Source organism: Delphinus delphis, chromosome 16, assembly GCF_949987515.2.
Source record: "Delphinus delphis chromosome 16, mDelDel1.2, whole genome shotgun sequence".
Lineage (NCBI taxonomy): Eukaryota > Metazoa > Chordata > Mammalia > Artiodactyla > Delphinidae > Delphinus > Delphinus delphis.
This window is the reverse complement of record NC_082698.1, coordinates 63,091,047-63,205,352: the sequence shown is the minus strand read 5'-3', so window position 1 is coordinate 63,205,352 and position 114,306 is coordinate 63,091,047. Positions and strand designations below refer to the sequence as shown.

General features: G+C 41.9%; 3 protein-coding genes and 1 pseudogene across 6 annotated transcripts; 2 read left to right on the top strand and 2 right to left on the bottom strand.

Moving 5' to 3' along the window:
- Positions 1–8,604: 8,604 nt before the first annotated feature.
- Positions 8,605–14,494, bottom strand: LOC132439210 (small ubiquitin-related modifier 2 pseudogene; annotated as a pseudogene).
- A 3,728-nt stretch (positions 14,495–18,222) lies between these two features.
- Positions 18,223–68,719, top strand: STOX1 (storkhead box 1). Of its 3 annotated transcripts, none has more exons than XM_060033748.1 (4): positions 18,223–18,610; positions 61,046–61,198; positions 63,210–65,568; positions 68,127–68,719. In XM_060033748.1, the coding sequence occupies exons 1-4, from the start codon at positions 18,301–18,303 to the stop codon at positions 68,272–68,274; spliced, it is 2,970 nt and encodes a 989-aa protein (XP_059889731.1). In that variant the 5' UTR covers positions 18,223–18,300; the 3' UTR covers positions 68,275–68,719. The 3 variants fall into 3 exon arrangements, with proteins under 3 accessions (XP_059889731.1, XP_059889732.1, XP_059889733.1); XM_060033749.1 differs by having other exon boundaries at positions 63,210–63,406; positions 68,127–68,223; XM_060033750.1 differs by lacking the exon at positions 63,210–65,568.
- A 5,322-nt stretch (positions 68,720–74,041) lies between these two features.
- LOC132439452 (deoxyuridine 5'-triphosphate nucleotidohydrolase, mitochondrial-like) lies at positions 74,042–74,585 on the bottom strand. The gene has a single exon (XM_060033747.1). It carries the CDS (start codon positions 74,577–74,579, stop codon positions 74,085–74,087), a length of 495 nt encoding a protein of 164 aa, XP_059889730.1. The 5' UTR covers positions 74,580–74,585; the 3' UTR covers positions 74,042–74,084.
- A 1,165-nt stretch (positions 74,586–75,750) lies between these two features.
- DDX50 (DExD-box helicase 50) lies at positions 75,751–107,089 on the top strand. 2 transcript variants are annotated; one of them, XM_060034893.1, is made up of 15 exons: positions 75,751–75,916; positions 79,354–79,650; positions 82,191–82,266; positions 83,251–83,429; positions 85,524–85,641; positions 85,743–85,928; positions 86,424–86,569; positions 89,186–89,335; positions 98,157–98,318; positions 99,547–99,666; positions 100,423–100,496; positions 100,720–100,879; positions 102,563–102,697; positions 103,793–103,837; positions 106,598–107,089. In XM_060034893.1, exons 1-15 carry the CDS (start codon positions 75,827–75,829, stop codon positions 106,883–106,885), a joined length of 2,226 nt encoding a protein of 741 aa, XP_059890876.1. In that variant the 5' UTR covers positions 75,751–75,826; the 3' UTR covers positions 106,886–107,089. The 2 variants fall into 2 exon arrangements, with proteins under 2 accessions (XP_059890876.1, XP_059890877.1); XM_060034894.1 differs by lacking the exon at positions 89,186–89,335.
- Positions 107,090–114,306: the final 7,217 nt, after the last annotated feature.

Genomic DNA, 114,306 nt, shown 5'->3' with positions numbered 1-114,306 from the left:
TTTTATCTATATGAGATGAAGAATGTTGACTAAAATTATTGTGGTAATCATTTCACAATATATGCAAGTCATTATGCTGTACACCTTAAATTAATACAGTGCTGTATGTCAATTATATGTTAATAAAACTGGGGGAAATTTTTAAAATATATATATTAACAGGAATAAAAAACTCGATGACACAGCACTTCCACTCCTAGGTATATACCCAAGATAAATCAAAAGATATGTCCACACAAAAACTTGTTACATGAATGTTCACGGTAGCATTATTCATAATAGCCAGATTGACTGGTTCTCTTCCAGAAACAGTATCTCAAAGGTTAAAAATTCATCTCCTAGCAACATTTCCAACAGCCAGGTTAATGCCTCCTAAATTTGCAAAGCTGGTAAAAACCCTGGGATTAAATAACAGATGGATTTGGGAAATGGCATAAGTGCAGCCCAAGGCTAGTGTACTTTGTGCTTTAAAGAAGAATGGTTCAAAGTCGGTTTTAATTAAATATTTATGTTATAGCCAGAAATAGCAAGTGGTCTTTGTGTGGTCAGGGACTGGCTTTCAAAAGGTCTATCTATCTAAGAAAGAAAATGAATGGGCATTAAATATTTATTCTTTATATGTTAGAAGTAGATTCTGTTCTTTCCCTGCCTGAAGGAAGATAAAAAGGCTAGAGATAGGCTTCCCTGGTGGCGCACTGGTTGAGAGTCCGCCTGCTAATGCAGGGGACACGGGTTTGTGCCCCGTTCCGGGAGTATCCCACATGCCGCGGAGCGGCTGGGCCCGTGAGCCATGGCCGCTGAGCCTGCGCGACCGGAGCGTGTGCTCCGAGGCCACAACAGTGAGAGGCCCGCGTACCGCAAAAAAAAAAAAAGGGCTAGCGATAACCAGTGAGCTGCATTTGGAAATACAATCTTACAAAGACTAGGAGGCTAGGTTCAACTATTAAGTGGATATGAGGTTCTACTGAGGCCAAATAATATGAAATATTAAACCCTTTACCATTTAGCTGGGGACCACGAGGGAATAACTTTCCATTGTTTTTGGCTGAATTTTTTCACCTTTAGAATGGGAAAAATAACATGACAAATTTCTTTGCTGAAGCATAGGCTACTAACTGCTGTATTAATTTTCCAAACCCTTATATGACCCTTGCCAAAAATTTATCATAGCAAACTAAACCCAAGACAAGTTTATGTTTTTGATTTATCTTGAATCTGAAAATTTAGAATGATCATAAACCACACAGCTGCAAATTCCTCATATTTTGTCTCTTTAGATGTGAGAAAGTTTTGAACTCCAAGATCAGTGTTGTAATAACTCTATATAACGGCTGCCTAGAGATCACATTTAAACTTGTACCCTGCTCTTTATGATGCTTCATTTGCCCGAATTGCTACAGCAATAGCACAGTATCAATTGTTATTGGACCAAAGGTAAAATTTGCACCTGATTTAGTAGCCCAGAGAATTTTTAGGGCAAAAGCCATGAAAACACAAATGCTAATTTTTTAAAAAGTGTTTAGAAAAAGTTCCATTCTGAAGTTAAATTAATCCCCCAAATTTGAGAATCCAGAACAAACTTCATGTGAAGAGGCACCATCTTAACCACATGTTAACAATAATGAAACTGCAGTATTGCAGTAAAGGAGGAAAAGTGATTACATGGCATTCTTTGACGTTAGGTGCAGGGCACATGGGTTCTAAAACTGGTGAATTGGAAAGCCATCTGCCCTCGAGAGCAGATGTAAAACAATGCCAAGATCCAAATATTTAAAAGATGATTGAAATATCTAATCCTGGACTTCAAAATATTTTTAAAGTTTTTAAATAACTTAGTAAAGCTTAGCATAACTTAGTAAATATCTACTTAGAAAATACAAAGGGGGAAAATCCAATGAGAGATAACCCAGAAACTAGTTACCCCAGCAATGCCCACAATAAGATTTTTGTTACCCTTAGAAGGAGGCTCTCCTAACAGATTCATACACTTTATATGAACAAAATCTCAACGCGCAGTTTCACAACAGCTTAGGATCTCCTATAGAAAACACAAGGACTCTTTAAAAGCATTGGTTTTGCTTCCCATCTGGAGTTTTCCTTTAAGCAAGAGTACTGCTGGAGCAATTCTGGGAAAGCAAGAAGCTTGTGGATCATAGCTTTTACCTCCAGAGGCTTCAGTTTCCTAAGGTAGTCTTTATCTGCAGACTGCTAGAGTTCCCAGGCAACCAAGAGCTAAACATGACCAAGCTCTAAAAAGAGAAAAAATTAACTGGAGTTGAAGGCTAAGCTTTAGGATGGCAGGGTTCTTATTTCATTCCAAATTCAGGTTTACCCTGGATTTGATTTTACTCAGTTTGAAATTAGGATGGCTCACACTAAAAAAAATATTAAATATATGAAAATGCTTAGATAGTTTTGATAAATAAACATCTGTAAAACCACCTGAGGCAGTTAAGCCTGCGTTTCAGCCCTGCCTAGCTAGAAGTTTCAGATATCTTTAAACTGTAGATTTAGGCGCACCAGGTTTCTGATCTAATCCAAACTGCCTGACCTGTTTTGAGGCGTTACACCACTAGGTAGGATTTATCACTTTCATTGTCTTTAAATGTGGTGTGAACCCAAATGCCACCACCCTCACCAAACTCTAGTCTTCAATTAAAATCTGTGCAGATGAGCTACCTGGCTCCTGGCTTCCGCCTTCCTTGCAGAACCCGAGGCCCCAGCTCTGAATCCTGCCTCTATGCAGTCTGTAAAATCCTCCCTTCTTTAGGGGCTGGACTCTGTATTCATGAGCTTGACACTGGTTGAGGTCTAATTCTAAGTGATCAATTTCCCCTGGAACAAAGATTATAATCTGCCTAATTTTCAGTAATACTGACAAAGCCTGGAAGATTACCATCTTTGCACCCCCTTTGCTCTCCTACCCACCAGACGGAACTTTGGACCGTGAAGTCAGTCATTCCACATTAGTTAGATTATGTTCAGTATCTGACACCTCACAAAGGAATTATATAGTCACATCAGTTTGAGGATGAGAAGTGAAAAAAAAAAAAACTATAAAGATTGATCTAATTCAGTTGCTTAAGCAGTTGTGACCCTTCCCATAAACTATTTCAAAGTATATAGCTTCTCAAAGTGACTATGCTGCAGGTTCCCGGACTTGCTTTCAGTCATTCAACAAATATTTCAGTGTCTATCCATTGTAAAAATATTTACCAGTGGATTAATATTTACCCCTCCTGAGAAAGCCCAAAATGCTCAGAGATAATATCTCCAAGACAACAGCTACTTTTCTTGGAGTTTTGAAAATCACATATCAGCACTTTGTTATAAAGCAGAAACAAACACACCATTGTAAAGCAATTATACTCCAATAAAGATGTTAAAAGAAATCACATATCAGTAGGAAAAACTGCTCTCTGTGTATACCTTAGTTCAGAGGTTCTCCAAGCTTGTTAACTTAGAAAGGCAGCAGCAGTACCTGGGAACTTGTTAGAAATACAAATTCTTGAGCCCTACCCCAGACCGTCTCAATCAGAAATTCTGGGGATGGGACTCAGCTATCTGTGTTTTAACAAGACTCCCAGGTGGTTCTGATGCTTACTAGTTTAAGAACCACTGCCTTAGTTTAGGCCCAGTGATCGTATTCAGATTCCACCATTAATGGGGCTGAAACAAGGAGATGACTCTGACTTAACTAGTACCCTACCTGAATACCTGACATAATATGTCCTCTCTACAACAAGAAAAACCAAGTGTATAATTTATGGTCAAAAATATTTGTGGACTTAACCTTCATTCATGTATAAGCCTGCGGCTTGTTTTTTATTTATTTTTTTAAACCCAGCAGTTCTTTTTTGGGGGGGTGCTACATTGGGTCTTTGTTGCTGTGCGTGGGCTTTTCTAGTTGTGGTGAGCGGGGGCTACTCCTCTTTGTGGTGCACAGGCTTCTCGCTGCGGTGGCTTCTCCTGTTGCAGAGCACGGACTTTAGGTGTGGGGCTTCAGTAGTTGTGGTGCACGGGCTCAGTAGTTGTGGCTGACAGGCTTAGTTGCTCCGCGGCATGTGGGATCTTCCCGGACCAAGGATCGAACCTGTGTCCCCTGCATTGGCAGGCGGATTCTTAACCACTGCACCACCAGGGAAGTCCCCTGAGGCTTGTTTTTATTTTATTTTATTTTTATAAATTAATTTGGGGCTGCGTTGGGTCTTTGTTCCTGCGCACAGGCTTTCTCTAGTTGTGGCGAGCGGGGGCTACTTTTCGTTGCGGTGCATGGACTTCTCATTGCAGTGGCTTCTCTTGTTGCGGAGCACAGGCTCTAGGCGCGCAGGCTTCAGTAGTTGCAGCACACAGGCTCATTAGTTGTGGCTCGCGGGCTCTAGAGCACACATTCAGTAGCTGTGGCGCATGGGCTCAGTTGCTCCACGGCATGTGGGATCCTCCCAGACCAGGGCTTGAACCTGTGTCCCCTGCATTGGCAGGCGGATTCTTAACCACTGTGCCACCAGGGAAGTCCCAAAACTAATATTTCTAATTTAAAATGTGATATAGAGTATGATTCCATTTTTCTAAATTTCTTTCTTTCTTTCTATATTTACCCAGAAAGATGTTCACCTTGTTAAAGATAATAATTTCTGGGTGGTAGAATTTCAAGTGAATTTTTTTCTTTTTGTACTTTAAATTTTTAATAATGAAATAATGATGTATCATTTTTCGGAAATAATAGAGGCATTCTAATCTTTATTTTTTGGCCATGCGCACGACATGCAGGATCTTAGTTCCCTGACCAGGGATTGCACCCGCGCTCCCTGCATTGGAAGCACGGTGTCTTAACCACTGGACTGCCAGGGAAGTCTCGAGAGGCATTCTAAAAAAAATGTGTGGTTTGGGGGAAGATAGGGAGATATTAATGTCCCCAAAGAAATGTCTACAATCTAGAAAACCTAGTAGATCTCCTTTCTGAGTGGTTGTAATCGGTTTAAAAGAATTTTCTTTTCCTGTTGTCCACTAGTGTGATTTACCTCTCATCACCATTTGGCAATTTGAATATCCAAGAGAGACAGTTTATTGGTTTAAAAAACAATTCTTGACTTCAAATTCATTTGAGGAACGTGGGTGTATGTGCCCTCTTAACAGTCAAAATATAAATATTAATATATAATACTATTATAAATATTATGAATAATATAAATATAAAAGGCTGCATTGACATAAAAACAAACCATGACATTGTGAATGTACTGCCACTGAATTGTTCATGTTATTTTATTTATTATTTTTGGGTGCATTGGGTCTTCGTTGCGGTGTGTGGGCTTCTCATTGTGGTGGCTTCTCGTTGTGGAGTACAGGCTCTAGGCGCGTGGGCTTCAGTAGCTGTGGCATGCGGGCTCAGTAGTTGTGGCGCATGGGCTTAGTTGCTCTGCGGCGTGTGTGATCTTCCCGGACCAAGGATTGAACCCGCGTCCCCTGCATTGGCAGGCGGATTCTTAACCACCGTGCTGCCAGGGAAGTCCCTGAATTGTTCATTTTAGAATAAACAATTTGATTTATTTAGAATAAGAAATTTATATTATGTGACTAGCACATCAATTTTTAAAAATCATGAATTATTTTGAATAACAAACTATGCACTCTCCAGGAACAAAAGTTTTATCTATGTTTTATGAGATGATCCACCAAAGGGTTTAAGAAGTAAGCTCTGCTCATCTTCTTAAAATATTGCCATATGCACATAAAAATTTATTTACAGTAAATTTTTAGGCTTTCTAGTACAAAACAAAGTTGCCTATCAAAATATTTTCACTTGTGGGCTTCCCTGGTGGCGCAGTGGTTGAGAGTCCACCTACCGATGCAGGGGACATGGGTTCGTGCCCCGGTCCGGGAAGATCCCACATGCCGCGGAGCGGCTGGTCCCGTGAGCCATGGCCGCTGAGCCTGCGCATCCGGAGCCTGTGCTCCGCAATGGGAGAGGCCACAACAGTGAGAGGCCTCTGTATATATATATATTTTTTTTCACTTGTAAGAAATGCATTTTGAGAACTCACTGGCCCTTGGAGCTGGGTCTTTGATTTCCTAAAAAATTCAGAACTCTGAAGTAGAGGGCCTAGTGCTCTTGAATTGAATTCCAAGGAAGCTGATTACTACACATGGCTCTAATAAAGTTTTGCCATAAACATCTGTGGGAAATCTGTGAGTAATCTTGTGGAGGGATATTAAGTTTGCAGCACCTGTTGCTGTTTACCCCTGAAGTGTTAGGTCCCCTCGTGGTAAATGAGGTGAGTTCTTTGACACTTTTTCCTAAGGTGTCCAGAAAGCTCTAGGGATTGGTAAGAGGGTTGCCTTTCACTTTTTAAGCCATGGTTTGAATCTAACCAGGTTAACCTTGTGACCTTGAATTGTTTGTGTGAAATGAGGTGGTGATCTCAGTTCTGCCTTAAGGAAATGCCTTTCACATAGAAATTGGCACTAATTGGCCTCCCTGTTGACAGGGTTAGCTGAGAGGCTCATGATTAAATGGGCAGTGAGAACAGAAACTAAATCACCCCACCTCAGCTCAGCATGTTGGCTGGAGGACACGCAGGGCAGCTACCAGTTCTCCCCTCTTCCAGCAGCATCCAACACGAAAAGCAACTGGGTTGAACCAGGAGGCCCAGAAGGCCTACGACTTGTGCATTAAGGATACTTTCTATATGTCTTTTTTTTTTTTTATTTTTTTTATTTTTTATTTTATTAACATCTTTATTGGGGTATAATTACTTTACAATGGTGTGTTAGTTTCTGCTTTATAACAAAGTGAATCAGTTATACATATACATATGTTCCCATATCTCTTCCCTCTTGCGTCTCCCTCCCTCCCACCCTCCCTATCCCACCCCTCCAGGCTGTCACAGAGCACCGAGCCTGGCCCTGTTCTGTAAAGGAATCTTGACACAAATAGGGCTCTGGACCAGGATTCTGCAAACTTTTTCTGTAAAGGGCCAGAGAGGAAATGTTTTAGGCTTTGCAGACCGTACAGTCTCTGTTGCAACCACTCAACTCTGCTGACAAGAGCAGCCATAGAGAACGCATACATGAAAGAGTGTGCCGGTGTTGGAGTAAAACTTAATGGACAGCACAACATTGTAAACCAACTATACTCCAGTAAAAATTAATTTAAAAAAACGTAATGGACACTGAAATTTGAATTTCAGATAATCTTCACATATCAAGAAATATTATTTTTCTTTTGATATTTTTTCTCCAACTTTAAAAGTGTAAACACCATTCTTAGCTTGCAGGCCATACTAAAACAAGCAGTGGGCCGGCTTTGGCCCACCATCCTTAGTTTGCCCATCTCTGCTCTAGACTGAGTGTTGGAGGGACTTTTCCTCACTCTCCCTCACTTTCACTCCTGGCTCAAACACTAACTGGCTATGGACCCAGGGCACTTTAACTTCTTTGGCCCTCAGTTTCTTCATGAAGTATGTTTGACAGAACAGATGAAACAAAGTTCCTTTTAGCCATAATATTAAATTTCCTGATTCCATTATAGGAGCAGAAGTCAACCCAAGCAATGTTATGTATGCGAAATGGAAATTAGTTTACTTAAAGGAAACAAATCTTAATATCCTCAGTGTGAATCTTTGTCCTACTGTGAGGAACAATGTCACAACTCTGATAGCGAGATCAAAATTTGTAGCCTCATAGATGATTCACTTTGTTATAAAGCAGAAACTAACACACCACTGTAAAGCAATTATACTCCAATAAAGATGTTAAAAAAAAATTGTAGCCTCCTAACTCCATTCAAAGGCTCATTCATACCACTTCTTTCTATTTCTCCAGTGCTATTCTTCTTTCCTGTTGTTTTTTTGGTTTGTTTTTGTTTTTGGTGAGTGAAGAAAACACAGTGCCAGAGATTATTGGAAAACATTTTTCTCCTTCAAAGATGTTATTTAAAAATGTTAATGTTTTTGTGTCTTATTGGCAAGTATATTTTACAAGCACTCTGCTACCTAGGTGTACCTTATTGTTCGAGGTGATGACTGAGGGTTAGTAATCATTTTTACCGAAGAGCAGAAAAGAAAATCACCAAACAACTTATTCAAAACATTGATATATATATTTAAAAGTGAAGGTATTTTAAGAGCAATTTATTTCTTCATAGATCACGTTTCATGTAACCCTTCACTTTTCCTTTTGTTCTTTATATCAGATATCCTTATATCAGATATCCAGTCAATGTTCGCATTTCTCATAAATCGTTTTTTTTTCATTTTTAACAAGAAGTATATTTAAACAACAAGGTGCTTGACTTGAAAGGAAAACTAAGATTCATTTCTTTTAGAGTAATTTATCCCTACTGAAAGACGGATTGCCCTACATGTAACAGCTACGTACAAAGAAGTTATAAAATTGTCCTTTGTTTTACAATGATAAATGAAAAACATTAAAATTCCCCAATCGAACAAGGTATGCAAGAATTTTTATGTTGTTCTTTTTTTGTTAAACAGTGAGAGCAAAATAACTTACCGGAATATAAAGATAAGAGCTGATGAGGATGCCACTAATGGAGAAAAGGGGGTATTTTCACAGAACCAGTATTTTTTCCCAGCCCATCTCCATTTGATGTCGATCAAAACATACCATTGGCCATTTAGTTAAAAAAAAATGCAGTATGCTTGTGCACATACACCAGTTACTTTATGTACAATAAAGGAATGGGGAACGGGAATACGAGAGAATAGAGAAACTATACTGTAGTAGTCAGGGTGTGGTGGAACCAAATTGCGGTTTTCTAATTGAAAATGTCTTCTTGGTCTGGAGGAGCAGAATTCTGGAGTAAACTAGCAGGTTTCCTTTTCAGTAGACACCCCCTGTCTGCCGCTGGAACACGTCCATTTTATCTTCACCCGCCATTTCCAACTGTGCAGGTGTGTCTGTTTCATTGATTGGCTGCCCGTCAAATCGGAATCTGATCTGCCTCATTGACAAACCCTGTCGTTCACAATAGGCTTTCTTAGTTTACTAAGTGGTGTATGCCTCTTAATCTTAAACTGCACCACAGAACCGTCCTGCCCCGCCACCTTCAAATTAATATGATCGTTGCTGTCAGTCTTGACTCCTCCCTTGGGCTTTCCTCGGCCATGGCGAGCGCCGCAGTCCCCTCAGCTGCCGCTTCACAGCAGAGGAACGAGATCCGCACCGAAGGAGCACGCAAGCACCACCCGGAGCAGCAGAAGAGGGAGGCGGCAGCGGTGGAGAAGGCGGAGGGTGCCTCTCCTACGTTGTTTTACGTTCCGTTTGTTCAAAGCGTTCAGTGACCCAAAGAAGGCCCACACTTTGCATTGCGTCGGTTGGCATGTCTCTTAGTCTCTCTTAAGTTATATTCTCTCCTCCCCCGCTTTGTTTTTCCTGTCATGAAGGCTCTGAGGGTTTGAAAAACATTAGATTGTAAACTACTTGAAATAATGGAACTGTATCCTTTCTCCTTGTATCTTCCTCTTTATTGCCCAGGGCAGCCCCTGGAATTCAGCAGGCTTGGTATTTGTTCTTGTACTATAGGTACTTCTACAAAGCCTCATGTTTTATTCAGATCCTCTGTAGAATGTCGAGGGAACTGCATCTGTTTAGGCCTAAACCAGGGTTGGTTGGTACCGACTTGAACATCTAGTCCTCCTGTCCCACACTTTTGTTCTTTATCATCTTATTCAGGGAACCACGTCCTTGCTTTTTTTTTGAATTGTGTTGCATTCTTTTTCTTTTAATTAATTAATTTATTTATTTTTGGCTGTGTTGGGTCTTCGTTTCTGTTCAAGGGCTTTCTCTAGTTGGGGCAAGCGGGGGCCACTCTTCATCGCAGTGCGCGGGCCTCTCACTATCGCGGCCTCTCTTGTTGCGGAGCACAGGCTCCAGACACGCAGGCTCAGTAGTTGTGGCTCACGGGCCTAGTTGCTCCGCGGCCTGTGGGATCTTCCCAGACCAGGGCTCGAACCCGTGTCCCCTGCATTGGCAGGCAGACTCTCAACCACTGTGCCACCAGGGAAGCCCCCCATGTCCTTGCTTTTGAGCAGCACTGTGGTGGCATTCTAGAGGACACATAGATGAATAAAAGGTAATCCTGGATCCCTGCCTTTGAGAAGCTTAAACAACTGGTAACAAGTAGACTGTCGGAAGGGGGAAAGCAACACTTTGTTTCACAATCCATGATGATTTCAATGTGTGAAGGAGATGCCTTAGTATCTTTTTTCCCCTCCCCCCATAATAAAGCAGAGAAGAGAGACTTGTACCTAGAAGGCACGGGCCTCCCTGGAAACAGAGTTCCTTCGAGATCTGGGTACCTGGAGTAGGGCCAACTCATTTTTGATCAGATTTGCATGTAAATAGTGAGATATGAGGCCCAGCTTTATACCCTCTGCTGTAACAAAACCGGGTAAACCCAAAACTGGATTTGGCATCTTGTCTCAGGCCCCCATACTTTATTTGTTGGTGTCAGGGAAAGACTTAATCTCACTTTCCATGTTTCAAATAATAGGAATTTTGCTGACTTGCTCTGGCTTCAGGGCGCTTAGTTGCACGCCTTCTTGACAGGCTGCTGCTCCAGCTTTCTTTCCAGAAGTAGTATTTTCCAGCTCTGAGACCTGCCCTCTGACCCTGAGTTTAATGGGGAGGTGGAGTGATGGAGTCTGCTCATTTTGGTTAGAAAACTTACTGGCTTTGATGGCCCCAGTGCAGAAGAGCCAGCTGCCTTTACTTCCTTTAACTCAAAAATTATTGGGGCCACTTTTTAATTGTAGAATATTTGGAAAGTATAGAAAAGCTCAAAGAAAGAAATAAAAATTGCTTGTAATCTAGAAATAACTTTTGTTAACATAATCAAAATTATTCCAGTTTTCTTCTCCCCAAACAAAAATGGGATTATGGGGTATTTTATTTTATTTTATTTATTTATTTATTTTAAAATTTTATTTATTTATTTTATATTTGGCCTCATTGGGTCTTCGTTGCTGTGCAAGGGCTTTCTCTAGTTGTGTTGGGCGGGGGCTACTCTTTGTTGTGGTGCACGGGCTTCTCATTGCGGTGGCTTCTCTTGTTGTGGAGCACGGGCTCTAGGCGCACGGTCTTCAGTAGTTGTGGCACACGGCCTCAGTAGTTGTGGCTCATGGGCTCAGTAGTTGTGGCGCACGGGCTTAGTTGTTCCACGATATGTGGGATCTTCCCGGACCAGGGCTCAAACCCATGTCCCCAACACCGGCAGGTGGATACTTAACCACTGCACCACCAGGGAAGCCCTAAGGGGTGTTTTAAATGCTTTATGGATATTAATTCCTTTAACGACGTAGGGAGGGGCAGAGTGATGGGAAGTTTGTACTGGCTCCTTGACCAAACTATATAGTCAGCTTCCTCCAAGACCTCTTTTTAAAATTTTATTTATTTGTATTATTTTTATTTATTTATTTATTTTTATTGAGGTATAGTTGATTGACGATATTGTGTTAGTTTTAGGTGTACAGCATAGTGGTTCAGTTATATATATATATATTCTTTTCCATTATATGTTATTACAAGACATTGAATAAGTTCCCTGTCCTATACAGTAGGTTTTTGTTGTTTATTTTCTGAACCCTCTTTTTGACTAGGCCTCCACATTGGGCCTCATACTATCTTCTGCCTGCCCTGCCCAAGAATATTGCTAAATCAGTTTAGTGCATATCCTTAACCCTTGATAACTGATCAACTTCTGTATCCCCCCACCCTTGATGTATAAATCCTTGAGGTGACTTTAGCAAGGACCCCCTTCGGTCAGTTTAGCAATGTCTCCTATCAGTAATTTTCTATCCACTGACTTCCTCACTCTGTTCCTTGGCAAAAATCCCCGGCTTCTTTGCTGTCTGTGCTTTACAGCTATCTTTGCTGCCTAGACTTTGCAATAGTCTTGAACAAAATCATCCTTACCATTTTAACAAGTGTCAGAATTATTTTTAAAAAATTTTTATTGGAGTACAGCTGGTTTGCAATGTTGTGTTTCTGCTGTACAGAATAATTTTTTTTATCACTTCTCACATCAGAATCATGGGGTTTCTTTTTTTTTTTTACATCTTTATTGGAGTATAATTGCTTTAAAATGTTGTGCTAGTTTCTGCTGTATAACAAAGTGAATCAGCTATACATATACATATATCCCCATATCTCCTTCCACTTGCGTCTCCTTCCCACCCTCCCCATCCCACCCCTCTAGGTGGTCACAAAGCACCGAGCTGATCTCCTTGTGCTATACAGCTGCTTCCCACTAGCTATCTATTTTATATCTGGTAGTGTATATATGTCCATGCCACTCTCTCACTTTGTCCCAGCTTACCCTTCCCCCTCCCCGTGTCCGCAAGTCCATTCTCTACATCTGTGTATTTATTCCTGTCCTGCCCCTAGGTTCATCGGAACCGTTTCTGGTATTCTTAGCCTCTTAGTGTTCCAAGCTAAGGACTTTTTTTCTTCAATGTTTATTTTCTTTTTTGGCCCCTTACCATTGAGAAGATAAAGAAGTGAAATGTTTAAAAGGCAAATCAGAATTAGCTTTGGGGATATCTGGCTCTCAGCCTCTGATTTTGCATCTCTTAGGACCTCACTGGGCTCAATGATTACTGAAACTGCATTAGGGTTCCTACTGTTGGGAGTGAAGGTGGAGCTGTAGAATCATGAAGCTGGAAGGAACCCTAAGAAATCCTTCAGGTCAGCCAAGTATTTTTACTCCCATTTTACAGATTAAGCTACTGTGGTCCAGAGTCTCGTCTAAGTTAAGCAGCTAGAATAAAGAAGGTAATGTTTTTTCTTTAAAAAGAAATGGCATTGTGACTTCCTTGGTGGTCCAGTGGTTAAGATTCCGTGCTCCCATTGCAGGTGGCACGGGTTTGATCCCTGGTCAGGGAACTAAGATCCTGCATGTCATGTGGCACGGCCAAAAGAAAAATAAAAATAAAGTATGCTGCTGCTGATTTGAAAGAAAAAAAGAAAGAAAGAAAAAAGAAGTGGCATTAAATGTCCTTCACGTTTAAGAAGCGGCATTAAATGCTCCCACCTCCTTTTCTCTGTCCTTTGAGTCAACACAGTTGCTTAGCAAAGCCTCACATTTCTCTTTGATAAATAGAAACAAAAGCCTCTACAGCTTTTTTTTTCCCCCCCGATAAAGGGAAGAAATGTGCTGTAGAAGCAGAAATGGTCATAATAAAGAGAACCCAGATATAAAACGCTTTCTAAATCAGCCTTAAGTGTCAAGGCTTGATTTTCTGAGTTAAGGGGAAAGAACTTCAACCTGATGAATTTTGGTGTGGAAAAAATTTGGAGGTGGTTAATTCTGAGTATAACATGAGTCTGTAAACAGACTCCAGAGAAACCACTGAACTTCAGATACCTGGGTAGCTGAGGCCTGGGTGTGCCTGTTCCTTGAGGCTTTGCCCTGGGCATTGACTGTTGGACACCAGGGTCTTCCTGTGATTCACCCTCAAACCAAAAATGCTTTTGTGAATGGTGACACCAGGCTAGCAAGAAAGTAAGAAAAACAGGGTTATCGTGGATCAAGCACTAGTTAAATTAGATTTGATTCAGGTGGAACAAATCTATGGTCCAGGTACTGGGCTACATGCTGGGCCGCAGAGATGAATCAGACAGAAGCCTGGCCCTTAAGGAATCTCAGGTTGCCTGATGAGACAGGTAACTAAATATTACAGCCTTTAACACACATGTGTTATAAGAGGGTTAATGAGGTGCTCCAAGAACAGATTTAATCTTCCTGGATGTGTCACAGGTTTTACAAACTGGCCTTTGTAGTATACCACCTGATGGAAAGGAGAAAGGCCTTCCAGGCAGAGGGAATAGTGTAAGCAAAGACGTGGGAGCATGTTTGGGAAGGTGTGTAATTTTGAGTAGCTGGAGCATAAGATCCTTGGTGTGGATTGGAGGAGGAGGGAAAGCATGGAAATGGAGATGAGGCTGGAAAGACAGGCTGGAGTAAGTGTGTGAAGAGCATTGAATGCTCGCTCTCCTTAGGACTGACACCAGGCAGGTGTGAGCATCAAATGATCCAGTTCATCTTCTCTAACAATTATAGTGTAACCAGAGTGAATTTGTTCCCCTTCAGGTCCAGTTTTCTAAACCGAATAAAATCAAACTCCAAGTTCCATTTGCCAGAGTTGGCCATGTCTTGGCATGTTTTGGGAAGTCCACTCCTTGGAATTGTCAAAAAAAACTTGGGGGTTTACATGATACCCAGAAAATGGGGAAAATGGGGGCCTGATCTTTTTCCTGGGGTGCTCATTATAGTTACCTTGGTACCTGCCTCCACACGGTACTGATGTCAAGGGCTGCTCCCCCACTTCCACTGACCACCGAGTTCCAAAGCTGTGTTGGCTCCAAGAGGCTCCTGCAATGGTCCTGACTGCCTTGCCTCAGACACCCTTTCACTGTGGTTCTCAAGGCTGATGCCTTGGAGTTTACTCTCCACAAGTATCAAGTGTCCCTCCATTCGGGGTGCTCTTGGGAAAGGCATCTCCCAGTAGTGTCACTCTCTCAATTCAGTCAAAGGCAGTAGCTTCCCTTTCCCTTCTCTCTAGGACAAGCCATCTTAATCTTCCTCAGTGGTCTTGAAGCCCAAAGCTCTTTACCAATCCTGTGTCCTTTCCCATGAAAGGCCACTGTATTTTTGAAGTCAACAGCAAATTGGATGAGCTAAATAAATCTTCACAAAAAGTGATAATGGGAGAAGCAATGCATGTGCCCTTAATGGTGACTTTGGAGACATCATCTTCTCTAAGGTGGGATTGTCTGAGCAGGAATTTCATGTCTGATAAGGTGGCCAAGAGAGACATCATCTGGAAATAGGAGAGGGGAAAAGTGAAGTCAATTGTTGGCAGTTATTTACTGTGGAAGGAATAAATTGGACAGTTGTTATCGTATTTCTCAAAATGACCAGAGCTAATCTCTTAATGTTCTGATATACGTTTTTGTTTTTGTTTTTGTTTTTGTTTTTGTTTTGCGGTACACGGGCCTCTCACTGTTGTGGCCTCTCCCGTTGCGGAGCACAGGCTCCGGACACGCAGGCTCAGCGGCCATGGCTCACGGGCCCAGCCGCTCCGCGGCATGTGGGATCTTCCCGGACCGGGGCACGAACCCGTGTCCCCTGCATCGGCAGGCGGACTTTCAACCACTGCGCCACCAGGGAAGCCCCTGATATACGTTTTTGAGAACATTTTTTGAACATATATTTGCACATGGTAAACATAGTGGAAGATAAGGCTCCCTTTTACCCTGCCCCCTGTTTCTTTCTCTGGAGGTAACCACTGTTATCACCAGCTTCTTATGTACGCTTCCAGAGATCTTCCAGCCACACATGAATATATGTGCCTTTTTCCTCTTTCTTTCTTTTTCTTTCTTTCTTTCCTCTTTCTTTCTCTTTCTTTCTTTCCTTCTTTCTTTCCTCCTTTCTTTCATTTTTTTTCTTTCTTTCTTAGTTTCTTAATTTCTTTTCTTTTTTTTAAAATCATACTAGACCTATTTAGTTTTCTTTTTTACTTAAAAAAATATATGGGATATTGTCTTGTATCAGCATGTAAAGTTTTGTCTTATCCTTAATGACTGCATAGAATGCCATTTGGATTTGTATATAATGTTAGAATTACTTTGTCCTTTCTCAGGCATAGAGTCCACTGGGGGGCAAAAATCCTTCCATCTTGAGACTTTCTAGTTTTTAGTTTGACTATTCTGTGCCTCTTTAAGTGGAGAATGATAACACATCCATCTTCTAAAATGTTTGTGTCTGGTCTGCAGAGACTCCAAAGATGGAAGGCCCTTGAGAAGTTCCAGTTTCTCTAGTTTTGCCATGTAATACAGGCCATTCAGGTTGGAGGCCTACAGTTTTCCTCTTAACTTTTAAAGACATGTTCCATTTTGTAGGAGTTTGGAAATATTTGGATGGTAGCTGATCCTTTGGGAAAACAAGTGACTATGTAGTTGACTGTAGTTTAAAAGTTTCCCCCTCACATTCTTTCTCCCTTCTTTTGTTAATTGGACTAGCTTAAATAAAATGATAGGACAAATTTCACACATCTGAACAAAAGTTTCCACAGTTTAAGGCAGCTCTACCTCATAATTTCAGGCCATGAAACCTCATAGCTGGGTCTACCTGCCAGTAGCCTTGCAGCTACAGGCCTTGCTAGTAAGGGCCTGATTGTCTCTGTTTATTTCCAGTTCAAATTCTTGGGACAGAGACTCAAGCTCAGGACAACTTTTCACAGCAGACCACAGGTCCAATGAGTCAGGGCGATGGTCTCCTGCTTCCCCCTCTAGCCAGCTGTGTGGGGAAGGAGACACTGGGATCTCTGCTTCACCACCAGCAGCTTTGTCCTCATGGGCAAGCTGCCTAAACTGTCTGTTTTTTTGTGGAAGATGGGCCTCAATATTGCCCCTTTCAGAGGGTTAATTTTGAGGATAAAATTAGATCACACATGTAAAACTTAGTACAGTTCTAGGCACAGAGCAAGCTGAGAGTAAATGGGAATTTATCACTATCATTATTATGGAAAAGACACTGTCGTAGATGCTAGAGATACAGAGGTAAAAGTCATAATTCCCCAGGCTGGGGAACACAGGAAAGTCATCTTTATCATGACGGAGAGGGGAAGCTTGGCCCTCCCTGTAGGCTATACAGACATAGACATTTAGTTCATTTGGGCTCTCTGCTGTATTCACCCACCCATCCATCCATCCACCCACCCATCCATCCATCCATCCACCCATCCATCCATCCACCCATCCATCCATCCATCCACCCATCCATCCATCCACCCATCCATCCATCCATTCACCCATCCATCCATCCAGAGTCAGACTTCCGATGTGAGATGGTTGTCTCAGGTTCGCATGCTTATTTGAACTGAAAATTGTGTCAGACTTATTTGTCATAGGGAACCCTGACTTGGTGGTTGTCTGACTCCATTTCTTACTGTGTGACTGGGAAATACTTCTTAATCCAACCTATCTTCGGTTACCTCATCCGTTAAAAAAAGATAGAGATACTAATAGAAGCTAACACAGAGTTGTGAAATGAAGGCCCCCAGCATACAGTGTTCAATAAATGTTAGCAATGGTTATTAACATCACCTATCATTTACCGTGATAAGTGACTCACTAGAGGCAGAGAGCAGATTATCTCGAATTATTGTAGTTATTATTGATGATTGATAAGCTGAGGGAGTGGGAATCTGGAACGACTCCCAAGTCTCATCAAGTCCCTCTTATAGTACTGATTGTACTAAGAATGTCCTTCCTCTTCTTTTCCAGAGAAGCCCTCACCCAGTGCAACAATAAGGGTTCCAGCCTTTCTGTCCCTCAGCTTCTGAATTGTACCTCATGCTCCGAGGTGGTCGCTAGAGTCTGCTGTGACAGATCACAAGTCCCTCTCCCTTCACTCCTCGGGATTCTTTTCGGAATCCCCATCCCAACCCAGGCCTGAATCCCAGGGATCTCACCCCTGCGCCTCGCCAGCCATTGGGGCTGGCACCTCAAGATCACTTTCCGTCCCTTACACTTTAATTCTGTTGGATAACCCAGGAGCGAGACCAGACCCCAGAACCTCAGAAGGTCATGAAAAAGGTCCTTAGAATTGAGTCCCGACTCCTCATTTTACAAGACAGTAAACTGAGGCCAGAGAGGGAAAGAAACTTATGCAAACTGATTAGCAGACGGAGACTCAAATCTGGGTCTCCTGCTCCCGACCCGAGCGAGTCTGTCCCTCGTGGCCTCCTCTCTCCCTGGGGGCGATCCCAAAGCCAGGGCGACGGCGGCCATCCTGGTCCTCCCGGCTCTGAGGAACCCTGGCCGTACCGTTCGCGCCGCAGTTGGAGGCGGCTCGGCTCCCCGGTGACTGCGGGGCTGCCCTAAGGCTTGGAAAAGCCCCAGTGAGCGCCCATCGCGGGAAGAGGAGCTCCGGACTGCCGGGGAGCAGAGAAGTGAAGGGAGTCGCCCGGGGTGGGAGTTCGGGGACTGGGTGGGCAGAGACCTGGCTGGGGTGTGGAGAATGACCTGAGAACTTAGCGCCTGGAAACCACTATTGGGCTCCTGCGTGGGGGGAGAGCGGTGGGCGTCCCAGCCTGCGAGTCCCGCCCCACCCCCGGCCTGGCGCGTACATCGGCCCCGCCCCCTGGAGTCCCGTTCTCCCGGCAGCCGGCGCTGAGCGCAGTAAGCCGAACCCTCCCGCCGGCCGCAGCCACCAGTGCAGCGCGGTTGCCGAGCCCGGCGATGCGTTAGGCTACGGGGCCTGGCCGCCGAGGCAGCATGGCCCGGCCCGTGCAACTGGCGCCGGGCTCCTTGGCGCTCGTGCTCTGCAGGCTGGAGGCGCAGGAGGCGGCGGCGGGCGCGGAGGAGCCGGGCGGGCGTGCGGTGTTTCGCGCCTTCTGCCGCGCCAACACACGCTGCTTCTGGAACTCGCGGCTGGCGCGCGCCGCCTCGCGGCTGGCCTTCCAGGGCTGGTTGCGGCGCGGGGTGCTGCTGGTGCACGCGCCTCCGGCCAGCCTGCAGGTGCTGCGCGACGCCTGGTGCCGTCGGGCGCTGCGCCCTCCGCGCGGCTTCCGCATCCGGGCGGTGGGTGAGTGTGGGGCCCAGAGGGGAGGGCGCTTCGCGCTAGCTGCGGGACCGAGCCCCAGCCGCCGGGTTGCGTGCGCCCGAGGCTCAACGCTGAGGAGCGGGAGGTGGCGGTGGGGGCCGAGGGGTTGGGAGGACAGACTGAGTGGCTGGAGGAGGGCCGTCCTCCTAAGACATTCCCTCTGTGGCACACAGGAGCTTCGGCCTCTAAGATATGCCTGGGCGCTGCCCTGAGCCGACTCCAGTGTGACTCCATTCCTCAACTCTTTCAGCCAGTGGAGTGCACAGGGTCCTGGTAGGAACTTTCTACTTGCAAAAGTGATGCTCTAGGCAGAGAGGTTTGGGGCCCGGGGAGCCAGAGTTGCGGTCAGGAGACAGGGGCCTCAGTCTCGGCTCCATGGGGGTGCTCAGGAAGGGTGCACCAGGGGCTGGCCAGATTTTACCGATTGTGAGCTGGCTTTTTAAAATAATTAATTAATTAATTTTTGGCTGCGTTGGGTCTTCATTGCTGCGTGCAGGCTTTCTCTAGTTGTGGCGAGGGGGGGCTACGCTTCGTTGCGGTGCGCGGGCTTCTCGTTGCGGTGGCTTCTCTTGTTGCAGAGCACAGGCTCTAGGCTCGCGGGCTTCAGTAGTTATGGCTCACGGGCTTAGTTCCTCAGCAGCATGTGGGATCTTCCAGCCCGAACCCATGTCCCCTGCATTGGCAGGCAGATTCTCAACCACTGCACCACCAGGGAAGTCCATTTGTTTGTTTGTTTCAAATGACAGACTGGGAGCGGACTAAAGGCTGTGGTTTTCATGCCCTGCTGTACTGGATGCTGCCATGGTGGTGGTCTTGGATCAGGGCCTAGCGGAAGGTTTGGGGTTGTTAACTGCTAGGGAAAAAGAAATAACAAATGGCGCTGTGGACACATCCCATCCCATTACCTAAATAGAGAGAGTTCCTCTTTTCCAGTCTTTTCAGAGAGCCCGTTTGTTAGGAAACAGCAGCTTTTTGCTTGGATAAAATAGCTTTTCATTTGAGAACTTAAACCACTGCACCGCCGAGTGGTCTCTGTTACCTACGAAACTCAGGTGGGTGTCAGCTCCTTGTCACAGGCTGGTTCTGTCTGTATTTAGTGGGGTTGTGAGGACCATTTGATGGTGTGCTGTTGACAAGTCACCAGTTGTTCCAGCCCAAAATTTTGACTCCTACCAAGCAACCCCCCTCTCTCTCTCAGCCCATAAATCATCCTGGGAGAAGGGGGAGGAGAAGCAGCAGCAAATAAAAAACATTTGTTTTAGTCCCCAGGTGTAAAGCAGCAGGGTATCATGAGGCACTTGATGTTGTGTATCATCTAGTCAGAGATGACGTCTCCACATCCCAGGCCAGTGAGGTTACACCTTGGCCTCTCACCTCCATGCATCCAGTTCTGTGTGGTACCTCTACCCCCGACCCCCACCTTTCTTCCCTTAAGCGCAAAAAAGAGCTCAGTTGCAAAGCCACATACACACATTTCACTTCCTTTTACTTGCAGGAGTGAGTGAAGAAAATAGGTTTCTGGCTGACAGCGGTGAGCCAAGTAGCCAAGCCAGAATTCTTAAAGGGGAAGGGGTCTTTCAGACAGACTGGATGAAAAACTCTTTTCACTTCTGTGTCCTCGGGTTTTTCTGGTTTGAATTAGTGGTTGCATTCTCTGGTTCCCCCACCCCCTTTCAAAGGGTGAGCATAGAGTACATTGCAGAGAGGGAGTGGATGGGGTTGGGGTCTGGACCTGAGGGTGAAATAGAGAGGGCCTGTGCTAAGCCAGAGGCGGCCGTGATGCCGCCACCTGGGGTCCAGCCAGCAGTGGTGAATGCTGGTTCCTGGGTTGGCCCTGTGTTCTGCCATCTGAAAGATGCAGTGGACAAAGTGAATGTATTATCAAATACTCTGATTCTCCACCCACTAGGTAGTGCTGCCTACCTATTGCACAATTCAGGATGTGATGGACATTGTAGTCTGTGGAGTGTGCAATACAGTGGTCTTTACACTGGGTCATCTCCCCTGATGTGGGGCTCTTGGCAGGAATGATTTTGAGGTTTTTAACAGAGTCGTGATAAGAATTTGGACATTTAGCTGTAATTTGTACAAAACCAGCTCTTAGGACATTTTGAGGAGCAAAATGGGGAAAGATCTTATTTGATGCTAGTCGGGGGATGCACATGGGGAGGGAGGTTTGTTTTGAATAGAGTTGCTAATTACTACTCTCACTTGGGGGTCCTTGGGTCAGATCAAAGGAGAGGAGGCATCAATGCAGCTCTTGGGCCATCTTAAGAGTCCCAGAAGTTGGCAGGAGGAGCTGACTTCTCCCAAAGAAACTGGAAGTTTCAGTCTGCTTGCTTTCCCAAATCTGGCATCATTGGCTTCCAGAGGCTAAAATGGGCTTCCAGGAAGGCAAGGAAGAGCAGCTGAGAACTATTGCAGGCATTCCACTCTTGCTGTTACTTTGTGGGAAAGAGCAAAATTCTAGAAAAAGACAAAAGCATCAATTTGGTCAGATCAATTTGGTCTCTTTGCTATAGATTTTGTTGTTGTTTTGTTTTTTAAGGCTCACATACTCCTACATAAGAGCATTTGGGCGTGGGGAGTGTTGCTTATCAGCTCAGAGAAAATGCAGGGAGGGGAGGCGGGGTGGTCATCAGCTTTATAAACCCACTGTGCTCCACGGGTCCTTTTCCTGGGCTTCTGGACCTGGGGCTCATGGAGGCCTCATAAGATATGAGGAAGGAGCGCTGTGGCCAAGCAGACAGGAGCATCCTGAGTCCCAGGGACAGACCTGAATTTAAGGTCTGCAGGACGTCATGTTTTCTCTATGTTTTGTGTCTCTTCTTTCCCTCTTCACTTTCTCTACCTCAGCTTTACTCTGATGAGAAAAATAGTTTCCAGGCTGACAGCATTTCCCTAAAAAGGGGACAAAGGATCTTTAGCAGGATAACCAGGAGCTAACTCTTCTTTTGTGCTCTAGTCCTCAAGTGTTTTCTGTTTCTTTTTTTTTTTTAATTAGCAAATGACCTTAACAAATGAAAGGGTTGAGCTCTGGAAGCTGGAGGGAGTCCTCTGCTTCCCAGGCTGAGCCACTGCAGGTGGTACAGGTGGGGGACACCTGTGTTTGTTTGGGTGAATCAGTTCTTGCTAGAGGACCACACCCACTGGGGAGTTGAAAGGTTAATGATGGCCTCCTGGGGTAAGGGAGGGATGGCTACTTGGCCAAAGTAGTTTGTTCCTCGAAATTTATAGCTGAGGTATCCCCACTCTTTTAGATGAAAGGCTCAGTGTGGCCTTTCATCCTTTTTCATTGAAATGAGATAAAAATAAAAATGCCTATGGGGAGTTCCCTGGTGGCCTAGTGGTTAGGATTCTGGGCTTTCATTGCCGTGGCCTGGGTTCAGTCCCGGGTCGAGGAACGGAGATCCTGCAAGCCGTATAGCGGGGCCAAAAAAAAAAAAAAAAAAAAAGGAAAAAGCCTGTGGCTTCTTCAAAATACTTGCTTCATTAATGTATTCATATGCTAGGTACTGTTCTAGTTTTTTTTCTATGTTTTAATGTATCTTTCAATTAGAGTTGCACGTGTTCTCGGAGAAAACGGAGTCGGCCTGTTTATTTCATATTCAGTTCAAGAGGGGATAGTTGAGGGGCTTCCCTGGCCGTCCAGTGGTTAAGAGTCCGCGCTCTCACTGCATGGGGCACGGGTTTGATCCCTGGTCCGGGAACTAAGATCCCATATGCCACATGGTGCTGCAAAAAAAAACCCAAAAAACAAGTGCCCAGCTAGAGTAGAGGCCAATCACTCTTTTATACTAGGTATAAATTTCAGAATCTATTTTGGGATCTTGTTTGGGAGAAGAAGAGCTCAAGGGTACCTGGTGCCTGATGGTTCAAGAGTTGGGCAAACGACTTATCCTTATCTGATTTGGGGAGTGTCCAAGGGGAGTGTGTAGAGATGCTGAGAAGAGGGAACGGTCCAATTCCTATTCTTGTTTCTGAAGTCCTATCATGAATTGGCAGTGGGCATTCTGTTGGATTTAGTAGCTAATGGAATTTTTAAAGTGAAATTTGCATTTAGTGAAATGCACAAATCATAAGTGTAGCATTTTATGCATTTTTCAAGTAATACACATGAGTGTAACCCAAGTTTCCTGCAGGATTTAGCACATTACCATTACCCTAGAAAGTTCCCTCTTGCCCCTTCCCAGTCAGCTCTTCCTCCACCCTCAGAAGTAACCACTATTCTGATTTTTTAAACCGTAAATTAATTTTGCTTGTTCAAGAGCTTCAAGTAAATGGAATAATATACTATGTACTCTTTTGTGTGAGGATTCTTTCACTCAGCGTCATGTTTCTGAGATTCATCTCCGTTGCATTACTAATTTGTTCCTTTTTATTGCTGAGTAGAATTCCATTTTATTAATATACCACCGTTTATTCATTTACCCCTAGATGAACTCCTGGGATGTTTCCAGTATGGCTGTTACGAAAAAGCTTTTATGAATATTTGTGTACACATTTTTTAAGCTTTTATTTCTTTTGGGTCCTTACTTAGGAGAGGAATTGCTGACTCATTGAGTAGGTTATGTTTAGTTTTAGGACACCTTTTTCCAAACTGGTTGTACCATTTTACACTCCTACCCATGAAATGAGACATTTTGGTTGCTCCACATCTTTGTCAACACTTGATGTTGTCAGTCTTTCTAATTTTGGCTATTCCGGGGGTATATAGTGGTATCTTGTAGTTTTAATTTGCACGCCCCAAAGATTTTCTCCTGTGTTTTCTTCTAGCAGTTTTATAGTTTTATGGTTCTATATTTATGTCTATGATCCATTCGAGTTATTTGTGTGAATGGTATGAATTGTAGTTTGAAGTTTTTGGCTTGTTTTTTTTTTGTCATATGGGTGTCCAATTGTTCATGACAATTTGTTGAAAAGACTAGCCTTTCTCATTGAATTCCCTTTGTAATTTTGTTGAAAATCAGTTTACTATATATGTGAGGGTCTGTTTCCATTCATCTTGAGTCTATCCTTTCACCCAATACCGTACTTACTGTGGTTTTTAGTAAGACTTGAAATCAAATATTGTGAGTCCTCCAACTTTGTTCTTCCTCCAAATTGTTTTGGCTACTCTAGGTTCTTTGTTTTTCCACATAAATTTTGGAATCAGCTTGTCAATTTCTAAAAAAAAAAAAACAGCTGAGATTTTAATTGGGATTGTATTGAAACAATAGATCAATTTGAAGTTAGATGAGAAATTCATCCTGGTTTTCCCCAAACTGCCCTGGTTTTAGAAATGATATTCTTGCATCTTGAGAACCCCCTCCAGGCAGACTGGGATGATTGGTCACCCTTATTTAGGGAGAATTGACATCTTAACAATTCATGAACATGGTATAACTCTGCTTGAGTGTTCTTAATTTCTCTTGGCAATGGTTTGTACTTCTAAGTGTACAGGTCTTGAATATATTTTTAAATTTATGTTCCTAAGAATGTTTTTGGATGCTATTATATATAGAATTACTTTAAAATAAACTTTTTATTTTGGAATTATTCTATTCTATGCCACAAGGCATGTGAGATCTTAGTTTCCTGACCAGGGATCCAACCTGTGCCCCCTGCATTGGGAGCACAGAGTCTTAACCACTGGACTGCAAGGGAAGTCCCTGGAGTAATTTTATATTTACAGAAAAATTGCAAAGATAGTACAGAGTTTTATATTCATCACCCAGTTTTCCCATAATGTTTTTTACCTTACCTTTTAATTCACATATAAAATTAACCATTTTAAGGTATACAATTCATTGGGTTTTAGTATATTCAGAATGTTGTGCAATCATCCCCATTATCTAATTCCAGAACGTTTTCATTACCCCCAAAAGAAACACTGTACCCACTAGCAGTTTCTCCCCATTCTCCCCTCGCCTGAGCCCCTGCCAGCCACGAATCTACCTTCTGTCTTTTTTTTTTGCGGTATGCGGGCTTCCCACCGCTGTGGCCTCTCCCATTGCGGAGCACAGGCTCCGGACGCGCAGGGTCAGCGGCCATGGCTCACGGGCCCAGCCGCTCCGCGGCACGTGGGATCCTCCCCGACCGGGGCACGAACCCGTGTCCCCTGCATCGGCAGATGGACTCCCAACCACTGCGCCACCAGCGAAGCCCTACCCTCTGTCTTTATGAGTTTGCCTATTCTGGACGATTCATGTAAATGGAATCACACGTAAATGTGGTCTTTTGTATCTGGTATATTTCACTTAGCATAATGTTTTCAAGGTTCATTTGTGTTGTATCGTATGTACTTCATTCATTTTTATGGCTGAATAATATTAATTGTATGAATATAGCATGTTTTGCTTATCTGTTCATCAGTGGATGGTTATTTGGGTTGGTTTCACTTTTTGGCCACTATAAATAATGCTGCTATGAACATATGCTGCAAGTCTGTGTGTGGACATATATTTTTATTCTTGGGTAGATCCCATTTGGTTATTTTTTAATAATTTTTTCTCTGATGAGATTTCCAATTTGTTCATTACAAGTATGTTTTCTTTTTAAAATCTTTCAGCATAGTTATACCAGCTTCTATAAAAATCCTTGTCATTCTAATATCTCAGTCATCTCAGGGTCAGTCTCATTGGTTGCCTTTTCTTTTGAATGGTTCGCATTTTCCTGTTTCTGTGTTGTTTAGTACTGTGGATTGTATCTCTGACATGATGAGTGATCTGTTTTAGAGACTCTGGATTGTTATGTTCCTCTGTAGAGTTTGATTTTTCTGTTTATCAGGCACTTAATGTGGCTGGGCTCAAATCTCTGAACTCTGTTTCCCCTGTAGTAAATGGCAGCTAAAATCTCTTAAAGTAGGCTGGTTATGCCCTCTGCATGCATAGTTCATAGTTCAGCCATAGAGTCAGACTGAGTTTATACGCAGACTTTGCGGTTCCACCTCCTTGGCTCGGTCCTTTCCAGCATCACTTTCTTGCTGTTGTAGCTGCTCCAAAGTGGCCTTAGATTCTTTAAGCCAGTAAGACTGGTTTTTGGGTTTCTACCAAAGTTTTAGCCTCCCGGCCTGGCTCCTAATGGAGCCTGCCTTTAGGTGAAGAGCTATAAAAAGAAATGGAAAACTTATCCATTGCCATTTCCTTCCAAGAGGACCACCCCTCCGGTTTATGCCTGATTTTGTTTGCTTTTCAGTACCTTCAGGGAAAAGCTTTTCTATTTTGTCCAAGGTTATGGTTATTTTCAAGAGGGTTAGTCTAGTAGCATCTTGTCCACCGTTATTAGAAACAAAACCTCATTAATGAATGTTTTTAGGTCCTGTCTTTTCCTCTTTTAAAATGTCATGACCCTGGGACTTCCCTGGTGGTGCAGTGGTTAAGAATCTGCCAGCCAGTGCAGGGGACACGGGTTCAATCCCTGGTCCGGGAAGATCCCACATGCTGCGGAGCAACTAAGCCCATGCGCCACCACTACTGAGCCTGCACTCTAGAGCCCGCGAGCCACAACTACTGAGCCCATGTGCCACAACTACTGAAGCCCGCACGCCTAGAGCTTGTGCTCCGCAACAAAAGAAGCCACCGCAGTGAGAAGCCCATGCACCATAACGAAGAGTAGCCCCTGCTCGCCGCAACTAAAGAAAGCCTGTTTACAGCAGTGAAGACCCAATGCGGCCAAAAATAAATAATAAAAAGTTAAAAAAAAAATGTCATGACCATAAAGAAAGTAATGGTGATGACAAGATCGTTTAGCCAGTCACTAAAACAAATGCCTCTGTTCCAGCTCTCCCTTCTCCCAGAGAGACCTTGGTATTTTTCCAAGTCTTTTCTAGCTTGATTATCCCTTTTCTCCTGTTTGGTGGTAAGTGGAATAACTCTGCCCATTTTGCAGACAGGAAATGGAGTCAAAGCTGTGATGTGGGTGGTGTTGCTTGGGTTTCTTGTCTTCCTCTCTGTTCACCACCAGTTCTCCCAGGGTTCCTGTGGAAGCTCTGGTATTTTTCACCAGCCAGAGCCCCAGCACTCCCTCTCCCCCTGAGGCTATCAGATTCCCACCAGGCCTTTGGTCTACTCCAAGGTCTGGGAAATGGCAGAAACAGCTGCTCTGACCATGCCCCTGCTCTCACCTCCCTCCTTCCTACCCAGGATCTTTCCAGCCAGGTTTTTCTGGCTTTGTTCTGCCAGATGTTGCCTTTTACCTTATTCTGCCCAGGGGCAGCTGAAGGATTCAGTCTAAAAGAGCCAAAGGGCTCACACCAGGGTGTCTTGTAGGCATATCCTTGTTATCAAGCTGGATGATCTGTATGTAGCATCTGGGTAGTTAGTGAGTGTCCTTGGCTTCATGTTTTGATTTGGCAGCTGGTGCACGAGAGACGGCACCTCTAGTTGCTGCCATGTAGCGTTGAGGTCCAGCGGGATGAAAGGCGCCATCAACCTGAAAATCAGCTTGGAGTCCTCTTCCCTCTCCCTCATCCCCAGCCAGTAGGTCACCAAGTTCTACGAGGCTGAACTCCTCGGTTTCTCTCAAACCCACCCCTTTCTCTCCATTTCCACTGCTAGGCCTTTGTCCAACCAAGATCTCACCATTTCCTACCTGAATTATGGCTCCAGCTTCCTCCCTTTTTGTGGTGCCACCTCCTGTCTTGCCCTGTATGCTCCAGTTCATTCACCATCCTACAGGAAGACAGGCTCACAGCATCTAAAATGCAGATCTGATCCTGCTCTTCATCTGCTGGAATCCCTTCTGCTTCTCCCCTTATCTTTTCAGGAAAAGTCCAGAGCCTTTAACATGCACTGCAGGGCTCTCTAATCCAGGTCCAGCTTGAGCTTCCCCTTTATCCCCACCTTCTGAGACGTGCCTGTCTTCCTATATCAGTTAGGGATCAATCAGAGAAACAGATCCAGTGTGAGATATATATTGAGAGATTTATTACAAGGAATTGGCTTTGCATGATTGTGAGGTCTGGCAAGGCAAGTCCCAAATCTGTAGGTCTGGCCATCAGGAGGGGCAGGCTGGAACTCACAGGCACAAGCCAAGGCCGCTGGGTGTATGTGGAGTTTCTTCTTTCGGGGAGCCTCAGTTCTGCTCTTAAGCCCTTTCAACTGATGGAAGCCTAGATTATGTAGAATAATCTCTCTTATTTAGGTTAATGGATTATAACCTTTAATCACGTCTGTAAAGTAGCTTCACAGCAAAGCCTGGGTTAGCATTTGATTGAATAACGGGAGCTGTAGCTTAGCCAGGCTGACATATAAGACTGACCATCCCACTTCCCTTCAGCCAGACCTGGGTGCTGTGTTCTGAACAAACTGGGCTCTCACATAGGCTGTCTTTGCATGCTGTTCCCTCTCCTGGGTGCCTGAGATGGGTGCTCTTCGGTTTCTCCCATGTCTGCCATGAGTAGAGTCTCCAGCACTGGGTATATTTACGTGTCTGTTGCTCTCCAAGGAAAAGCAAACTGTTGAGTCATCCTTGAGTTTCAGACACTTCCGTTCTTACCTCTGCTGCTGGCTGAGGGATGAATGCCCAGAAAGTTTAATGGTCAGCTCCAGACTGTTCGTTTTAAAACATGGTCATCTTCCTTCTTTCATTGTACCATGCATTGAGCTTCTTAAATACCCCTGTGGATCTCACATGGATCACTACTGAAGAACACCAGCACAGAATCATCTTCAGCTGCAGACAGCAAAACTGAGACTTGAAGAGTCCCTGCAAGCTGTGGTTTAAAGTTTCCTGATCACGCAAAGCCACTTCGGTTAGTAGAGAAAACCCAGGTTCAAATTCCTGCCCTGCCACTTACTAGCTCTGGGACCTTGAGCTAAATACTTACCCCTCTCAGCTCTATTGTCTTCATAGGTACAAATGAGGATCTAATAGCTGCTTTGCAGGTTATTTTGAAGATAAGGTACCTGAGGCATTCAGCCTGCAGCCTTGTCCAGAGTCAAAGTCAGGAAAGCAACAAACACACGGGAATCTTTAGCACGGAGGGAGAAGAAAATGTGTCTCTGGATTCTCATTCTCTCGATAGCCTATCTCCACTGGGACCTGTGCTGATTATTGCTGGTCTGGCACATGTTTATGTTCAAGATCTCTGTCCTTTTGTCGTGTGCTTCCTGTCCTATGTAAGACCCTTGGTGCCGGTCAGGTCCACAGCCCTTTGAGCCTTACCTCAGATCCAAAGGGTGCCTGGTGCTGTAGAGAGAGCCCTGAACTGGGATTCCGATGCCTGAGTTTGGAACTAACCCTGCTGCTAAGTTTCAGGGAGCCTTCAGGTCAGTCACCTCATTTTTCTGGGCCGCTGGGTCTTCAGCTGTGAACAGTCCACTGCTCACTTTGGCTTTGTTGACTGGCTCAGGTTTCCCAACCCCTGGCTGGGCACTAACGTCACCTGTGTCAGGAGGCCCAGGGAAGAACAGGCAAAAGCTCACATTGAAGTTGCTTAAGATATTTTCCACAATCAGGGAAGTTGCACCTTCCCCTTATCCCTTCCCAGCCATCTTGATTCTTTAATAGCATCCTGCTTTGCGAAGCGTCTGAAGTCGCGAGGCTGTTGGAGCGCTCCATGCTGGGCCTCCGTGCTCGCAGTCATTTGTTAGGTATGCGTTGAGCCTTTACTGTGTGCCTGGCCCTGTGCACACACGATTCAGAGGGACAAAAGGCTCATGCCCTGACCTCAAGGAGCTCACAGACTAGGAGTCAGATGGACAAGTAAGTGATACAGAATCATATGGAGCGATAGAAGGACAGCTGACCAAGAGTCCCATGCATGTGTGCACGTGTGCATATGTGTCCAGGAGAAGGTGATGCCTGAACTAAGATGGAAGGAATAAGTAGATGTTAGCTTGATGAGAAACACATTTTTTTTTTTTTTTCCGGTACGCAGGCCTCTCACTGTTGTGGCCTCTCCCGTTGCGGAGCACAGGCTCCGGACACGCAGGCTCAGCGGCCATGGCTCACGGACCCAGCCGCTCCACGGCATGTGGGATCTTCCCGGACCGGGGCACGAACCCGTGTCCCCTGCATCGGCAGGCGGACTCTCAACCACTGTGCCACCAGGGAAGCCCAAGAAGCACATTTTAAGAAGAGGTGGGGAGAGGGCATGTGTCCCTGGGCATGGCCCACATGAGGAACCACAAGCAGCCGAGCACAGCCAGAGCATGGAATGGGAGGTAGGCAGTGGCATGAAGGGCCTGGAGAGGGGCTGGCCTGTGACAGGCCTTGACTGCTATACTGAGGAATAGGAATGTGGATTTAAGCCTGAGGCCGCTGAAGAGTATCAAGCAGTAGAGTACATGTATGTGTGTGTGATTACGTTCATAATCCTATTTAATGTGATACAACGTAGATGTTTCCCAGCCTTATGTGTGTATCATCTTCCGTAGAGATTGTTGCCTGCACTGGCGGTGCCTTTGACGGGGTTACATAACCCCTGTGGTCCACTGCAGTTTATGCTGTTGGTGCTTATTAAGTGGTTACTCTGTCATCTGAGTAAGGCCGTAGAAAGAGCCCAAAGGCCATGCAGGATACCCAAGATCTAACCCTCTGTCACTAACCTGATGAATAACCAGCTTCTCATCCAGTCCTCTTGGGGCCTCAGTTGCCTTGTCTGTTGGCAAGCCTTCTACCTGCCCTTCTACTTCACAGCATTGGCATCAGGCTCAAATGAGATACTATCGTGAAAACACTTTGTAAAGTACAAAGTACAAGCACCAAGCTATGTTTCCATTTATTTCTTATCTTTCATCAATGTTTTCAGTGTACAAGTCTCTCACATCCTTAGTTAAATTTATTCCTAAGGATTTTATTCTTTTGGTACTGTTGCAAATGGAATTATTTTCTTAATTTCCTTCTCAGATAGTTCCTTGTTAGTAAATAGAAAGGCAACTAATTTTTGTATGTCGATTTTATATCCTGCACTTTGTTGATTCATTTTAACAGTTTTCATTTCATTTTAACAGTTTTTTTGTGGGGTTTTTAGAGTTTTCTTCATATTTGATCATGTCATCTGCAAATAGATAATTTTACTTCTTCCTTTCCAATTTGGCTGACTTTTATTTCTTTTTCTTGCCTAATTGCTCTGGCAAGGAGTTCCAGGACTATGTTGAATAGAAGTGGTGAGAGTGGGCATCCTTGTCTTGTTTCTGATCTTAGAGGAAAAGCTTTCAGTTTTTTCCTATTGATTATGATATGAGCTGTGGGCTTCTCGTATATGGCCTTTATTATGTTAATTAAGACTAAGGTAATGTTCATGGAATGGAGGACTTAATATTTTTTAAATGTCCATGCCACCCAAAGTGATCTACAGATTCAGTGTGTTCCCTATCAAGGTCTCAATGACAACCCTGAATAGCCAAGACAATCTTGAGAAAGAAGAACAAACTGAAGGTATCATGCTCCCCAATTTCAAACTATATTACAAAGTTACAGTAATCAAAATGGTATAGTACTGGCACAAAAACAGACACATAGATTAATGGAGCAGAATAGAGAGCCCAGAAATATGCTTATATGATCAATTAATCTGTGACAGAGGAGGCAAGAATATACAATGGGGAAAAGACAGTCTCTTCAATAAATGGTGTTGAGAAAACTGGACAGCTACAGGCATGAGAATCAAACTAGACTACTTTCTCACACCATTTACAAAAATAAACTCAAGGGATTTCTCTGATGGTCCAGTGGTTAAGACTCTGTGCTTTCACTGCAGGGGGCATGGGTTCGATCCCTGGTCTAGGAGCTAAGCTCCCACATGACGTGTGGTACAGCTAAAAAAAAAAAAAAGAAAGAAAGAAAGAAAGAAAAAGAAATGACAAAAATAAACTCAAAATGGGTTAAAGACCTAAATGTAAGACCTGAAACCATAAAACTCCTAGAAGAAAACATAGGCAGTACACTCTGATATCAGTCAAAGAGCATTATTTTTTTGAATATGTCTCCTTAGGCAAGGGAAACAAACTACATCAAACTACTAAGCTTTTACACAGCAAAGGAAACTATCAGCAAAATAAAGAGGCAGCCTACTGAATGGGAGAATATACTTGCAAATGATATATCTGATGAGGGGTAATATCCAAAATATACAAAGAACTCATACAACTCAACATCAAAAAAAACCAACTCAATAAAAAAATGGACAGAGGACCTGAATAGACATTTTTCCAAAGAAGACATACAGATGGCCAACAGACACATTCAAAGATGTTCAACATCACTAATCATCAGGGAAATGCAACCAAAACCACAGTGAGGTATCACCTCACACCTGTCAGAATGGCTATTATCAAAAGGACAACAATGGGAATTCCCTGGTGGTCTGGTGGTTGGGACTCAGTGCTTTCACTGCTGGGGCCAGGGTTCGATCTCTGGTTGGGGAACTAAGATCCCACATGCCACGCGGTGCGGCCAAATAAAAAAAAGACAACCAAAAACAAGTGCTGACGAGGATATGAAGAAAAGGGAACCTTGCGCACTGTTGGTGAGAACGTAAATTGATACAGCTACTATGAAAAACAATAGGGAGGTTCCTCAAAAAATTAAAACCGTACCCTCCAGCAATTCCACTTCTGGGTATTTATTCGAAGAAGACAAAACACTAATTAAAAAAACACTAATGTTCATTGCAGCAGCATTTACAATAGCCAAGATATGGAAGCAAGCCAAGTGTCCATCAATAAATGAATAAATGAATGAATAAAGAAGATTGTGTGTGTGTGTATACACACACACACACACACACACACACACACACATACACACAATGGAATTTTACTCAGCCATAAAAAAGAATGAAATCTTGCCATTTGTGACAATATGGGTGGACCTAGGAGATATTATGCTAAGTGAAATAAGTCAGACAGAGAAAGACAAATACTGTATGATTTCACTTACATGTGGAATCTAAAAAACAAAAAAATTGGGAATTCCCTGGCGGTCCAGTGGTTAGTACTCTGTGCTTTCACTGCCGAGGGCACGAGTTCAATCCCTGGTCAGGGAACTAACATCCCACAAACTGTGCTGCATGGCAAAACAAAACAAAACAAACAAAAAATTAACAAGTGTCACAAAATAGAAGTAGACTCATAGATACAGAAAACAAACAGATTGTTGCTAGAGGGCAGGGGGTTTGGGGGAATGAATGAAATAAGTGAGGGAGATTGAGGTACAAATTTCCAGTTTCAAAATAAATGAGTCACAGGGATGAAATGTACAGCATAAGGAACATAGTCAATAATATTGTAATAACTATTTTTTTTAAGGGAACTTTATTATTTATGGCTGCGTTGGGTCTTCGTTGCTACACGGGCTTTCTTTAGCTGTAGCGAGCGGGGGCTACTCTTCATTGCGGTGAGTGGGATTCTAATTGCTGTGGATTCTCTTGTTGCGGAGCACGGGCTCTAGGCACACGGGCTTCAGTAGTTATGGCACGAGGGCTCAGTAGTTGTGGCTCGTGGGCTCTAGAGCGCAGGCACAGTAGTTGTGGCACATGGGCTTAGTTGCTCTGTGGCTTGTGGGATCTTCCTGGATGAGGGCTCGAACCCGTGTCCCCTGCATTGGCAGGCGGATTCTTAACCACTGTGCCACTAGGGAAGCCCTAATATTGTAATAACTTTGGTGACAGATGGTAACTAGACTTTGGTGCTGATCATTCTGTAATGTACAGAAATATTGAATCGCTATGGTGTGCACCTGGAACTAACACAGTGTTGTAGGTCAATTATACGTCAATAAAAATATAAATAAATTGAGATTTCCCTGGGGCTTCTACGGCAGGGGGTGCAGATTTGATCCCTGGTTGTTGGTTTTTTTTTTTTTTTTTTTTTGCGGTACGCGGGCCTCTCACTGTTGTGGCCTCTCCCGTTTCGGAGCACAGGTTCCGGACGCGCAGGCTCAGCAGCCATGGCTCACAGGGCCCAGCCGCTCAGCGGCATGTGGGATCTTCCCAGACCGGGACACGAACCCGTGTCTCCTGCATCGGCAGGCGGACTCGCAACCACTGTGCCACCAGGGAAGCCTGAGTTTGCCTTTCTTGAGTTCACGGGTTTCCTGGATCAGAGGGCATTCAGTGCCCCCCTGGAGGTTCAGCTAAATTATGCTAGTAGGAAAGTCAGACTTTAAGCTTTTACAATGCAGAGAACTCTTTAGATCAGCTAAGTTTTTACAGATGAGGAAACAAACTGCTTGCCCAAGATCATTTGCAATATTAAGCTTGTTACATGATAATTGACTTGAAAAATTTATCTGTTGGGGAAAAAATGTGCAAAATGATCCCCTTCTTGTTGATATAAGGTACCTACCTTTCTAAGACTCTGCACCATTTCTTTAACAGTTAATTAAGGATAGGAATTCCCTTGTGAGATTCTTTAAAAATCACAACAGCTCTTGTCCCCCCCAAGTCTAAGACCATCAGTTTTAACTATTCATTTGATGGAAGGGTCTAGCTATACAGAATTTTCCATGGCTGATTAGTCTTGCATAAGTGCAGTTACTTATAAATTATATTTATTTATTTATTTAAAATGATTTATTTATTTATTGGCTGTGTTGGGTCTTCGTTCCTGTGTGCGGGCTTTCTCTAGTTGTGGCGAGTTGGGGCTACTCTTAGTTGTGGTGCACAGGCTTCTCATTGCAGTGGCTTCTCTTGTTGCGGAGCACGGGCTCTAGGTACTTGGGCTTCAGTAGTTGCAGCACATGGGCTCAGTAGTTGTGGCACGCGGGCTCTAGAGCGCAGGCTCAGTAGTTGTGGCGCACGGGCTTAGTTGCTCTGCAGCATGTGGGATCTTCCAGGTACAGGGCTCGAACCCGTGTCCCTTGCATTGGCAGGCAGATTCTTAACCATTGCACCACCAGGGAAGCCCTATAAATTATATTTAAAAGATGAAATATTTGCCTTCTTTTCTGGGGATTTAGTGAGGTATAATTTACATACAGAAAAATGAACGTTTTTAGGTATACAGGTCTGAGTTTTGACAAATATAAACAGTTTGTAATCGCCACCACAATTAAGATATAGAATATTTCCATCACCACCCAAATTCCCTAATGACCCTTTGGAATCAATCCCATCCTTCTACCCCTGACCGTTGGCAACTGCTGATCTGATTTCTGTCTCTATAGTTTTGCCTTTTCTGGAATGTTATAAATGCATCATACAGTGTGTAGCCTTTGTGTCTGGCTTCTTGCACTTTGGGTAATGCTTTTGAGAGTCATCAGTGTGTGTATCGTTAATTCGTCCCTTTTTGTTGCTGAGTAGTATTCCATCACATAGATGTTCCACATGTTCATCCATTCACCTAGATGATGGACATTTAGGTTTGCTTACAGATTTTAGTGATTATGAATAAAGCTGCAGTAAACATTTGCTAACAGGTCTTGGTGTGGCTGTATGTTTTCATTTTTCTTGGGTAAGTACCTAGGCATGGGATTAGAGGGCTATTTTCCTAAGTGACTGTACCATTTTTTATTCTCATCAGCAACATATGAGTGTTCCGTTTCAGCGTTGATACTGTATTTGATTTGGTTTGATTATTTTTGGCTATTCTAATAGGTGGATAGTGGTATTTCATTGTGTTTTTACCTTGTATTTCCCTAATGCATCTTTTCATGTGCTTATTTGCCATTTGTATCTTTGATGAAGTGTGTGTTAAAATCTTTTGCCCACTTAACAAAAAAAAGTTTGTTTTTTTCCCTTATTGAATTGTAGGAGTTCTTCATACATTTTGGATATGCCTTTTATCAGATATGTGTTTCGCAAATGTTTTCTCCCAGTCTGTGGCTTGTCTTATTATTATTTCTTTTTACCAGAGTCTTGGGAAGAACAGAAATTTTTAATAAAATCCTATTTATCAGTTTTTTAAAATTGTGTGTTTGTTGTGACCTATCTAAGAAATCTTCGCCTAACTGAAATCACAAATATTTTTGTCCTATGTTTTCTTTTAGAAATTTTATACTTCTAGGTTTATATTTAGATCTATGGTTGCATTTCATGTAAATTTTTGTTTACAGTGTGAGTTATGGGTCAAGGCTTATCTTTTTTTTGCATATGTATGTCCAGTTTTTCAAGAATCATTTATTGAAAAGGCTGTCCTTTCTACATTGAATAACCTTGGCCCTTTGTCACATATCAGTTGACCACGTGTGTTGGTCTATTTCTGGTCTGTATTCTGTTCTTTTGATCTATATGCTTATCCTTTCACTAATGCTACACTGTCTTGATTACTGTAGCTATGTAGTAAACTTGAAATCAGGTATTGTCAGACTTCCAACTTTGTTTCTTTTTGTTTTGGCTATCTTAGGTCCTTCCCCTTTTCCATATAAATTTTAGATTCATCTTGTCAAGTTCTACAGAAAAAAAAATCCTGCTAAGATTTTTATTAGGATCGTGTTAAATCTATGGATCAATTTGAGGAGAATTCACATCTTAACAATACTGGGTCTTCTGCTGTATGGACACAGTATATCTCTTTATTAAATCTTCTTTGTGCCTGACTGTTACAAATGTCAATTTTGACCTTTGACTTGTGGAGTCTTTGAAAGCCTTCTGTGAAACCAAATGGCTTATAGATACCAAGGAGTAAGCAGTGCAGGTGCATGAGGTTCTGGAAACCCCAGAAGACCCATTTAAATTCTCGAGAGGCACAGAGGCACTGAGGATCAAAAAGGGACAAATCCCTTGGGAAGAATTAGAAAATTCATATCAACTGAGAGGAAAAATATTTTGAAAGGCAACAAAAGATGACCCCAGGGCTTCCCTGGTGGCGCAGTGGTTGAGAGTCCGCCTGCTGATGCAGGGGACACGGGTTCGTGCCCCGGTCCGGGAAGATCCCACATGCCGCGGAGCGGCTGGGTCCGTGAGCCATGGCCGCTGAGCCTGCGCGTCCGGAGCCTGTTGCTCCGGCCACAGGAGCAACAGTGAGAGGCCTGCGTACCGGAAAAAAAAAAAAAAAAAAGATGGCCCCAGTTTAACATTTAAGAGCATAAGCAGATACATGTTTGTTGGGTGGCTTGGGTTGTTGGGGAGTTTGTTGTGTCAGGTCTGGAGTGGGTTTGGGGATTGGAGGGTAGACATATTCTCAAGTCTTCTTTTCCTCTGCCTGTATCCTCCCTGGAATTGATCAAGACCTTTCCTTTAGTTGTTAATCAAGGACCATGCTAGGCCAGCTCTGACCTGGGTGCCAGGCAGGGCACAGTGAAGGGTGATGAGTCTCCTTGCCCCAGGAGCATAGGCTGAGCAGCATTTCCTGTACTGGAAAAGATATCTGTCATTTTTCTTTTTTTTTTTGAGAATTTTATTTTGTTTTATCTGTTCCCTGGTGGCGCAGTGGTTAAGACTTCATGCTCCCAATGCAGGGGGCCCAGGTTCGATCCCTGGTCAGGGAAATAGATCCCATATGCATGCCGCAACCAAGAGTTTGCATGCCACAACTAAGGAGCCCGTGAGCCGCAACTAAGGAGCCTGTCTGCTGCAACTAAAGACCCAGTGCAACCAAATTAAAAAAAAAAAAAAGAGTTTAAAAACAAAATTTTTGGCCACACAGCATGCAGGATCTGAGTTCACTGACCAGCGATGAAACCTGCACCCCCTGCATTTGAAGCGCAGAGTCTTAACCACTGGACCACCAGGGAAGTCCCGTCTGTCATTTTTCTACTCATATCTCCTGCAGGGCAGAGGCAAGGAGCCGGCCCCTAGTCCCTACTAATCGACCATAACTGAAAGGTGCTAATTCCATCCAGACTTAAGCCAGGTCAGGCGCAACCCAGCTTTACTGCCACTTTCACCTAAGACCAAGTAAAAGGATCAGACTGAAGAGAACCAGGGCACTCAAGGCATGTCCCCACCTTGTTTTTGGGTGTGTGAGGCCTGTCCCATCTGATTGGGCTGTACACAGAAACAGAAAGCTAATTAGGGTGGAAGCTTAGCAGGATGAGGTAGGTATGTTTGTCCCTAGAATTTGTTTCATGATTGTTTTTTCATCCCTGTTCTCCAGATTTTGATTCCTACTGGAATACAGGTTGAAAAAAAATTACCAGCAAGGAGAAGTTTTGATGTTTGGTTTTTGTGTTTTTTTTTGCGGTACGCGGGCCTCTCACTGCTGTGGGCTCTCCCGTTGCGGAGCACAGGCTCCGGACGCGCAGGCTCAGTGGCCATGGCTCACGGGCCTAGCCGCTCCGCGGCATGTGGGATCTTCCCAGACCGGGGCACGAACCCGTGTCCCCTGCATCAGCAGGCAAACTCTCAACCACCACGCCACCAGGGAAGCCCGTTTGCTTTATTTTGTATGTTTGTTTTTTTATTTGTCACAGCCTTTGCCAGAATCTGTTTCTCTTAAACTTTCCGTCATCTGACTCTCCACAATGCTAAGAAAAGAGAATAAAGAAATGGTGTGCCCTTTCAATGGTAATTGTGTGTCACATAAAATGGTCCATCTCTGGAGAGCAATAGCATTTGGTGATGGTGCTTTTCAGAAATCCCAGGGCTGTGTTTTGTCCTTAAAACTGAGCTTAATTGTCTAGCCCTGCAGTTGCCCATAGTTACATTAACTGGTTGAAAGCCCCGGTAATAAAAAGAACTTTTTTTTTTAGTATTCTGTTATAACTGAATCAAAGCGCTGTAGAGATTAGTGGTTACTTGTGCCTTTATAAAGAAAGTTGAAAACAGTCTTTTTAGAAGGAAGCCTGGTTCTCGAACCCAGGACACTTCACAGATGGTGCCTTCTGTTTCTGGTCTTACCCTTTCATCCCACACAGTGGCTTAGGGCGTTATTTTAGGGCATTGTTTTCCAAAGTGTGGCATGTATAGCACTGGTGGTGGTAACAGAATTTGATTTAGACATTTAAACATTAAGCAATTTTTTTAATGAACTAAGGCATACCTTCTACTTAACAAATGGCACCGATTTTCTACTTAAAGTAGGAACATAAAGTTTCCCCAGTAATTATAGTAATACAGTTGATTTGGAGATAAATATTATATATGTGGATAGGTCCCAAATCTCAAAGGGGACCCAAATGATTTATCTTTAGGAAACAATGGACACTAGGGTTTCTAAGACACTTAACTTTTCTTTTTTAAAATTAATTTTTAGCTGTGTTGGGTCTCCGTTGCTGCGCGTGGGCTTTCTCTAGCTGTGGCGAGTGGGGGCCACTCTTCATTGCCTTGTGGTGGCTTCTGTTGTTGCAGAGCATGGGCTCTAGGCGTGCGGGCTTCAGTAGTTGTGGCACACGGGCTCAGTAGTTGTGGCACAGGGGCTTAGTTGCTCCGCGGCATGTGGAATCCTCCCGGACCAGGGATCGACCCTGCGTCCCCTGCATTGGCAGGCAGATTCTTAACCACTGCACCACCAGGGAGGTCCCGACACTAACTTTTCAACTTCACTAAACTGTAGGGAAACCCCTCGTGGGTTTTGTGTTGCAAAAGTTCCCTTGGAGTTGAATTCTGTGTTACACACTCATTTTAAAGTTGACACTTTATCAGTAGCTGAGATTCCATGACATCTTGTTTATTTATACTTAGACTTTTATGTTGTTTTTCCAGTTACACAGGTTGGAGGCATAGAGAATGAGGGGAAAGCAGGAAGGGTGAGAGGTGGTTTTTCCTTCTGACACCTACTAATTCTCGGATTCTCTGCAGATGCCAACTGGGTGTTGTGCAATTAGCTCTGGGTAGTTACTGTCAGATTCCACAGGTTTCAGTGTTCAGTCCCACAAGACTGTCCCCACTTCAGACGCCAGTTGAAAGTATTAGGTCCCCAGGTTACCAGCACTTCTGTCCAACTTGGCTACAAAGTCAAGAGTTCCTACCAGCACCCTCCCCAGGTTCAGTAATTTGCTAGAACAACTTAGAACTCAGGAAAGTGCTTTACTTACTGTTACCAGTTTATTATAAAGGACACAACTCAGGAACAGCCAAATGGAAGAGTTGCATAAGAGGCATAGGAGAGGGGTTCAGAGCTTCATGCCCTCTAGAGCACCTACCCAGAAGCTCTCTTAACTCTGTTGTGTAGGAGTTTTTATGGAGGTTTCATTACATAGATATGATTTGTGAAATTATTGGCCATTGGTGATCAATGCAGTCTCCAGCTCTTTACCCACCCCCAGAGGTTGGGGAGGGGGGCTGAAAGTTCCAGGCTTCTAATCAGGGCATGGTCTTCCTGGCAGCCGACCTCCATCCTGAGGCTCTCTAGGGGCCTGCCAATTACCTTTATCACTCAGGAAGTTCCACAGGTTTTAGGAGCTCTGTGCCAGGAACTGGGGACAAAGACCAAATATCTTTCTGTGATATGATAAGGGGGAACAGGTTTCCACACGAAGTCAGACGCAACTCCATCCTTGCAAAAAGGATGGAAGAGGGAGCCTCAACATTCTAGGACCTTTGACCGCGCCATTAGTAAACTTAATCATGTGGGTCTTTACTCACTTTCTAAGGTAATTGTCCTCCAACTGTGGCAGTAAAAAGTCATTAAATTTTAAAATCTTTTGATTAGAGCATTGTTGGTTTTTTGATATCCATCTTTAATAATTTTATCTAGAATGCACACATGTGGTATTCCGGGTCAAAGACAGATTATTCTTTCATCACTTTAAATATGTTATCACACTGCTTTCTGGCCTATATTGTTTCTGGTGAGAAGTCAACTGTTAATCTATTTGGGGCTCCCTTGTACGTGATGGATTTTTTTTTTCTCGTTGCTTCCATGATTTTTTGTCTTTGGCTTTCAGTGTTTTCTTTCTGATGTGTCTATATGTAGAATTATCCTACTTGAAGTTCTTTGAGCTTCTTGGATGTATCGATTATTTCTCAGCAAATTTGGGAAGATTTTACTACTATTCAAATATATTTTTTTTGCCCCTTTCTTTTTCTCCTGTCCTTCTGGCATTCCTCCTTACACATAGACTGATGCCTTTAAAGGGGTCTTACATTTCTCTGAGGCTCTGTTCATTTTTCTTCATTTTGTTTTCTGTTTTAGGAATGTTTATGTAATCTCTATTGATCTAACCTCAGGTTCACTGATTCTTCTGCCAGTTCAAATCTACTATTGAGCTCCTCTAATGAATTCAAAATTTTGATTATTGTACTTTTAAAATTAATTAATTTTTGGCTGCGTTGGGTCTTTGTTGCTGCGTGTGGGCTTTCTCTACTTGTGGTGAGCGGGGGCTACTCTTCGTTGCGGTGCACGGGCTTATTGCGGTGGCTTCTCTTGCTGCGGAGCACGGGCTCTAGGCGCATAGGCTTTGGTAGTTGTGGCACGCGGGCTCAGTAGTTGTGGCTCGCGGGCTCTAGAGCGCAGGCTCAGTAGTTGTGGCGCATGGGCTTAGTTCCTCCGCAGCATGTGGGATCTTCCCGGACCAGGGCTCGAACCCGTGTCCCCTGCATTGGCAGGTGGATTCTTAACCACTGCGCCACCAGGGAAGCCTTAGCTCATTATTATTATTATTTTTTTAAATTTATCTATTTTTGGCTGTGTTGGGTCTTCGTTGCTGCACGTGGGCTTTCTCTAGTTGCGGCGATCGGGGGCTACTCTTCGTTGCAGTGCACGGGTTTCTCATTGCGGTGGCTTCTCTTGTCACGGAGCACAGGCTCTAGGCATGTGGGCTTCAGTAGTTGTGGCACGTGGGCTCAGTAGTTGTGGCTCATGGGCTCTAGAGCGCAGGCTCAGTAGTCGTGGTGCACGAGGTTAGTTGCTCCGCGGCATGTGGTATCTTCCCGGCCCAGGGCTCGAACCCGTGTCCCCTGCATTGGCAGGTGAATTCTTAATCACTGCACCGCCAGGGAAGTCCCCTAGCTCATTATTCTTAAGAGGAGCTGTCTTTAGGAGTGCCTTTAGGCCTGAACTTTCCTACACACTTTTCAAATAAGGTCCATTCCTTTGGGAAGTGCTTTGAAACTTTTTCTTATGGACTGCCTCTCCCCCCTGGACAAAATGACCCACTGCTCTGGGTGCTGGGCACAAGGAGAAGAGCAGCTTGCTTTCCCGGGGTGGAACCTATGCCCTGTGAGTGAGCTGGGGTGAAGGTGGTTGGAGTCCCAGAATTCTTGGGCTGCTGTTCCTGGGATAGAGTCAGGACTGGGTGGGTACAGACTGGGTAGAGGAAGGGAACCCGAAATCTCTCAGCCACACTCACCAGGAATTTAAATTTAGCCTCTTTGGCTTGGAGTTGGAGCGGATGGAAAATGCTGGCAGCTTACCCCTTTCAGCGAGTTGTAGTAAACCTTGGCTGGGAGCTGAGGAGAGGGAGCCCTGACTTCTTGGCTGTATTTGCCTGAAGTGGGACTTTCATCAAACTGAGCTGGAGTGGGGGAGGGAGAAGGTGGTGGTCCAATTGCCACAGACTCTCAATTCTCTTACCAGGTTTTACTAGGTTTTCTTGAATGAATGTTTCCTTGTTTGGTGCATGCCCTTAGAAGAATTTCCAGAGACTTTGAGTAGTGTTTTATGGTTTCCACCAGCTTTGTTTTGCTAGGCAGTGGTCCATGGAGTTCTTCACACTGACATCCCCAAGTGGAACCAGGTTAATTATTACTTATATAACAACTACATCAGTCCTGGGGCAGCTCTATGAGAAGCAGTTGGAAAAACCTCCCACACAAGTGGCTGCACATTCCATAGGTGTGGGAGTGAGAAAAATTGATTTTCCCTGCTTATACAAAGAAGTTAATTGCCCCTCCTTTACTTCCTGAAAGGAGAAAAACCTTTGCTATTTGGAGACAGGATGGAAAGCACTCTGGGTTCTCTAACTTTTTGCAGTGTAAACACATCTTTCCAGCAGTCAGATAAGCTCCAGTTTTTTGACTGGAGATGTCTCCAAGGTCCTGGGCCTCATTTTCCCTTGAAATATAAACACATACCTCCAGAGGTGGGTGAATCTGTGGAGTTCACTGTCTGTATAGTTGCAAATTAATTTTGTAAGACTTGCTCTTAGCCCAGCATCCCAAGTTTTCAGAAAATTTATTTAAAAAACCCCAACTCTGCAGAAACACAAAACTATTTTCTCTCTACCCCACGTTTCCACCTCTTGTGTTTCTCCATAGTTGGCTACTGGTAAATTGTCCCATAACATGCCACTCCATTGGTCATTTTGTTTTAATCTGACCAGTGGGAGCTAGGACTAAATCCATTGGGTTTGTCTCATATAACTTTATTTTTGGCTGTGTTGGGTCTTCGTTGCTGCACGCATGCTTTCTCTAGTTGCAGTGAGTGGGGGCTACTCTTCATTGCAGTGCGCAGGCTTCTCATCGCGGTGGCTTCTCTTGTTGCAGAGCACAGGCTCTAGGTGCACAGGCTTCAGTAGTTGTGGCTCGTGGGCTCTAGAGCGCAGGCTCCGTAGTTGTGGCTCGTGGGCTCTAGAGCGCAGGCTCAGTAGTTGTGGTGCACGGGCTTAGTTGCTCCGCGGCACCTGGGATCTTCCCAGACCAGGGCTCGAACCCGTGTCCCTTGCATTGGCAGGCAGATTCTTAACCACTGCACCACTGGGGAAGTCGCCGGGTTTGTCTTAAACAGCACTTACCCAGCAGGACTCCCAAGGGCAGAATGAGGTCAGTCCCATTGTATTGGTCTTAGTCTCAGCCTCCAAGGCTCCTCCTGGTTTTAGTCAGTTGAATGCATCTCATTTACCATAAAGGTCTACCTTAGAATGTGTGGTGGCTTCCTCAGGTTTCTGTACTAACGTTCCCTACCTGGCCTGAGGCAGACACCCAGGTAGAGCTGTATATATTAATGCTTTGCACAGACTTTGCCATGACCTGCAAGAAAGAAATCTGTGGCAAATTCTATCATCCATATAACTGGCCCCAGTGAGTTGCAGCTGCCCTGAATGCCTTTGAGGCTGAGGCAGGGTCATGAATCACATCAGCTAAAGTGAGGATAAATTTCATACCAGTTTTCTAATGGAACAACTCACATTGTAGGTAAGCTTCCCACAGAGTACATGTCTGAGGGCTACTTGGTCTACCTGGGGTATTTCCTTAAAGAGAATCTTTTTTTTTTTTTTTTTTTTTTGGCCACGTGGCATGTGGGATCTTAGTTCCGCCAACAGGGATCAAACCCACGCCCCCCTGCAATGGAAACGAGGAGTCTTAACCACTGGACCTCCAGGGAAGTCCCTGGGGTATTTCCTTAAACCCTTGAAAGTTTCTGATAACCGTCTCCAAATGTAAGTCAGTGTTTTTACCAGAGGTAAGTTAATGCCTGCATTTCATGCATACAGCCCCAGAGGGCACACATGGCACCCCTGGAAACAAAGAGTTTACAATTATTAGGGCCCCCAAGTGAGACTATACATCAGTTAGGCCGCACAAGTGGGCAGGATGCCTACTGGGGCCTCCGACCTCCCACCAGTGGATAAGTTTGGGCACTCTGCACTTCAGCCCAAATAATTCAGGTCAGTTCAGTTTTCAGTGCAGTTTCAAGCAGTCCTGCTTGCTCCTGCCACCAGTTCATCTGTCCCTGCGGTGCAGGTGACATCTGGAGGTGTTCTTCATGTAAGCACAGGAGCCGGGCCCGTCCCCTCCTGTCTGGTCAGTGTCAGGCAGCAGTCAGCTGGAATTTGGGAGTGTTCATAGCAGCAAGGAGGGTGGGTAGGAAAGGGGGCGCGGGGCAGCTGGTCGTGAGAGCAGCGAGGGGTGGCCTCCTTCTGGGAGGAGGGCTCCAGGAGCAGATTCTGAAAAACAGAGGTTGGTAATCCCTGCCCCCACCTCGCATCCCACCAGGTCTAAAGTTTTCCCTTCCCTTGCTTTTTTTCCCCCCTTCCATTGTTACAAAATCAGTGTGTCTCATTACTGTAATTTCACAGGTTTCTTCCATCCTCCTCCTCTCTTACCCAGACCTTTCCTCCAGGAGGGTGGGTGCAAGAGAGGCAGAAAGCCTTCTCACAGAACGTTTTCACACAATTCAAACAGACTTAATTATTAAATCGAAATCTCCTAAGAGCCTTTTCAGGCAAGCTGATCTGGGGTTATTGTTAGGGGACAGAGAGGAAGATACATTATGTCCAGAAGAATGGTCGGGGCAGAGTTTTGAATTAAAAACATTTTTTGAAACCGATCTATACGGCCCCTACCCTTAGAGAGAGGATCAGCCTTCCCTGGTGAACGCTGAATTGAAGAGTCAAGCTGCCTTACTGAGGTGTAAGGTGAAAGGTGAGTCAGACCAGCAGCTGATTGGTAGTGACCTCTGCCCGAACCAGAAAAGGCACAAATCACCCTGACAGCAAAAATCAGAAAGACCGAACCCAAAAAGCCAACAGCAGTGAGATCTTCCCAAGGGGGTGGATGGGCCCCGCTTCTTGTGATTTGACCTTCCTTGTCTTGCAGCTTCCCTAGGAGTCCCACCAGGAGAGTCAGGCTTTCCTGATCGGCAGCGACCTCTTCAGAGGACAGGCCTTTCCATAGGCTTCTGCTGTGCAGAAAGGTCCACCAGCATTCATGGTCCATTTCCACAGCTCACAGCCCCACAAGAGGGTGTCTTCCGACAGTTTCAGAGTCGGAGTTGTGCTCACGGAGCAGGGAGACCACACTTGCTTTCAGCTTAGCAGAGCTTGAAACCACAACAGGCTTCATTCAGTGAGCCTGGCCCAGGCAATTGAGGGAAACCTTGTGAATCCATGATTCCCCCGACCCCTCCCCAAACCAGCAGCTTTTCCTTGCTTGGGGCGGCAGAGGGGATAGCTGCCCCTTTCTTGTACAAAGCTAAAACTCTGCTTGGCTAGCAGGGCTTTTCTTGCAAGGACTTTTTTTTAAAGCTCCTTTCACCTGTCTGTCAGTCACAGAGTTGACCCACAACTTCATGATACACAAATGGGTGATCTGATTTCCTCAAGAGCTCATGAGCAAGCTTAAAAGTCACTTTTAAGGCACGTATCTAGGAACCATTAAGTGTACCTTAATCTGGAAACTGTCTCCCTTCTCCAACTCTCTTGGCATACTACCTTTCCTAAAGCAAACGTCGTAGCCAAAATCTAGTACAGGGACTTGTTCTGTCTGCCATACCTAGAGTCCATTAAGATTTCAGACCTCCAATTTGATGGTAAGAAGCCAGCAGCTTTCTCCTCACTGCCAGAACCTCTGGGTTAAGAGGCATCTGTTTCAGCTACAGATGGCAAAAAAACAAGGGAATTCCATTACCACTTCTTTTTGCATCTTTCTCTGATTGAGAGGAGGTGATCCCTCTCGCACTTATGACAAGCATATAACATCCAGATCAATTTCTGCCATACATTCAGATGCAGCAGCACAGAAACCAATGCAAAGCCATGTTGAAACTCTTTTTTCCCCACTGCAAAGTTTTGCACAAACTCCTAGCCGTTAAAGTCAGCATTTACAGGGATAAAAGTCACAGCTGCAGGGAGAAGCTGTTTCCTCACAGCTAGTGGGGAATGTGGAAGGGAGGCAAACTGCAGGTGGCAGGGTGGCATTTTATTTATTTATTTATTTGGCTGCATGGGGTCTTAGTTACGGCACGCAGGCTCTTCGTTGCGGTGTGCGGGCTTCTCTCTAGCGCGTGCGCTCTCTAGTTGTGGCGCACGGGCTTAGTTGCTCTGTGGCATGTGGGATCTTAGTTCCCCGACCAGGGCTCGAACCCGTGTCCCCTGCATTGGAAGGCAGATTCTTAACCACTGGACCACCAGGGAAGTCCCAGGGTGGCATTTTAGAACAGCGCTCTCCTTTTGCCCCCTTGACCTATGTGAGAAGGTTCCAGGACTTTTCTGCTCACTCACTGAGGTTTCGCTCTGTATTCCTCAGTATGTCCATTCATCCCGTGTCCCCTCCCCGCGTGGCTACATGGTGCTGGTATCCAATGGAGCTCTCAATATTCCAGTCCCCCATCCACTCCCATTACCCCCTGTGTAAAGGGACTCATGTAGTGCCTTCTGAAACAGGAAGATCAGCTGGGGTAGAAAAGGAGCTAAGGATCAGTGGGGAGCAGAGAAGTCTCTTCAGGATAGCAATCCAGATTCTGTCCCTGCGGTACTGGGCAGGTTAGCTGTGTGGTCCTCCTAGACTTGCTCTGGCTGTGGAGCTAATTACCTCCCTCCTCTCCCCTGTGGGAGAGAGCAGCCTAAGCTTCTCTTGTCCCACCTAGAGTCCACCTTTAAGAATTTCAGGGCCCGGTCAGAGGAGAGAGCAAAATCCCAAAGTGCCATTAGGCTGCTGTGTTTCAAGCCTATCTCCTAACACCCAGCTAACAAACTTCCTAATCCTTTCAACAGACCTGCTTCTGGTTCCCATGGATCTTCTTCACATCCTGCTAACCAGCCTCAGGGCTCTCATCTGTCTCTCCCAGTAAACCATGAGACACACAGAATCCCGTCATCCTTGCTACCAGAATTGTTGGGCCTTTACTATTCATCTTTATTAATTTCATTCTCAATGCACATAGATATTCTAGATCAGACAGATTAGTTATTATTTATGCAATAATTTAAAAATAATAATATTACGTAAGTAATTATAACTGCATCAGTACCCCTTGCCCCAGTGCTTACCTGGGCGATGCGATGAAAGCCAGATGGGAAAATCTCCAGCAGGGGTGTCAGGCACTCCATAGGTGAGGGGTGGAGAAAAGTGAATTTTCTTTGCTTATGTGCAGGAGAAAGAGGCACCTGCTTCCTTCTCTCCCAGAAAGAGGGAGAAAAACCTTTGTTGCATGGAGACAGGATGGAAGGATCCCGGGTTCTTCCTCTGACCTTCTGGAACATAAATACATCTCTGCAGGAGCCAGAACAACCCTGGTGGCTCCAGTTTTTATGACTTAGAGCTGACTCCAAGGTCTTGGGCCTCATTTTCGCTTGAAATGTAAACACACCATCCTGAGTTAGGTAAATCTCTCTAGAGTCATCTCACTATACAGTTGTAAGTTAACCTTGCTGAGGATCCCAAGTTTTCAGCATCCTTTATCCAGAAAACCCCAACTCTTCAAAGTCAGAGATTTAGCTTCTCTTGCTAACAGTTTGCTCCACTGGACCACGTTGGGAGCAGGACGGAGGCACCACTCCCAAGACCCAGCGGTTTGTGCTGCCCCAGGTAATTCCACGAGAACTGGCTTTGCTCTCCTGCCGTGTGAGCTTCAGCACCATGCCTTGGGCTGCCAGGCTAAAGCATGAGGCGGCAGCGAGAAAGGGAGGAGGCAGCTTGGGCAAGAGGGTCGGTGAGTGAACAGGCGTTGAGGAAACCTTCCGCATGTGGGTAGTGGGAGTACTTTGTGTGCAGTGCTCGGGGGAGAGGATATTTCTTGAGTAAACAGAGAACGTCAGTGTTAGATTCCTAAAAAGGAAGATGAGGGGGCTGGGGAAGCAATAAGCTAGGAAGCAAGTGTATTTAAAAGGTATATTGATAAAAGCCACTTCCTCTGGAGAGAGGAGGGAGGAAGAATCTGTTCCTTCCCGAGGCTGGGGAGGGAGGGGCCGGCCTGATGCCAGGAGCTACAAATACCATCCCCCAGGACCCCTCCCTCTCCCAGGGGCCCAGGGGGACCCAGGGGGACCCGGGCTCGAGGTGGCATGTGCTACTGCTGGTAACGGGCTGAGCTCTGGCTGCCTCCTGTCCCCCTCCCACCCTCAATCTCCTCCCCCTCTGATCAGAAAGACCAAAGGGTCCAGAGGTCCTGAAAGTTGCCAGGAGCCTCCTGATTGCGGTCTTTGCTGGAGTGAGGTCCTGGATCCCTGGCCAATGGTTTGCGGAGGGGTGGGGCTTCCGGGGCTGGGGGCCGGGCACACACACACAAAAATAAATAAATAAAAAATTTAAAAAAAAGATGGTGGAGCCCCTTTTCTGGGCTGAAACCCAAGAGAGCGCTGAAGAAGGAGCATGTGCATTTGTTCTGCTTGGGGTTAGGGGGCCATGTCTGTATGGAAGGCAAAGCGGGGGTCAGGTAACCTCCGCAGATGGACCCTAGCGGCTTCTGCCTGGACAGCCTCACCACACGATGTGCACGAGGCCACACTTTTTCTCCCAGAACATAATCTGAGAAACCGTCTGGCTGCCTTGGGTCAAAGGTGCAGTAATGGATGGCTTAGTGAGAAGTAGGTGGTCAGCTCCTAGAAGCAGTGACCAGATGACCCTCACATGTAAAGATCATAGTGATCAAGACCTACGGCCTCTTTTAAGATTTCTCAGGGTGGTGACCTTTACATTTCATTCCTAAGGCCGTGACCTTGTAGAAATATGCTAAAGTCCCGCTGAAGTAGTCACATCTGCCCCGATGTAAGATGAAGCTTTCTGTGCTGAAGAAAAGGAAATTCACAATCTTAAAATCAAAAAGTTTATGTCTTTTAAAGTTTCTAACAGCCTAGAAGTGCTTCTTAGTAAAATACATTTATGTGAGTTGTATCCCCGGAGTGGCTTTTATCTTTTAAAAGTTAATATTTCAGGGGTCCAAAAGATAGTCTGTAGTCAACTTGAAAGCAGGCGGAGCATAGCAGACAGTCTGGGAGAAGTGAAAGAGAGGGTTGATGCAGAAACTCAATGATGCTTTCCAGATTTGGTGGGAGAGAGGGTGGCTGACCCAGGCAGAGCAGCCTGCTGGGGGGCCTGGCGAAGCACCTGTGGACACTGATAAGCCTCCCTGGATTCTGGGCAGATCCTGTTCATTTTTCTGAGTCACCCAACCCTCACCTCCTTCGGTAGGAGAGGAGCAGGTAAGGCTGTGATGTTTGTGATGCTTTTTTGTAAAGTGTGTGTGGGGGGTAAGATGTAGCATTGTGTGTGTTTATCTCATGTTGCAAAGTAGAGCCCTGTCCCAGCTCCCTTCACACCACAGAACCCAGTCCTCTTTGGAGCGGGAGGCCTCTGCTGGGCTTAACCCACCACCACGCAGACCCAGCCGCAGAGACCTGGGACCTGGGTGGGTCCAGGCACTTTCAGGACCGAAGACAACTTTCTTCAACAAATGACAGGGATTACTCACCCCTCAAATATAAGTGGGGGTTATTCATTATTTGCCCCTTTAAATCTTGAGTTAATCTTACATTGATGTTAACGGTGATATTGACTTACTGGCTCTATTTCACAAGACTTCCTTTCAGGAGAGATTGAAAGGCATCCCATTCCTAGGGCTGTGACTGTAGATACCCATTTTGAGATCGAGCTGTAACAGCTGTGACAGTTCTTATCTTCCTCTCTGTGATTTCTACATGCAATAAGGATATCCTTTCTCATCTAGAGGAGAGTGCCACTGTAACCTTTTTAGTACAGATTTCCCCAGTTAAAAATTAGCAAAACTAGCTAAAGCTTCTGCATCTCTTTCTTCTCATGGCATGTCCTCGACTTGACGTGATAAGGGAAAAGCAGCAGGGGCCCTGACACCTTTTCTGTAAATATCCATCAGTGTGACATTCTAGTTTCACAGCAGTTAAGCTGTTGACATAAAAGCATCCGGCTGGTATAAAATCCAGAAGCTTAATCAGGCCCTCGGCAAGACAAACATTTTGCACACAGCAGAAAATACGAGGAGGAGATGAATGTCTCTCTCAATACTTGACTAAGTATATTGGTTAGACATGTGTTGCAGATTATAGAAAACCCTCTAGAAATGGCATGAACAAATAAGGGGTAGATTTGCATCATCGCAAGAAGTTTGGAGGTAGGCAGCCCCCGGGGGCCAGCACAGTCGCTCAGCAAGGCTGTCAGACACCAGGGCTCTTTCTTTCTTTCTGCTTTGACTTCCTTAGTGGGTGGTCTTTTGACATCATGCTTTGTCACCTCATGGTCACAAGGTGGCTGCAATCTCTTCAGGATCCAGGCTGGAAGAAAGAGTCAAGAATGAAAAGGGAAAATATGAGGGAAGGGCCTTTTCTTCGTGAGGCCTCTTCTTCTGGCACTGGTAGCTGGCTGCCTGTATCTCGTTGACCACCATGGTGATGTCACATGCCCACTAGTCTTAAGTGAGGCTGGGAAATTAAGTAATGTGCTTTCCTGCCTCTGCACTAGAGGAAGGCAAAGAAAAAGGTGACTGGGAAGGTGGGTTGAATGTGCCAACCTACAATTTCTGCCACAAGGGGTCACAGTAAAGTACTACTGAATGGAAGAAAACAGGGCTAGCAGTAGGCCTTACCTACATAAATTGTTTTCTCCCAGGTGGGGAGAAGGTCATGGTCAGGACTGGTGTCTGACCAAATAGGCTATGGAAGTTGGGAAAAGAAGAGTCAGGATTGGCTAAGAAATCCATCCATGTGCAGAACTAGCGCCCTACAAGAAGCCCTCCAAGTACTAATAATGATGGAACGAGGGACGGTCAAGTTTAATATCCCTAATTTGGGAAGAGATGTTAAAGAGTGCTAATATCGGTAGGACTGATGTGTGTCAAATATTATTCCAGGTACTTATGGATGTTTTCCCACAGTAACGTTTGAACCAAATACTGTTGTTCATGTTGAACAGTCACTAATGAATACTCGAAGAGGGCACACAGTAAGTGGAAGTGGAGGATTTGAGCCCAGGCCTGCCCGACCAATTCCAGGGCTCTCTTTCTTATCCCATGCGGCCTTAGGTACCCTGAGGCCCCACAGGGACAACTCTGGTTCATCTTCCTTATGATGGTGGTGCCCAGGCATCCACGAACTTTTGAGTGGGACCAGGAATACTGAGTCCCAGTCCTACCAGTTATAACCCTCATAGTGGGTTATGATTGCCTCCAACCACTGCTCTTCCTCTAGAACAGGAGCCCCCATGAGGGCGAGGACTGTGTCATGTTCACTGTCGTATCCCAACCTAACTGGCATAGAGTAGGTGCTCAGTAAATATTTGCTGGATAAGCAATGATTGAAGGACTGTGCTATTACAATATCTGTATTATGAGTGCCTGATGCTACACTGTGGTAGCCACTCGTTAAATTTTTCTTAAGTGGTCCATGTAGGAAGGAGACTGTATCTCCAACTGACAGGTTTAGAGAACAATTCATGGGAGAGTCAGTCAGCGTTGAGCCTGTCTTTGTGACAGGAGTTTGAAACACTGAGGCTTGGGGAAGAGTGCTTTAGGTGGAGGAAGAGGGGACAAGGTCGTAGAGATGGGAAAGTACAGACTATTCAGGGAGAGGCCAACCTGAATGGAGAGAAGTCACAGCTGAAGGGTAATAGTAGGTATGGGAGAAAAGGGATTGTTGCCAAATATGATTGGGAAACATTTGGTTAAATAAGCTAGGTTTTCTGTTACAATTCTCAGAGCCTTTAACAATGCTCCTGTGACTCCAAGCCTCATTTCTCAAACATTTGGCCTTTGGGGCCCTTTTCTTGCAGAGCATTTCATGGAATGAATTTTCCACAGAATGCATTTTGCGAAATGTTGATCTAGTTCAGCTCCACATTTATAGACAAGGAAACTGAGACCCAGAGAAGAGAGGTGGCTTATTCAGAGCCACATAGCAGAACTTGGATTAGAACCCAGATCAGATCACTTGACCTCCAATATAGTGCTCATTTGTAATGTGAAGACTATGTGTTTATAAAGGACAGCTTCTTCCTTACAGGGAACTTTTATTTATCTGTTATTCAGACAACAACCTTGGTGCTAAAATTTCCCCCAGTTTTGTACAGTGGTATTTTATATTCATCACCATGATGCTGAGCAGAGATGAGAGCTGCTGTCATTGCCTGTGCAGCCTCCAGAATCTTGGGAAGGTTTGTCTTAAATCAGCCCCATGTTTGCCTGGAGGGCAAAGAAAAGATGCTTTTTCTGTACAGCCATTTTTAAGGGGATACAGGGACTGCAGAAGTTTACAACTTGTGCTTCTCTCCTCAGCCTTTTCTTGTCCCCAGCCTGCTGTGGTAGGCAGAATGGGCCCCCAAAGATGTCCACATCCTAATCCCTGGAACATATGACTATGTTACCTAATATGGCAAAAGGGACTTTGCAGATGTAATTAGGTTATGGACTTTAGGGAGATTATCCTGGATTATGTGGGTAGGCCCAATCTAATCACATGAGCCCTTAAAAGCAGAGAACTTTCTCTGGCTGGAAGCAGAAGCAAAACAACAGAAGGGCAAGCCAGAGAGAAATGAAGTATGAAAAAGACTCCATGCTGTCTTGAAGATGAAGGGGGCAACATGACAAGAAATGCCGGTGGCTTTGAGTTGCTGAGAGAGGCGCCATCAAAGGAACAGGGACCCCAGTCCTACAACCACAAGGAACTGAATTCTGCCAAAAACATGAATAAGCATGGAAGCAGAGTCTCCCCTCCAATCAGAGCCTAGGCCCTGAGTCCCGGAGCAGAGGAACCAGTGGAGCCCATCAGACTTCTGACTTCTAGGCTGTGAGATAATAAATTTGTGTTGTTTTAAGCCGCTTGTTTATTTTGACAGCCTTAGGAAACTAACACACCTAAGTCATTAACATATCCAAAGTGGAAGCTGTGAAGGGAATAGAGGTTAGGAAGGGGCACCACTGGGCTGAGGGCTTTGGGGCTGTGTGTGAATTAGTTTTTAGCATTTTTAAAAAAGATCAGTTGATTTGAGTCATTCACATCCTTCCCTCCCAGCCAGGTATCCCTGTATCTCTATGGGGAAAGGCTGCTGGAGGCTCAAAGGGCTCCCTGACAGGGCCAAGTACGTGTCTTTTCAAGCATATCTGTGCGCTGTGACAACCAGATTCTGAGGTCTCCTTCATAAATGGCCCAAGACCTTTGCAACTCAACTGCTGGCCAATATTAGTGGATATATCACTTGAAATAAAGGGGCCTCTCATTTACTAATCCTGACAGGTTGAAGTGCTGTTATTAAAGATAGCACTAAGGGCTCCTGCTGGTGAGCAGCCCAGGCTTCTCTGGGAAGCCTGTAGCTTTTCAACAGAGGGCATTTCCCAGAAGGGGAGCCGTTTGTCTGGGGCTCCAAAATAAACATCACCATGCCGGAGAAGGAATTTCAGCTTCCATGGTAGATAACCCGACTACCCTTAGATCTACAGCCAGTTTCTGAGTCTTGGTACTCTTTTGTTTCTAAATGTGGAGGAAAGTGTTTGCATTCTTTTATTTTACTAAAATAAAAGGGAGACTTGGAGAGGGGCTCGGCTTTGCTGGCCTGAAACCTTTCTTCTTTTTGTTCCCATTTTGTTTGATTTTCTGAACCTATTTAAGGTTTTAACACAACAGATCTAATTATTTAAAGTCATGGAAATTTTTGCACAGCATCTAATCTCGGATGAGACGCATTGTTACAGGGTACTTTTCATTTTTTAAAAGCTCAGGATTAATTTTAATGTTAAAGAAATTTGGAAATTCTGTACTGGATAAAAGTGCAGTTTAAAATCAGGGAAGCTTCTTGGATTACTTAGGACAAAACATCCTTTTTTATTAAACTTGACTGTATCTGCAGGCTGTTTTATTCATGCTCTATTGTCATCTCTAAAGCACGTAGAAGATGTTTTTCCCACAGTGTGATTCAATACAGGCGCCCAAAAAGATGCTCTCAGATTTCATGTGTCTGGGTAATTAGCTGAGTTTGAGCGGCTCAGTTAAACCGTTTGAAGGTCAATAATGCATGAATTTCTGGCAGACTGCCTAGAAGAGCCCAAAACACACTTGTATAAGGACTAAACATGTTTATTTTGTGTTTTAAATATGAAATAACGTTAGGATTAGTTTTGCCTAGAATTTAATTTTATGGCAGATTCATGTTTTAGTGTGACACAGAATAGTTCTGATGTGAATCCTTTCCAAATTTCCAAAGAAGTATTTCCTCTCTTTTGCATATTTGGTAGCACGGTTTCTTATGGACCTTAAAATCAAATTCAAGCACCCCAAATTAAAATGTCAGAGTTTAGATTCCATGAGGAGGCCCTCTTGGAATTTGTTTAGGTGCCTTAATTCAAAGCATAAGATAAATGTAAATACTGCATGGTAGTTAATTTTTTTCCCCTAAAGATAAAGTGTTTATGGAAAACTAATTTTGTCCCTAAAATTTAACTAGAGCATTCAGATATCAAAATAAACATTCAATTTTGATAAAGATGCTTTTACTTCAGAGATTTTTTTCAGTGAACAAAGCAAATGCAGGTTTGGGACCAGCAGCTTGTATCTTGATTTTGGTTCTGCCTTTCTCACTTGGAAAGTGCAATGTTTAGGCTTGTTTTAACTTTAGTAAAACTTCCAACTGATTATCTGTAACTGGCAGATTTAGGAGTCCTGTGTTCCTGGTTGAAGAGTTCTCCAGTACCATAGCTCCTGGGGAGGGTTTGCTTGTTCTACTCCAGCTGCCTTATCTGGGTCTGGTGAAAGGCAATCTTGCTGTGTCCATATTTGTCATGAGTGTACCTCTTGCTGTTTTTACACTGGGGCATGAGTATTCATGCCTCATGAATTGTCCAGGAAATAGCTCTTTCAGCCACTTCTCTTTGCTGTTAGAAAACAGCCAGGTTAGGGTATTCTAGAGGCCTTCAACCTGAGGCATATGGTGGAGGCCTTTGTGTCCTGACATAAAGAAACCACCTCCTTTTCCTCAGAATTTTGATGAGGTTTTTCATTGCAGCGGATTATTGCTGAGCTATTGTCACCAGCTCCGGGAACAAGCCACACTCCCAGGGTTCTGCTCCTAATGGCCAGGGGCTTTCTAGACCACTGTCATTAGGCACCAGGGAGCAGGAATTGATTGCCTGGGGCTATATGAATTTATGTCCATCACACAGGAAGGTGATTCTAGTCACAGTTTTAGAATCCCAAGCCATGAGGAGCCTGCTCCAGACTTTACTGGATGTCATCTGCTTTTGATAGTGGAGAGCTCCATATTTTCATTTTATCTACATGCTACATACATTTAATTTGCCTTGCATTTTTTTCTTCCCTAAAAAAGTGGACTCTTAAAGAATAATTGTTTTCAAACTCATATAATTTGCCTCATTATTATAACTTGGAATTTTTTAAAAAATTTATATACCAACTAAATCCTTTGGGAATACAACAAGGTAGCAATAAAAATGTCCTTTGCAGAAAAGGTAGCATTAAATGTAGCAGGTGCTAATCTGTATGATTCTACTTTGTTGGTTATTTTTTGTGAAACCAGCCTTTTGGCTAAACACTTCTCCCATTTCCGTAGCACCCAAGAGTACAAGACTGTGTGAACTGAGAGAACATTTTTGTGAACTGTTTACTCTGGCCCACCCTGCTCCAGCTCAAGGGTCAGAGGTCCACAGCAGGCCTGGACTTAAGGGTGCCTTCAGTTCCTCTGAGGTAGTTGAGGATAAAGCCAAAGGTCTGGCCTTCTCTTATTGTGAAATCTAATTACATTTATAAGAGGGGTCTTCTGCACAGGAAGTTAATTTTTGGTGGAAAACTCTGTAAGAGTCATTGCATTCCAGAAACCCAAGTGCAAGAGTAAGTGAAGCAAACTATGGCTGCAGCTGGAAAATGATTCCTGCATCTGTCACCAATGTTCCTGTGTCAGGGTTCACTCTGCTTTCCTGCACAAAAAACTCTTGATGATTTATGCACCTGAAGACGTATCTTAGCAACGGCTGTGAAGGGGAAATGTACTGAGAAACTTTCTCTAGCCTTTGTCTAGAGGGAGCTCCAAAGCAGAGGTTACATGCTATTTAACATGTTCTCTACAAGGCAGTTGACATATAATTGTATTAGTTTTAAAAAGAAAAAGGCAGGGACTTCCCTGGTGGCGCAGTGGTTAAGAATCCACCTGCCAGTGCAGGGGACACGGGTTTGAGCCCTGGTCTAAGAAGATCCCACATGCCGCGGAGCAGCTAAGCCCGTGCGCCACAGCTACTGAGCCTGCTGCTAAGCTTAAGGATTGAACTAGAAAATGGGCTGTTTTAGGTCTGACCCAAAGGCATAGTGGAGACCCCTTACTGGACCTTAGTACAGCTTCCTTGTTTCATTTGCACAGAAATGGGCAGCCACTGGCAGGGGGCACAGCAGGGACATCAGACATGTACTGACTTTCTAGCCACTCATCTCTTTATTTTAATGTCTCTGGTCCTCCCCCCTGCACTACACGCCAATCTCAAAGTTCAAAGATCAAAGTGACTGGGTTTAGGCCAGGGATGCAGTGAGGCTTGAGTGTGTATTGTGTGGTTGAGCAAATCCTTTTTAGGTTTTGCTCTCTACTTCTCCAGTACTCTAGCCTTTATCTTTCTAGGAGAGAAGAACTTTTCCCTCCTTTTTGAATTAAGGACTTCTAAGTCCATATGAAATGGGGCAGGTAATCAATTTAAGATCACATACAAGAAAAAAGTCACTTAGACTGTCTTGGAAGATGGGGAAGAGAGTTATATAAGTTTGTTATAAATTAAGCACATAGAGTTATGTTTAAGAAGCATAAAAATATGTGAGATTGTATTTTAATTCTATATTTTGTCAGGTTGAGGAGGGAGATGAAAGAGAAGAAAATAAATCTCAGATGCGGAGGGTAAAAAGAAAAGCAAAGGGAATGAAGATAGGGAGAAAGGCTTATTACCCTTAGTTCAGAGGTGGAGTTTCTAGGAGGATTTTGAGTTTTAGGTCAGTTAACGTTCCTCTTGGACATTAAGTTTCATAGCATCATCTCTTATCACCGCCCTTTGAAATGCTGATTGATTAGTCATTCATGCTAGTTTCTCAGAATGCCGTAGGTATCTTAGCATCACCCAATGGGACAGCAGCAAGCAGGCCAAGAGGAGATCCTTCCCTTGGCTGACAAAGCAGGCAGCAATTCTGCCCTGTATTGTGACCGTCCAAGGTCAAAAATGCCCCAGCCTGCCAAATAGAGAAGCTTAGGTAAACAAGGGAACAGACCAATGTGATCTTTAACAGCAAACTGCTTATCACTTCCCTGATGGCAGTCCTTTATCTTTCATGAAGATACACGAAGTACTGTGAGCCACTTACCAGCTTTGGCTACAACCCTTTACCCCTGGCCAGTCCTGTCACTTTCCTTCCTCCTTAACAACCAGTGCAATGTATTGGTTTCCTCACTGTCACTGGAGAGTCAAATGCAGGGTATAGCCAAGTTTTCTAAATTCTTTGGCTTGCCTCTGGCCACAGTTGACTCCCATGCAGCCCCAGGACCATATTTATTGTTCAGTGGTTAGCTACTTTGACACTGCTGTCATTAACACCCTAACGTCTCCAAAGAGCGGTCCTCAGACCTGCAGCATGAACATCAACTGGGAGGTTGTTAGAAATGCAGGATCATAGGCTTATTTTCAGATCTTCTGAGTCAGATTCTACACACTACCACAATTGCCGGATGATTCTCACATGCACATTAAAGTTTTAGCCCTTTTGGCCTCCCTGACTCCCATCTTTTCGATTCCAGATTGCTTCATCTGCCAGAAACCACACTTAAGTGACCTTGAGACTCCTTCATAATGACCTTGAGGGCTCCTTCATAATCTTTGTGTTCATTTTAAAATTTCCTAGGGTACTCTGAGAATGACCCCTCAAATTCCCTTTCTCCTCTTCACCTCCTCATTCCCATTTTTTCTCCTCCCATTGCTATTTTCTTTCTCCCTAACTTTACAGAGATCAGATGACTTTGCTGTGCTAATATTTTTTTCCTTCTATGCCTCAATATATTTCTGGTCTTCTGCCACCCTCTATTTTCTCAAGTTTCAGATGAAGTAATATCCTTCTCATTTCTAACAATAGTTCTTTTACCAGTGCCTTTTATTTATTTTTTAATTAATTAATTTTTGGCTGAGTTGGGTCTTCGTTGCTGCACTCGGGCTTTCTCTAGTTGTGGCGAGCGGAGCAAGGGGCTACTCTTTGTTGCAGTGCACGGGCTTCTTATTGCGGTGGCTTCTCTTGTTGCGGAGCACGGGCTCTAGGCACGCGGGCTCAGTAGTTGTGGCGCACGGGCTTAGTTGCTCCGCAGCATGTAGGATCTTCCTGGCCCAGGGCTCGAACCCGTGTCCCCTGCATTGGCAGGCAGATCCTTAACCACTGCGCCACCAGGAAAGTCCCTACCTGTTCCTTTTATACACTTTCCTTTTCCCTTCCTTTAGGATCTTGCTGTCTTACTGGTCTTCTTTCTCACAGAATTATTTCCATCGTCTCCACTAAACCCTTCCTTTTTGTATCCAAATGTGCAAACATGTTCTTTTAAGAAAATCACAGCATACACATTTTACATTCACTTGATCCTACTTTTTTTCTGGTTTGTGTTCTGTTTCTCCTCTTTCACAATCAGATTTTTCCAACAAATGGTCTAGAACCATGGTTTACAGTTGGGGCAATTTTGACCCCCAACCCCTTCCTTTCAGGGACATTTGGCAGTATCTGGAGACATTTTTGGTTGCTGCAGCTATGGGAGATGTTCCTGGCATCTGGAGGCCAAGGATGCTACTGAACATCGTGCAGTGCACAAGACAGCCCTCACAACAAATAATTCTCTGGCTATGGTGACCAACCATCCTGGTTTGCCTTCAGCTTTCTGGTTATAGCACTGAAAATCCTGTGTCCCAGGAAACCCCTCATTCCTGGGCATACTGGGATGGTTGGTCACCCTGTATCTGGCCCCAAACGTCCAAAGTGCCAAAGATGACAAGCCCTGCTCTAGAAGGAAGACCCATTAACTTCACTTTCTTCTCACCAACTCCCTTCCCTTCAGTCTGGTTTTTTTTTTTTTTTGACTGCACACCACGTGGCTTGTTCCCCAACCAGGGATTGAACCCGCACCCTCGGCAGTGAAAGCACAGAGTCCTAACCACTGGACTGCCAGGGAATTCCCCAGTCTGATGTTTAATTTCTGTTCCTTCCCATGAAAACAGTTCTCTTGAAAGTCACCAATGGTCACCTTGTTCCAATCAAGTAATCCAATTGCCTCTTCTCCTCCCCTCAACCTTTTTGATCTCTTTCAAGCATTTGACACTGTTAATTTGCTCTTCATTTTTAAAAATATTTTTTATTATTTATTTGGCTGCACTGGCTCCTAGTTGTGGCACGTGGGATCTTCGCTGCAGCGTGTGGGGTCTTTAGTTGTAGCATGCAGACTCTTTGCTGAGACATGCATGTGGGATCTAGTTCCCTGACCAAGGATCAAACCCGGGCCCCCTGCATTGGGACCACAGAGTCTTAACCACTGGACCACCAGGGAAATCCCTGCTATTCATTTTGAAGTCTTTTCCTCATAATCTTGCTTCTCTCCCTCCTACCCTCATCATTGTGCCTTCTCTCTTTTGTGGGTTCCTATTTCTACTACATCTTAAACGTAGGTAGTCTCTCAGTTAAGTGTTCCTTGGCTCTCTTCTTTACTCTTCTAATAAAAGAATTTCACTCCTTTTTTTATTTTTTGCCTGTGCTATGCAGCTTGTGATCTTAGTTCTCCGACCAGGGATTGAACCTGGACCCTCGGCAGTGAGAGCACGGAGTCGTAACCACTGGACTACCATGGAATTACCTAATTTCACTCCTTATCTTCAGCTCTCATCTTTATTGGTTGATTCCCAAATCACTTTCCTGAGTCCTAGTCCTTCATTTCCAATTAATTGAGGGGTTCCCTTGGATACCCAGCAGAATCTAAAACTCAACCTGATTAATGGCAGGTTAAGAAGAACAATTTTATATGTTGGCAAAGAGGAAAGATAATACAGTCTACCTTCTATTTCCAGTCTTATCTTCTATTTTGGTCTGATATAACCCTTAAACTCTACCCAACCAGGATAACTCTCTCCATGCTCTTATATAACTTGTGATTCCCTCCTTCCATGATTTTGTTCCATGTATTCTTAAATGTAGTATTTTTTGTTTGTTTTTTTGTTTTGTTTTGTGGTACGCGGGCCTCTCACCGCTGCGGCCTCTCCCGCTGCGGAGCACAGGCTCCGGACGCGTAGGCTCAGCGGCCATGGCTCACGGGCCCAGCCGCTCCGTGGCATGCGGGATCCTCCCGGACCGGGGCACGAACCCGCGTCCGCTGCATCGGCAGGCGGACTCCCAACCACTGCGCCACCAGGGAAGCCCCTGTTCCATCTATTCTTGAAAACTGTAAATCACTTCTGCCTTTTCCTTCTTCAGATCTTCCTAATCATTTCAATCAGGAAAGTGTGGAATGACAAAAATACTGGATTAGGAGTCAGAAGATCTATTTCTGTCACTTTACTTTCTTTTAGGATTGGGACAATTACTTGAACTTTCTATGGCTATATATATTTTAAATGAAGAAATAATAATCCTATCTGTGCCTATCTCAGGTAGCTAATATGAAAAAATGCTTTGAAAGATGTGAATTGCCATATAAGCATTGTCTGACTTGAACTCCAATAGCACTTTGAGCCTTTCATATAGAAACTTATTATCTCTTGCTTATAAAGTAGTGACAATTAGACTTCTTAAAAGTAGAGATCATAAACTAAGCCTTTTTCTTCTGTAGTTTCTATCATTGTGCATATAATGTTAACAGATTGAGTAAAGACTGATGAAAGAAAAGCAATTCCACCTGATATTCAGTCTTTATTCTTGATTCACTAATTCCAGATATTTTATACTATATCAAATTTATTACCCTTTTTTTTGTTTTTTTTTTAATCTCCAATTTAGGTGATGTCTTTCCAGTGCAAATGAATCCAATAGCTCAATCTCAGTTTATACCTTTGGCTGAAGTTCTTTGCTGTGCTGTATCCGATATGAATGCCGCTCAGATTGTAGTAACACAGGAATCACTATTGGAACATTTGGTGAAACATTACCCAGGTAGAGTAACAAGTTTTTCTCTATTAGTTCATTGTATGTGTTTGGTTTCTATTTATAAATCATCTTAAACACATAAACTGGGCAATATCTAATTTTTTTTCTATTATAGAACCTTGTATTAGAGCCCCGGTGGAAAAAGGTCTGCATCAGCAAGTTTATGAGTATTTCTTTTATTTTCCAGATGAACTTTTTCAAAATTATGTTTATGGTAATAATTAAGTCAGACTCTGTAGAAAGGAGTGCAAAGGAAAAAATGAAGATTCAATTTCTCCCCCCCTCCTTTTTTTTTGACCGTGCCCCTCGGCATGTGGGATCTTAGCTCCCCAACGAGGGATTAAACCCGTGCCCCCTGCAGTGGAAACGTGCGCGCGAGTCTTAACCACTGGACCACCAGGGAAGTCCCTGCCTCCTATTCTTTTTTTTTGTTGTTTTTTGCGGTACGCGGGCCTCTCACTGTTGTGGCCTCTCCCGTTGCGGAACACAGGCTCCGGACGCGCAGGCTCAGCGGCCATGGCTCACGGGCCCAGACGCTCCGCGGCATGTGGGATCCTCCCGGACCGGGACACGAACCCGTGTCCCCTGCATCGGCAGGCAGACTCTCAACCACTGTGCCACCAGGGAAGCCCGTGCCTCCTATTCTTTTTTTTTTTTTTTTCATCTTTATTGGAGTATAATTGCTTTACAATGGTGTGTTAGTTTCTGCTTTATAACAAAGTGAATCAGTTATACATATACATATGTTCCCATGTCTCTTCCCTCTTGCGTCTCCCTCCCTCCCACCCTCCCTATCCCACCCCTCCAGGTGGTCACAAAGCACTGAGCTGATCTCCCTGCCGTGCCTCCTATTCTTAAATTGCTACTTCCCAGAGGTGACATCTTCTGCCGTTTATAGTTTCTCATGGACACTTTCATAAGTTGTATTTGAATATATGTATCCTTTTTAAATAAGTTGGATCATTCTATACATTCTCTCTGCACCTTTCCTTTTTTAACTTAAAGACATGTTTTTGAGATCTTTCCGTATAAGCATATATCGATCTATCTCATTCTTTTCATAGGTGCATGATATCCCAGTGCATGAATGTAGAAGAGTATTTTTTTATTTTTCCCATTATAAGATATGCTTATTGTAGAGAAATCCAGAAAATATAGAAAAGTAATCACTTATAGTACCTCTACTCAAAGGAAACCAATATTAACATATTGATATATTTTCTTTGTGTTACACATTTTTTTTCACTTTTTTTTTTTTTTTTTTTTGCGCGGTACGCGGGCCTCTCACTGTTGTGGCCTCTCCCGTTGCGGAGCACAGGCTCCGGACGCGCAGGCTCAGCGGCCATAGCTCACGAGCCCAGCCGCTCCGCGGCACGTGGGATCTTCCCGGACCGGGGCACGAACCCATGTCCCCTGCATCGGCAGGCGGACTCTCAACCACTGCGCCACCAGGGAAGCCCTTTTTTTCACATTTTTAACATTGTTTTCATAATATGAATATAATTTTGAACTCTGCTATTCAGAAAAGGAATTTCTTTTAAAATTGTTACCTTCTCAGTTTGAAAAACCACCATAATCCAGATGTTAGGTAGTTTGCCCTCACCCAAGCACAGACTGATTTTCATTTTCTCTTTAGATTCTTACTGAGGTTTAAGCTATGAGACTGGTTTTCAAAAACTTCCATGTTTGCTCTCAAGAAGGCTTTCCTTAGTCACAATTTAAATTTATAATGAGGTTGTATAACTTGGTGTTTGTGTTTGAGTGAACAGATTTTTTTCTTTGCTTAACCGGTAACCTAGCCATATGTCTTTGTGTAGATGAAATTATATTTCTGTTACTCAGTTTAATTATGATTATTGTTAATGCTTCTTTGACATTTTAATTATATATATTAATTGTGTTACAGTTAGCTCTGGGTTCATCAAGCAAATGTGTGGTCATTTCTGAGTTACTGATTTCACTCATTAAAATGTTTCTTATTCAGAACGTATCAGTGTAAAGTGCTTATTTGTTTTAGGCATTGCAATTCCATCTCAAGATATTCTCTATACCACTCTGGGAACTCTCATTAAAGAAAGGAAGATTTATCACACTGGAGAAGGATACTTCATAGTTACTCCTCAGACTTACTTCATTACAAATACAAACCCCCAAGAAAATAAGAGAGTCCTATCAGATGAAAGTCCCCGGATGCCAACTTCCATTACATACCTGGTGAACGTGGAAAGCTGTGCAGACCTAGCCAAAGAAAATGCGGCCCCCATATCCCATTGTCATTCTTGCCAGTGTTTCCATGATGTGTGCACTCAGTATATACAGGAACCACCAGCTGCTGCAGAAGTGACTAGAAAATGCCAGAAAGGTCTTGGGGAATCCAAACCTTTGGTACAGAATCGAACAGTTTCAGTGTCTGAGGAGAATCGCGTCTGTGACAGCGCCAAACCTTTACCATTCACAAAAGACAGAGAAAAAGCCAAGAAATTTGGCTTTAGCCTCTTCTGGCGCAGTATATCCAGAAAGGAGAAGTCCAGAACAGAGCACAGCAGTTTCTCTGCCCAGTTCCCACCAGAAGAATGGCCCGTCCGAGATGAAGATAACTTGGACAATATCCCTCGAGACATTGAACATGAGATAATCAAACGAATTAATCCCATTTTAACTGTTGACAACTTAATCAAACATACTGTCATAATGCAAAAATACGAAGAACAGAAAAAATATAATAGCCAGGGCACTTCCACTTATATGCTGACACTCAGGCATAAGTATCCTTCAAAAGTGGGAGTTAAGAAAAGTCAGGGCCGGTCTGTAAAGCCTCGAAGGCGGGGCCATTCACATAGAGATAGAGACAAAGCCAGGAGTCGGGGAAGTGGGCCTCAGCCAGGAAGCATTAGGCTGGAGAAACACCCCAAGCTCCCTGCTACACAGCCCACCCCCGGAATTGAAAGCCCTAATGAAGTAGAGCTTCAGAAACCACTTGGTGAGAATCCATCAGTGCTAGGTTCCCATTTGATTTACAAAAAGCGGATCAGTAATCCTTTCCAGGGTTTCTCTCACCGAAGGAGCCCAATAACCAAAGAGCACAACATCCAGAAGATCGGTGATCTGAAACCCAGTCAGATTGGACCAAAGGGAAAGCCTTTCCAAAGGGCGAGGTCTTTGGATTCCTCAAGAATCTTTGAGAGTGAAGCCAAACAGTCATACAGTGAACAATGTAATGATAAACTGAGAGCAGAATCCATTTATGTGAATCACTCTACTGTCAAACCTATCAGTGATGACTTTAGAGATTACCTCTTCAATTACTCTCAGTGTGGTGTTTTGCAAAATGATAGTAAATGCTGTTCCTTCAGGGAAAGCACGTTGAGACGTGATGTGTATGGTGGAGAAAATGAGGCAATCCCTGAAGTCTCGAGGAAAAGCTACTCTCATTTTGACACATTAGAAGAGACAAAAGAAACACAGCATGTCCTGCCATCACAAGGTTCCTCTTCTTTAGACCAAGCATCCTCTGCTCGTAGATCAGTTGATGAAACAATACACCAGTTCCAAAATCTTGGTCTTTTGGATTACCCAGTTGGTGCAAACCATTTGAGACAACCTGAGAGACAAGACAGAGACTCAGAGGAAACTCTGATGAGAAAGGCATTTATCCAGGAAGCAGAGACTGTGAGTCTAGAAAATGAAGGACTTTCTGATGACGACCAGGCCTTGTATCAGAATGAAGCAGATGATGAGGATGGGGCCTGCAGTTCATTGTATCTAGATGAGGATGACTTTTCTGAGAATGACGACTTAATTCAAATGCTGCCTGGCCACATTCAAGTTTCCTTTCCAGGGGGAAACAAGTGGAATCATTTAGGAAAACGAAAGGTGACCGAAAGGTCTCTGACTGAGTACAATAGCAACATACAGAGGTTTGAGCCTCTGGTGCTCAAAGGAAATGAACATTACAAGCCCACTGGGTTGCTTACTAATCCCGGTGAAAGCCAAAAACCTAATCTCTCTGCTGAAAACTGTGTCCTCAATTTAGGGATCCAGTCTGGTTTTGACTATGAAAAGGAACCCGGTGTAGCTAAATGTGTACAGGCCTCAGCACCTGCTGATGGAAGTATATTTGATTACTACGGCACAAGGAAAAGTGCTTCAGAGGCTGAAACCCTACAAGACCCTGTTGGTGACACAGGAAAGAAACCAGCCACCTGGAGTCAGAGTGCTCAGAATCAGGAAATGAGAAAACAGTTCACACACAAGTTAGAACTGTTCAACACTTCGCATATGCCAGTGTTGGCTCAGGACGTCCAACCTGAACATAGTCACTTGGAAGGAACCGAAAATCAGAGCATGGCAGGAGATAGTGGAATAGATTCTCCACGGTAAGTGCACATAGAAGTGATTGGCCACTATCCCACAGGAATTATTAAAATCAAGGGCATATTGAGTTACCTTGTGGGAGACTCCTGAATAAATTTTTTATAATGATACAAGTCTACCAGCCTTTACTGAATAAGTTGTATGAAGTTACAATGAAACCTCTTATATAATAGGATAGAGTTCATTTTTAATGTGAACCAAGATTTGACTGTTCCACTACTACTAAATCTTGAATTATTTCTAAAAATAGGAAGGGACTACCATAAACCAAGCACTTCCTGAACTGAAGGTTGGAAAGTTTTCACTTATATTCCTGGTTCTACACAGGTTGAGATAGAGATGTGGCTACTTTCCACTAATATTTTCCATGCCAGCTTGTTTAAATAACATTGTTCAGCATATAAAAGTAATTTGGTCATAATAGAACATTTAAAGTACTGAAAAGTAGTTTTTTAAAAACATCTATAGTCACCCTACCATCTAGATATTTTTAAAAATCTTTTTATATTTGGTGTATTTATACTTTGGTCTGAACATATTGAATCTATATATTTTGTCTGTTGAGCTCATACTGTAGTTACTATTTTGCATGTTGCTTTTTTCAGTAGAATATAATGAACATTCCCCCATGTTATTAAATAGTTTTCTAAAAAGTCATCTTAAAATTTGGCATATATCTTCATTAGTTTTTTTATTATATAAAATTATTGTGTACCTCTTTTTTAAACAGTAATATAGAAATGTAAAAAGTAAAACTGGTAGTCTCCATTCCCTAGCCTTTTCCATTCCTATTCCGTAGAGGTGACCTAAATATTGTTAACAGTTTGGCGTATATTCTTTCAGACTTTTTCCCTTGCATTTATAAATATAATTAATTTCTAACAACAGAGCATACAGAGCTGTGGCTTTCTTTTTCACCTAATTTATCATGGATATCCTGCAATCAGTACATATATATCTTGCTTTTTGGGGGGGGCAATGCGCTGTGCAGCTTGCAGGATCTTTGTTCCCCGACCGGGGATTGAACCTGGGTCCTCAGCAGTGAAAGCTCAAGAGTCCTAACCACTGGACCACCAGGGAATTCCCTCCAGCTCATTGTTTTGTTTTTTTTTTGCTGTGCCACACAGCATGCATGTGGGATCTTAGTTCCCTGACTAGGGATCGAACCCGTGCCCCCTGCAGTGGAAGCATGGAGTCTTAACAACTGGACCGCCAGGGAAGTCCCTTATTTTTTGAAATGGCTGCTTAGTATTCCATTATGTGGACCCTGTTATTTACATAACCATTATTTTCCTTGCTTTGACATTTAGATTGTTCCCAGTTTTTTTGCTATAATAAATCAATCTGCAGTGAATTGTTATTACTAAATGTTTGTGGACATTCCTAATTATTTATAACTTAGGCTAAATTCCTGGAAGTTTGCATTTTTTTAAACACATCTACTTTATTGGGGAACAAGATTTTTTTGCCTGAAACAATAGTTTAATTCATATTAAGTCATTGAAGTATCAAAACATGTTGTCTTTGAGGTAAACAACAGTGTAAACCAATAAGCCATGGGTTCCCTTTTGTTCCTCTCTGGCAAAAACAAAAATAAAACCAAAAACAAACCCAAAACAGATAAGAGAAATTGACATGAATTGAGAATTTAAATTTGAGAAATCTTGAGAAATTTAATTTTTAAAAATTGCTTATAATATGGTTTTCTTGAAAGATTTATAACTATAATCATTAAAGACATTTATAGGAAAAGGGAGGGGAGATAACATTTGGACATCAACTATGTGCCATAATTGGATTAGGATTAGGGAGACAGAGATGAACAAGGTGTTGTTGCTACCTATAGGAAGCTTACAATTTAGCTTAGTTTAGTTGAGGAGACCAACAAACAATAAACAAATTGAACTCAACAACAAAGCATAAACTCTTAATTCCACATCTCTTTGGCAGTTATGAAGAGTGATGGGCTGTGTGGGAAAGATTTATGGAGGACACATTTTTGAGACATCTCTTGATGTAATGGACAGGTGAGGGAGAGGAGGCAAGGTGGGAGAAGGGGAATGTCAAAAACAAAATGCCCAACCAGTAATGTGAGTTGGCTGAAGCAAGGCAGATGTCTTGGATAAGGGACTAACATCGCTTACAGCTCCTAGGAAAGGAACGCTAGTCAATATGAAAAATATTACAGTTGGCTTTTCCTTTCCATATGCTTACTCAAAAAAGAAACAAATTATACAAGAAGATATTGGTCATTTTAGTTGTATAGAAGAGTTTTTCATGGAGCTTATTGTTTCTGCCTAGAATATACTTGATATTGGATCGAGAACAGATGTTCAGAGAATATGAACTTCTTAGAAAGCAGCTGTCAAATAATTGAGTTGCTATTGGGAATCCTTTAAAATGTAAAGAGCACTTGAGATTTTTAAAGGTTAACTTATTTGATAAGTTAGTTCCTGTTAGTAAATGTACTCCTTCAAAGTAACAAATGAAGGTGTTTTGCCTTGGTTAGAAATCCAGGCCCTTTTGAAGGCAATAATTCTGTTACTTTTAATATCTTTAGGACACAGAGTCTGGCATCTAATAACTCAGTCATTTTGGATGGACTAAAAAGAAGACAGAATTTTCTGCAGAATTTTGGAGGCACAAAGAGCAGTCAAACACCCACGTCCAATTCCTTACTACAACTAACTCCAGTCATAAATGTTTAATTCTTTTTTTAAGATTTTTTTTTTCAATGTGGACCATTTTTAAAGTGTTTTATTGAATTTGTTACAACATTGCTTCTGTTGCATGTTTTGGTTTTTTGACCTTGAGGCATGTGGGATCTTAGCTCCCTGAACAGAGATCTAACCCATGCCCCCTGCATTGTAAGGTGAAGTCTTAACCACTGGACCTCCAGGGAAGTCCCATAAATGTTTAATTCTTACTTTTCTTTTGGAAACTTTTTTTTTTTGTAAAAATGTACAACATTAATATAGAATGTTTTAATCAACTGAGTTTGTAAGAATTCTCTAAGGCCAAGCATATATGTTATTAACCTCATTACATATTTTGTTGTAGTTACTGGTTTTTTTCCTTTTTTGACATTGGCTTTTTTAAAGCTTATTTTACTATAAATTTATTGGGAATATATAGATTGTTTACAATAAAAAACATGGAATCATTGGTCTTCTTCCAATTAAATGTAATTTAACTTGAATCATCAGACCGACATTCATTAGTTTCTCAAATACATAGGAAGCTAATTTACTACCTAGTAGTGAATTTTTGTACCCACATCAATACCAAGTTCTTACGGTAAGTGGATCTCACCAGATTTCAACACAGAACCCCAGAAAATAGTGTGTTAGGGTTGCATAGATACGTTGTTTGCAACTTAAGTCTTTTATAATCAGAAAGAATTTATATAGATGTGTTGGGTGCAACAAGAATTCCTTCTATCCAGTCATTGCTGCCAAGGATATCCTTTGTGAACAGCTGGAACATGAAGAAATGTCTCCACACTATGATTGACTGACAATGTCCAAAATACCCATGGCAGTAGACATATGGCTCAACTATTTGGTTCCTCCCCACGTTTGAGGCTCTCTCTATAAAATGGCTTTGAGGAGTCAGGATGTTCTCAGATGGTGGAGATAGAAGGGAAGCAGAATGGTTGCAGGACGGCTGTGAGTGAAAGGGAGGTTCTGAATCAGAGATTTAGAGGGAAGATGCAAGATGGCTGGTAGACAATTTTTCTACATTTGATCCACTTCTGTTCGCGATAAGACCTCCGTAGCCTTGCCAGAATTTTTTCTGGCAGGACTTTTCAGACCAAGTAGTGGAATGGTCAGTTCTCTTGGGTTTGGGGAACATGGAACAGTCACGAGTGGTTTCAGCATGTCGGGTAGATGCTAATGCTGATTTCTGGTTGAGGGGATGTTTCTACTAAGAGGTTTCTAAGGATTATCAAAGCCTTAGAGCTCAAGGATGATTGAATAGAGAGAGAGTGCCTCTTTCCAGCTCTCACCATCCAGATAACAGTGAAGGCCAGAATGAAGCTCAGCAGTGTGGAGAGCTGACTCCAGGCCCTGTGGGAGTGCAGAGGAGGGGAGATCAGATGCGCTGCTCTGTTTCATGGTGGTTGCACCACTCATTTCTGACTGTTGGTTTTCAGTGGCTCTGACCAACCTACCGTGGCATTCCAAGACTACCTGTGGTTACAGGGGGCAAAGTACCAAGAAGGGTAATCTGGATAGAAAAGCCTTGTGGGGGAGGCATTGGTTTAAGGGGGGTCTTACAGCTTGGAATCAGTATCAGTGAGTGGAAGTTAGGAGAGAGAAATTTCAGCTTAATATGAAGAACTTCCTATTAGGCAAAACTATCTGAAGATGAAATAGGTGGCTTTGTAAACAGATGAACTTCCTGCTGTTTAGGACATTCAAGCAGAGGCTTGGTGATCCCTTGACCGGTATGTTGCAGAGGTATTTCCAGTACTTTTCTTAAAAGGATGACTGAACTAGATGATTTTGAAGATTCCTCCCAACTGTAAGGTTCTGTGCTTATAAAACTCAGTGAAGGTTATATGTCAAATCTATCCAATTAAAAAAAAGGAAAAAAAAAGATTCATTGAGGATCCTGTGAAGTACTGAACTCACTCAAGATTCCCAAGTTGCTTCCAGTTCTTCATTTCTGCACCGATCCCTGCCAATCCTTGGAAGAATGAGTACCAGCAACTCTTCTATCTTTGATCTTGGACCTGGACAATTTTCTTAATAGAGTAAGGAATCCAAAGTCTTTTGTGACTCTATCCACCTCAAGGGACCAATGAAATCCATCTAATCTTGCCACCAGATGCATTATGACACTCTCTAAATGTATTAAATGAAGCCTATTATGAAACCAATAAACCTCCCTTCTATAAAACACAACATATGACCACAGGTATTAAAGATGAGTGTGCATGTTATTAAATTGTTTGGGAGATTATTCTCTACAATGGGTGACTTGAATTTTTTCCCACTATTTTTGTGTGTGGAAATTTTACTTATTCTCTTTCCCATTGCAGTCTGTTTGCTAAGAGAAAACTGTTCTCTTGAAACAGCATGGTGACCTGAGCTTCGGAGTCAGATAAGTTTAAATCCCAATTCCAACCCTTGGTAGCTGTGTGATGGAGAAAGTTACCAAACTTCTCTATTCATTTTTTTCATCTGTAAAGGATATCTACTTTATAGGATTGTTGTCAGATTTGAGAATAATCTATTGAAAGTGTCCAATGCAGGAGGCACCTATTATTGTTACAAACATATGTGTGTATATTTTTATATATTGATTCACAAAACTTGTCTAATACATGGCCTACTATACAGGTAACCTGTTTTTGCCAGGTTGTCTGGAATTCCTCCATTTAGAGAGTCCTTTAGGTTAAGATTATAGAAAAGTATCGTTAATCAAAATCCAGATATGCCTGGGGGAGGTATTATGCTTTTGGCTAACAAGTTTTCAGTTCATACCTCATGCTATAAATAGGATAAAGTATGCAAAGCATGGGCTGATTGTGGCTACTCATAATGTGAGATCATGTTCATCCTCTTTCATCTGGGATCTCAGATCCCTAGGAATCCTCAGAATAGCTGGCTTCTGCAAACTATTTTCAATATTTCAGAAATCCTAATGGAAATTGTACATTCTCTTTGCTTAACTCCTTGCTACTAAAACATCAGTTTCTTTGCCAATGACTGAAATTACACCTGCTCAGTAATGCAACCCTATCACATGGTGGTGTGACATTGTTAAGCTTCATTTGTATCTTATTCATATATTAGAAGAATGATCATGAATCAATTATTATTAAATGCAATTTAGCAGACAGAATGTTTCAAAGTGTCAGAGCCATGAGGAAAAAACAGAAGAGCCGTAGCAGTGAAAAAATTGGGGATCAACTGTATTCTGAGAACCCATCCTACAGCTACCTGAGAAGGCTTTTAAGGAATGGGCAAGACAGACTAGTGCCTAAAGGGAGTGTGGAAGAGAGACATGAGAGTCACGAAACAAGAATGGTGAGGGGATATATCGAAAACAAACTCATGACTATCTTTCTGGCCTCTACAGATCTTTCTCTCAGTTGAAGTCTTAGACACGTGTTCCATTTTTAGCAGTTGAGCAGGTCCTATTTCTTGGGGAATGGTGCCCTCTTCTGGAGTAACTGATGTGACTGTTCCCTTCCACCACTTGATTGAAAAGCATCTACAAAGTAATTGATTAGAGAAACAGACCTCCTCCCTCTATTTAAAAAGCTTTCCCAAATAATTTGAATTAGGAGCTAGATATGCTAAATATTTTCAAAGCTATCTCCTCGCCAACACTGTCAAAACCTGGAGCTAAAAGTAGAAATATAAGTACCTCTGTACATCATCTCTGCTGTACTGTTATATCAGGGGATCCCCCCAGTTTTCCTGAACTATCAGTAGGGAAGGCATTTTTGCCCCCCACTTTACTAACAACACAGGTTTTCGAGTTTAGTTGGCCAAGGTCATGTGGCTAGCAATGGCAGAAACATCGTTCCTGGTCTCTCTTTCATTTTCTTCTTCTTAGTACTCTCCTCACTCTCTGCCCCCAGTATCTCTTGATCGATTTATAGCTGACCCTTAAACTATTTCCATCTCATAACATGATGGTTATGTTATTTAAAAATGATGGTTCAATTCCTCTTGTCACATAAGATTGACATGCAGATGCAAAATGATGGTTCTTTTTACCTTCTACTCTCTATGGAATAAAAATTAAAATCTAGCCCTCTAGGTTTGAGAATGACCAGAGAGAGGCAAGTTTATAAAAAGTCATCTTAAAAAAAAAGTCGTCTTGTTTTTATAGAGTTTAATGAGCCAAAGTGAAAGGCAAGGGAAATCTTTATAGAATGTTGCAACAGACCATCAGATGAGGCACCCCAACTGTCAAATTTTGAGAAAGAAATTATATCAGTGGCTCTGGCAAGATATTTGGAAAACAAAGATGTTCTAATAAGATTACATTTTGAGTTACTTGTACATTTTAATTATTCATGCTACCCCTTCAGGTTCCTCCCATAAATTTTTAAAAATAAATTTATTTATTTATTATTTTTGGCTGCATTTGGTCTTCGTTGCTGCGCACGGGCTTTCTCTAGTTGCATCGAACAGGGGCTACTCTTCGTTGCGGTGCGCGGGCTTCTCATTGCGGAGCATGGCTTTTAGGCACACAGGCTTCAGTAGTTGTGGCTCAAGAGCTCTCGTTGTGGCGCATGGGCTTAGTTGCTCCGAGGCATGTGGGGTCTTCCCGGACCAGGGCTCAAACCCATGTCCCCTGCATTGGCAGGTGGATTCTTAACCACTGCGCCACCAGGGAAGGCCACCCCCCCCCAATCAATTTCATCATCAGTATAAATCTCTTGAGACTTATAGGGACCAAATATAAAAAAAAGAATTATTCCATCATCCCCATTCCCAAGTTTTCTAGTTGATGCCCACTGAGAACACATATGTAGTGGTACCCCAATTTTTTCAGCTAAGCCACAGTTTGGTCAAGTTACTTATGACTAGGTTTAATTTACACACATTTGCCCTTTCCACCTGACATAGACAGCAGCCAGTTTTGTTTACATGAGTTTGGTGCTCAGAAAGGTAGGGTTTTTAGAGTGTCCCAAATCACAGAAGGTCATTTAAAAAACACTAGTATACTTATTAGTCTCTTGCCTAGAGCATCTCCCAACAGTCTAGTCCTTTCCTTTTTCAGACCTGCTGTATGACCTTCGACATAAAAATGAATGCCAAAAATAGTCTTGAGGAGCTAAAACTGTGTTTGATTTTCAACCACAACATACTAACATCTATTCCTATTATTATCCCAATTTTATACCTGTGACATTCTTAGCCACACCCACTCCTGCTTCCATGCACATCATACCCTGTTGTAGGGCTACAAAGACTTCACAGTGGTAGAATTGGGAGTGGGTGTGAGAGAGTGGGACAAAAAGGTTTTAGAAAAGACCAATCTAGAGATGCATAGCTATTCCCATAATCTGGGGAGAGAGATGCATTTTTTCACCATCAACACCTGAACACTCCATTTGTTCACAGTATTGAATCCATAAGGTAACATTTAGATAAACATATAGCCCCTGACTTCAGGCCAATCCACACTTAATGCAGGAGGCCTGTAGCAATCACAGATTTATCATTTGTGGTTTCAGCTATTTAGGACCAATCCCCAAACTCCAGGACTTGTAGCAATCTGAAATTTTGCTAAGACATAAGTTTGATGCTCAGGTTACAAGGCTGGTGTGCTAGACATTGTCAAGTGGTTTGTGAAGTGCCCCTGCTTCTACATTGCAATTTGCTTTCTTGTTCTCAAGAGTAGGTTGAAGAGATCATGAAGAGTTAAAAGGAAATGGCTCTGAAATGAAAGCCAATCAGCTAGCACCTTGTTTTGTTTTCACTTTAAGCAAAGACTTTATTTTCAAGGAAAAAGTATATTTTCTCATTTTCTGTTCTTGGCATAAATTTTAATTATTTCCAGTGGAACCAAAACCTCCTGAACCCCTTTCAGTGTCATCTAAAACTTGAACTTCCTCTATTTCTGGGTAAAATATCCGTTCACAAATGAGCTGTGCAATTCCATCACCCTTTTTGACTTCGAACTTTTCTTTGCCAAAATTAAACAGTACAACACCAACATTTCCTCTATAATCTTCATCTATGACACCAGCTCCTACATCTATGAAGTGTTTTGCAGCCAAGCCAGAACGTGGAGCTACTCTCCCATAGCACCCATTAGGAAGAGCTATCTGAATGTCTGTTTTCGCAAGAGCTTTCTCCATAGGTGGTACTGTGTATTCACAGGCACTGTATAGGTCATAGCCCGCGGCGCGCTCGGACCCCTTGGTCGGAGCGGTGGCGTGCTCCGAAAGCCGGACAAAGCGGAGCCGCATGCCGCCCTCCTCCGCAGGCCGGGCCCATTTGCTGGGGGAGATGACTTGTGCCTCTTGAGAGCAGGGCATGGCAGGGCAGAATGGGAGCACAAAGGGAGCAGGCGGAACAAGAGACAGCAGGATGAGCGTAGCGCACCCCAGCTAGCACCATTGATGTAAGAAAAGAAAGGTACATTCTCAGGAGTTAGTCCTTTGTATTGTCAAAAGGTTTCCAGTTTTGTTCAAGGCTGTAATTCAGGGCCAGTTAATTCCCATAACTAATATCCTTTTATCCACTGCAAATACATAATCTGTCAAAGACATATAGGCTTGTTTTTTCTCTAGGTTTCTCCAGGTTTTCCTAACATCATTCATTCTATGTTTCATAGGAGCATCTTCCCCCCAAACGCTTTGGTAAGCCCAAAGCTTTAAGGTTGGTGTGGCAGGGAAAGCACTGATCTCGGATTCAGGAGTTGAGTTTTCTAGTCCTGTGTGCCACGAACTGTGTGACTTCAGACAAGTAAATCCCTCTTTTAGGGGGTTAGTTTCCTCTAATGTCAAATGGGTGGGAAGGCCCTAAACTAAACTAAGGACCAACTTCATGACTAAAACCTAAGACTTGAGGGAAGGCTGTCCGGGCCTAGTCTTCACCTCAAGCCCATCTAGCCCACTCCAGACCCCAAGACACCCTTTCCCACCAACTCAGGGCCGCTGGCCTCGGGCGAAGATGTTAGACGTTAACGCCTCACCCCGCAACGGGCGGGGCCGAGGCCCGCAGCTTCCGGCGTCGAAAGGCGACGCGGCGCGTGGCGCTCCCTTCGCCCCGCCCGCTCCCCCCCGCCCTCCACGGGCAGGTTCTCCTGCCAGCCCGCCGCGCGCGCGGCCGCTGTCCGGCGCCGTTGAGGGGCTTCCTAGCCCCAGCAGTGAATGCTGGGAAGCCCCGAAGCATCTCCGCTGTGGCAAAGAGAAATGTTCGGAGTGGGGGAGGGGGAGAGGGAGAGGGAGAAAACAAATCCGAACATTTTATGCTAATCAGTTCGCGCCGCCTCCTTTATGGAGATTGGTCAGGGTTTTACTCTAGAAGCCAATCATTTCAGAAGAAGGGTGAGCCAATCGAGACTCCTCGCATTCATTGGCTGGGAGACTGAGTCGCAAGGCGAGAGTTTAAACGGAGAGTATCCGGGATTATTTTCCCCCGCCGTGCGGTGCGTGTCCCGGAAGTGACGCAGGCTCTGGCCGGGAGGCTGCCCTGCCCCCGCTTCCTTTCGCCCTGTCGCTACCCGTAGGTAGTTGTGGCCGCCGTGCCCAGAGGTAGGCGGCGGCAGCAGTAGCGGCGAATGATGCCTGGGAAACTCCTCTGGGGGGACATTATGGAGCTGGAGGCACCTTTGGAGGAGACCGAGAGCCAGAGGAAGGAGAGGCAAAAGGTGCGCAGAGGATGGGCCGCGCCTCCTTTTGGGCTGCGCCGGCTTGGGCGGGGAGGGGAGTCTACCTGATGGCCTGTCACAACCGGGCCGGAGCATCCGAGGGCCTCTCCTCGCGCCACCCTCGTCCCTGGGAGGTCGCTCCGGGACCATTACTACCTCCACACCCCTAACCTGGAGAAGGGCAGCACTGGGCTTGGGCCCGGCCTCTCGTGGTCCCCGTCCTTCCTGTCGTCGCCTACGAGATGGGCAGACTCAAGTTCTCATCGCGGAATCTGTTCTTTCTGTCCTCTTCTTAAGCAGCGAGGCCTGTCATTTGGTTCTCGTTGGCCGTCTTAGAAGATGATTAAGAAAAACGATTGCCTTGAATATGTGTAACTTCTCCGTCATTCTGTCCTGTATGCGAGAATCTTGGGGAAAGCGATCTTAGATTTACAAACCTCGATAACGGGTCAGTAGAGGATTGAGGAAAAGTGTCACAGCCAAAATTGCCAGGATTTGGCTGTGATGGAGATCGCGTGGGTTGTATTAGTAATAGCCTTTTATGTTAGTATTTTCATTCAATTCACAAATGTTTATGGAGCCTAATTTATGCTGGGCACCAGGAAGGTCCTTGCCCTCAAGGAACCTGTTAGAAGAGTTGTAGAGACTTCCTGCCCCATCCCTCAAAAGAAGAAAAAGAGAGAAAAGAAAACAGAGCTTGGAGGGTAAGGAAGCAGTGTTTGAAGGCTGACATTTGACAAAAGAATGAAAATATTCTCTGTAGTCCCAGAGAGCAGAACCTACCCTTCTGACCTTATCACCAAGGTAAACTTGCCATTCTAGCCAAGCAGTTATTATTTTTTATTGTGGTAAAATACACATACAATAAAATTTACCATTTTAACCATTTTAAAGTATACATTTTTGTAGCATTAAGTACACTCACATTGGTCTGCAGACATCATATTCATTCATCTCCAGAACTTTTCATTCTCCCAGACTGAAGCTCTGTGCCCATTAAACACCAACTCCTCGGTTGCCCTCTCTCCCCAGCCCCTGGCAACTACCATTCTCCTTTCTGTCTCTATGAATTTGACTACTGAAGATAACTCATGTAAGTGGAATCACCAAGCAGTTATTTTAAGTTTTGCTCATTCTAAAATACTTGTCCCTCCTTCTGCATCCATATCCTATCCATCTGTCAAGGTTTAGTTTATGTCTTTTATAACCACGCCAGTGTACACATACAGTAATCTCATTCCCCTTTGAAGTCTTGTTCGAGTGCTATCTTTATCATTTGATTGGCATTTATTATGCCCTTCCTTGTAAAGTTAGCTCATTCTTCCTGAGTATATCTTTCCCAAGTATTTCCCAAAGATCCTTGAGGGAAATGACCATATCTCTGTCCATGCTTGCATTTCACTATATCCTTGTGAATTAATTAGTGGCTTTCACGTTGTAGTTTCTCCAGAGGTACTTGTTGATTTTCCTTTAATTATGAAAGCTAACTAAAGATTTGGAAACAGATTGGAGTACCAACTAATAGAAATAGACATTCAAATAGTGGTCTGGCATCCAGATGAAGGTAACTGGTTTTGAATGTGTTAAGATATGGAGCTGGGCCTTAGGTTCTCAGAACTGGAGTGCAGGTTAGGAAGGAAGCCTGGAAGTGTATGTTGAAGCCATGAAAATGGTATGAAAGTGTACATAGAGAACAGAGACTTAAAGAGCATCCACAGAAGGAGAAGGGAGAGGAGACATTGAAGAAGACAGAGGTAACAGGGTAAGGAGGGAATGTAGTGTGTTGTGGAAGCCAAGAAGATGGAGAGTGTCGAGCACTGTGGATCTGATGTGGAACAATGTATTTCATCACCTTGGGTATTTCTGGGCTTGAACCTAGAGGTCTCATTTTATCTTGCTTCATCTCCCTGAAGTGCAGGCCCAGGAGCAATTCAAACCCTGAGACTTGCTCTATAAATAATCTTGTTTTTCTATAGAAGAATCTATTGGTTTGGGGAGATGTGGGATAGTTCAGTTAACTAAAGATCAAATGATGTAACATATAACTCTATAACTTATATTAATGTAAAACTCTAATGTTTACAAAGCATTTTCAAATACTCAGTTTTCATAGCAACTCTTATTTCATGAATGAGAAAATTGTATGTGAAAGTATTCTGTAGAAACTGTGTAAATCATGGTGAAAATTTTGGTGCTGGTTGTTTTTACCAAGACTAGTCACTACCATCTAATTTATTTTGAACATTTCCATCTAATTTATTTGGAACATTTGACCAAGTAATTTTGAAGTGCTAAATTTCCAAATCATTTCTTGCTGTCTGCAAATATTAAAACAAAAGTTGGCATTTCAAAACTAAAGTTGCAGAAAGCCACCCCCTTCCCCCTTTTTAAAGTTCTATTAACTAAATTTGTAAAACTTCAAAAAATTTTCTGGGATTACTAATATAGTTATCCTTCCAAAGGAGTATAACAATTGGGCTTTTCTTTAACCTGTTTATCAAAGTTCAGGGGGGAAGCATGATGTGAAAAGAGCGTGGGTTTTCAAGTCAAACAGGGCTTGATTTCTAGCACTTTCACTTGCAAGAAATCCCATATGTGGGTCTTTGGCAAGTTACTTATCTCTAAGAACTTGTTTCCTCGTCTGTAAAATGGCAAAGGTGATACAGGTTCGCTATCCCTTATCCAAAATCCTTGGGACTAGATATGTTGTCGAATTCAAAATTCTGGGGCTTTTAAAAGGGTAACACCCTAGTAGGGTTTGGGGCCCCGAACCTATAATCAAACACCTTAATGTTAAATGTGAATATTCATACTAAGTGGAATAAGTAAAGATTACAGATAGTCTCACATTAGTTGAAGTCAAATTTTACCACAAAATGAGTTCAGGTCAGGTAAGGTTTTGTCTCCAAATAAATTACAAAAAAACTTTCAGTTTTCAGAGCTTTATGGATATTGGAATTTCAGATAAGGGATTATGGACCTGTACTTCCCTTATAGGGTTGTTATGAAGATTTAAACAAGATAAGCCGAAAACATATTACACAATGCTGGGTAGGTACTCAGTAAATATTAATTTTTTTCTTGGAGATATTAGAAGTTTTTGATTGTTTTTTAATTTATAAATCTTGAGTTCTCATTCTTTTACTGAAAAGAAGCTATTTCAGTTTCCCTTAAATGTTATAATGGGATTAAAGAGGGACTAGAGGCCATGTCTTAAGAGTGCAAGATTTGGGCTGAGAAAGAAAGCAATAGGTAAAGCTTAGGCTTGGCATTAGCAACCAGTCTGGATTTCTACCAGGTACCTTTTCAAGATTACTGTAGATTGAGCTTTGCTGGTTGGGGGAGTCATACTCTAACTTCTCTAGCGTCTTAAAAGCAAAGCAAACCTTGTGACCCTCTTGTCACCCTCTTGTCACTGCTTCTTTGTTTTTCCACAGAGTGATAGAAGGAAGTCAAGGCACCATTGTGACTCAGATGAGAAATCAGAAACAAGAGAAAATGGTGTTGCAGATGACCTGGATGCTCCCAAACCCAAAAAAACTAAAATGAAAGAGAAACTAAATGGTGGCACTGAGGAAGGATGTAATAGACTTTCAGATGAATTTTCTAAATCTCGTAAGTCAAGAAGAAAAGATCTGTCAAATGGAGATATTGATGAATATGAAAAAAAATCAAAGCGAGTGTCATCCTTAGATAGTTCTACTCATAAATCAAGTGAAAATAAACTAGAAGAGGTATGGATACTTTTTGTTTTGCATTTGACATTATCCTTGAAATACAGGATAATTTGATTCTTTAAGACTAACTAGAATTGATTCTACAGTATTTCCTGCTTAGTGTCCAGTACTCTCAGTTGGACTGAGGAGTCTATACAGCTGAAACCTGAGCCTTTTCCCCTTTGTTTCTTTCATTATATTGCCTTTTTCTTGGCGAAGAGATTGGTGCGGGGGGGACTTGGTCAAGTTTAAACCTTTCCTGTACATTTGGGTTCCTAAATGATTTTCCAAATGCTTATTGATGGTCACCTACTTGCATTTCTTACGGTTATTTCAGCCCTCATCATTACTCATGAATTAAGTTCTGACTTTCTGAAACGGGGTACATAAAGGCCTCTTGACTTTGTATATTTTGCCTTCTGTTTCTTGTGCTTCTGTAACAATAGCAACTTTCAATGATTTTTAGCTCTTACTGTAACTCAATCTTAAAGCTGTTTGCTTTTTTAAAACAGAAATGAAACATATGAAAATGATCTGAAGAAATTTGTTCTCCTGGATATTAATTTTTTGGGAGGTATAGAAAACATGCTTAGTATAGAATCTTCATTCCTGGACTCATTACTTTTGCCAGTATCTGTTACAGTAGGTATATTCTTGCACAGAATTTACTCAATTTGTTCTTGCACTTTTTTTTTGTCTTTTTTTTTTTCCCCGGTACGCGGGCCTCTCACTGTTGTGGCCTCTCCTGTTGCAGAGCACAGGCTCGGACGCGCAGGCTCAGTGGCCATGGCTCATGGGCCTAGCTGCTCTGCAGCATGTGGGATCTTCCCGGACCGGGGCACGAACCCGTGTCCCCTGCATCGGCAGGCGGACTCTCAACCACTGCGCCACCAGGGAAGCCCTGTTTTTGCACTTTTCCTCTAGCAGAGTTCATAGGTTTATCTGGGCATTACAAATTGTCATTAAATTACTCAGCTCTTAAACAAAAAAGAACTTTAATATTCTTAATAACTCTTAGTATTTCATAATCTTTACATTTAAAAAATCTGATAGTTGCTGTTAATTTAAATACATTTGAGCTTAATTTAATGTGTAATCTTTGGGGAGCTTTGAGAAAAAATGTTGAATCCTTGCTTTACAATATGGTGTTTTTTTATTTGTGAGTTTGCTATTTGTCAGGAAGCATATATGTTAGAGAGTTGTTCTAAATAAGGCCCTACAAATCTGTATTGCTGAGCAGCAGAGTGTACTTCTTGCTCTGTTGGGATTTTGCCTGCTATAGTGCTCTGTATTGTAATAAGCTTAACTGTTTATTATTTTGTTTAGATTATGTTAGGGTTCAGGAGTTCTACTTCTAGGAATTTATCCTCCTAAGGAGATTATCACGAGGTGTACAGAGATGTATGAATCAGTATCTTATCACAGTGATGTTGGTAATAGCGAAAATTTAAACATCCTAAATGTCTGATAGTAGGCAATTGGTTTGATAAAATATGCTATACCTATGTAATAGAATGCATTGATCTTAAAGGGCATAGATATGTTAGAAAGGTATTCAGTCTATCTTATTAAATGAAAAAAATGATTACAAAGGAGTATATACATATGATTTTATTTCATTTAAAAATGTATATGTACGTAGAGGAGTGTGTGTTTCAAATGTGTCTTTAGCTGATTGGATTGTAGATAATTTTACAATTTCTTTCTTTTAATATGGTTTCTAAAATTTCTGCAATGAAAATGTGTACTTTTCTAATAAAATTTTTTTCTTTAATCTTAAAAAGATAACATTGAGGTTTGCTTAAATGGATTAAATTTGAATTTGATGTTATGTCTTTTATCTGGTTCTTAGTTTGAAACTTGTTATGGTGTGTGGTTTTGGAACTACCTTCTTTAAACAACCAGTAATAAAGTATTTAAGTAGATGTATTGTCTTTGTTCTATATATGCATTGACTAGTACACAAAGTTTTCAATAGATGTTAAATGACAATGTCATGCTGGCCTCTATATATGTTTGAGAAATTTTCAAGCTTACAGGAACTTTTCCTTGTATTAATGACATAAAAAATGCTTTTTAGATTCATAGAACAACTTATTTAACTTTTAGTTTTAGAAACAATTTACTTTCCTCATTGCTTAGCTTCTTTTGGGGCGGTTTTATAGGCTTGTGTTAATCTTCATAATTAATATTATCTATATCTGTGAATATGATTTAGATTATTGAATACCTCTTTCATAATACCTTAAGTCAAGTGGAATTATATTTTGATCTATGTAGTAAATGTATTCCTAAAGAGTTTTATGTGTGAATTAATCATTTTTAAATGTATTATGGGAAAGTGTATTAAGCTTGTTATTTAAAGAGACAGTTTTGAAATTAAAAGAATTTGCCACTAATTTATCTTGTAAGTTAATCTATACGGTTTTTGCAAATACTAACTAAAGTTGGTTTGTTAGTTCATTTAGTAGAGCTAAAAGCAGTAAATGAGTGAAAGATTCTAAATACCTGGTCGGATATGAACTATATCAGTTAGGTCTTTGATTTCATTTTGACAGACACTAACACGTGAACAGAAAGAAGGAGCCTTCTCCAATTTCCCTATTTCTGAAGAGACTATAAAGCTTCTGAAAGGTACAATGAATTTTTTTTTTATTTATTTTATTTATTTTTGTCTGCGTTGGGTCTTCATTGCTACACGCCGGCTTTCTCTAGTGCGGTGAGCGGGCTTCTCATTGCAATGGCTTCTCTTGTTGCGGAGTACAGGCTCTAGGCGCGCAGGATTCAGTAGTTGTAGCTCACGGGCTCTAGAGCTCAGGCTCAGTAGTTGTGGCGCACGGGCTTAGTTGCTCCGCGGCATGTGGGATCTTCCCTGGACCAGGGCTCAAACCTGTGTCCTCTGTACTGACAGGCGGATTCTTAACCACTGTGCCGCCAGGGAAGCCCCGGTACAATGAATTTTAATGGATATGCAATTGAAAATCTAAAACTAGATTTTAGAAAACTCTTGTGCCTTTTCTGACCAAAAGGAGAATATACAAAGCATAGAGAAATAGCTTTTTTCATTGCAGTTATTTCTACATCATTTTTTTGGTATTCGGTTCGGTTTTTAACTTTAAAGAATTATATGTATTTGTCAAAAGATCAGGCCAATTTTTTTTTTTAATAAATAAATTTATTTATTTATTTTTGGCTGTGTTGGATCTTCGTTGATGCGTGTGGGTGTGCCGGCTTCTCATTGCGGTGGCTTCTCTTGTTGCAGAGCACGGGCTCTAGGTGCGTGGGCTTCAGTGGTTTGGCTTGTGGGCTCTAGAGTGCAGGCTCCATAGTTGTGGCGCACAGGCTTAGTTGCTCCGCGGCATGTGGGATCTTCCTGGACCAGGGCTCGAACCCGTGTCCCCTGCATTGGCAGGCAGATTCTTAACCACTGTGCCACCAGGGAAGTCCCTCAGACCAATTTTTAAATAATTCCTCTTTGGGGTAGGAATAACTGTAAATGTTGTTAGGTGATGTATCTTTAGGCACATGTTGATGAATCAGGAATGTTATTTTCAAATAAATGTAGTTTTTCCTATTGCTGGTCTTAAGTAAATATTTCAATGAAATCTCATTTTACAGGTCGAGGGGTAACATATCTCTTTCCTATTCAAGTTAAGACTTTTGGTCCTGTATATGAAGGAAAAGATTTAATTGCTCAAGCGCGGACAGGAACAGGAAAGACATTCTCTTTTGCCATCCCCTTGATTGAAAGACTCCAAAGAAATCAAGAGACAATTAAAAAAAGCCGCTCACCAAAGGTAACCATTATAGGGAGTAAAAGGTTTAAACATTACTCTAATGGAAAGAGAAAGAAAGAGTATACTGGTCTTGGGAATGCCCTGGTGGTCCAGTGGTTAGGACTTGGCGCTTTCACTGCCGTGGCCCAGATTCAATCTCCAAGCAGGGATTGAATCTGGGAACTAAGATCCTGCAAGCTGCACAGCGTGACCAAAAAAACAAACAAACAAACCACAATATACTGGTCTTAAGTTCAAGTACCCCAAAGATAGAAAAGTTAGTCAGTCCTGGGGCATAAAGTAAAAATTTGGGTCCTAAAGCAAAAATTTGATTTTTAAGATAAATCTCAAGTAAAGCTAAAGTGAGTTACTGCATATGAATGTAATGTGTATGGATCCATAGATGTCTTTGATAACTGTATATTATGAAGCCAGCATATCTGATTTTAGGAGTATTTACAGTTAGTATATTTAGTGACCTTTTTCTTCTCTTTTTTCAATTCTGACCTTTGCTTTTAAACAGTAATTTTGCTGAAGTGGTATTTATTTATTTGCTCATTCAGTAAATAATATTTATTTTACTGATTGACTTTAAGAGTATTGTAGAAATGATACTGCTACTCCCTGTGTTGTTGGAGTACTGGAGATCTGTCTTAATTTATCAGTAGTAAAGAACAGAGAGGACCTAGTGAAATTTTAGCCTAAAATTTGACCCTTTTAGAACCTATGTTCACTTTCAGGTTGATAAACGTGAAGAAGAAAAGAATCAGTATTGGGACTTCCCTGGCAGTCCAGTGGTTAAGACTCCACACTTCCACTGCAGCAGGCACGGGTTCCATCCCTGGTTGTGGAACTAAGATCCTGCATGCCGCGCAGCGCGGCCAAGAAAAAGAATCAGTATCAAAATTTGAACAGATATGTGGCTAAAAGTAATTTGTTCTTTGAGACTTCTAAATATTATTACAGTGTGAAAGTAAATTCACATATATGAATGTAATTAAGTAACAGTGGTCTTGGAACAGGACAAATCTTTTTTTAGAGAGTTCTGTTTCTTAGGTGAAATTAGGAAGTCTGAAAGTAATAGAAATAGGACACAGTCCCAACACTGCATTTAAAAAGCTTTTATTCTAGAAGGACATTACTGGAGATTCCAGCTCCACCACTTCTAGCTACTTGATCTTGGGCAAGACTCAACTTCTCTAAGACTCATGCTCCTCATTTGTAAAACTGGGAAAATAATGCCACCTCATTGGGTTTTTGTGAGGATCAAATTAAATAATTCGTGTAAAGCACTATTGTTGTTTGCAGAATTATAATCGGCATTGTACATAGAAAGTTTATGGCTACTCTTTGTTAAATCTGCACTTTCTAAATATCAAAAAAAGAGAAATAGAGGTAAATCAATTTTTGTATAACCTGTTTGAAACATGAGTTTTATTTGCTTAATAAGGGGCTTTGCCCCTTTTTCAGTAAGTCTCTTGGGATCCTGTGTAGAAGAAGCTGCTCTCATTAAACACCAAACAGTTAAGTCCACTCTCTGGTACTAGCTACAGATTCGGTTTCATATTCTACTTAACAAATAAATTGAAATATTTCTTTTTAAAAAATGGCACATATTGGGCATTCATTCATTCACTCATTCAACAAATATTTTTTGAGTATCTATTCTGTGCCAGGCACTGTTTGAAGTTCAGGGAATATATTGAATAGTATGACATAAATAACAGTACTGACATAAATAATAAATAGTACTGACATAAATCCCTGTCTTCATGGAGCTTACATTTTAGTGGGTGAGACAATGAGCAAATCAGTAGAATATAAATATTTTATATGGTGTAAGTGCTAAGGAGAAACAGTTAAGCACAGTTGGGAGGATATGAAAAGAGGGTTAGGAACCTCACTGAGAAAGTGACTTTTGAAAGGGGACCTTAAGGAAGTAAGGGAGGATATAATAAACATAAGCTGTTCTTGTTATTTGTGCTCTGTCTTTAAATACTATGACATTAATGATGAGATTCCTAGTTTTAAATGCACCTTAAAAAATAGTCTTCTCAGTTTGAACTTAGAGGTCTACAGAAACTTACCTTTTGGTTTTTTAAACCTTTTGCTTAGGTACTTGTTTTGGCTCCTACAAGGGAACTGGCAAACCAAGTAGCCAAAGACTTCAAAGATATAACTAGGAAACTCAGTGTGGCGTGTTTTTATGGTGGAACATCATATCAAAGCCAAAGTGAGTAAACATGTCTGATGGTAGCACAAAGATCTATTTGCTACTCAAATCTAAAATCTACATTTGAATTTTTACATATTGATATTTCTCTCCTCTCACAGTTAATCATATTCGAAATGGTATTGACATCTTGGTTGGGACCCCTGGTCGTATCAAAGATCATCTGCAGAGCGGCCGATTAGATCTTTCTAAACTGCGCCATGTTGTGCTTGATGAAGTGGATCAAATGTTAGATTTAGGTTTTGCTGAACAAGTTGAAGATATTATCCATGAATCCTACAAAACTGGTATATCCTAATTCAAAATAAGCACATTAGCAATTCTTTTCTTATCTAAAAGCTTATGAATTTTTTATTTTATGATTTTTAATACATTGTCCCCAGTGTTCTAACAAAACTAAAGGTATTTGGTATCTGTTTTCTTCCTGAACAAGAAAGTACAATAGCATACTTTAACCATTTTCTTAGCTTTCTTTGCTTTCTTCCATGTATTATTTTATAGTAAGTAGTTTTACTAACTCATTTTACTGATTTCTTTGCTCATTGTTATTTCTTAAATTCTCATCTTCCTTCTAGGTTCAGTTTTCTTCATATTGATATTTTCCCTCAGTTTTGAAAGTAGAAAGTTTTGATAATTGCAGTAAAGTTTATATGTTCAAAATTCACCCCAAGTTTTGAATTTTTCATTATTTCTTTGAAGTTTGGGGGGATTTTTAAGAGCTGACTACATTGTGGGATATTAAGAAATTAAGAAAGCATTTGAATTCTTTTTGTTTATTTAAGATTCTGAAGACAATCCTCAGACTTTACTTTTTTCTGCAACTTGCCCACAGTGGGTATACAAAGTTGCAAAAAAATACATGAAATCCAGATATGAACAGGTTGACCTTGTTGGGAAAATGACTCAAAAGGCTGCAACTACTGTGGAAGTAAGTAGCTTTCCAGTGTGATAGATTTTAGCTTTTAGTTGATATTTTGAAATTTGTTGAAGTTAAACTTATGTTTTGGGTACCAGTTCAGGCCAAATATCTCTTTTTTGCCCTTAGTCAATAAGATACCTATGTATTTCTATAGTTTGAGACTCAGGAGCAGAGTAAAATAAATAGGGGGAAGAAAGTTTGTGAACAGGCAAGTCCTAACAGGAGATATACAGGCATCCATAGAGACAGACTTAAAGTATGTAGAATGTGAAAAACGAAGTAATTCATCCCAATTTGCTGGTGTTGGGATAATTTGTTAAAGCTTAGGTGGAAAAAAGATCCTTATTTCATACCGTATACCAAAAATATTCCCAAAGATTTAAAAAAATTAAGCCATAAAATAATTTACAGCAGATTGTAGGTCAACAGTTATTTGATTTGAGGAAAGGGAAGGCTTTTCTAAACATAAAGACAGAAGAAAGCACCATAAAGGAAAAGGTTTATAATTTTGACTCCATGAAAATTTAAACCTATAGTATTTTTTTTTTTTTTTTTTTTTTGCTGTACACGGGCCTCTCACCGCTGTGGCCTCTCCCATTGCGGAGCACAGGCTCCGGACATGCAGGCTCAGCGGCCATGGCCCACAGGCTCAGCCGCTCCGCGGCACGTGGGATCCTCCCGGACCAGGGCACGAACCCGCGTCCCCCGCATCGGCAGGCGGACCCTCAACCACTGCGCCACCAGGGAAGCCCCTGCTGCAATATTTTTGACCGTATTCCTTATGCTGTATATTGCATCCCTGTGGCTAGAAGTTGGTACCTGTCAATCCCCTTTACCTGTTTCGGGTCCCCATCTCCCCCGCCCGCACTTTGGCAACCACCATTTTGTGCTCTGTATCTGTGTGTCTGTTTTCATTTTGTTTTGTTTTGTTTTTTAGGATTCCACATATAAATGAGATCATACAGTATTTGTCTCTCTGTCTGACTTACTTTCTAGATTCATCCATGTAGTCGAAAATGGCAAGGTTTCATTTTCTTATTGATGACTGAGTAATATTCCATTGTATGTATACTCCACATCTTCTTTATCCATTCCTCTGTTAAATCCTTTAAAATACAGGTCCCTCTGTCCCTTTTTTTCTTTGCAATTTTTTATTGAAAAGAACTGATCATTTGTCTTACAAGGTTCCCATAGTCTCAGTTTTGCTGATTTGCAGCCCTGTGGTGTTAGTTAACATGTTCCTCTGCTTTCATTTTCCTTTGAGTTGATGGTAGATTGTGAGGCTTGATCAGATTCAGGATCTTTTTTATTTTTATTTTTGAGAGGTAGGGAGGAAGAAGCAAGACTTTGACATACCTGGTACAAATGATTCTTAGTTTCTTCTTTGTGCTTATCTCTTTTTTCCCTGTGTTATGTAATTAATTGTTTTAAACAATGTTACTGAGATATATGTTAAAATGCACAGACTTAAAATGTTACAGTATATTTTTTCCCCAACATTTTATCATGAAGGTTTCAAACAGGCTGAAAAGTTGAGAGAATTTTACAGTGAACACGCATATACCCACCAGCTAGATTCTGCCATTAATATTTTGCTATATTTGCTTTATTGCATATCTTCTCATCCCTATATCCATCTTGTTTTTTTATTTATTTCAAATTGCAGAAATAAGTATAATTCCCCATAAGTATGTTAGTTTGCATATCTTTAGCTAGAGTTCAATATTTACAATTTTTTATTGAAGTAAAGTTCACATAACTAAAATTAACCACTTTGAAGTGTACCATTCAGTGTCATTTAGTACATTCACAGTGTTATACAACCATTGCTTCTATCTACTTCAAAACGCTTCATTACCCGAAAAGGAAATCCTGTAACTATTAAGCATTTACTCCCTATTCCCCCCTTCTCCTAGCCCCTGGCAACCATCAATCTGCTTTCTGTCTTGGTGGATTTACCTCTTCTCGTTATTTCATATAAATGTAATCATTACAACATGTGGCTTTTTTGTGTCGGGCTTCTTTTGTGTAGCATAATGTTTTCAAGGTTCATCCACCTAATATTTACAATTTTTGAGATAAGATTTACATACAACAGAAAGCAAAATTTTAAGTGTACATTTGCTTCGTTTTGACAAATTCATACACCTGTGTAACCCAAACCCCTATCAAAACAAAGAATATTACCATGATCCCAGAAAGTTCGCCCGTGCCCCTGCCCAGTCCCCGTTCAGAGGCAACTACTGTTCTGCTTTTTTTCCATCATAGATTATAGATTAGTTTTGCCTGTTTTAGAGCTTCAGACAAATGGAATCATATTGTGTATACTCTTTTTCTGTAAGGCTTCATTCACCCAGCATATGTTTTGAGATTCATCCATATTGTTGCATGGATCAGTAGTTGGTTCCTTTTAATCACTGAACAGTATTCCACTCTATAAGTACACTACAATTTGCTTATCCTTTCACCTACTGATTGCTGTTTTCAAATGGGGTTGGGGAGAATCGTTGTCTTATTGTCTTCCAGGAAGGCCAATTCTTGAACAAATAGAAAAAACAATGTACAAGAGAAATCTTTTTCAATAATTTTAATGAAGCAGATATTTGATATTTTCTTTCTTCAAAGCATCTGGCCATCCAGTGCCATTGGTCTCAGAGGCCAGCAGTTATTGGAGATGTCCTTCAAGTCTACAGTGGGTCTGAAGGGAGGGCTATTATCTTCTGTGAGACCAAAAAGAATGTAACTGAAATGGCCATGAATCCACACATAAAACAGGTAAGTCTTTTTTCATGCTTTCTCTAATTGAGATTATAGGTATGAATCACTGAGCAAAAAAAAAATCATGTCCTTTGTGGACTAGGTTTGATAGTCATTCTTGGAATTGAGTCTCATTCAGAAAGAATTTATAGCCAGCCTCTCATGATCTGTTAAGTCAGGATAGAATTCTGTCCGTTTTCATCAGAAGTTTTCTTAAAACTTTGCAAATGTGATCTTGAAAATACAAAGAGTGAAACAAAATGAGTTTCTATGGGTAAGAGTGGGTAATATTTTAGAGTTGGGTATAAAAAGAATCGCAAATATTTATTGAATGAATGGATCAGAACACTAAATCCATGTGTTTTTTGCTGTTAACTTTTTATAGTAGAAAATTTCAAACTTATACAAGACATACACAGAAGTTGACAGTGCAATGATGTGTTCGTTTTCCAGCTGCAACAATTATCTTATTTCATCCAAATGCCCACTCATTTCTTGCTTCTGAAATTATTCTGAAGCAAACCGTAGATAACATGTTTTATGGCCATAAATATTTGGGTACGTATCTCTAATGGAAAAGCATTATTACTGTTTTTTAAAATTTATTCTTTTGGCTGCACCATGTGGCATGTGGGATCTTGGTTCCCCAGCCAGGGTTCGAACCCGTGCCCCCCTGTAGTGGAAGCGCGGGGTCTTAACCACTGGACTGCCAGGGAAGGCCAGGAAAGGGTTATTTTTTTAAAAACTCACAATACGGGCTTCCCTGGTGGCGCAATGGTTGGGAACCTGCCTGCCAGTGCAGGGTACAAGGGTTCAAGCCCTGGTTCGGGAAGATCCCACATGCCGCAGAGCAACTAAGCCCGTGCGCCACAGCTGCTGAGCCTGCGCTCTAGAGTCCGCGAGCCACAGCTGCTGGGCCTGCGTGCCACAGCTACTGAGGCCCGTGCATCTAGAGCCAATGCTCCACAACGGGAGAGTCCACTGCAGTGAGAGGCCCGCGCACCACAGCAAAGAGTAGCCCCGCTTGCCGCAACTAGAGAAAGCCCACGCACAGCAACGAAGACCCAATGCAACCAAAAGTGAATAATAAATAAATTAAACAAACAAACAAAAACACTCACAATACTGTTATGACATCTAAAAAATTAATAGTAATTAATATCTTCAAATATAAATTAGTCTTCAGATTCTCAGTTGCCTCATACATGCTCTGTTTTCTGTAGTTTGTTATTTGGAACCTGGATCCAAATAAGAGTCGTTTTTTTTTTAATTAATTAATTTTTTTTGACTGTGTTGGGTCTTCGTTGCTGTGTGCAGTCTTTAGTTACGGCGAGCGGGGGCTACTCTTCATTGCTGTGTGCGGGCTTCTCATTGTGGTGGCTTCTCTTGTTGTGGAGCACAGACTCTAGGCGTGTGCTCTTCAGTAGCTGTGGCATGCGGGCTCAGTAGCTGTGGCACACGGGTCAGTAGTTGTGGCTTGCGGGCTCTAGAGCGCAGTCTCAGTAGTTGTGGCGCACGGGCTTAGTTGCTCCGTGGCACGTGGGATCTTCCCGGATCAGGGCTCGAACTCGTGTCCCCTGCATTGGCAGGTGGATTCTTAAATCACTGAGCCACCAGGGAAGCCCCAAATAAGAGTCTTGTGTTGTGTGATTTCATTAAGTCTCTTCAATATATGGATTCTTCCATCTGTTTTTTTCTTGTAGTTCTTTTTATTGTTGTTTAAGAAACCAAGTTTTCATAATCTAGAGTATTGCTTCCCTGTGATATCATTTAACATGCTCTTCTGTTTTCTGTATTTCCTATAAATTCAGGTTGGTTTGTTTGTGGCAAAATTATTTCATAGGCAGTGGTGCATTTCCATCAGGAGGTATATAATGTGTAGTTCTTTCTCTTTTTGTGATGTTAACATTCATTGATAATAACACCCTTGGTCCTTGTGTCAATGTCTCTCCAGTTTTTTTTTGTTGTTGTCTGTCACTTGTTATCTAGAAGATTCCCAAGGAAGGGCTCATGGAAACAATATTCACTATTGATGATAGCTTGTTTGTAACTTTATACCTTAAAAATAATTTTGGATGGATATAACATTCTTGGTTCACATTTTCTTTCCTTCAGTATATTAAATATGTTTTTCCATTGGAATAAAGCATACTATAATAAAAAGTCTGATGCCAGTCTGATTTTTTTTTTCACCTTATAAGTGATTTGGTTTTTTGCCTGAATACAAAAGCTTTTTTCCTTTTTCTTTAAAAATCAGTAGTTTTACTAGAATATATTTTGGTGGTGTTCTTCTGAGTACACAGTGTACACAATTTGTAGTTTCAAATATATGTATTTTTTAATTGCAGCAAAATTTTCTTGAATCCTAATTTATTGATATTTGGTTTGTCTGATTGCTTTGGTTTTTCTCTTTAGGGACTCTTGTTATATGCATGTTGGCTCTTTTTTCCTCTATCCTTTGTCTCTTTATCTCAGATCTTTTTTATCTTTTTCTTTGTTTCAGTTTTCAAAATTTTCAAAATTAAGGCATCATCTGTTGTGTTTAATCAGTCTTGTATTTCTTCCAATATATTCTTCATTTATGAAAAGTCTTTGTCTTTTGTTTCTACTTCTTTTTTTTTTTTTAAATAAATTTATTTATTTATTTTTGGCTGCATTGAGTCTTCGTTGCTGAGTGCAGCCTTTCTCTAGTTGTGGCGAGCAAGGGGTACTCTTCGTTGCGGTGTGCAGATTGCAGTGTCTTCTCTTGTTGCGGAGCACGGGCTCTAGGTGCACGGGCTTCAGTTGTTGTGGCTCGCGGACTCTAGAGCACAGGCTCAGTAGTTGTGGCGCACGGGCTTAGTTGCTCCGCGGCATGTGGAATCTTCACGGACCAGGGCTTGAACCTGTGTCCCCTGCGTTGGCAGGCAGACCCCCAACCACTGCGCCACCAGGGAAGCCCTGCCTCTCTTATTTTTGATAGTGTTAAAAGGTACAGTCTACAAATTATATCTCAATAAAGCTGTTAGAAGAAATAAAGGTCTCCCACTTTCTGAGCTCTGGTTGATTTTCCCCTCACTTTTATCTGGGTCATCTCTTTCCTTTGTTTCTGGGATCCCTGGCATCCTCAGTTTGGATTCTGGGTTCAATAATTTCTCCTCAATGTGGGGGCACTTTGTCCTGGCAAGGGATCATTGGTTTGTTAGTTTTGAAGGTTCATGTGGGCCCAGGATGTTCCAGCCTCTTTCACACCTTACCTCTGTCTCACAGTTACCCTTGAATGTGCAGAAATTCTCCCAGCTTCAGCTGACTTTCTCAAATTGGCCCATTATACTTTCCAGGGAGTATCTGTTCTTAGGACTAGCAAGTCCCCCCCTCCCCTTCACCCCTAATACATACAGGTTTTGTCCCTACCTGCTCATATTTTGGAAACCATGAAAATACCTTGTCACTAAGTTTTGTCATAGATCTTTGTGGATTTTTTATTTTGTCATCCTAATTGCCCTGTTTTATTTATTTATTTTTATTTTTGGCTGGGTTGGGTCTTTGTTGCTGCTGCGCATGGACTTTCTCTAGTTGCGGCGAGTGGGGGCTACTCTTCATTGAGGTGTGCAGGCTTCTCATTGCAGTGGCTTCTCGTTGCAGACCACAGGCTCTAGGCGCACAGGCTTCCATAGTTGTGTCATGTGGACTCAGTAGTTGTGGCCTGTGGGGTCTAGAGTGCAGGCTCAGTAGTTGTGGCTCACAGGCTTACTTGCTCTGCGGCATGTGGGATCTTCCCAGACCAGAGCTCCAACCGTGTCCCCTGCCTTGGCAGGCAGATGCTTAACAACTGCGCCACTGGGGAAGTCCTGCCCTGTTTGTTTTTATGTGAGAACTGGAGATTCAAAGACAGTGCAGCCACAATCTTCTCCAGTATCATTTTAACTAATTGTGTAACTTTAGCTTTGTATCCAGTAAAAACAGAGAGTCTAAATAGCGAAAGAATGTTGAAGAGTAGTTAATTTACCTTTCCTTTCTTTGCTTTAGAACACTCAGCAGCAGCTGTCTTGCAGAGCTATTGTTTTTTTCTTTTTTGTTTGTTTGTTTTTATAAATTTATTTATTCATTTATTTAATTTTTAGCTACATTGGTCCTTCGCTGCTGCACGCGGGTTTTCTCTAGTTGCTGAGAGCGGGGGCTACTCTTCGTTGCGGTGCGCGGGCTTCTCATTGCAGTGGCTTCTCTCGTTGTGGAGCACAGGATCTAGGCGCATGGGCTTCAGTAGTTGTGGCTCGTGGGCTCTAGAGCACAGGCTGAGTAGTTGTGGTGCAGGGGCTTAGTTGCTCCACAGCATGTGGGATCTTCCTGGACCAGGGCTCGAACCTGTGTCCCTCGCATTGACAGGTGGATTCTTACCCACTTCAGCACCAAGGAAGTCCCTTACTTGTACTTTAAATATTGGCATTCCTCACAGTTCTAACCTCTGTAATTGTTTCTTCTCACTTAACATATTCTTTCTGAGCATAGTGATTAGTTGCAGTTTGGAGTCTGACGGATCAAGATTTTTTTTTCTTTTAACTTTTTTTTTTTTTAATATTTATCTATTTATTTGGCTGCACTGGGTCTTACTTGTGGCACGCAGGATCTTTTTTTTTTTTTTTTTTTTTTTTTTACGCAGGATCTTTTTTAGTTGTAGCATGTGAACTCTTAGTTGCAGCATGCGGGATCTAGTTCCCCGACCAGGGATCAAACCCGAGCCCCCTGCATTGGGAGTATGGAGTCTTAGCCGCTGGACCACCAGGGGAGTTCCCAGATCTGGATTTAAATCCCAGTTGTGTTACTTACTAGCTGTATAACCTTGGGCAAATAACTTCCTATTTCAGTGCCCCTGTTTCCTTTTTAAAAAGTGGTATTAGGGACTTCCCTGGTGGTCCAGTGGTAAAGAATTCGCCTTCCAGTGCAGGGGACACAGGTTCCATCCCTGGTCAGGGAACTAAGATCACACAAGCTGTGGGGCAGCTAAGCCCACGTGCCTCAATTACTGAGCTCACATGCCTCAACTAGAGAGCCCGCACACCGCAAACTACAGAGCCCACGCGCTCTGGAACCCACGTGCCACGGCTAGAGAAGAGAAAAACCTGCATGCCACAACTAGAGAGAAGCCCGTGTGCCGCAACGAAAGATCCCGCCTGCTGTAACTAAGACCTGACATAGCCATAAATTAATTAATAAATCTTTTTTAAAAAGTGGTATTAAAAATTTTTTCATACTTTTAAGACTTAAATTATCATTTAAAGTATTTAGTATAGTGCTTTTATAATAAGCAGGCAATAAGTGTAGAAATATAGAAGTACAGAGATGTGTATAGATAAATATATCTATCTAATCACTCCTGTGGTTCCAGTCATTGTGTATATGCTGATGATGTCCAAATCTTTTTCCAGGTTAGCTCTGTCTCCAGAATCTAGACTTGTGTTTATCATACTGGCCTCAGACACCCCAACCCACTGTCTACCTAAAATTGAGTTTATTCTTTTATATGCTTATACCCACTGTCTCCAGCATTCCCTGTTGTTGAATGATACCCATAGTTCAAGCCAGAAATCTACATATCACCCTTGACTTCTCTTCCTTCCTTTTGCCATCCAGGTAACTACAAAGTATTTTAAGATTCTATTTCCTATGGTTTAAAATGGTCCATTTCTTCCCTACTTCTGTTGCAGAAGCTCAAAATCTGGGAGTCATATATATGGTTCTTTCCCTTATACCTCATTTCCACTCCCTTCACCAAGTCCTCTCAATTTCATATACTAGTATTTATTTTTTTCTTTTTTCTTTTTTTTGGCTGTGTTGGGTCTTTGTTGCTGTGCACAGGCTTTCTCTAGTTGCGGCGAGCAGGGGCTACTCTTTGTGGTGGTGTGCGGGCTTCTCATTGCGGTGGCTTCTCTTGTTGTGGAGCATGGGCTCTAGGGCACGTGGGCTTCAGTAGTTCTGCACGGGCTTAGTTGCTCTGCAGCATGTGGGATCTTCCTGGACCAGGGATCAAACCTGTGTCCCCTGCATTGACAGGTGGATTCTTAACCTCTGCGCCACCAGGGAAGTCCCTGCTAATAGTTCTTGAACTCATTTACTGCTTAGCCCCTACTTATCTTTCCAGCCTCATCTTATCACACTTTCCCCTTATTTCTGCACTCTCACCATACCTGCTATTTTTCCTGTCACCACAGGGCTCTTGAACTTGTAGTCTGTCTTGCCTAGCAGCTCCCATCCTTCAGATATCAGTCCAGAGTACTTTTCTGTAAATTCTTCCTTGCCCCAAACTAGGTCAGGTTGTCCTCTTCTAAACACCCTTTGCCTCTTAGACCCATGCATCTTGAGTTACACTTGTTGGCTAAATTTATTTGTGTGCCTAATTACTTGATTAATGTCCATTTCCTCGACCAGAGTATCAAGACGATGAGGACAGAGAACGTTTTAATTTGTGTTTGCCATTTTATCCCTAGTACCTGATGTGTAGATTACCACATATTTGTTAAATGAATAAATGGTCATTGCCACTGCCTTGATGAGGCCACTGATATCTCTCCTGAATTTCTACAACAGTCTGCTATCTGAGTCTCCCTAGCTTTTGCCTTGCCCTTGTCTAATATATTCTATACATTGTAGCCAGAATATTCCTTCTAGAATACAAATATGTTCATGAAAATTTTCTGCTTACAATTATTCAATTGTTCCATATTGTCCTCAGGATAAAATTCATATTCCTTTTCAGTCTCATCTCTCACCACTTCTCCTTTTAACTCTGTGCTTCAGCAATACTCAAATATTTGTAGTTCGCCAGAAACATTAATTATGTGTGATATTTCTTCTTTCTGGAACTCCCTAACCTCCTCCTTTTTTTTTTTTTTTTTTTTTTTTAACCTGACTACTAGTTCCTTATTATCTGTCAGGTCTCAGCTTCAGTGCTGCCTTCCCTTCAAACTAGATTGAGTTAGGTTCCCCTCTTAGGTATTTCTATAGCACCCTACACCTTCTTATAGCACATATCATACTGTATTGAAAATACTTGTCAACTTGTCTGTCCCAGGGTCGTTTCTTTATGATCGTTCCAGAACCTGGCATAGTACCTGGAGCATAGCAAGTGCTCAGTGAATTCACTCATGAATGCATTATGCTTAGATGCTGCAGTTTAGATACTCGTTGGAGTTAAATAATTGTTACAAACTTTTAACTTTTAATAGTGGCTAAGAATACTAGGAAATTTATTTGTAATACTAGGAAATTATTTGCAGCATACATGGAAGGTCAACCCAGTATAAATTGGTTCAGCTTCACTGAAAATTACAGAAATGTAAATTAGAACAACATTGGGAAATCATTTTTGCCTATTAGGTTTACAAGGATTATAATGATTCATAGTATACAGGTGGGCGGTATATATATATATATATATATATATATATATATATATATATATATATGGGGTAAGATGAAATAAACACTCATAGAATGTTGAAGAGTAAATGGGCATAATTTATTCTTTTTAAATTGAAGAATAGTTGATTTACAATATTGTGTTAATTTCTGCTGTACAGCAAAGTGACTCAGTTATACATGTATATACGTTCTTTTTTATATTTTCCATTTTGGTTTATCCCAGGACATTGAATGTAGTTCCCTGTGCTATACAGTAGGACCTTTTTGTCCATCCATTCTCTATGAGATAGTTTGCATCTACTAACCCCAACCTCCCAATCCATCCCTCCCCCACCCCCCCTTCCCCTTGGCCACCACAAGTCTGTTCTTTATGTCTGTGAGTCTGGATTTTGTTTGTTTATTTACAACTTCTTTTTATAATATAGTTTTAATTTAATAGCAATAGCTATTAAAATGTTAAATGTTCATAATTTTTGACCCAGAAATTCAACTTCTAGATATGTAACCTACTGAAATATACTAAGGGGTCTGCAGTTGTAAGTACAAGGTTATTCGTTGTAGCATTGTTTCTGAAGATGAAAGTTTGGATCCTACCCAAATCAGTAGGGTACTGCTAAAATAAATGATACTGGGAATTCCCTGGCGGTCCAATGGTTAGGACTTGGCACTTTCACTGCCAGGGCCCAGGTTCAATCCCTGGTCAGGGAACTAAGATCCTGTAAGCTGTGTGGCATGGCCAAAAAAAAGATACTGCAGCCATATGAAGAAATCATGTATAATTAAAAAAAATTAAGTAGATGTATATCTATAGATGAAGAAGAATGGCTAAGATATAAAAGATTTATAAAGCAGGTTGTAAAACAGTACATATATAGTAAAACCCCATTTTTATAGGTGAATACATAAAATTGTATGCTAGGATTTGTGAGGGGTCTGTGTGTCTGTATGTATTTAAAAAATAATATGCGGGGCTTCCCTGGCACAGTGGTTGAGTGTCCGCCTGCCGATGCAGGGGACACGGGTTCGTGCCCCGGTCTGGGAAGATCCCACATGCCGCGGAGCGGCTAGGCCCGTGAGCCATGGCCTCTGAGCCTGCGCATCTGGTGCCTGTGCTCCGCAATGGGAGAGGCCACAACAGTGAGAGGCCCGCGTACCGCAAAAAAAAAAAAAAAAATATGCGGAGGAATATTCACCAAACTGTTAGCAGTTAATTATTAGGAGGCTGATATTAAGGGAAGCTTTTGCATTTTATGTTAAATGTTTTTCTGTAACGTTTGAGTTTTTAAAAACAATAAGCATGTATTTTTATAATTATCAGAAGGTAAGATTTAAAAACAACAGCAACAGAAAAGAGCACAGACTGTATGGTGTCTGGTGCTATGAATTGCAAATATGTGCTATACACTTATTTTTCCTTTTTTTTTTCTTTTTTTCCAAATAGAATGCCCAGTGTTTACATGGCGATATCGCACAGTCACAAAGAGAAATTACACTGAAAGGCTTCAGAGAGGGTAGTTTTAAAGTTTTGGTGGCAACCAATGTGGCTGCCCGTGGTTTGGACATTCCTGAGGTTGACCTGGTGATTCAGAGTTCACCTCCACAGGTAGGAAATAAGATTTTTCCCCCCCAGTTTTATTGAAAAATACTAGACATACATCACTGTATAAGTTTAAGCCGTACAACATGATGGTTTGATTTACATATGTTGTGAATTGATTGCCACAATAGCTTCAGCTAACATCCATCTTCTCATGTAGGTATAAAAGAAGGAAAGAAAAAAAAAGTGTTCTCTCTTTGTGAGGAGAACTCTTGTGCTTTACTCTCTTCACAACTTTCCTATACTATATCATATAGCAGTGTTAACTATAGTCATCATGTTGTACATTACACCCATAGTACTTATTGTTCAACTGGAAGTTTGTATCTTTTGATCACCTTCCTTCATTTCTCCCTCCCCCCATCCTCTGCTTCTGGTAGCCACAAGTCTGATCTCTGTTTCTATTTCAAAAGTATTCAACTTTTTTATTCATTCATCTGTTGATGGACACTTAAGTTGTTTTCATGTCTTGACTATTGTAAATAATGCTGCTGTGAACATGGGGGTGCAGATATCTTTTTGAATTAAGTGTTTTTGTTTCCTTTGGATATATACGCAGAAGTGGAATTGCTGGATCCTGTGGTAGTTCTATTTTTAATTTTTTGAGGATCCTCCATACTGTTTTCCATAGTGACTGTACCAATTTACAGTCCCACCAACAGCGCACAAAGTTATCTTTTCTCCACTTCCACAGCAGCATTTGTTATCTTTTGTCTTCTTGATGATGACCGTTCTAACAGGAATACAGTGATACCTCATTGTGTTTTTAATTTTCAAGGAAATGAGATTTGATTTGGAGAAAATAAGAACAGCTATATAAATTGCTGTTTTATTTTTAAGACATTGCTTATATATGAAAAATATGTTATCTTTTCTTGCTCTTAGCCATTTTTTGTTAGTGTGATGTTAAATTGATCAGAATCTGGTGCCTTTGCAAATTATTAACCTCTTTATTTGGATTTGAGGCATGGAATCATGCAAGGGAATTATAAAAAGTTGCCATGTAAAGAACCCTGGGATGGAGTGGATAAAAAGTTTTTAAATCCTATACCCTTTATTGCAGATGGGATGTTTCAACATCCCCCTTTGGGATATTGAAAAGAGCAACAGTATTGAACTAAAAATGTTATTATTGATAGTAGTAGTTTTGTTATTTTTCTTATTATTATTTGGATGCTGGAATGACTGTTTAATTTGCCAGATTTTTAAGAAGAGTTACCTCTTTTATTTTTAGGATGTTGAATCCTATATTCATCGCTCTGGGCGCACAGGTAGAGCTGGCCGGACAGGGATTTGCATATGTTTTTATCAACCAAGAGAAAGAGGTCAATTAAGATATGTGGAACAAAAAGCAGTAAGTAGAGTTAAATTATTTCAGGCTTATTATCTGAATGGTGCTGTAGAAAAGAGATCTTTTTGTATTTGTTCTCACAATTAGATCGTTATAACTTTTCTCAGTTTAAGCTGCATTTGGATGTGAAGCATGTGGAGAGCTAAATTTATATTAGCTGCAAGATTTTGTTTTAATACAGCTTTTATTGTGAAGACAGAAGAGCTGACTTTCTCATTTTTCCCTTGAACTTCTCCCTTGATACTAAATCAGAAGTGCATTGTGATTTCAGTACCCCTTAGTCCAGTATTGTAAATGGATGAATGTGACATTGTGTTGGTGTAATAGTTAAGATTATGTCGAGTAATGGTACACTAACCAGTTTCTATAAGAAATTACACATTTTTTGTGGTCTGGTGTTTTTGTGGTATTTCACATTTTTCCTATTTTTATGATGGGTGTTTTCATACACTATTTCATATACTTTGTAAAATGAGGATAATAAGAAAAAAGTTGATTGATATAAAGAGCATCCTTTTCTTTTCTTTAAATCAGCTTTATTTTGCAACTGAAATTCCATGATTGTAACTAAGAGACAATTCAAAAACATTTTTTTTCTCTTTCTAGAATTTGTAATTGATGATTTATTAGAAAATCTTTTGATCTGCTAGAGCTTGGAAATCTTTAAGTCCAAGAAATGGAAATTCAACAAACTAGATTAATTTAGGAATTAATTGTAAAGACTTCCATTTTTCTTTAATGTAATTCTTTCATTTTCAGGGAATTACTTTTAAACGTGTAGGTGTTCCTTCTACAATGGATTTAGTTAAATCTAAAAGCATGGATGCCATCAGGTATGCTTTCTGACCTTGCTGAATGATTTTTTTCTTTTGTATTAGGCTATACATCTTTAAGCTCTCCTAGTTCACATATCAGAAAATTTAATCACCAGTTTTACCAGCAGACATTTAATTATATTAAAATACGAAAACGTTTCTCTCTTTTCCCATTCATTCTCTTGTCTTTAATTTTTCCCCTTTGTCTTGACCAAGAAAATTTACTATTTTTAAACCATAGGTCTCTGGCTTGCGTTTCTTATGCTGCTGTTGATTTTTTCCGACCATCAGCTCAGAGACTGATAGAAGAGAAAGGGGCAGTGGATGCATTGGCTGCAGCATTAGCCCACATCTCTGGCGCATCAAGTTTTGAACCACGTTCTTTGATCACCTCCGATAAGGTAGAAGTCTGTGAGAAAATTGCATGTGGTTGAGAAGGATTAAAATTGAACCATAGATATCTCTCTATGTGGAGGGAAATATAGGACATCTTCACTTTGCACAGTACGTTGTTAACTGAAACTTGCATACCAGAACCTAGTCCTCATTTTGTTTGCCATGGAGCCATGCAAATCAAGAAGTAGACTCTGCAGCTAACACAACACCATTGCAAAGTAAGGATTGCTTGTATATGTGGAGGGTGTCTGTGTGTGTGTGTGTGTGTGCGCGCGCGTGCGTGTGTGTGTGTGTGTAAAAAACACCATCTGATCTTTCCCCCTGCCAGTTCAGTATCAGATGTCAAAACAAACCATACCCAGAGCCATATATTCCCATTATAAAGGTATATTTTACTCTCTATAATTAGTAAGTAATCTGTGGGAAGATACTTTAGCACTGAGCAAATACCCTATCCCTAATAACCCACCAGATACTTCTCAAGAAAACATTTAAACCATACTTCTTAAGCAAATATGAAGATAGACTTTTAAAGCTAAGAAGTATGTAAGAGGTAATTTAATCCCAACTTTTATCTAATAAAAGTATCCCTCTTTGGCAGATGTGTCATCTATCCTCTGATTAAATATCTTAGCAACAGGGTGTTAGTGGTTTGATATTTCTTTTATGGGTTAAACCAAAATCCGGTCTTTACCATGAATGTCCTGTAGGGTCTTCCCTTGCTACCTCTTTGGCCTCACCTCCTATCACTCTCCCCTTGCTTGTTTTCACTACCCTAACCTACTTGCTGATACTCAAACATAAACTTAATCCTACAAAAGGCCTTTATACTTATTTGTGCTGTTTTGAAGGTTCTTTCCTTTTAATAACCTTGGCTCTCTCCTTCACTTCATTCAGGTTTCTACTCAGATACCACTGTGTCAGAGAAGTCTTTTCCTCATCACACTCTAAAATAGCTTACCCCTCCCTTTACTCTCTATTTTCATTTTCTTCCCCTGCTTTATTTTTTTTCATGATTCTTGTTACTATCTGACATTATATATATTTCCTTATTTGTTCACTGTCTCCTCTCCCACCATTATCCAGTGCCGCCATGCCAACCCCCTGCCACACACACACTAGAATGTAACCTCCATGAGACAAAGGACTATTTACTGCTGAATCTCTAGCACATAGAGCATCTCTGGCACATACATAGGGGGCACTCAAATATTTGTTAGATGACTGCCTCCCTATATCTTCTTCATGTTGATCCTTTTGTTGTCCAGTGAAGTTCTACAGAACAAGTAATTTTTGCTTATGTAATAGTCCTTCAGAAGTTTAAAGAGGTTTATGTCCTCTTGTTTTTCCACTCAAAGCTAACTTTGATTACTTCAGCATTTCCTTAATTCTCCACTACCTTATCTTTTCTGGGATGCTCTAGTTTGTTTAATTTCCTCTTAAAAAACGATGGTTAGAATTAAATGTAGTCTTTACAGCAATGTATAGAAGAATGGTACTTTCAATTATCTATAAACATTAGTCTTCTATTAATATAGTTTCAAAGAAGTTGTTTTCTCAGCAGTCATGTTATACTGTTGGCTCATAAGAAGTACATGGTTAAGTCAAAAAGGGCTGTCAAGTTAGAATGTCATTGTCCTGCTGCTGCTGCTTTTTTCCCAAACATAATGTGACTTTTATTCCTTAAGGGGTTTGTGACCATGACTCTGGAAAGCCCAGAAGAAATACAGGATGTTAGCTGTGCTTGGAAGGAACTCAACAGAAAGCTGAGTAGTAATGCTGTGTCCCAAATTACCAGAATGTGCCTCCTAAAAGGAAATATGGTAGGCTTTTCTAGACAACTGCCGTACGATTATAAAGACTAGCAGATTCTTTTTTTTTTTTGAAGCCTAATGGGATGTTCTCCATGTGTTAGTATGTTTCCACTTGTAAATTTGGGGAATTATTTAAGTAACCCATTCCTCTAGAAAGCTGTAAAGTCATTCTGCTTAATTTGACTAATATCCGAGTTTTCTAAGTTTCTGCCTTTGTATACATATTACATGTGGTTGTGTGTGTTTATTTTCTAAGGTTAAGTAACTTATAATTGCAACAGCTAAACAGCTCTATTTTTTAGAGAATACACAATATTGGTTTTTAAGTGGCCTGCTATTGATTGATAATGAGGATAATAAAGTGAATTAAGTATTTTCATAGAATTATGAAATAGCAAAGTTAAGACCATCTGTAATATAAGTGACTGATTTCTTCTAATGGTTTTGAGAAAAGATGTTACATTTATTCATCTCACTTGACAACATAGGTTCATTCTAGTCTATAATTTATTAGCCCATTTGTTGGAAATAGTTATCTTTCTCAAATTGAATACTACTTACCTTGAAAAAAGATCAGTGGCAAGTATGAGACAAATATGCACATTCAGAAAAATTGTGGAGGGGAAGGAAAATATACCAAGGTCCTTAGGGCAAAGCTATATTTGAATATTAAACTAACTTGCAACTTATCAGCAACCAAAACCAAAGAGGAAGCATCTTAGGTTACTTCATTCTCGGTATCTGATAAACATTTCAGCACTTTACGAGAGAGAGTTTCTGGCACTACATTTTTAAAGGAGTTTATTAGATGGGTCATTTTACAAGGGACATGGAACATTATAGTGTCTACAAAAACTTTTCTAGAGAATACTCTAGATTCTCAGTAGTAGTCAGTTCTTATTAGATACTGGTTTACTCTTAGATTTAGGAAGTACAATTAGCAGCCATTCTGTGTCATGCATTATTATATATTAGTTGGTTTAGTCCTATAGGCAATCATGGGACAAGCTCAATCTTTTTTTAGCTAATACAAGATTACAAGCAGATATTTTAAAGAATCAACTCATATGCATCTAAATAAAAATTTTTTCATTTTGCTTTTAGGGTGTTTGCTTTGATGTTCCCACAACTGAGTCAGAAAGGTTACAGGTATTAAATTTTTTTTTAAAATAAATTATTTATTTTATTTTTGGCTGCATTGGGTCTTCGTTGCTGCACATGGGCTTTCTCTAGTTGCAGCAGGCGGGGGCTGCACTTTGTTGCAGTACGTGGGCTTCTCATTGCAGTGGCTTCTCTTGTTGCAGAGCACGGGCTCGAGGGTGCGTGGGCTTCAGTAGTTGTGGCTCGCGGGCTTAGTTGCTCCGCAGCATGTGGGATTTTCCCGGACAAGGGCTCGAACCGTGTCCCTTGCGTTGGCAGGCGGATTCTTAACCAGTGCGCCACCAGGGAAGCCTGGTATTTAAAAACTTTTGTCTGTTAAATAGTTAAGTATGTTTCTCTAAAAGATAAGGATTAAAAATAACATAGTCATAATATCATTATGACATTGATTGAGGCTAAATGCCTAAATCATTTAACAATTCCTTAATAAAATAATAATAAATAATAAATATCCAGTCTGTATCATGACTTAAAACATTTAAAAATTATGAATAATTTCAAACGTGAAAAAATAGAATTGCATACTGAATCCTCATGTACCCATCACCCACCTTCCACAGTTATCAACTCATGGCCAATTGTGTTTCATGTCTACTTCCATCCACTTCCCCACTCTCTCCTGTATTCTTTTGAAACAAATTCTAGGAAGTCTGTCATTTCAACCATAAATATTTCTATATACCTAAAATATTAAAAACACTTTCCAAAAACACAATCGTAATACCATAACTAAACCCCCCAAAATAATAATTCCTCAATATTATCCAATTTTCTGTTTAAATTTTCCCTCTGTCTCCTACATCTTTTTAAATATAAGGAGGTCCATAAGGTTCATACATTGTAATTTTATGTTTGTCTCGTTTACTTTATAGGTTCTCCTTCCTTTCTCTCTTTCTTTAAAAAAACTTTCCTTGTATTTTATCGGTTGAAGAAAGAGATTGTCCACTAGATTCCTACACTGTGGAATTTGTCTGTTACATCCCTGTGCATATTTATATACATATTTTGAAACAAGAATGGGATTATTTGGTTTTTAAAGTCTTTTTACAAATTCAGAATATATTGTAAACACATTTCTTTGTCAACTGTACAGTTACTTGTTTTTATTGGCTCCCTGGCATTTGGCCACCTGGGTGGCCAACTTAATGTCCTATTTTCTGACATTTAGATTATTTCTAATACTAATATTCCATTATAAACAGGTCAGCCTTAAATGTTGGCATAGCTAACTCTTTATGCATTGCCATGTTTGTCTCTTTAAGATGAACTTCTTAAGATGTCTGCTTGGCCAAAAGGTGTGTGTATTTTTAGGGCTTTGGTCATATATTGCCACCAGTGGTGTATGTGGCTGTTTGTCTCTGCTCACTATTACCTGAAGGTATTTTAATATTAACTTGCCTTGGCAACTCATGATCACAATGAAAAACAGTTAATGTAGCAGGATATGACATACCGATGCTCTTATGAGCTACAATGATTTTTTTTTTTTTTTTTTTTGCGCGGGCCTCTCACCCTCGCGGCCTCTCCCTCTGCGGAGCACAGGCTCCAGACGCACAGGCTCAGCAGCCGTGGCCCACGGGCCCAGCTGCTCCGCGGCATGTGGGATCCTCCCGGACCGGGGCATGAACCCACGTCCGCTGCATTGGCAGGCAGACTCCCAACCACTGCGCCACCAGGGAAGCCCCTGCAATGATTTTTATATCTTGAGTTGTTTACCCCGATACCAAATTGTTTCCAATGGCTACATTTTTTAGTCCCTGGCTGGTGTTGACAGATTTTTAATCTCAGCTCACACTCCTTGCTTCTGTCAATGTATCTGCTGAAAGCAATGTACTACTTATTAGTGACTTATTCGTTTTGTGCTGAGAAACTGGTGCTCTCTTTTAGAATGTGTAAACTGAGTAGGAATTTAGAGTCCCAAAATCAGCCTGAAAATTTCTCCTGAGACTAAAACTTAACTTCTAGAAACTTTTTTTTTGGTGGAGTTGGCACTGGGGAGGGGAACAAAGCTTTGTATTGTTATGTTAAATTTGAGATTTAAATTTTAACAGGATCGATTTTTTTCATTTTTAATGACATTTATTTTCTTTCTAATTTTACAAGCAGTACATGTTTATCGCACACAACTAGAAACACATGGAAGAATAAAGTAAAAAACAACAAGCGCTCATAATCCTCACCCCCCAGAGATAACCACTGTTAGCATTTTGAAGAATTTGCTCCCATTGTCTGCATTTTTTAAAAAATTGAAGTATAATTGACCTACAAAACTGTGTTAGTACCAGATATACAATATAGTGATTCAATATTTCTATATATTACAAAATGATCGCTGTGATAAGTCTAGTTACTGTCACTGTTCAAAGATATTACAATGTAATTGACTGTGTTCCCCATGCTGTACATTTCATCCTTGTGATTCATTTATTTTGTAACTAGAAGTTTGTACTTCTTGATCTCTCTTATGTGTTTCACTCATCCCCCCATCTCCCTCTCCTCTGGCAGCCACGTGTTTGTTCTCTGTATCTGAGTCTGTTTCTGTTTTGTTTGTTCATAAAACTTAGAAACTTTAGTGAATGAGCTTTGAATATGTTTTTGTTTTCTGGTCTTCTGTTTTGTTCTAGATACTTTGAACTTAATGGCTAGATGGCCTTTAGCTAATGGATATGAAAAGAGTCTTCTATATTCACGTGTTTGCTTATGGTTTCTATTTTGCATTTATATTAATCCTGTAAATTATCCCAACAGGCAGAGTGGCATGATTCAGACTGGGTACTCTCAGTGCCAGCCAAGTTGCCTGAAATTGAAGAATATTATGATGGAAGCACATCTTCTAATTCCAGACAGAGGAGTGGCTGGTCAAGTGGCCGGTCAGGCCGGTCGGGCCGGTCAGGTGGTCGATCTGGTGGCCGGTCAGGTAGACAGAGTCGACAGGGGAGTCGGTCAGGAAGTCGACAAGATGGTAGAAGACGAAGTGGGAACAGAAATCGGTCAAGAAGCGGGGGCCGCAAACGGAGTTTTGACTGGGATAGTTAATCTACCAGTGTGAGCTTGCCTATTTCTGCCTAATCATGTACATTATCCACCAAAAATTAGGTCATCATAGTTGAGGTCTGTGTCTGCTTTTGGCAAAGAAGTTGGTTGTATTTTTTTAAAAAGTATTTCACAAGAATGGTTGTAAACAAATCTACTTATCCAGTTATACCTTTGAATAAAAAAACCTCCTTTTATTGTCTCTTTTCACTGTGCATTAAGAATTTTCTCAATGTAATCTTTTAAAATTTCTTCTAAAATGTGGCAGTTAAGTCAATCTTAAGGTTACTTGCATTTTACAAAATGTGGTGTGTCTGTATTCAGATCACTTCTTCCATAGGATATACGGTAGAAAATAAGAAATCCCTTCTACATTAAAGGGCTGTATAGATTGGTGACATGATTGGTTAGATGTAACATTTTAAATTTTAGATAAAGTTAGTTAAAAGATGTGCAAGCAGTGCATACTCAATAATTTATTCAACAGGTATTGGTTGAATGTCTTCTATGTGCCCATCACTATCCTAGTCCCTAGGGACATAGTAGTGAATAAGGCATGGTCACTATCTTCAAGGAACTTACAGTCTAAAGAAGCAGTTATGGTTGAGATTAACACCTAATATTTAGGATGAAAGTAGGTATGGAATGCTAAGGATTTAGTTGGAGTGCACCTCACCAGCCTTAGGAGTCAGGCTTTTAGAAGAAGTGATACCCAAAAGGAGATGTAAAGCAGAAGTATAAGTTGATCTAGCCAGTTTAGAAGGGAGAGAGGGTTTGCAGTCAGAACAGTACAGGCACACCTTGTTTTATTGCATTTCGCAGATACTGTATATTTTACAAATGGAAGATTTGTGGCAATCCTGTGTTGAACAAGTCTATTGGTCCCATTTTTCTGACAGCATTATTTTTTAATTAAGGTATGTACATTGTTCTTTCAGAGATAATGCTATTATACACTTAATAGACTCTGGTATTGTGTAAACATAACTTTTATATGCACTGGGAAACCAGAAAATTTGTGTGACTCACTTTATTGCAGTATTTGCTTTATTGTGGTGGTCTGGAACTGAACCTGTAATATTTCCAAGGGATGCCTGTATATGCAGAGGCCCAGAGGCAAAGAATAGCACTGTAAGTCTGAGGATCTCCAAGTAGTTCAGTATGGCGTGCATGTGATAGAGGACAGGAATAAGAGAAGGAATTAGGGACCAGACTTTAAAGGTCCTATGTGCATTTTTAAGGGGTTGAAATGTTTTCTTGAAGGCAATGGGGAATCATTAAAGAGTTTACAGTAAGGAGTAATGATGAGATTTGTGTTTTAGAAAGATTACTGAGGAGGTTGGATTGCAGAAGGGCCAGACTGGAGACTAGTAGCCCTCTTAAGATGCTGTCAGGGTAATCCAAGGTAGAGGTGATGGCGGTCTGCACTAATGATAGGTAACATATTTTGAGTAATGAGAACTGAGGCACTTGAGCAGTTGTTGCTTGTGTAGAATCACACAGCTGGATAATATATAGTGGAGTGAGGATTTGAACCAAGTCTAGCTTCTGAACCAGTGCTCTTAACCACTGTGCTAGATAGTGGCAATGGACTTTGAGGAACATGGATAGATTTCAGAGGTTTTTAGGAAATGGAATTGTTAGGACTTAGTGCTTTGAATTGGAAGATAAGAGAGGCAGAAGAATAAAACCTAGGCTTTGTCACTGAGATAGGTACTAGAACAAAGCAAGAAGAGTTATGTGGGGAGAGAGTGGGAATATGATTAGTTCAGGATTAGATGTATTTTAATATTGAATAGTCCATGAGATATAGCAGAGGAGATAAACAGTAGGCAGTTGGATTTATAGGTCTGAAGCAGGAGAGAGATCTGTTCTAAAGATTTGGGAATAATAAACAAAAAATGGTAATTGTAGTTAAGTTAGTAGATGAGATGATCCAGGGAAAGTATAGTGAGGTAAGAGGGCTGAAAAGAACCCAGAGGCACACCAACATACTTAACTGCATAGCAGAGGAAAGGGGATCCCACTGAGAAGGGATGACAAGAAGAGGGCATAAAGCCCAGAAGTACAAGGCTTTCAAAGGAACCAGAAGACAAGTCTGAAATGGCCCTTGGATTTGGCAAAAAGACATTGACATGGGGAGCAACCATATATATATATTTTTTTTAATTTAATTATTTATCTTTGGCTGTACTGGGTCTTCGTTTCTGTGCGAGGGCTTTCTCTAGTTGTGGCGAGCGGGGGCCACTCTTCATCGCGGTGCGTGGGCCTCTCACTATCACGGCCTCTCGTTGTGGAGCACAAGCTGCAGAGGCGCAGGCTCAGTAGTTGTGGCTCACAGGCCCAGTTGCTCCGCGGCATATGGGATCTTCCCAGACCAGGGCTCGAACCCGTGTCCCCTGCATTGGCAGGCAGACTCTCAATCACTGCGCCACCAGGGAAGCCCCGGGAGCAACCATATTAATAGAGTATTGAGAGTAGAAGCTATTTAACTGTGGCTTAAGCAGGAAATGGGAGATAAAGCAGTAGGGACAACAAACATGAACACGTCTTCTAGAAATTTGGCTGTGAATTCAAGGGAAGAATAAGCTAAAGCTGGACGTAGAAGAAAGGATATGAAATTGCAGTGAGAATTTTGTGTTGGTGAGGTGGAGAGATGAGGGAAATCGGAGCATGGTGAAATACTAATATGGGAGGGAGCCAGAAAGGAGGCAGGAGGAGACAGAATGAATGTATGATGGAGCAAAATCCCTATGAGGACCCAGACAGATGAGCTCAAGCACACTCTGGAGATTTTAGCCTTAGATGGTAGAAGCACATCTCTAACATTTTGTCAGAGGAAAGTATGATTATCATGTAGGTGTTTGCAGGTATTAAGGTAAAAAGTTGAGGGAGTGCCTGCCTGATGTCTTCTGTTTTTTTTTTTCCCTGTGGTATTTTTGCATGGTCATCCACTGAAGGTGAAGAGGGAAGTAGTACGCTAGGAGATTTGAGGAGAGTGGAGAAATGCTCAGGTATTGACTACAGAACATGATGAAGAACTCCTCAGGCAAACTAGGGGTCACAGCTGAGGTGAGAGACTGAATTTGTAGTGGCATTAGTCAGAGTGATTATGTGATTTCCTATGACAACCCTCAGCATCGAGTTGTAGGAGTGGAGATGGGAGACAGTTGATTGAGGATTGGGGTTTTGCTCTGTAAGATGAAAGGATGACAAGGTGAAGATGTTAAGGACTCAGCAAAAGTGATTAGAGTAATGGTCCAAGGAATCTAGACTGCTTAGGGATTGAAGTGGAGATGGGGTTGATAGCAGGGAGGACGTAGAAGGGGCATGGGAGTGAAGGTCAGTGAGGGCTGACTGAATTTGAGATTTCAAAAGTGGAGCAGTTGAGGAGAAGACAATTGCAGAGTATGGTGGTAGGCCTGTTGGGGGCAAAGGTTATTTCAGTTGAGGTGGTCAAAGAACTGAGAAGCCAGTGTTATGTGGATGGTTTTCATGGACGGTGAAGTCCTCTCGAATGAAGACAAACAAGGACTGAGGAGGGAGAGGAAGACTAACCCAGGTGCCAAAATACCAGGAAGTGGTGGAGGTTGGTAAATTACCTGAATTAGCAGGGGGGAAAGGTGAGATTACCACAGATTTTCAAAGGGACCAGGGCGTTTATGTGAAAGTCAAGGAGTAATAATCAGGAAGCTTTGGGGAAGAGAGGAGGACACCAGTGTATATCGAATGTGAGGGAATAAGCAACATATGTATGAGAAAGCTATATGGGAGTATTTTCCAGTAAGAGCCAGATTTTAGTTAAACCAAGGAGGGAAGAAGGACTCTCAGTGCTGGATTGAGAAAGGGGGAAGTTTTGATTATAGGCAGTGGGATTCCAGATAGCTATGACTGGGAGGAGGGGATCTCAGTTGCCTCTGCATCTGAGTAAATGTGAGCTCTGTATTTATACCCAAGATGGAATAGGGGCTCCATTCCTACTGAGGTGCTTGGTTCACCAGCACCTACTGCAGGTGCTGTGTTCCTACGAGGTGCCAGGCACTATGTTTGGGATATAAAGGTGAATAAGGAGTTCTCAGTCTCTGCCCTTGAGAGCTCAGAATCTAGTGAAATAGATGGACACATAAACCTAGGTCCATGTCAGTGACTAAGTGTGATGATTTGAGAGTTCTGAACAAGGAAGCCTAGCTCACCCCAGGAATGCAGGTGGGAGTTCAGAGAAAGCTTTTGGGCCATGATGACTGAATGTGAATTAAGTGAGGTAAAAGAGACAGAAGTGGGAACATGCATCCAGGCAAAGGCACAGAATAGTTAATAAAACACAGCCTATGTATGGCGAACTGTAAGTAGCTCTTGTTGCCAGGATCTTAACTATGAGGAAAGCAGTGGTGAGAACACGACAAGTGTCATATCTTGTGTGTGTTTTTTTTTAAGTGTCATATCTTGAAAGGCTTCATAGGCCTTGTTTTGGACAGCCACAGAAGGGTTTCAGGGAGGAGAGTGAAAAAGATAAGCATGTAGGCAAATGCCAGCAAGGGGGAGGATGGATTTAAGGGGTCCTCCTGCTAAAGGCTGGCTTCCCTATTAGCAAGGAAAGGGGGACAGATCCTAAGAAGATAAAATACCTTTCCATGTCTCCTGAAAGAAGGAGGGGGCAGGGCAAATTCCTCACCAAATTCTCAGCTTTGGACTGCATTCAGCCACTTATATTTACTCTGCTCCTTCTTCACAGAGCCCAGCAACTTCATGGCTCCACCTTTTGGCTATTCAGAGCCTTCTGTTTAGTACTCTGTACCCTAATGTTGTGGTCCCTTAATATCTACTTGAACTTGAATCTATTACCCTGATCTTCAGCTTTTGAATTTGTAAATAATATGTTTTATTCCCTTCAGCATTATAAATCTGAATAATAAATTCACATTTAGGTGTGAATGTCTGAGAGCCTTCTCTCACATTATTTTTGTTTTGTATAATTTGGGAGTAGTGCTTAATAGTCATTTTTAAAAAACTATATTCCTTTTCTTTTTAACAATTTTTAAAATTTTTATTTATTTATTTTTGGCTGCGTTGGGTCTTTGTTGCTGAGCGCGGGCTTTCTCTAGTTATGGCGAGCGAGGGCTACTCTTCGTTGTGGTGTGCGGGCTTCTCATTGCAGTGGCTTCTCTTGTTGCGGAGCACGGGCTCTAGGCGCGCAGGCTTCAGTAGTTGTGGCTGACGGGCTCTAGAGCGCAGGCTCAGTAATTGTGGCGCATGGGCTTAGTTGCTCCGCGGCATGTCGGATCTTCCAGGACCAGGGATCGAACCCATGTCCCCTGCATTGGCAGGCGGATTCTCAACCACTGCGCCACTGGGGAAGTCCCAAAACTATACTCCTTTTAAAAAATATTATAATAGTAATATATGTCCATTGTTGAAAATTTGAAAAAATAGAGAAGCAAATGGAAGAAAATTAAAACCACCTATAATACCTCTCTCAGAGATAATTACTGCTAACATTTTGTGGTGTAGACTTTTGAATTCACTGTGTGTGTATACAAACTTTTTGAAATAGAAATTCTCCCAATTTTATGAAAACATATTACATCATCTACATCAGAGGAAACTGGTCTGGCAGAATCAATATTCAAGAAGTACTTCCCGTTTCCTATCAAATGGATATAAGACCCATATATTCTACTTGTTACTGAATTTTGTACTGATGATTAGATTAAATACAGTAATTTGGCCACCTTTGAGCCAGAAAGGGCCTTTCGCATGTTTCCTCTTGGAATTTTGGCCTTGTGCCTATGTGCAGGTATGTTACAAAGGAATTTATATACTTTATAAGCCTTGACAAAAATTTTCCATTTAGTACCATTTTGGGCTTACCCTGTTGCTGAACATCTGTTGGTAATAAAAATGTCCCCGGGGCTTCCCTGGTGGCGCAGTGGTTGAGAGTCGGTCTGCCTATGCAGGGCACACGGGTTCGTGCCCCGGTACGGGAGGATACCACATGCCGCGGAGCGGCTGGGCCCGTGAGCCGTGGCCACTGAGCCTGCGCGTCCGGAGCCTGTGCTCCACAACGGGAGAGGCCACAACAGTGAGAGGCCCGCGTACTGCAAAAAAAAAAAAAAAGAAAAAAAAAATGTCCATGTACTGTGTACAGCCATATCATATACTGCAGTATCACATAATTTTGTGGTTTATTAACCAGACTGCAGGTTCCTAACTGCTTTCCTGCCTGGGCATACAACTAAAATTTATTTCAAAGGGTTTCTTCCTTATCCCACTACTAGTGGTAGGCTAGTGTGTGTCAGGCACTGTCCAAAATCTTAAGGATACAAAGAGAAATCAAAGCTCCTGGCTCAAGGATATCAGAGTGTAAGTGAAAGCATTGTTGTATATTTACATAAATTTATCTGCTAAAAAATTGACACTGTGAAACAATAATTTGTGAAATATGAAAAATTTCCTTTAAACTGTCAGATTAAAAAATGTGCAGCAAAAACTAATCTTATGAAATACAGAAATAGAACTTCCAGCATTTTCCTTTGTCATAAAATGATTACATTTTGAATTGTCTTTCTAAAAGCCTTGAGGTACCTATGAGGTTTTTTTTTCCCCATGGTTTTATTTTATTTTTTTATTGAAGTATAGTTGATTTACAGTGTTGTGTTAGTTTAGGTTAGTGATTCAGTTATACATCTCTATGTATTTTTTTTCAGATTATTTTCTCTTATAGGTTATGACAAAGTATTGAGTATGGTTCCCCCTATGAGTTTTAATAGCTCTTATTTATTGTGCTCTGAGTGCCAGGCAATGCTAAACCTTTTTCATTCATTATCTTACTTAATTTTGTCAACTGATGAAATAGGTTTTCTTATCCCCATTATGCATGAGAAACTCAGGTTCAGGTTAAGAAATACACACATTTGTCATGTGTCCAAAATCACAGAGGAAATGGTGCAGGTTTTCAAAGCCAGGCAAGATTTCAACCCATTTTTAAAAACGATTTTGTAATGCACTGGCTCCCAATTCTTTGCCTCACTTGTTCTTCACAGAAAGTTTAGCAATATTGTCACACATCATTCAACGAACCACTTTCCCTCAACCGCTTGAATTAGTACATGTCCAAATTCTTCAAGACTAAGAGCCCCTGTATTTTCTAATAGAGGTCTATGTGGTTTGGGGATCCTTTCTACAGGTCCCAAGGCCGGCTTAGGTGCCTCTCCGTGCCTTCAAAACAACTGACATTCATCCGTCTCCCACAAGCCCATAAAGCTTATTGAAGACAGGCTTCTGTGCTGAATCCTAACCTTGTTTCTCACACCTGACACGGTGAATGCTCAGGAGATGTGTGTTGAGTGCACACATAAACGAATGACCAGACCCGCCCGACCTCTAGTTCTTATCCAGGTTTGTGAGCCTGGGTGTCTCCTTTCAAG

Coding starts and splice junctions, on each gene's coding strand:
- STOX1 (XM_060033748.1), top strand. CDS start 18,301: ATGGCCCGGCCCGTGCAACTGGCGCCGGGCTCCTTGGCGCTCGTGCTC. Junction 18,611..61,045: donor CTTCCGCATCCGGGCGGTGG/GTGAGTGTGGGG, acceptor TCTCCAATTTAG/GTGATGTCTTTCCAGTGCAA. Junction 65,569..68,126: donor AGTGGAATAGATTCTCCACG/GTAAGTGCACAT, acceptor TAATATCTTTAG/GACACAGAGTCTGGCATCTA.
- LOC132439452 (XM_060033747.1), bottom strand. CDS start 74,579: ATGCCCTGCTCTCAAGAGGCACAAGTCATCTCCCCCAGCAAATGGGCC.
- DDX50 (XM_060034893.1), top strand. CDS start 75,827: ATGATGCCTGGGAAACTCCTCTGGGGGGACATTATGGAGCTGGAGGCA. Junction 79,651..82,190: donor GTGAAAATAAACTAGAAGAG/GTATGGATACTT, acceptor TCATTTTGACAG/ACACTAACACGTGAACAGAA. Junction 98,319..99,546: donor TTCAGAGTTCACCTCCACAG/GTAGGAAATAAG, acceptor TTTTATTTTTAG/GATGTTGAATCCTATATTCA.